The 114911-nt window shown below is 38.1% G+C and overlaps 12 protein-coding genes and 1 long non-coding RNA gene across 14 annotated transcripts; 10 read left to right on the top strand and 3 right to left on the bottom strand.

The window, feature by feature from the left end:
• Window positions 1-5519: 5519 nt before the first annotated feature.
• LOC141607317 (nascent polypeptide-associated complex subunit alpha-like protein 2) lies at window positions 5520-7028 on the top strand. Its single transcript, XM_074426672.1, has 4 exons — window positions 5520-5615; window positions 5776-5821; window positions 6433-6551; window positions 6641-7028. Exons 1-4 carry the CDS (start codon window positions 5574-5576, stop codon window positions 6875-6877), a joined length of 444 nt encoding a protein of 147 aa, XP_074282773.1. The 5' UTR covers window positions 5520-5573; the 3' UTR covers window positions 6878-7028.
• A 4690-nt stretch (window positions 7029-11718) lies between these two features.
• LOC141607314 (nascent polypeptide-associated complex subunit alpha-like protein 2) lies at window positions 11719-13258 on the top strand. Its single transcript, XM_074426670.1, has 3 exons — window positions 11719-12007; window positions 12762-12862; window positions 12971-13258. Exons 1-3 carry the CDS (start codon window positions 11932-11934, stop codon window positions 13217-13219), a joined length of 426 nt encoding a protein of 141 aa, XP_074282771.1. The 5' UTR covers window positions 11719-11931; the 3' UTR covers window positions 13220-13258.
• A 1435-nt stretch (window positions 13259-14693) lies between these two features.
• Window positions 14694-17238, top strand: LOC141607316 (glutathione S-transferase U8-like). Its single transcript, XM_074426671.1, has 2 exons — window positions 14694-15200; window positions 16709-17238. The coding sequence occupies exons 1-2, from the start codon at window positions 14889-14891 to the stop codon at window positions 17054-17056; spliced, it is 660 nt and encodes a 219-aa protein (XP_074282772.1). The 5' UTR covers window positions 14694-14888; the 3' UTR covers window positions 17057-17238.
• A 964-nt stretch (window positions 17239-18202) lies between these two features.
• On the top strand, window positions 18203-19446 carry LOC141607318 (nascent polypeptide-associated complex subunit alpha-like protein 4). Its single transcript, XM_074426673.1, has 2 exons — window positions 18203-18412; window positions 18807-19446. The coding sequence occupies exons 1-2, from the start codon at window positions 18278-18280 to the stop codon at window positions 19395-19397; spliced, it is 726 nt and encodes a 241-aa protein (XP_074282774.1). The 5' UTR covers window positions 18203-18277; the 3' UTR covers window positions 19398-19446.
• Window positions 19447-42412: 22966 nt separating this feature from the next.
• LOC141607336 (uncharacterized) lies at window positions 42413-44488 on the bottom strand. The gene is made up of 2 exons (XM_074426690.1): window positions 43031-44488; window positions 42413-42701 (listed from the first exon to the last, which is right to left on the bottom strand). The coding sequence occupies exon 1, from the start codon at window positions 44085-44087 to the stop codon at window positions 43296-43298; it is 792 nt and encodes a 263-aa protein (XP_074282791.1). The 5' UTR covers window positions 44088-44488; the 3' UTR covers window positions 42413-42701; window positions 43031-43295.
• A 2050-nt stretch (window positions 44489-46538) lies between these two features.
• On the top strand, window positions 46539-49098 carry LOC141605149 (E3 ubiquitin-protein ligase RING1-like). Its single transcript, XM_074423813.1, has 3 exons — window positions 46539-46885; window positions 48107-48204; window positions 48489-49098. Exons 1-3 carry the CDS (start codon window positions 46730-46732, stop codon window positions 48628-48630), a joined length of 396 nt encoding a protein of 131 aa, XP_074279914.1. The 5' UTR covers window positions 46539-46729; the 3' UTR covers window positions 48631-49098.
• A 311-nt stretch (window positions 49099-49409) lies between these two features.
• On the top strand, window positions 49410-51975 carry LOC141607337 (uncharacterized). Its single transcript, XM_074426692.1, has 2 exons — window positions 49410-49963; window positions 51376-51975. The coding sequence occupies exons 1-2, from the start codon at window positions 49484-49486 to the stop codon at window positions 51760-51762; spliced, it is 867 nt and encodes a 288-aa protein (XP_074282793.1). The 5' UTR covers window positions 49410-49483; the 3' UTR covers window positions 51763-51975.
• Window positions 51976-53919: 1944 nt separating this feature from the next.
• Window positions 53920-59487, top strand: LOC141605150 (carbamoyl phosphate synthase arginine-specific large chain, chloroplastic). Its single transcript, XM_074423814.1, has 3 exons — window positions 53920-55514; window positions 56246-56938; window positions 57711-59487. Exons 1-3 carry the CDS (start codon window positions 54216-54218, stop codon window positions 59250-59252), a joined length of 3534 nt encoding a protein of 1177 aa, XP_074279915.1. The 5' UTR covers window positions 53920-54215; the 3' UTR covers window positions 59253-59487.
• An 8936-nt stretch (window positions 59488-68423) lies between these two features.
• Window positions 68424-72332, bottom strand: LOC141607345 (uncharacterized). Its single transcript, XR_012526906.1, has 3 exons — window positions 72054-72332; window positions 70371-70455; window positions 68424-68731 (listed from the first exon to the last, which is right to left on the bottom strand). It is a non-coding gene; the product is annotated as an uncharacterized LOC141607345 (long non-coding RNA).
• Window positions 72333-76523: 4191 nt separating this feature from the next.
• On the top strand, window positions 76524-84961 carry LOC141605151 (SPX domain-containing membrane protein At4g22990-like). Its single transcript, XM_074423815.1, has 11 exons — window positions 76524-76790; window positions 77229-77290; window positions 78631-78748; window positions 79411-79722; window positions 79931-80035; window positions 80771-81225; window positions 81793-82091; window positions 82696-82883; window positions 83514-83704; window positions 83892-84025; window positions 84612-84961. The coding sequence occupies exons 2-11, from the start codon at window positions 77238-77240 to the stop codon at window positions 84848-84850; spliced, it is 2094 nt and encodes a 697-aa protein (XP_074279916.1). The 5' UTR covers window positions 76524-76790; window positions 77229-77237; the 3' UTR covers window positions 84851-84961.
• Window positions 84962-84984: 23 nt separating this feature from the next.
• Window positions 84985-88441, top strand: LOC141605153 (ATPase GET3A-like). Its single transcript, XM_074423816.1, has 8 exons — window positions 84985-85068; window positions 85742-86074; window positions 86792-86910; window positions 87129-87279; window positions 87463-87573; window positions 87705-87843; window positions 87942-88057; window positions 88135-88441. Exons 2-8 carry the CDS (start codon window positions 85811-85813, stop codon window positions 88309-88311), a joined length of 1077 nt encoding a protein of 358 aa, XP_074279917.1. The 5' UTR covers window positions 84985-85068; window positions 85742-85810; the 3' UTR covers window positions 88312-88441.
• Window positions 88442-88708: 267 nt separating this feature from the next.
• On the bottom strand, window positions 88709-91940 carry LOC141605154 (ubiquitin-related modifier 1 homolog 2-like). The gene is made up of 4 exons (XM_074423817.1): window positions 91687-91940; window positions 90353-90428; window positions 90164-90246; window positions 88709-89041 (listed from the first exon to the last, which is right to left on the bottom strand). Exons 1-4 carry the CDS (start codon window positions 91707-91709, stop codon window positions 88924-88926), a joined length of 300 nt encoding a protein of 99 aa, XP_074279918.1. The 5' UTR covers window positions 91710-91940; the 3' UTR covers window positions 88709-88923.
• Window positions 91941-94679: 2739 nt separating this feature from the next.
• LOC141605155 (zinc finger CCCH domain-containing protein 48-like) lies at window positions 94680-98556 on the top strand. Of its 2 annotated transcripts, XM_074423819.1 has the most exons (9): window positions 94680-94869; window positions 95797-96373; window positions 96467-96562; window positions 96826-96912; window positions 97017-97118; window positions 97447-97713; window positions 97834-97893; window positions 98079-98176; window positions 98279-98556. In XM_074423819.1, the coding sequence occupies exons 2-9, from the start codon at window positions 95798-95800 to the stop codon at window positions 98436-98438; spliced, it is 1446 nt and encodes a 481-aa protein (XP_074279920.1). In that variant the 5' UTR covers window positions 94680-94869; window position 95797; the 3' UTR covers window positions 98439-98556. The 2 variants fall into 2 exon arrangements, with proteins under 2 accessions (XP_074279920.1, XP_074279919.1); XM_074423818.1 differs by having other exon boundaries at window positions 94724-96373.
• Window positions 98557-114911: the final 16355 nt, after the last annotated feature.

Genomic DNA, 114911 nt, shown 5'->3' on the forward strand with positions numbered 1-114911 from the left:
CACCTCGTTTCTGCACCTCCCGCAAACCACCCGGTGATGATTGGGCCGCATGTTTGATTCGCGGAACGATTTGTGACAATTCGTAAGATTATCGTCAAGTGTTTGCTCAAATATTAATGTCGACCTCTTAGTTGTCATCTACGTCCCGATACGGTCGTTTTGGCAGTAATTAGAGTACATTCGGAGTCCGGGTCAAAAACCGTCTCCATTTTCTGATAACTGTTAAATCCCGAGTCGGAATGTTCTGGAATGTTCCGGATATTTCTATTCCATATTTCATAAATTTTATCTTTTGGCAAATAATATCCCGTAATATTCATAAGATAATCGAATTATTTCCGTCCTACCATAACTCAAACGCGAAATCTTTCTTCAAATAGAGGAAACCTCCAGGGAATAGACGCAGCAGGCGCTGCGCCTCTTCCAAGGGACGCAATGGCTGCTGCGCCTCTTCCCAGGCCCTTCTTTGCATGATTTACGTATCTTTTTCATATCTTTCCGAGATTCACTTCCAAAGAGTCTCCGAAACCCTAATTCCTTCACGTGATTAGTATAAATAGGAGCATTCGTTCCTCATATTTCTCACGCGAGTGTCCGCCCTTCTCTTCTCCCTTTGCATTCTAGACTTCGTTCTTACTAATTGGCGCCTACGTGCTTGGACTTCCGACCACGTAAGCTCGGATATTTCCGGGTACCAGCCTCTCCGTTGCATGACCGACCAATTTGACCAACTACACTTAATCAACTTAATTAATCAATCGTTTTCCTCTTACGAGGGCACTCTCTTTGCATTCGCGTCGAGCATTCACTAGTCGATATCTTAGTTCATCTCGTTTCGTCAACATGTAAGTCTGAGGGTGTATAATTCCTTTTATTTATTGTATTTTATCTTATTGTAATCATCATTGTAAGATTTATGTCGAAAACACCATTAAAACCGATTTCTAAAACCGTGCTTTAAAACCTGTTTTTGCGGATTTCCAGTAAGTAACCGTCGAGAAAGGACGCAGCAACTGCTGCGCCTCTTCGAAGGAGCGCAGTTCCTGCTGCGCCTCTTCGTGAGGCTGCCGCAGTTCCTGCTTCCTTTCTTCTTCGTTTGTCCTCTGTAATTCGTAATCTTTCTTTTGCTTGCTTCGTCTGTTAATTCGTTCGTATAATTATTCATCATTAACAATCACATGTATATTTTAATCATCATGCATTAATATGTTTCAATCGTCATAAATTCGACTTAAATCCCAAGTAATTCATATTTGCGGGTTTTCGTCATTAATATTCAATCCGGGTTTTGGAGATTCAATTTGTTCATATTGAGTTTCTGGAATTCACCGTTGATATATTTCCATCTGTTTATTCATTAATTCGTCATTAATCATCATGTTTAATCTATTAATTTGTTTAGTTTGTTTAATTTGTTAATTAATCATTATTTCATGTAATTAATTCGTCTAATTCCGTCTCATCCATGTTTTACCGTTTTTATGACACCTTCATATGTAAATAATACATTAAATCACTTCCATCCGAGTAAATATTTTAATCCATCATTAAATTTATCAATCGACATTAACGACTTTGCAGTTCCGGCTTCACAGCCAGAACTCACCCTTGGAAAGACGAAGAATCGCCGCGCTCTTCCAGAGGGCGCGATCTGCTTGCGCTGTTCGAGATGAGTTTTGTCCCTGAACTCCGTTTCTGCTTTGACCTAGTTTGTTTAGCTTACGTATTAACTAGCTAATATCCGTAATATCACGCTAATTCCTGTTCGTTTATTTATTTAATTCTTTCTTTCATTTCTTTTTCTCAAATCATCCGTTTTAAAGGTATTTTCGACATAAATCGCCTATCCGTTGTAATTATTGTAATTTTCATTATTGTAATTTATAATTATTGTATTTCTTTTATTGTTTGTTTGTTTTCACATGTAATCAACATTAAATCCAACTTCGACCCAATTGTTTGCTAATTACGTGTCAACCGACTTAGTTAATTCTCACATGTTAGGATTAATCTATGGATGTTGCATTGCATGCATATAGCCGACGATATCTCGAGTACGAATAACTTCCCTAATCATTAGTAGAGGCCGATATCGAGGCGGGCGGGATTAGGTGTTCGATCAAAAGAGCTTCCTAATACGTACCCTCACCCCTTACTCCAGATCTCCGTGAGCACCCGTGTTCATTGGCATCCACGAGAGTCATTCTAGACATAGAATGCTAAGGGTAACGATTGCTTAGTGTTCATGTCACTACTTTGTGTCTTGACATGACACGAGTTATTCGAACGGTTCCAATTTCCCATAAAAATTGGTGGCGACTCCATACAAAATGCAAACGCTTGTCCCCGTTTCTCACCAAGCGCCCCCGTGGGCGGCCCGCTGTCCACAACACCATATTCCCTTGAAATTATATTAAATCTACTTTCGAAACATTGGTGGAGATTTAGTGACGTTTCTCATTATGTTGGTGATTCTCACCGGATCCTGACCGTACATTGACTATATTATATATGTATATCTTATAATAACTAATTAACTATAGGTACGCATATAAAAGTATTTAGATTTATTTGAATTATTTATCAACCACGTTTCAACAAATCATCAAGAACCTTAATTTGTTTAGGAGGTACATTAAATAAATATCTACCCTCTCTGTCCTGGTCATTTATTGTCTTATTTCATTTTGGGGCGTCTCAGTCTATTGTTATCCTTTTTATTTTTGGAATGCATTTGATGAACAATTTGGTCATTCACACTCAATTTGTTCCACTTGTTATTTAATAACTAGTTTTGTGGCCCGTGAATTTCAAGGGATACTTTGTTTTTAGTGTGATGTTTTTAGTGTTTCTGGTAATTGAGACTTTATAAAATATCAAATCACATAGTAAGATTACTTTATGAATAATTTATGATAGATCGTGTACTAAAAATACGGGCATTGACATGTTAACATAAAGATCAAAGTAGATAAATTAAAGAATGTTATTTTTTCAAAGGTAAAATGATGAAAAAAAAATCAACAAATACCAAAATAAAAAATAAAATTGAAAAAAAAAACTAAAAAACTATTACTCATTCACCTTGATGTCGTCAATCTTACATTTAGTTTTTAATATATAGTTCTTTAAGCAATTCTAATATGTTAACTAGTCATGTTAACAACTTAACTACATATGTTAAATTACTAATCTAACCCTTAATTAATCACTTAAACTTAACTCATGTTTGCCACGTGTCACAATCTCATTGGTTGTGTATGGTTTTTTCATACACAATGTGTATGTGTAGCCTTTTCCCTTGTTCATACTTATCACCATTCAACAACGGTTAACCTTACATAGTTGTTTTGTCGGAAGCAATCTTGAGAGGAAGAAACTCTGTAAGATAGGCTAAGGGAGATTCAAAAACTCTATAAATATTACTCCCTCCATACCAGACCAATGGTAGCATGGTAAAAAATGGGGTTTTTAAGAAAAAAAGGGTAAAAGCAGGGGCGAAATATGGAAAGTAAGATGAATATAATAAGGATAAATGTTGGGTTGGTGAGAGGCCCACTATTTGGCATTTGTGTAAATATAAGAAGGATATAGGGGTATTATTGGAAAAAAACAGCCCATTTATAGTATGTTACCATTGGTGTGGTACGATCGTATTGGGTAAGTGTTACCATTGGTCTGATATAAAGGGAGTAGTAGATTAACTATTAAAGCTTCAAAATTTTCCCAAACAAAATGGACATTACAAAACAAAAGCGCCTTTTATTTCTAACTATTTTCAATATAGTTCATGAGAGGTTAATTCCAGTTCGCAATCTTAATCGTAACGACAATGATAGGGCTCACCCTATGATCCGGTGGTGCCATTACAATTTTTCCTTAGAAGAAGTTCAAATGGCAATTTAACAGCCAAGTTGAAAAGTTGAGACGTAATGTTACAAAAATCAAATCGTTCTCAAATGTGACTATCAAGCACATCTTTTCACTGCTTGTGATGGACGGCTCTTATTTCCGAGGGACTGGATTTGTTCATTCATTTTGTAAGAGTATCCGTAATCTTAGCCAATAGTAACTGGAAAACCATAATCACATTTTTGGGTCTTTAAAAAACCAAAATGCTTGCTTCGAATCAAAGTCAAGTCCAAGATTTACCTCTTTATTGATATATGCATGGGTGATAGACGTAAGATTAATCTTGAAGTTGGTAGACAATTATCTAAAATAATGAGTTTGCAAATGCACATTTGAAGCGTACATAAATGAGAATTAAAGTATTCAAGAGACATACCAATACAATATGATGAATATAAAGATGGTAAAGCCGTGGTGATGCAATAGTGCAGCGGTGCTTCAATTGTAGTAAGTAGTAACACATTCGTTTTTAGGACCGATGATTATTTGGTTAAGATGAACATATCTATCTTAAACTTAAAAAGGGTCGAATAAGATAGATAAGATACAAACATAATGTATTGTGATTAGCAAAAACTTCGTCCCATCTAAGCAAACGGGGTGTTCTTTGACATATTTTAATCTTAAAGTGAATATGTTCGAAGCCACAATTGCACTCTCCTAGTATAGAATAGAAAGTCAGTTTTTTGTTTAAAAGAGACGTAAATATAGTAGAAAAATGAAGAGCAAGCAGGAGTGAAAGAAATTACATAAGTAGCAGTGAGTTTAGTATCGTAATGTTACAAACTGTTGGGTCGAGATGCATTGTATTCCTTCACGTTTTTCACAATGTATAGGGCTCCAACTCTTTAAAATTTCCCATCTTACAATCCTGATTTTAAACAAATTACCCTACACATCAAACAAATTATATTATTCCCCATAAGGCTCCGTTTTCTCTAAAATTATACTTCCTCCGTCTCAATTAATTTATACTATAAAAAATTAAAAAAAGATAAATAAACGATTGAGACGGAGGGAGTAGAAATAAAGGCCAATTATTGGGGTTGCACTTCCGAATGTAGTGCTCTTTCCACCTCGATCATGACACACAATAACCAGCATACCAATAGTCCCAACCCACCATTGATTCATCATCTCTGTCTCATCAATTAGCCGTCACAATTTCAGCCTCGCTTAACCACCGAGTCGATTATTCTACGGAATCATTTTTTTTTTTGCACAAAAAAGACATATTATCTCATTGTAAATGTAAATTATTTGTGTATCGAGTCGATTCGTATTAAAAGAGCTCTATACTTCTTTAAATAGAACTAGTAAAATCATCATTGATTAAAGACGCAACCACAATTCACAACCGTTACTGTCTCACTACTCCACGACAGGCTCGACATCTACCAAGCCTCCTCATATATATTTTTTTATTTTTTTTGGTGCGAAAGACTCCTCATATATTGTAATGTCTTTACGACTCATCTTACATTAGGTTTAAAAAAACTACCAATTATTTAACGTAAGGAAACGTGCCTTGGGCATCAAGTAACCCAATGTCTATAAATACGTCCTTCAATCCACAAAAAAAAAACATGAAATTTTCTATATTTAAGCTTTAATAAATAATACGAGTACTAATTCCAAAACCCTAAAACTAAAAGCGAACCATGGCACAAGAGCGCGAACAAATTTCTTTTCGGGATCTTCAGGTTCATGTGATTTTTTTTATACTGTTTTCGTTTTAGTCATTTATTTACCTTTTTATTTTTTACGAATAATAATTTTTATGTATTTTTTTTTCCTTTTTCATGGTGTGTAAAATATTTAGTTTAACATAGAAAATTTGTGATATTTTTTTGGGGGCTTTAGTTGGAAGATTTCCTTCATAAGGATACGAAGAAACATCTTGCCCAAGGTAAATAATCCCTTGGACTTTTTTTATACTGATTTTTTTTTTCTTGTTTTTTCTTTTCAGTTTTAGTCTTTACGTCTTCAATTAATTGGGATTTTAATCTGAAATCGTCATATGTATGGGGGTATGGCTAAATTGAATGGTCTGAGATTTTGTTGCTGAAAATTGCATGTTAAATTGAAAGCAATTTTCTAATTACCAACTTCGATTCTTGTGCGCGACATTTTTTTGGTGGCAACGAATTTATGGTTAGGGTTAGTAACAGAATAAGGGTGCGTAAACTATTACCATAACAACTGCTCGAAGTCTAGAAGCCATACTATTATAATCCTTGTAATATCTTGCCGCTTGTTATATGCTTAATTTAGGCTCTGGGAGTGAGTTCCGGCAAAGCAAGAAAAAAATACAAGTGATGACGTGGACCCATTTAACCAAAAAATTCGTTATAAGCCTCCTAATGTTTTAGGCGCTTAAAACATGTTTATCTAATTATTTCGATAATTAACCCCAATTAATCAAAAAAATTCTCTTTTACCAGTTAATATCAAGTTGAATTGCAACGTATGATGTTCGAGTCTTAATTTTTGTTGTTGCTTGTTATATGCTTAATTTAGGCTCTGGGAGTGAGTTGCGGCAAAGCAAGAGTGTGGAGGCGATCTGCTCGGACATGTTGAGCCTTGGTATCTTCCCTGTCGAAGATGTTCCCCGCGTAACCATTGAGAGGACCGAAAATGTACTCTTTCTTTCGTGCTTGTTGTTAAACGCTTCATGTACTATTTCTGCCACTTTTTGATTAAATTGCCCTGCTTGATTGTCTTCCAGGAAACGGTTATCATCTCGAAACCTTATGTGTTCAAGAGCCCATATTCCGAGACTTATGTCATATTGGGCGCTGCCAATAATGTACCAAAGGAGGAGGAGGTCGATGAAACTGGAATAAATCCTCAAGACATTAAGTTGGTCATGGAGCAAGCTAAAGTCTGTAGGAGCAAGGCCGTTAAGGCACTCAAGGCTCACGATAGTGACATTGTTTCTGCCATACTGGAACTCATTGATTAGCTTGGCTTCTCTCCATTATCTTTTACCTCTAGTTATCAGGGATCTTGTTACCATCATCCCTCATTGAATCATACTTGGTGTGTCCCGCCCAATTGTGGTCCTTTGCTTTTTGAACACTATTTATAAAAAAAGAGAATACTTCAAATAATTTCCAATTTTCAATGCATAACACAAAATATAGTTATGAGTGATCTTGTTTGATTCGTCTTAATGGGTAAGAATATCAAATTTTAATTTTCACATTTAAAGTAAAGATATTTACGAAATGAAATGAGCATTGACAAACGTGCTGGTAACATAACAGAAGGAGCAATAGAAGATGGAATGTGCATCTTTTAGCTCATTCTTCCCTGATCTTAGAGTTCTATTGGGTTTGGTAACATGGGTTATGCGTAGGTAGAGCTAGCAAAAGGTGACCTGACTCAAACTGTCGTAATCCAATTTTGACAGAACCACAAAATTGGATGAACTAAAACTTATTCGAGGCTAGGCTAAACTGATAACCTAGCATTATTGTTGGGTTCCTTTGATTGATGATAACATGCCCATTTAATGTGTGCTATCTTAGTTTACCTTTTCAGGATTTATGGTTAAATCAAGCTTGGACTAATGTATTGAGTCTTAGGCGTCATCTAATGTACAAGTCAGAAAGTAAAGTATTTTAGAGTAATAGAAACAGTCAAGACCACTGATACTTTCACAAGTAACAGCAGCCTGGACTGTTGCCTCAATTCGTAACACTTGAACACTTTCTTATCTTTCAAAAGTCATTTACGTGTCTTACATTTTGAAAGATAACTTTCAGATTTTTACAAGGATTTGACCTTCTAGAAAAAGTGGTTTGAATAAATTATCATTTCAAATTGTTTCCCCTTTGTGCAAATTTGATCCTTTTGTCTTTCATAAAATAGAGATTGCTTTTTGCCATTTTGGTGAAAGCTTGTCATGTGACTTGTTTTCCCTTCCTTATTTTCTGAAAATGCATGATCTCTTTTGGATAATTTCAAAACACTCTTTCTCTCTTTTGCCTTTTGAATAAAAACCTTCTTTGGTGCAAGTTTGGGAAGTTGTTGAGACTCATCACATGTGATGGTCTTTGACCCTCAAAACCCTAACAACTCCCTTGCTCATCCTCTCTATAAAAGGCATGCCCCATCCTCTCAAAACTCCAAGACTTTTTCTGAGATTTAACTTAAGTTTGCAAATCGTTTTTCCAAAGCTTAAAAACCGAGTGTTTATTTTGCAAAACTTTTAAAAGTCTTCAAGTTGTTACAATCATGGCTACTGTTACTTTAATATACTAGACTCTCTCACTTATGAATTGTTGATCTTGTAAAGTTGTCCACCTCAATTCTTTTTAAGAATAAGTTAGTGGAAACTTGATCCTTATAACATTCTTAGTGTGTGTGTAGAGTGTAGGACGGAGTAGTCTTCAACTCTTTGGCAACCGGAGTAGGTTGCGAGTTGGCTTGTTCTAGAACGGAGTAGTTCTTAGACTTGTGTCACAACCGGAGTAGGTTGTTGTCTTTTTATTGTACGGGTTTTTAGTAGTCGGAGTAGATCACTAAAATAAATCAATAAAAAGTAGATTGGACGTAGGCACTTGAGTTCTTGCCGAACCAATTCAAAAATCTCGTGTTTGATCTTCTTTGTTTTATTCCGCTGCTTTTTATTTTGTTTGTTTTGCTTTGCTTAACTTTTGAAGTAACAGTCTCATATACTGTCACATTTGGTCTGCAGTCTGTACTCCATAAACTGAGACAAATAGCTACAGTCAGAACAGTTGTTACTTTCATACTTCAGCAAACATTCATTTTAATACTCGTTTAATCTTGCAATATTATTCGAAGTATTCTCTCATCTCTTTTGTTCTTACAACTCACTTTAAATTAATAAAGTTGAAGTTAAAATTTTTAAATAGTACCTAATTCACCCCCTCCCCCTCTTAGGTACTTGAATCCATAAACTCAACAATTATTTTTCCCAACCCAAACCCGCGATCAGATCTTGACTCAATTCATATTGGATGACTCGATAAAGAATTAGCTTATAATGCAGCAAATAAGATCAATTTGACATTTATCTTAATTGTCTTAATAACTTAACATTAAAATTTATACACTTGTAGACTGTTTTAAGATGAAATGACCCATCCAAAGTTATTTAAGATAAATATGAGGATTAACTGAACCAGTATTGATTCGAATCCAACCCGATTTGTGAAATGCGGAAGTCAATGTTACCAAAGATCAGAAGTCAGGATTGGGAATCAGGTAACGAACATGATGAACGGGATTCTTACGCTGCTTGTCAAGCAGTAAAGCATAGTTAAGCAGAATTTGTTGCTTTAATGATAGGGCATTACCGGGTGGCGCCGAGATTGGGTGTCACCCTCTCACATGCATCCATTATTGTAGGGGTCTCCACTTATTGCATGTTTTTTTTTGTGTTGACCAGGAGTATCCATACCGATAGCTGGGGTAATCTTTTCATTCGCAAGAGTCAGGAATCGAACCCATGGGCTATGACCAATTGTTTAAGAGATGAAAGTCTTACCACTCACACCGCAGCCAAATTTGATACTTATTGGGTACCACCCGGTAATGCGAACCCATTTTCCTGAACTTTCTCCAGAGAGCACAAAAAGATTGATAGGTATAAAAATCAGTGGCATCATGAACGATGATCATCAATGTGTGACGAAAGTGCTATTTAAGAGATTAGACTTAACGTGTATCGGCCAATTTAGCCCGACACTTCATGATGACAAAATAAATTATGCAAAAGCAGTTAAAGAAGGTAACATATAGTTACATAAAGAGTAAATTATCAATTACACCCACGTCAAATACACATTTTTACATTTACTCCCACGTCAAATTTTTTTATTAAATTACACCCAAGTTAATAGCTCAGTTTACAAATTGCACCCCAAGCCATTTTCAGGTGAAAAACTAAATGAAATGACTATATTGCCCCCGCGTGTCTCTAACTGTGAATCAACCTCAACTCTTCATTTTACATCCCCTATTTCAGATTTGCCCTAATTTCATCCTAATTTTCCCCCAAAATCTCCCCCTTTCAAATTCCCCCAAATTCTCGCATAAACCCCAATTGATCATCCGTCACCATCATTCACTTTACTAATCATCTGTAAGTTGCCCTTGTACTGGTGGTCGATGTTTGTCTGTAGAATACATAGACAGAGTTGGAGCTGGCAAAGAAGCATGGTTTGAAGCTTCATATTGACGGGGCTCGCATTTTCAATGCTGCAACTGTGAGTTGAAGAACTATATTGCCATCCATCTTTATTTATGCAATTCATGATTTATACTTAGAATTGTCAGTGTTTGAAACGCTATTTCTTACAAGAATCCCACTTTCTTCCACTGTCAGGCACTTGCTGTTCCGGTAGATAGATTTTTTTGATTTCTCTTGCTTTGATAATGTGTAGGTTAATTAGTTAGGTTCAATTTGTTTGTTGCTTAATTTTAGATTTCTGTTACCATTTGCTTAATTTTAGATTTCTGTTGCCATTAAATAAAGTTAGAAATTTGTTTGTATTTCTTAGTTTATAATTCTGGATTTAATTGATATTTATTGAAACGAAAATGATATTTATTGACTTCAAATTGATTTAATTGAACACAATTAACCAAAACAAAACAATGTGGAATGACTTACCTTGAGATGATGAACACAATGAAGGGAAAAAAATTAGGGAAGAGAGACAAGAAGGATGAAGAGGCAATGAAGAAGGAGGAAACAAGAATCAGCTTAATAAAGGAATGAAGGAGGGCAAAGTCGTCCAAAAATTTATATTTTACCCAGAAATTTTGAAAATTGACGGAAATTTGGCCGGATTCCGATATTGGGTGCAATTTGTAAACTGAGCTATTAACTTGGGTGTAATTTAATAAAAAAAATTAACGTGGAGTAAATGTAAAAATGTGTATCTGACGTGGGTGTAATTGATAATTTACTCTTACATAAAGGTTCCTAGCAGCAATCTCATCAACAAAATAAATTCTCGTCCCCAAATAATACGAAACTGGTTAACATTAATTTGTTATTCCTTACGCAACGATTACTCCCTTTGCCTAATCCTATTACATCGTCATTCCTAGTTATATCATAAGTAGAGGTGGCAAACGGGTCAATCAAATCAGTTTAGGTTCGGGTTCTTTCGGATCGGGTTATTTCGGTTTATCTTTTTTTTCGATTTCAGTTCGGTTCAACTCAGGTTGGATTCAATTTTCACTTTTAATCGATTGTAGATATTTCGGATCGATTCAGATTCTAGTTGGGTCAATATCGGTGCAAATAAAGTTCGAATCGGGTTAATATCAGAGCATATGAGATTCGAGTCAGGTCATAATCGGATCGGATGTCAAGGGATTAGGTCTTTATTCAAAACATTGGATATAATACGAATAATTTTTTTTAAAAAGTAATAAATAATGTTTTTTGTATAACTACGATATAATATTAAGTCATTGACGTCAAATGGGTGACACTCATGTGCAAAAAGATACCTTATATGTGACACCTAGGTACATTCGGGTCATTTCGGGTTTCAATGTTGGGTTTATGTCATCTATGTACGGGTTGAAATCGGTTCAGGTATATATCAGTTCGGATTAAAACAATTCAGGTTGAAACAGTTCAGGTTCATTTGATTTTAGGTCTATTTCAGATATTACAAATTCGATTCAATTTCGAATCAATTCAGGTCAATTCAGATTTCGGGGTGAAGTTCAGTTATACCTTTCGGGTGTACGGTCAGGTGTCGATTCGGGTATTTTCGATTGGTTTTTCGGGTTCGGTATACTTTTGCCAGGTCTAATCATAAGTCTACAACTTTTGTTATATCACAAATCTTTCAAATAAAACTATTGTATTTCCTAATCCTATTACATCGTCTATTTCTGTTTCCGAATCCTATTAAAGTATAAGTAACCCGATGTGTATATATATACATCGTGGATTAATCCATACAAATCACATAACAATTCTCCAAATTTAATCTTCATCTATATAATAATAATATTTCCATGTCAAGCCGTATTGTAGTTGAGCAAGAGCAGAAACAAATTCCAGCTATGGATGTGAATAAGTGTCTTGCCCAAGGTAATAACTTTCACATAATTCCACTTTTTCTATTTTTATTTTCCAGTTTTAATTTTTATTTCCTCAATTAATTGTATTTTTTTGTCACAAGTAATGTAGTAGCGTCTTCTAATAATGTCTTATTAGTTACTCCCTCTGTCCCGGTCATTTGTTGTCCTTTTCCATTTTGGGGTGTCTCAGTCATTTGTTGTCCTTTCTATTTTAAGAATGAACTTGATGAGTAATTTGATCATTCTCATTCAATTTGTTCCACTTGTCATTTAGTTACTGGCCCTCTCCTCTTTCCTTGGTCTTTGTGCCAAAACGAAAGGACAACAATTGACCGGGACGGAGGGAGTATTATAGTATAATTAGTTTACGCTTATGACACAAGCAAATAAGCAATAAAGACAAAGAGAAACGTAAAGAACACACTAATTTATTACGTGGGTTATTCACTAACAGTAGGTTAGTTATGTCAACCTCACAAAAGGAGGAGCGAATTATTGATATTGAGGAGATTCAAGATTTAAGAGTTTAGATAGATTCAGATTGTTATGATATGTAAACTATTAGGACTAAGACCAATGCAGAATAACCTAGATTCCTAGAAAGACTCAAAATAGAACCCTAGCGCGTGCAGACATATATTAGAAAAACCCTTATATATAAGATATTGTGATAGTCGTTCGAAGTGGCGACTAGCCGTATATCAAGTTGAATTTTAACATATGAATTATGATGTTCGAGTCTTAATTTTTCTTGCTTAATTTAGGCTCTGAAAATGAGTTCCGGCAAAGCAAGAGTGTGGAGGAGATCTGCTCCGTCAAAGATGTTCCCCAGTCTACCTTAGCCTTTGTGCGTAGGACCGGAAATGTAAGAAAAATTCATTTGTTATCGACTATTTATCGTGCTTGTTGTTAACGCTTTGTACTCTTTTTTCCCACTTTTTGATTAAATTGCCCTGCCTGGCCTGTATTCCAGGAAATGGTGTACGCGTTCGTCAGGAAACCTTATGTGTTCAAGACCGAGACTAATGTCACATCGGAAGCTGCCAATAATGTAACAAAGGAGGAGGAGGAGGACGAAGAGGTAGATGAAACAGGAGTAGATGATCGCGACATTGAGTTGGTCATGGAGCAAGTTGGAGTTTGTAGGAGTAAGGCTGTTAAGGCACTTAAGGCTTTTGATGGTGACCTTGTTTATGCAATAGTAGAACTCACTAGTCAATAATTTGTCAATAATTTTACTTTTAAAAACATAACAAAAAGAATAATAGAAGATGGAATCTGCATTTTTAAGTTCATTTTTCCCGTATTTTAAACTACGTTTATCCCTAGACACAATGGTATATTATTATTTTATCAGTAAGCTAGATTCACGTCAAAATCTTTTATTTCTTCCGGTTTATTCCTCAAGCCGATCAAAAATCTTAACAACAATAAATAACATCCACTTTTATTACAAACACCGTGGGTTCTATAAGACCCAATCAAATATCCTACCCATATCCGATGGGTCCAAAATAACTAGACCCATATGCATACCCTACTAATCTGGGTAACAATGTGGGTTCAAATTCCAGCACATTAAAAAAAAAGCTTATCAGTGTTGCAAAATGTCAATCAACCAAAGTAATACTAAAATGGGCTCACTAGTTAGTTAATAGGAATATTTATAATAGGATTATTTATGATAGATGAACCAACTCAACCAAAACCTTAAGGTGATGGTTCAACTATTATAAATATTCCTATTACGCTCCCTCACTCAAATGCTCATTGGGCTTGAAGAGTGGTTGGTTGTGCGCCGGCTCCCCCGTACCGTGTGCTGGAATTCCACTTCGAGTTTTTGAGGAGTTTTGAGGTTTCCAGGATTTGAACCCGTGACCTTCGGTCACACTGGCTCTGATACCATGATAGATGAACCAACTCAATAAGATTTAGTCACCAACATATTGGATATTTTGTGATTTATGTATATATTTTAATAGTTTATTCTAGAATAAAGACAAACGTATCGAATACCGTATATCCAGTTTCATATTTTGCCGATCCTTATCCGATACGGTTTTTAATGAACCGTATCGTATATCCGGAAATTCGTATCGGATATCCGGAAATCCGTATAATTAAATTCGTATAGCGTATCGGATACGTGTAATAAATCCGTATCGTATAATTTTGCTGAGCCCTTCATATCCTACCCATTAGGGTAGAATCTTGTTGGGTAGGGTCCAAGATCCATCGCCATCCATAGTTCCAACGCGAATCTAACACAAACTCACTCAACTTGACTCGTGACCTGATTTTTTTTTTTTTTATGATGAGGGGGTTGAATCCCCCGGGCCCATGCATTCCCGCACCACCACATGGACCATGTAAGCCACCCTCTTCGGGGGCTGCAGTAGTGGCCAAGTGATCATCGCCCCAGCTGGTAGTCGAACCCGGGATCTCTCAACTCCTGCATTTCTGCAAGTTTCAAGGTTTAACCCGACTACCACTGGACTAACACCACTTGATTGTGACCTGATTTTGGTTCAACTCAATGGGTGACCGATAACAAATTAGCTTAATACTTGGTGTAGAATTGTAGATAAGACCAAAATAACATTTAACTTATTCGTTAACAAATTAGCTTAATACTTGGTGTAGATAAGACCAAATTAACATTTAACTTATTTGTTTTTAACTATTTAATATTCCTCCAACAAGTAATTAAAAATGACCCAAGTTGTCATTTTTTAATATTGTTCCAATATTAAACTAAACAATTGACGTCCTAACTTGGGAATATATAACAACACCCCACAAACATCAATAATCATCTACCAAGTAATAAAAAAATTACACTTATATGCGATCTTATTTCCTAATAACAATCGACCGGCAGATAATATAAAATGGGAGAAGTGAAATTGTATAGAGCATGGCGTAGTCCATTTAGTTGGAGAGTGGAGATTGCATTAAAACTCAAGGGAATTGAGTATGAAGTCATAGACGTAGATTTGAGTAACAAGAGTGACGAATTACTCATGTATAACCCCGTTCATAAGAAGATCCCTGTTCTTGTTCATAACGGGAAGTCCGTCTCCGAATCACTGGTGATCCTAGAGTATATCGACGAGACTTGGAAGGATAACTACCCGCTCTTGCCTAGTGACCCTTATGATCGAGCTCAAGCTCGGTTTTGGGCTAAGTTTATTGATGATAAGGTATTGTTTTAAATTATTGGAGTCAAATTAATTGCTCCCTTTATTCTATTTTTTACATTTTTTTTTTGGTCTATTTTTTCTAGCATATTACATCTTTTACTCTATATATATATATATATATACTAGTGTTAAATTCGTGAAAAAAAAACACGGGTCGATATTAATCATTTATCAGTGTATAAAATCTCTAATAGAATCACTAATTACTGAATTTAAGAATTAAGATTTGAGTACTTAAAAATCAACATCTAAATAGGATTAATTAGAAGAAAAATGAGATAGCGTCATGTTAGCCAAATTTATAAAATCCATCAGCCAATAAAAAATCTTAAAAAGACTTGATTTTTATACTAGGTAGATTTTTGAATATATATCAGTTATCACTCGTAGAGTCAAAGTACATTATAGGGTCAACAATTGATCTCCCTTGTGACGGGTTACCATTTGTGGCGGATATTTTGTGAGTTAAAATGGTAACAAAATGGGTTAGTGGAGAAAGGGGACCACATGAATAGTGTTGCAGAGAGAGAAAAAGTTGGTACATTGTGAGGTAAAATGGTATCCGTCTTCAGCTTGTGACGGATATGTCATGTCTTCAATGAGAATTTGTGTAGGGTCAAATAGACAAATTTCCGTGAATACGTTTTATTTTAATCCTTGATAATTGTGTAGCTGGAAAGTAGGTAATTTCGATTACGATGGTATTGGTGCTATGATGGAGTTTTTGTCGTACTTATTATAGCTGTTTATGAGTCGTTCTGTCCATTGAGCTTTATCTCGTCCATCAAATAAGCGGCTATAAATAAGACATTTTGAGAAAAATATAAAGGCCAAACTCACCAATCTGCTTGTCCGTGGGCCAAAAGTATAACTTGAGCCCTACATCCGATCTAAGCCCGCATTTGATCAACTCTACACTCTACTACGAATAATCTTAATGATTACCCCCTTCATACCAGATCAATGGTAACATTGACTTTTTCACACTTGTCGAGACACGTTTTGCAACGTGAATATCTTTAGTTACACATTATTAAAAATTATAAAAATTTGATATTCTTATAGCATTCATGGCGATAAATCAAACAAGATCTCACATGACAATATTTTGTCTTATAGATTAAAAATAATATCGAAGATTCCCTACGACCATGAATAGTGCCAAGATTCTCAATGTTATCATTGGTGTGGTATAGAGGGAGTATTTGCTAATGTATTGTGAGAAAACATTAGTTTAATACTCGTATTTTAAATCGAAATATTTGCCTATCAAAATTAAGTAAATACCATTTAATGGTCTAGGATTCGGTTCAGAGTGACACGAAAATGAGTAGGAAAATGATTTACTAATTAAAAGTATGTAAAAGAAAAAAGGATTAAAATTTTCGTTAATAAGTAATCGCGTTGATAGACTCAAAGGCAGTCAGTCAAAGCATTGCAGTTTGCACTTTGCAGTATCCAAGGGTGGGTGGGGGATTTGAACCTGATCGATTTTACGGTAAATGCAGGTATGTACTACAGTGTGGGGTGCATTAATGGGCCAAGAAGATAACAAAGAAAAAGCCCAAGAAGAAGTACATAAGGTCCTCAAAATACTTGAGAACAAGGTCAAGGCAAAAGACTCAATTGAAGGAAAGAAAGTTGGGTATCTTGACATAGTGGGCTTAATTGTAGGCTATTGGGCTCCAATTATGCAAGAAGTTCTTGGCAAGGAAGTGGGCTTAAATAGGGACACTTATCCAAGCATCTACTCTTGGACTGATGGGCTAGTGGGCCTGGACTATATGAAAAATATTTTGCCCAAGAAAGATGAACTTGTGGCCGCTTTTAGGACCCATTTTGCGTCTACTAAGTAATGTAGGACCGTCCTTCGATAGGACAACAACGTTGTAATAAGATCTTTACGATTTGGGTTTTTGAGTTTGGTCCTGACTGTGTAATACGAAGTAGGAAGTATTTTGCGTCTACTAAGTAATGTAAGGCTGTCCTTCTGATGAAAATGTTCTAATAAGTTCGGTTTTTGGTTGATCTGGTTCAACTTTTAAGTTTTACATTGTGTCTACTATGTATGTAGGATCGTCTTTCAGTTGGAGGAGAATGCTACAACAAGTTTTTTTCGATTTGGATTTTTGGTTGGTCTATCAATTGTGAAAATTTCTAATCTAATCCAGCAAGTCTTGCTTACAACTGTTGTAACTCCATTATTTGCAATTTGCTTCGCAACATGGTCTGAATCGTGTGAAAATCATACTAAAAGAACTTAAACTTAACCAATCCAAATGTAATAATTAATTTAAAGTAAAAAAAATGATTTTACAACCAAGTACAATTAGAATTAAGATTCAAGAAAAATGTAATAATTAATTTAAAGTAAAAAAAATGATTTTACAACCAAGTAAAATTAGAATTAAGATTCAAGAAAAATTAAGGTTGATAATTTTTATCTATGTTCGTATCTATTACATCGAACAAGCATCGCATTACCCATAAGGAGTCCAACGCTATTATGGAAACAATTTCATGGTAACTTCTAGTTATACCATAAGTTCATCACAAAATTTTCAATTACACAATCGTCTCTCCAAAGTTTTAGTATTTCCTAATCCTATTACATCGTCTATTTCCTAATCCTATTACATCGTCTATTTCCTAATCCTATTAAGTAACCTGTAACCCGATGTGTATATACTATATATACATACATCATGGATTAATCCATACAAAATAACAAATCACCTAATAATTCTTCATCTATAATAATAATACTGTTTTTCTAAAACACCTTAAAACTAAAAAGCTAACAACCATGTCAGGCCGTGTTGATGAGCAAGAGCAGTATCTTGCCCTAGGTAACTTTCTCATAATTTCACTTCTTCAATTTTTTTTTTCTGTTTTAATTTTTCTGTCCTCAATTAATTGGAATTTTAATTTTAATACTCCGAGCTTTTGTTACAAGTAATATGTGGCAGTGTCTTCTAATTTCTTATACGTATATTCCCTTCGTCTCAATCACCGTACTATAATTTTTGTTGTTGTTATTGCTGTTGTTCAAGTCTTTATTTTTCGTGTTGTTTCTTATGGTTGATTTAGGTTCAGGGAATGACGTTCAACAACAAAGCACGAGTATGGAGGAGATCCGCATGGACATGTTGAGACGCGGTGTGAAACCCGTCAAAGATGTTAACCGTATAATCATTGAGAGAGCCGAAAATGTAAGATTCATTGTTTTTCCTATTAAAAGAGTGCATCTTCTACTCCAGTAAGTGGATTATATCTCTGAAGTAGTACATGATATAGTTTTTAAGCATTAAGATAAAAGCTTTGAGTTTTAATTTAAATTTTTTGAGTTTTATTATAAAGTGTTTGAATTCATTTATTTAAACATTAATCTCAAAAAGTTATATTATAACTCAAAAAAATTATATATAAACTCAAAAATATTAAATTTTTGACATCAAAAAACTAAAATTTAATTTATAAACTCTAGAACTTAAAAAGATAAAAAAAAAATTCAAAAAGTCATTAAGTACGAGGTAGTAAATCTTTTTTCTCTCTCTACTCCTCTTGCTAATTTAATTTCTAAATTTAATTTGCCCGTTGCTACAGGAATTGTCATTCATCTCGAAACCTGAAGTGTTCAAGAGTCCAGATTCAGAGAGTTATGTCATATTCGGAGAGGTAAAGATCGAGGAGCCGAGATCTGAGCCTGAATCATCATCTGCAACCGCTAATATACCAAACGAAAAGAAAGCCGAGGTCAATGAAACAGTAATATTTGATCCTGACGATATTGAGATGGTCATGGCACAAACTAGAGTCTCAAGGAGAAAGGCCCTTAAGGCACTAGAGGCTAATAACGGTGACCCGTTTAATGCCATAATGAATCTCATTTATTTAGCAAAGAAAGTAGAAGACGTCGATATTGGAGAACCGGACGAATTTGATCCTGACGAGATTGAGACGGTCATGAAAAGAGGTGGAGTTTCAAGGCGCACGGCCGTTAAGGCACTTGTGGCTAATGATGGTGACTGTTTTAATGCCCTAATGAATATTCTTTTATTGACGAAAAAAGAAGTAGATGATCGCGACGTTGAAAAGGTCATGGCGCTTGCTAGCGTCTCACGTATCAAGGCGTCTATGGCGATTAAGGCTTGTAATGGTGACGTTAATAGTGCCATATTAAATCTCACTTGTTAGCTTGCCTTGTCTCCTGCCTCTTTCTTTATGGTCAAGGATTTTACCCTCTTTGTTTTGGCAAATTCAAATTTAATACGAGAATATCCGTCTTAAGTTATCCGATCTTATAAGCTAGACTTGTGTAACATGCTTAGGTAACAATTCAAATTTTGTTACTCTGTAGCTTAAAAGTTATGTTGAGTTTATGGATTCAAGTACCTAAGAGGGGGAGGGGGTGAATTAGGTACTCTTTTAAAAATTTTAACTTCAACTTTATTGGATTAAAGTAAGTTAAGTGAACCAAAAGAGATTAAAGGATACTTTGAATAATATTGAAAGATTGAACAAGTATCACGATGAATGTTTGCTGAAGTATGAAAGCAACAATCGTTCTGACTGTATCTATTTGTCTCAGTTTGTGGAATTACTGCAAACCAAATGCGACAGTATGATGAACTGTTACTTCTAAGGTTAAGCGAAACAATACAAACAAACAAAGTAAAAAGAGCAGCGGAAATAAAGTGAAAAACAATGAACACGAGATTTTTGAATTGGTTCGGCAAATACTCAAGTGCCTACGTCCAATCTACCTTTTTATTACTTTCCTTTAGTGATCTACTCCGACAACTAAAAGACCCTTGTAATAAAAGACGCCAACCTACTCCGGTTGCAAAGCTAGTACAAGAACTACTCCGTTCTTATGACAAGCTAACTCGCAATCTACTCCGATTGCCAAGAGTTAAAGGACTACTCCGTCCTAGAACTCAATACTCACAACCTACTCCGGTTGCCAACTCACAACCTACTCCGGTTGTCAAGAGTTAAAGACTACTCCGTCCTAAACTCTACTAACACACTTAGAATGTTATAGGATCAAGTTTCCACTAACATATTCTTAACAAAGAATAGAGATGGACAACTTTTACAAGATCAACAATTCTTAAGCAAGAGTGTTTAGTATAGAAAAGCAACAGTAGCCACGACTGTAGAAACTGAAAGACACTTGAAGACTTTTAAAGGATTTTGCAAACAAACACGATTTTAAAGCTTTGAAAATGATTTGCAAAGTTGGAAGAATTAATTCAGAAAAGTCTTAAGGATTTATGAAGGAGGCACACGGTTTATATAGAGGAGGTGAGTGAAGGGGTTGCTAGGGTTTTGAAGGGTCAAAGACCTCACATGTGAAGACCATTTGCAACCACCCAAAACTTGCACCAAAAAGGGGTCTTTTGCAAAGGTAAGAAAAGAGAAAGAAGGTTTGAAGGATAACCTTAAATGCTCATGCAAAATCAGAAAACAAAGGATGTGAGACAAGTCACATGATGACAAGTTAACACAAATATGGCAAAAAGCATTTCTTCTTTTCTTAAAGACCAAAGGATTGAATTTGCATAAAAAGGAAACATTTTGAAATAATTCAAACCACTCTTTAAAGGATACTACCTCCTTAATAAAAATATGATATTTATCTTTGAAAAATGAATCACGTGAAAGCTTTTGAAAGATAAAAAGGATCTTCAAGTTTTTACGAGTTGTGGCATAATCCAAACAGCTGTTTGCGTGTGAAAGCAACAGTCGTCTGGATTTCTTTCTATTACTCTAATATACTCTACTTTCTTGCTTGTACATTAGATGACACATGACTTATTACAATGGATGATTAACAACTTCAACACTTCTTAATCCAAGCTTGATTACATCATTAATCCTGAAAAGGTAAACTAAGAATACACAAATCAAGTGGGCATGTTATCATCAACATAAGGAACCCAACAAATTCCCCCTTTGATGATGACAAGCCCCAAACGAATGTATAAGCAATGTAAACACCTTAATTCAAGATTTAAGCAAGCAAGATCAAATGATAGAGAAGGGACAATATTACCTTACCAAGGGCAAAAGCTAGAATCAAACTATCATGACAATTTTACATTGCCCCAAAACAAGAATCAAGCTAAGAAGGTTAGACAAGCCATTAGTTTAATCAATAAGCAAAGAGATTCAAAGCATGAGTTTACCTTTTCCCCCTCTTGACATCATCAAACGGATAGGGATGTCAAAAGCATTAGAGTGCAGATAATTCACAAGAAAACACAAAAAGACACATGTAATTGTAACAAGGTCAACATAAACGTACGGTTTAAACATAAGTTTACCATAGTTCAACATGGCTAAAGATAGTTTAAAATGCACCACCAAGCATCAAAATAACAAGTAAAGAAAATAGTCTTAGGAGGGCACAACAAGGTGGGACAAAAGATGTAAGGCAAAAGACAAGTGTGATTATGGGCAAATTTAGGGTGCGGAAGTTTGGTCATCATTTTGGAGGATAATGAAGAGGATTGAAAAAGGTGGAGGTTTGACAATGAAGGGCCGAGTCACAGTCATCTCAACTGTTGCATTGGATTTTGTTATATTGAAACCACCAAGGTATGCATCGATATACCTTCTCAACATATGATGAAAGAGCATCAACTTCTCATATTTTCCTTAGTACACGACATGTGATGGGGGAACATCAACTTCTTATATGTTGCTCTCATTTCATGAAAATTCTTGACAAATTTGATCTTGACCTTTGAGCATAGCAACGATGGCATACACTTTGTGACTTCCTTTCAATTTCTTCCAAATTTTTGCTTTCCTTCTTTTCTCAAGACCGTCGCATTTTTCAATTTCATCTATCTCGTTTCCAATAATCACTTTGACATTTCACATATTGCCTTCCCGTTTTTTTTTTTTTTTTTTTTTTTTTCAACCAACTTCAATTTTTAATTTCATCTATCTCCGTTTTCTAACCAACTTCCCGATCATCTCTTGATACATATGTAGAACATAGATGTAATACCCCGTATTTTATATTACTATTTAAGTTGGGTAAATTGTTGAGTCGGTAATTATGGCAATTTATTTTATTTAACTCGCGTTGTATCGATCCTAGTTAATTGACACGGGTTTATACGGAAATTGAAATCGACCCATTTGAGCTGGCCCAATAAAATGACCAGCCCAAATTAACCTTAATTAAATTATAGTAGCTAACTTTAATTAAAATAATAGTACACTAGCTTTAATTAAAATAATAGTACACTAGCCTACAAATACCCATCACTACCCGTCATCATGAACACACACCCCAAATTGACATTAATTAAATAAACATACCCTACCTTAATTAAACAATAGTATTCTAATTCTACAAATACCCATCACAACCCGTCATCATGAACACACACACCACAAACAACCTTTCACTTTTCTTCAGATCCAATCTCACCCTTTTCACGCATTTCGAGGAGAGAAAGTGAGCGTGGGCCTTGACAAAGTGCAGCAAGGGATAAAGTAGGGTGGTTGTCGGCGTGTGGTAAGGCGGCCCTAGGTGGTGGTTTTCGTGGCGGTTTGGGTAAGCATTCAACCTTCCTCTGTTTTTCTTCTTGTTGTCGGGTTTTGTTGCGGGTATGTGCGTGTCTATTATAGGTGTTTCTGGTGGTGGTGGTCGGGGTAAGGGAAATGGGTGGTCAGGGTAGAGTGTAGGGGTGGTGGTTAGGGCGGTTATAGGTGGTGGTGGTGGCGGTAATAGGCGGCAGCGATGGGAAGGGTAGCAACAGGTTGGGTTACGGTTTTGGGTGAGTTTAAGTGGTTAGGATTGGGGTGGCACCACCGTGGACTCGGGGGAGGTCGAAACAGTGGTGCCACCGTGTATGGGTACGTGGGATGTCGGCGAGTTGAATGGTGGTTGTTGGGCAGTGGGTAGTTGTTGGTTGCGGTGGTGGTGCGTGGTGAATCAGTGGGTGTTTGGTGAGGTTCGGCTTTGAACCAGGCCAAAAGACGGGCCATGGTTCTCCTCGCCGGCGGCAGTCGAGCCCAGTGGGGCTGGGTTGTTGGCGGCTAGGTTGAAGTGGGGACCACGACTGGTGGTTGTCGTGGTGGTTTGGGTGGCGCGTGGTGTGCGTGCGTGAGTGTAAAGGGGACGGGGTGATGACGAGGTGTTTTGGTTTCGAAACGGGTTTTTGTCATAAGTTTAATAATTAGAATTCGTTGATATATCGTATTAATTAATTAATGTAGTTCCGTAACATTTAAATAATTTAATCAAATTTAACTTCCGAGTTATTTAAATAATTGGAGACGGGTGTTTGAGTTGTTTAAGTTCGATTCGGGTTTCTTAATCGTTAATTCATTTAAATCTTTTAATTAACATATTAGTTATTTAATTCTATTCCCGAGTCAATTAAATAATCATTTAATTTAATCTCCGAGTCATTTAAATAGTTTAGAGAATTTAGAGACGAGTTTGGAGTCGGGTTGGTTGAACTGGAAAACGGCTATATCGGGGAAGTTTCCATTTAAGGAAACTTTCCGTTTAGGAAGTTCTATTTTTAGTAACTTTCTATTTTGGGAACGGGATTAGTTAAGTAATCATTTATCATTATTTATCTTTCAGAGGGCGAATTTGTTGTGGAATATTACTGAGCATCTCCCATTTGACTCAGATCGAGGTAGGGAAATACACTAATTGAGTTCTTACGATTATAAAGAGTTGGCATGTTCGGTGATTATATGACATATCTGATTTATCTCATCTATCATATTGAGCATTATCATTTCATACATTTCATACATGGCATTTGCATCGGAGTTGGAGTTGGAGGAGATGAGATTATTACGATAAGGCCCAGGCGGGTTCTGCAGGACCTGCCCTGGTGTCCTCAGCTGTTAAGCTGGTATATCGACGACGGTCGATTGTTGTGTCTGCCGGGGATCGGTATGGCCGGGCGTAAGGGGATATGAGATATGAGATTGAGTTGAGATGGTGATGGAGGTGACGGAGTATCATGCATATCATATTTATTGTTTCACTGTTTTCCCTACTCAACCTCGCAGTTGACCCTGTGTATTCGTGAACACCTGTGATGAACCGTTTTATGGGGAGCAGATTGACAGGTACTTCAGTGACTGTTAGGAGCTGGATGGGAAGAGAGCTGGGATCACCTGACCTAGAGCTAGCCCACTTTTATTTCAGTTTAATTATCAGACTTTATTTTCAGTTATGAGACACGTTCCATTTGAGTTGTAAACATTCATAACTTTCTATTTAAAGTACTGTTTATTTTTCCTTTGTTATCTACTACCTCGGATTTCCGAGATGGTAACACCCTTCTTTATCTGAGGAGTCCTTGGCCAGGCCCTTAAATAAATGGGGGTGTTACAAAGTGGTATCAGAGAGAACGATCCTCAGGCCTAAACCAATGAATCCAATGAACATAGGAAGAGTCTAAATAAAATGAACCCGGGATAGAACTGTTAGGAGCCCACTAAGGTAAGGGATGAGTTAGGGGCCCCCTCACACCGAACCAGTGGCCCTCTCAGTTTGACCCGGAAAACCCGAGTGTATATGAGAAAAAGGGTAGAAAAGTTACATGATATTGGGCATGAAATTCATATATCGTGCCTAATCGCTAACCGATCGGTATAGTAAACGTTGCGTAAGAGAGTTAATGGGAAGTGATAGCATAATACTTTGCATGTTTTAAAGTTGATTCATACTTATATCTTTACGCAGTTATATGATCCCTAAACCATGTTAGGTAGACAGGTAGAGTAAGAAATGATAAAATTTGGCTAGAACTGCCAATATGATTTTGTGTTGTAGCTAAATCCTAAAATTTTCTTTTAGTCATGCCTCCAAGAAGGGACACGGCTGTAAACATCACCCAGGAGGAGTTAGATCAACTACGGGCTGAGAATGAGGCCCTAAAGGCCAAAAGAATCGATCATGCTAAAACAAGTAACATCGTGGCGAGGCATAATCCCACCTTCTTCACTGGAGAAGGGGAACCTCACTTGCTGGGTGAGTGGTGTCGGGAATTCACCAACCTCTTTGAGCTGATTGCTTGTCCGGAGGAGCTGCAAGTGGACCAGGCTGCCCACTATCTTAGGGCCTCGGCTGGAGAATGGTGGATCAGGAACAAGGCGGAGATCCGACATGTTGCTCGGGACATCGGGGAGGGTTATGTGTCTTGGTCAGAATTCCAAGAGATACTGACGGACCAGTTCATGCCAGAGTTCAGGAAAGCTAAGCTCAGGGAGGACTTTGATACATTTCGGATGACAGAGGATATGACGGTGGACATTTATCACAGGAAATTCCGACTGTTGGCGTCATACATCGACGAATTCGCTAGGAATGAGACCATGCTGGCTATGAGGTTTGAAAGGGGACTGACGGTGGACATCAAGAAGAGGCTCACGGCAGCTCCGCCTACCACCGTTCAGGACATCTACCTGAGGGCTGGTGCTGCTGAGAGGCTCTCCGAGCAGATCAAGGAGGAGAAGAAAGGAAAGGCTGAGAAGAGAAAGCTGGAAACTGCCAGTGATAATGCTGGGGCCAAGAGGCCGAATTCAGGCAAGTTCGGTGGATACTCCACCAATAGTGCTCCTGGGGGTATGGGGAATCAAAGCGGAGGCAGTTACAGGAGTGCTAGTATGGGAGGTAATGCGCCCAAGGTCACTTGTTTCGGCTGTGGGAAGTTGGGGCACAAACAGTGGGAGTGCAGAAATTCTGGAGGAAACCAAACTGGGGGTTTCCGGACACCTACATCTGGGTACAGCGGATCTCGTACCGCGGGGTCAGGGTACAACAACTACCGTGCCCCTAACCCTGGCTATGGAGGAGGAGCCCGATCTGGGGCAAGTAACAGTTATCAAGGAAGCTACAACAACTATCACAACCGTAGCCAGCTGAACCGGCCCAGTGGGAGTGGCAATTTTCAGAGGAACCAGAATGAGGGGAACAAGCAATCTGGTACGGCTCCATCTAGTCAGTCTGGAGCTAAGTCCAGTGGCAAGCTCTTTACCATGGGAAAGGAAGCAGCTGAGGAGGATGCTCACGTAGTGACTGGTACATTTATTGTCAACTCTAAACCCACATTTGTGTTATTCGATTCTGGTGCCACACATTCATTCATATCTAGGGAACATGTTAGAGCCTTGAACCTTACTGCTCATGATAGAGTCGTTGATTCTGTTATAGTACCTTCGGGGGAGTCTGTGTCTTGCGATAGAATCTATACTAGTGTACCTATTCAGATTGGGGAGGTTGTCTTTCACTGTAACCTTATAGAGTTTCCATTGGGTGGTTTTGAGGTGATTCTAGGGATGGATTGGTTGGGAAAATACAAAGCCTTCATTGACTGTTACCAAAAGAAAATATCATTGAAAGGACCTAAGGGAGTCAGAGTAACCTACAGGGGATACAGGGTTAAACCCAAAGTCAAATTTATTTCTGTAAACACCCTTAAATCGAGTCTGAGAAAGGGAGACCAGTTGATCTTGTGTCAGATGTGGGATAGAGAGTCTGAAGCCCCTAGGATTTCTGACATACCTGTAGTGAGAGATTTTGAGGAGGTATTTCCGGAAAAGATTCCCGGGCTACCACCTAAGCGCGACGTTGACTTTTCCATTAATCTAAAACCGGGAGCTGGACCTATTTCTAAACCACCATACCGTATGGGACCGAAAGAGATGGAAGAATTAAAGAAGGAATTGGATGAATTGGCTGAGGAGGGTTATATTCGACCCAGTGTTTCACCTTGGGGAGCACCTGTCCTATTTGTCAAGAAAAAGGATGGAAGTTTGAGGCTGTGTGTGGATTACCGGGAGTTGAACAACGTGACTATCAAGAATCGTTATCCTTTGCCAAGGATCGATGATTTGTTTGACCAACTGAGTGGAGCTGGAGTGTTCTCCAAGATTGATCTGAGGTCGGGTTATCATCAACTGAGGATAAAGAACGAGGATATTCCTAAGACGGCATTCAGGACTAGATATGGACACTACGAGTTCGTGGTCATGCCCTTCGGATTGACCAATGCGCCAGCTGTGTTTATGGACTTAATGAATCGGGTGTTTAGTCCTTATCTGGACAAGTTCGTGGTTGTATTCATTGATGATATATTGGTTTACTCCAAGAATGAGGAAGAGCACGAGGAGCATCTGAGGATAGTGCTGAGAACTTTGGCAGAGAACCAGTTGTATGCCAAATTGAGTAAGTGCGAGTTCTGGTTGGAGAAAGTTGCCTTTCTGGGGCATGTGATTTCCAAAGAGGGAGTGTCAGTGGATCCTAAGCATTGGGATGGCACCATTCGAGGCACTCTATGGTAGGAAATGCAGGAGCCCTGTGTGTTGGGATGATCGATCTGACGCTGTCATTTTGGGGCCAGAGATGATTCAGGAGATGGTTGAACAGGTACAGACTATTAGGCAAAAGATGAGAGCTTCCCAGGACAGACAGAAGAGCTATCCTGACACTAGGAGAAGTGACATTTCTTTCGAGGTAGGAGAGAAGGTACTACTCAAAGTGTCGCCAATGAAGGGAGTTATGAGGTTCGGGAAGCGAGGAAAGCTGAGTCAGAAATTCATCGGACCTTATGAGATTTTGGACAGAGTTGGAGAGGTGGCATACCGTTTAGCTTTGCCACCAGCGTTAGCCAGAGTTCACAATGTCTTTCATGTTTCCCAGTTGCGGAGATACTTGAGCGATCCATCACATGTGTTGAGTCCTGAGGTGATCGAGGTGGATGAACAGTTGTCCTATCTAGAGACACCTAAGGAGATTCTGGACAGGAAAGTAAGAAAGACCAGGAATGGAGAGATAGCTTTGGTGAAAGTCTTGTGGTCTAACCACAATGTTGAGGAAGCTACATGGGAGACTGAAGCTTCCATGAGGGAAAGCTATCCACACCTGTTTACATGAGGTAAGTTCCGGGACGTAACTTTCTTTTAGGAGGGTAGAATGTAACATTTCGGTTTTATAGACCTAAACCATGAGTCCTTTTACTGGAACATCTGTTTTGGTACCCACATCGATGCATGGCGGTTTGTTAGATGAGCGAACTTCGGGACGAAGTTCATTTTAAGGGGGGAAGACTGTAATACCCCGTATTTTATATTACTATTTAAGTTGGGTAAATTGTTGAGTCGGTAATTATGGCAATTTATTTTATTTAACTCGCGTTGTATCGATCCTAGTTAATTGACACGGGTTTATACGGAAATTGAAATCGACCCATTTGAGCTGGCCCAATAAAATGACCAGCCCAAATTAACCTTAATTAAATTATAGTAGCTAACTTTAATTAAAATAATAGTACACTAGCTTTAATTAAAATAATAGTACACTAGCCTACAAATACCCATCACTACCCGTCATCATGAACACACACCCCAAATTGACATTAATTAAATAAACATACCCTACCTTAATTAAACAATAGTATTCTAATTCTACAAATACCCATCACAACCCGTCATCATGAACACACACACCACAAACAACCTTTCACTTTTCTTCAGATCCAATCTCACCCTTTTCACGCATTTCGAGGGAGAGAAAGTGAGCGTGGGCCTTGACAGTGCAGCAAGGGATAAAGTAGGGTGGTTGTCAGCGTGGTAAGGCGACCCTAGGTGGTGGTTTTCGTGGCGGTTTGGGTAAGCATTCAACCTTCCTCTGTTTTTCTTCTTGTTGTCGGGTTTTGTTGCGGGTATGTGCGTGTCTATTATAGGTGTTTCTGGTGGTGGTGGTCGGGGTAAGGGAAATGGGTGGTCAGGGTAGAGTGTAGGGGTGGTGGTTAGGGCGGTTATAGGTGGTGGTGGTGGCGGTAATAGGCGGCAGCGATGGGAAGGGTAGCAACAGGTTGGGTTACGGTTTTCAGGTGAGTTTAAGTGGTTAGGATTGGGGTGGCACCACCGTGGACTCGGGGGAGGTCGAAACAGTGGTGCCACCGTGTATGGGTACGTGGGATGTCGGCGAGTTGAATGGTGGTTGTTGGGCAGTGGGTAGTTGTTGGTTGCGGTGGTGGTGCGTGGTGAATCAGTGGGTGTTTGGTGAGGTTCGGCTTTGAACCAGGCCAAAAGACGGCCATGGTTCTCCTCGCCGGCGGCAGTCGAGCCAGTGGGGCTGGGTTGTTGGCGGCTAGGTTGAAGTGGGGACCACGACTGGTGGTTGTCGTGGTGGTTTGGGTGGCGCGTGGTGTGCGTGCGTGAGTGTAAAGGGGACGGGGTGATGACGAGGTGTTTTGGTTTCGAAACGGGTTTTTGTCATAAGTTTAATAATTAGAATTCGTTGATATATCGTATTAATTAATTAATGTAGTTCCGTAACATTTAAATAATTTAATCAAATTTAACTTCCGAGTTATTTAAATAATTGGAGACGGGTGTTTGAGTTGTTTAAGTTCGATTCGGGTTTCTTAATCGTTAATTCATTTAAATCTTTTAATTAACATATTAGTTATTTAATTCTATTCCCGAGTCAATTAAATAATCATTTAATTTAATCTCCGAGTCATTTAAATAGTTTAGAGAATTTAGAGACGAGTTTGGAGTCGGGTTGGTTGAACTGGAAAACGGCTATATCGGGGAAGTTTCCATTTAAGGAAACTTTCCGTTTAGGAAGTTCTATTTTTAGTAACTTTCTATTTTGGGAACGGGATTAGTTAAGTAATCATTTATCATTATTTATCTTTCAGAGGGCGAATTTGTTGTGGAATATTACTGAGCATCTCCCATTTGATCGATGATCGAGGTAGGGAAATACACTAATTGAGTTCTTACGATTATAAAGAGTTGGCATGTTCGGTGATTATATGACATATCTGATTTATCTCATCTATCATATTGAGCATTATCATTTCATACATTTCATACATGGCATTTGCATCGGAGTTGGAGTTGGAGGAGATGAGATTATTACGATAAGGCCCAGGCGGGTTCTGCAGGACTCCTTACCGGTGTCCTCAACAAGATTAGGCCGGTATATCGACTTGACGGTCGATTGTTGTGTCTGCCGGGGATCGGTATGGCCGGGCGTAAGGGGATATGAGATATGAGATTGAGTTGAGATGGTGATGGAGGTGACGGAGTATCATGCATATCATATTTATTGTTTCACTGTTTTCCCTACTCAACCTCGCAGTTGACCCTGTGTATTCGTGAACACCTGTGATGAACCGTTTTATGGGGAGCAGATTGACAGGTACTTCAGTGACTGTTAGGAGCTGGATGGGAAGAGAGCTGGGATCACCTGACCTAGAGCTAGCCCACTTTTATTTCAGTTTAATTATCAGACTTTATTTTCAGTTATGAGACACGTTCCATTTGAGTTGTAAACATTCATAACTTTCTATTTAAAGTACTGTTTATTTTTCCTTTGTTATCTACTACCTCGGATTTCCGAGATGGTAACACCCTTCTTTATCTGAGGAGTCCTTGGCCAGGCCCTTAAATAAATGGGGGTGTTACAATAGACCTTTGCGACGATGAAGTAGCTTTCTCCTTTCTTTAGTTTAGCTTTCCTTGCCGGAATCGGAACGGAATCGATAGACTTAGTCGGATTCTCATTCAAATCGATTGGAGTTTCTTCAATCTCATCGACATTCATAGTCACGGTCTCGGTGGAGGAGCTTGGGACAGTGGTGAGAGGTCATTTTCACGGGTTTGATGGGTATAGGGGTATTGAATGACGTCTTGACCATGGTGGGTTAAAGGGTAGGTTAAATGGAGGGATTTGGGAGATGAAGGGATAAGTGGGTTGTGAGATTTCGGTGGGTTGAGGGAGTTTGGATGGTGGGTTGTAGGTAGGAAGTGGCCCAATAAATATGGTAAGTGAGGTAGTTGGCCCAATCTTGAACATATTTAATTACTCGAAATAAAAACGCAAGGTAGCATATAATAAACGTAAATTTAGATATGAGGTTGAGTGATTACCGACTCACAAATACGGTGTCAATTTTTGGTCTAAACATGATGTCAATGCACTTAGAACACTTAATAACATATATCCAATTTTAATTTAATCAATTAAGGAATTTTGTAAAACTCACACTAAAAATCACGAGCTATTAATTAACCCAATTTCTAGCCTAAATTTCTCAAAATGTTCTCTTGCAAGTGGCTTAGTAAAAATATCGGCAATTTGATTTTCGGTTTTGCAAAAGATGAGTTTAATATGTCCTTTTTCCACATGATCACGAATAAAATGGTGACGGATATCAATATGCTTAGTTTTAGAATGTTGAATGGGATTTTTGGAAATATTTATTGCACTCGTATTATCACACATTAAAGGAATGGAGTCAAAAATAATACCAAAATCCAAGAGTTGTTGTTTTACCCAAAGGAGTTGAGAACAACAATGTGCCGCGCTAACGTACTCACTTTCGGCCGTAGAAAGAGCTACCGTGTTTTGTTTCTTTGAGGCCCAAGAAGTCAAGCAAGGACCCAAGAACGTTGCAATTCCGGAGGTACTCTTTCTATCAATCGTGCACCCCGCATAGTCCGCGTCCGAAAAACCTATAAGATCAAAAGGACAATATAAGGGGTACCATAGGTAAAGATTTTGTGTTCCAATCAAATACCGAAGAATTCGTTTAACGGCTTTGAAATGTGATTCTTTCGGATTTGCTTGGAACCTAGCACATAAGCATACACTAAAGAGAATGTCGGGACGACTTGCGGTTAAGTAGAGAAGTGAGCCTATCATACCTCTATACACCTTATCACTAACATTCTTACCGAGTTCATCTTTGTCCAATTTGGACCCGGCTACCATAGGTGTATCATGAGGCTTACCATTAGTCATCCCAAATTTCTTAAGCATTTCTTTGATGTACTTTTGTTGATGGATCATGATTCCATCCTTTGATTGCTTAATTTGGAGCCCAAGGAAAAATCCTAGCTCACCCATCATGCTCATTTCAAACTCCGATTTCATTAGTTCCGAAAAATATAAGTAAAGGAGTTCATTTGTTGCACCAAATATAATGTCATCAACATATACTTGTACAACCAACAGTTCACTGGACTGTTGCTTTAAGAACAATGTTTTGTCAACGGAGCCTCTTTTAAAACCATTTTCAATAAGAAATTTAGACAATCTATCATACCAACATCTTGGTGCTTGTTTCAAACCATAAAGAGCTTTGTCTAATTTGAAAACATGGTTAGGCAAGTCATTGTTCTCAAAACCCGGTGGTTGCTCTACAAAGACATCTTCTTCCAAATATCCATTTAAGAAAGCGGTTTTGACATCCATTTGGAAGAGTTTAATGCCTTTGTGAGCCGCAAAAGCTATAAGCAATCGTATGGCCTCAAGTCTAGCTACCGGTGCATAGGTTTCATCGTAATCAATACCCTCTTGTTGGTTATAACCTTGCACCACTAGTCTAGCCTTGTTCCTTACGATTTCTCCCGAGTCATCAAGCTTGTTGCGAAAGACCCACCTAGTACCAATGACGGTACGATTAGGCGGTCTAGGGACTAAGTGCCATACCTCATTCCTTTTGAATTGATTAAGTTCTTCTTGCATGGCAAGCAACCAGATCTGCATCGAGTCAAGGCGACTGTTACATTTGAAGGTTCAATTTGAGAAAGGAACGCATTGTGGGCACAATACTCATTGAGATGAGCGAGATTGTTGAGGGATGATCTTGTTCGAATTCCCGAGTTAAGATCACTTGTGAGATTAGTGAGTGGATGAGAGCTTTGATGTTTCCACTTCTTTGGAACAATGGTTTCTTGTTCCCCCTCAAAGAAGATCGATCCAAAGGATGACTTATTACTATTGGCCTGGAAGGTTCTTCATCCTCACTTGTTTTGGTTTTCTTGATTACGGAGGTAGAAGCAACGATCGTTGGTCTGTTGCTTCCAGAGAAGAAACAAGAGAGAGGTGCTACGTGTTCCCCCGAATTGCTAATTTCCTTTGAAGGCGGCAGTCTCTAATGTCCATTGCAATTCAATTGATCTTTGGGAGCTTCTTCATCCGTGAATACAAAGTCCTTTCGAACAAGACCAATCTCAAACTCATCATCCTCATCCTCATCATCATCATCCATGTGTTGTACCTGTCCAAGCACACTAGATTCATCAAAAATGACATGGATGCTTTCTTCAATTAACAAGGTTCGTTTATTGTAAATTTTATAGGCCTTGCTATGATCGGAGTACCCAATAAATACTCCTTCATCACTACGTGGATCGAACTTACCCAAATTCTTTTTACCATTGTTGTGAACAAAACATTTGCTTCCAAAACATCTAAAATATGAAATGTTGGGTTTTCTTCCACGTAACGATTCATAGGGAGTTTTATTCAATATACTCCTTATCATGACACGATTATGAATGTAGCAAGCGGTATTTACCGCTTCGGCCCAAAAATTCTTAGGCAACTTACTAGTTAACAACATTGTTCTAGCCATTCCTTCAAGGGTTCTATTCATCCTTTCAACCACACCATTTTGTTGTGGGGTTCTAGGAGCCGAGAAGTTATGGTCTACACCATTGTCATCACAATAAGCACCAAATGATGAGTTTTCGAATTCGGTTCCGTGATCGGTTCTCATTGAAACAAGTTTTAAACCAAGTTTATTTTGAATCTTTCTTAACCAAATTAGAAACTCATCAAATGTCTCATCCTTAGAGCTTAGGAAGAGTGCCCAAACAAACCTAGAGTAATCATCAACAATGACACACACATAACGACTACCACCTCTACTTTTAGTTCTCATTGGTCCACACAAGTCGATATGTAAAAGTTGCAAAGGTTGAGATGTACTCATAATTCTTTTGGATTTAAAGGAACTTCTAACATGTTTACCTCTAGCACATTCATCACATACTTTATCAAAATCAAACTTTATATTAGGAATGCCTTCAACTAAGTCAAGTCTTTTAAGGGTATTAAGAGTTTTTGTACTAACATGACCAAACCTTTTATGCCATAACCAAGGATCATTGTTCATTACACTCATGCAAGACATGGTGTGACCGGATAGAGAGTTCAAATTAGTTAAGTAAACATCTTTGACACGTCTTCCTTCGAGTATTAGTTCATTAGTAGTGGCATCAAAAATTCGACACATATTGGCACGAAATTCAACAACATTACCCTTATCACAAAGTTGAGAAATGCTAAGGAGATTATGTTTCAAACCTTTGACAAGCCGCACATTGTCGACACAAAGTAAGGATGACTTACCAACTTTTCCAATACCAATTACTTCACCTTTCTTGTTGTCACCAAACCTTACCGTGCCACCATCATACGCTTTAAGTGAGAGGAATTGGCTTCTATCACCCGTCATGTGACGAGAGCATCCACTATCCAAGTACCAATTGCGGCCGCCTCTCACCAAGCCCTACACAAGATTAGTTTTTGAGTTTAGGAACCCAAATGAATTTGGGTCCCTTTTTGTGATCAACATAACTTGTGGTGTCTTTCTTAATGTTCATTTCTTTTAATGTTTTGGTGTTCTTGTCAATGTCATCAAATCGTTTAGTACATGCATTAAAAACATGACCATTGTCACCACAATAATTGCAAATGATGGGCTTCTGGATGCAACAGTCAGTCTGACCGTTCCATTTGAAACCCAAACCCGCAACTTTATCACATTTCTCGGTTTGATTCGTGAGGAAATTTAACACGGTTTGACTTCCTTCCCATTTTTCAGTGATGTTCATAGCATTAACAAGTTCATTGGTCAAGTCTTTGACACGAGAGAGGAGATGCAAATTCTTTTCTTTTTCTCTTTTGAGTTCATCATTGTCGACACTTTCTATGGACAATCTTTTCTCAACAATGAAGTCATGGGTGTGGTTGTTGAGTTTAGACACGAGATATATGATTCTTTCTTTGGACTCTTCATATTTAGATGTCATCTTGTCAAGTCTTTTGTTTAGATCAACGACTTCATCGGATCTATCGTGAGGAGAAGAGCTAGAAGAGCTACATTCGGGCATACCCTTTTGAAAGAAGGTAAGCCTATCATGGAGATCTTCTATTTCATTCTTGAGACAAACAACCTCACTTTTAAGACACTCATTTTCATTTTCCAACCATTCACCTTTTCTTTTAAACTTGTCTAAATCGTGGTCAGAAGCAACAGTCTTAGACACTGTTTCTCTTAAGTCTACAACTTCAACTACAAGGTCATAGATCTCATTTTCAAGATCATCTTTGTCCTTCAAAAGATCATCACGTTCCTTGGTTAGTGTGGAAACTTGCATTACCAAGGTAGTGTTGACATTTTCAAGGTCAGAGACGTCCGTGGGTGTCGACCTAAGACGCTCTAGTTCTTTAGTCAAATGTTTGTTTAACTTGTTGACTCTTTTAACTTCATTATATGCCTCAGATGTGACAGTGACGCAGTCTGTTGCTTTTAGTTCATTTTTCAGATTAAAGTTCTCTTGAGCAATTTCCTCAATCTCATTTTGCATTATATCAAGCTTATTAGTTTGAGACCGACACTTATCAAAAAGTTGATCAAGAAGCTTACATACTTTCTCTTTGGAGTAAGTTCTAGCCTTGGCCTTTAGATGATTTACCTCGTTGTCGGAATCGGAGTCGGAATCGTCGGGGTTAGCCATGAGGCATCTTAAGTGTTCAAGTTTTGAGGTTTTTGAGACTTTTTCTTTTCCATGATTTGCAGTACACATTTTAGCCTCAAGTTCCTCCTCGATGAGTTCCTCATCTTCCTCGGAGTCGGACATTCCCCATATAGCACTCATGACTCTATGTTTATAGTCTTTTTTAACCTTTTCTCTTCTTTCCTGAGATTTGATTTCTCCCCACTTGGGACAATCTTTAATTTGATGAGTTTTATCACCACATTTAAAGCATCCCACGGTGGAAGTAGGTCGTCTCTTAGGAAAGCGTTTTTTCGAGTAATTATTAGTGAACCCTTTGTTTCCTTGTCCATTGACCAACCCGGCTAAGTTCCTTGTGAACATAGCAAACTCGTCTTCCTCCTCATCTTCTTCATCAGTTGGAGAAGATGTGAGGGCGAGACTCTTTCCCTTTGATGACTCACTAGAATGCTTATCGAGGTTAAACTCGTGAGCCATTAGTGATCCCATTAGTTCATGAAGAGATAAGGTTGACAAGTCTTTGGCTTCCTCTATGGCGGTGACTTTAGGTTGCCATTTAGGAGTTAGACTACGAAGGATTTTTCGAATGGTATCCTCGGACTCGAAATTCCTTCCTAGACTATTAAGCTCATTAATAATACAAGAAAAACGAGAAGAAAAACTATTTAAAGACTCGTCCTTTGACATTCTAAACATCTCATATTGTTGCATGAGAAGGTCAATACGGTGTTTTCTTACTTGGGACGTCCCTTCATATGCAAGTACAAGGGAATCCCAAATAGATTTTGCCGTAGGACACCCGGAGATTCGACTAACTTCCCCCTCACCAACACAACGTTGAAGAATCGACATTGCTTTGGAATTCTTTTCGGCAAGCTTGAAGTCGTTCTCATTGTAATTTCTTTCCTCTTTTGTCTTGGTGAAACCGTTAAGAATATCGGTTTCCTCAATGACAAGAGGTCCATTTTGGATGATGTTCCAACATTGATAATCGATACTTTTGATGTAATGTTCCATTTTGAGTTTCCACCATCCAAAATTCGAACCGGTAAAGACCGGGATCTTGGAGTGTTTCTCGGAATCCATTACCCACGAATCAAACTCTAAGGGGATTAGCCTCTATCAAGAGCACGAGGCTCTGATACCAATTGTTGAGTTTATGGATTCAAGTACCTAAGAGGGGGAGGGGGTGAATTAGGTACTCTTTTAAAAATTTTAACTTCAACTTTATTGGATTAAAGTAAGTTAAGTGAACCAAAAGAGATTAAAGGATACTTTGAATAATATTGAAAGATTGAACAAGTATCACGATGAATGTTTGCTGAAGTATGAAAGCAACAATCGTTCTGACTGTATCTATTTGTCTCAGTTTGTGGAATTACTGCAAACCAAATGCGACAGTATGATGAACTGTTACTTCTAAGGTTAAGCGAAACAATACAAACAAACAAAGTAAAAAGAGCAGCGGAAATAAAGTGAAAAACAATGAACACGAGATTTTTGAATTGGTTCGGCAAATACTCAAGTGCCTACGTCCAATCTACCTTTTTATTACTTTCCTTTAGTGATCTACTCCGACAACTAAAAGACCCTTGTAATAAAAGACGCCAACCTACTCCGGTTGCAAAGCTAGTACAAGAACTACTCCGTTCTTATGACAAGCTAACTCGCAATCTACTCCGATTGCCAAGAGTTAAAGGACTACTCCGTCCTAGAACTCAATACTCACAACCTACTCCGGTTGCCAACTCACAACCTACTCCGGTTGTCAAGAGTTAAAGACTACTCCGTCCTAAACTCTACTAACACACTTAGAATGTTATAGGATCAAGTTTCCACTAACATATTCTTAACAAAGAATAGAGATGGACAACTTTTACAAGATCAACAATTCTTAAGCAAGAGAGTTTAGTATAGAAAAGCAACAGTAGCCACGACTGTAGAAACTGAAAGACACTTGAAGACTTTTAAAGGATTTTGCAAACAAACACGATTTTAAAGCTTTGAAAATGATTTGCAAAGTTGGAAGAATTAATTCAGAAAAGTCTTAAGGATTTATGAAGGAGGCACACGGTTTATATAGAGGAGGTGAGTGAAGGGGTTGCTAGGGTTTTGAAGGGTCAAAGACCTCACATGTGAAGACCATTTGCAACCACCCAAAACTTGCACCAAAAAGGGGTCTTTTGCAAAGGTAAGAAAAGAGAAAGAAGGTTTGAAGGATAATCTTAAATGCTCATGTAAAATCAGAAAACAAAGGATGTGAGACAAGTCACATGATGACAAGTTAACACAAATATGGCAAAAAGCATTTCTTCTTTTCTTAAAGACCAAAGGATTGAATTTGCATAAAGAGGAAACATTTTGAAATAATTCAAACCACTCTTTAAAGGATACTACCTCCTTAATAAAAATATGATATTTATCTTTGAAAAATGAATCACGTGAAAGCTTTTGAAAGATAAAAAGGATCTTCAAGTTTTTACGAGTTGTGGCATAATCCAAACAAATTTGTTTTGCGTGTGAAAGCAACATCGTCTGGATGCTTTTTCTATTACTCTAATATACTCTACTTTCTTGCTTGTACATTAGATGACACATGACTTATTACAATGGATGATTAACAACTTCAACACTTCTTAATCCAAGCTTGATTACATCATTAATCCTGAAAAGGTAAACTAAGAATACACAAATCAAGTGGGCATGTTATCATCAACATAAGGAACCCAACAAGTTACAAAGTATTCTCTTTGTACTGATTTATCTATTGTTTACCTTATTTTTACGGGTAGTTAAACAAATGTAAGTAAAATGGTCTCTTCACCCCGATTAATTGTTTACACTTACTAATTTACTATTAACTCAGATGAAATTGACTGTGTTTTTCAAATAAATAGAAAATACATGTTTGATCTGAAGTGGAAAATACACGAAACCTCTAGTTTTTAAAATGTAATTAGGGTAAATTAAGGACCATAAATAGTTGGGAAAATGCACGCGGTGCTCTTGAAGTTTCGAATTTTGCCCGAAATACCCAATTTTTTGTTCCGGAAAGCTTTAAGAGGCTATAACTCGTGTCTACGAGTTCAGAATGTGATAATTTTTTTTTTCAAATCGATTATCTTTTCGAGAACTACGATTTGAAAAAAAAATTGTCGTATTTGGATCCCGTGGCTAGGAGTTTTTGTACGTCAAAGTTTTTTTTACCGAACAAACTTTGAGTGACCATATCTCTTGGTCACGAATTCCAAACTCGACAATTTTTTTTTTCAAGTCATAGTTCTCGAAAAGATAATCAATTTGAAAAAAAAAATCGTCACTTTCTGAGCTCGAAAACACGAGTTATAGCCTCTTAAAGTTTTCCGGATAAAAAAATTGGGTATCTCAGGCAAAACATCAAAGTTCAAGGGCACCGCGTGCATTTTCCGTAAATAGTTTACTCAGCCTACGATGTACCCAAGTAAAAATATATAGTTCCACATTTATATATAATTCAAAAATACACTTTGAAGATGTACAATAGAAACTCGAACCCTTTAGTTCTCTTTGTTATTTTCTAAGCATTTTTTTTTTGGGCACGTCCATTATTTGACCTCGTTTTATGATTAAAACTCATATTCACATCTTAAATAAGAATTTAAAGAGTCCTATATTATTTTGGAAACGATATCATCGCTACGTCTAATTATACCTATCAAATGTATTGAACTGTATTATCATTGAATTGTATTGTGAAAGTTGTATCTTACAGATTGTGATACATTGAGTATATATAGTAGTTAGCACCGACCTAACTAATGTAACAAACTGATTAACAAACTGACAGCTGTACATCATTAAGCCTAACTAACTCTTAACTAACTGTAGTTATATTGTAACTGACTTGCTTATATCATCAATACACCCCCCCCCTCAAGCTGGACTTGGATTGAACACAAGACCTAGCTTGAGAGACAAGAACTTATGCTGTTCTGCTCCAAGAGGTTTTGTCATGACATCTGCAATCTGCAAACCAGAACGAACATGCTGAGTGAGCAGAAATCCCTCTTCTTGTTTATCCCTAACATAATGGCAATCGATACTTAGATGCTTGGTCCTCTCGTGAAACACAGGGTTTTGAGCAATATGTTCTGCTGCTTTGTTATCACAATAAAGAGGAACTGGTTTTGGAATTGTTATTCTCATATCAGCAAGAAGTGCATCTAACCACACCAATTCTGAGGAAGTATATGACATACTCCTGTATTCTGATTCTGCTGTACTTTTGCTCACTGTTTTTTGCTTTTTAGTTTTCCATGACACCAAAGAATTGCCTAGAAATACGCAGTAACCACTGAGGGACCTGCAACTATATGCACATTGACCCCAATCTGCATCAGTGTATGCAGAAAGACTGAGATCAGACTGTGCACTATACAGCAATCCAGTGTTAATAGTTCCCTTCAGATACTTGAGAACATGCATAGCAGCCTGCATATGTGGCTCTCTTGGCTGACTTAAAAATTGACTTAAGTGCTGCACAGAGTATGATAAGTCAGGCCTAGATATATTTAGATATAGCAACCGTCCAACCAGTCTCCTGTACTGCTCTGGCTCTTCCAACAAACTGCCTTGATCAATGGAAAGCTTTAATCCTCTAGGCATAGGAAAGGAAGTTGGTACACAATTCTCCATGTTCAGATCAGATAATATATCTAAGATATACTTCCTTTGGTTAACCATGATGCCAGTCTCATTCCTTGAAATTTCGAGACCCAAAAAATATCTCATGTAGCCTAGGTCTTTTATAGAAAAAGCTGCATCTAAGCCTTCCTTAATGATCACAATCTCAGAGTCAGAAGTACCAGTGATGATTAGATCATCCACATAGACTAGAACAAGGATGAAAGATTGTGTGGCTTGATTAAACCTTGTAAACAAGGAGTAATCTTGTCTTGATTGAACGAAACCAATGCTGACAAGGAATCTAGATAACTCTTTATTCCATTGTCTTGAAGCTTGCTTTAGGCCATATAGTGACCTTCTTAATCTGCAAACATGGCCTGGAGTGACCTTGTAGCCTTCTGGTGGCTTCATATACACCTCCTCGTCCAAAAAACCATGCAAAAATGCATTATTGATGTCTAGTTGGTGTAAATTCCACCCTTTTGCAGCAGCTACAGCTAACAAAGTTCGTACTGTTGTGAACTTTGCTACTGGAGAAAATGTATCAGTATAGTCTTTATCCTTTACTTGACTATATCCCTTTGCCACTAGTCTGGCTTTAAACCTCTCTACACTGCCATCTTGTTTGTATTTGATTTTAAAAATCCATTTAGAACCAATAGCTTTGTGACCTTCTGGTAATGAAACCACATCCCAAGTCTTGTTTTCTTCTAGGGCCCGAATTTCTTTATCCATTGCTTCAATCCATCTTTGATCTTTGCTGGCTTGCTTGAACGTGTATAGCTCAGGCTCTTGAATAACATTGTTTAATGAATGAACATATTCTGGAGCAAAATCTTGCAGCTTGTTTAACAGCACACTGCTAAAAACTGTAGCATTATTTGTACTGGCTGACTTGAGATTGCATTGATAGTCTTGAAACCTAGGAGGGATAACCCTAGGTCTAGTAGACTTTCTAATCTCCTCTGAAGCAGGAGCAAGCCTCTGCCTACTGTTTCTCCTAACTGGTGCAGTAACAGAATCAGGGATGCTTACTGCAACAGTAGGCTGGGTTACCTCATTACTGGTGGAATGAGTTTCTTCAGGACCCCTGTCATTGTTAGTGGAAACAACAGGAACCAATATACTAGAAGTTGCTGGATTTACCAGATCAACATCAAGATGATTGTCTTTAGGCAAAATCTTAAAAGGAAACTTATCCTCTTGAAACACTACATCTCTACTGACAAATGTTTTATGAGACAAGAGATCATATAATCTATAACCTTTCTGATTGTGGGGATATCCAAGAAAAACACAGTGCCTTGCACGAGTGCCAAATTTATCCTTATATGTAGGTGGCATAGTAGAATAGCAACTACAACCAAATACTTTTAATTCTTCATATTTAGGTTTGACATTGAACAACAACTCATAAGGGGTTTTCCAAGATAAAACAGATGAAGGCATAAGATTAACTAAATGAGTAGCAGTCAAAATACAATCCCCCCAAAATCTTATAGGTAATCCAGAATGTATTTTGATAGCCCTAGCAGTGTCAAGCAAATGCCTATGCTTTCTTTCTACACGCCCATTCTATTGGGGAGTGCCAACAACACTTGTTTGATGCAGTAAACCCTTTGATTTAAACAATGAACCACATACTTGATCTAAAAATTCAGTACCATTATCACTTCTTATAACTTTTAATTTAGCATCAAATTGAGTTTCTATATAAGCAAAGAAATTTCTAATTAACTCAGGGACTTGATCTTTAGTTTGAAAGAGAATTGTCCATGTGTTTCGAGAGTGATCATCAAGAATAGTTAAAAAAGAACGTGCCCCTGACAAAGATGGGGTCTTATAAGGACCCCAAACATCCATGTGAAGCAAAGCAAAACAAGAGGAAGCTCTAGATGAACTGTTTGGAAATGGCAACCTATGATGTTTAGCCAAAATGCAAGTATCACAAAAGAACTTCTCTTTATTATTATTATTGTTTGTAACTGTAGGTACAATGTTTCTAAGTCTGGCATAACCAATATGACCAAGCCTGTCATGTATTATTTGAGTATCTACATTAGCAGCAGAAATGTTATTAGCAGAAGTGACAGCTTGCTTATTCTGAGACTTAGTTATTACATTCACTACTATATCTTTGATTACATTCTTTATTATACTACTAAAATCCTGATATCTGTAAAGATCTCCTATTCTTCTTCCCATTGCCACTGTTTTCTTACTTGAATGGTCCTGAAAAACACATTTTTTGGAGGAAAACACAGCAGACAAACAATTGTTATCAATTAACTTGCTGACTGAAAGCAAATTTTGTCTAAAATCAGGAATGAACATAACTTTATCTAGAACAATACCAGCATTCAAGTTAACATCTCCTAACAAGTAAACAAGCTTGATAGTTCCATCAGGTAGTCCAACAGGTATAGGATGCTTTAGCTTTCTAACATTATGCAGCAACTTAATATTAAAAGTAATGTGATCAGAAGCTCCTGTATCAATAATCCAGTCATGCACATACAAAGTATTAGTGAGAGAATTAACCTGAGAAGCAGACATTATACCTGCAAAATTAGCATTAGAAGGCCCTGCCTGATTCTCTGACAACCTCTTCATGACCTGATCAATAACAGAGGTGACTAACCCTTCCATTGTACCAGCATCAAATGATGTAGATCCTCCCTGAGACTTGTAATTAGCCTTGACTTGATCTGCAACAAGCTCATTCAGTGGTGAATCTTCATCACAATGCTCAACATTATTCGCTGATTTCTTGAAAGTATTGAGTTTCTTAGGATACTTGTTGTTGTTGGAGACCTTACCCTTGCCCTAGATATTCTTATCAGCAGGAAAACCAACCAACCTATAGCATTTCTTAATTTTATGCCCTGATTTACCACAATAAGTACATTCTTGAATTCTGAAACAATCTTCCAAATTGTGATTGTTCATGTCACAATGGCTGCAATACTTCTTGCTTTCACTGGTAGATGCTTTCTTGGAGCCCTCAACCTGTTTGTATGAAGCATATGCAGTAGTATCAGCAAGAACTTCAACAGATTCTGTAACTTGCTTTTGTTTTTCAATCTTCTGAAGCATTCCAAGTGCTTTGTTGATAGAAGGCAACGGATCCAAGGATAGAATCTGAGTACGAATGTTATCATACCCACTGTTGAGACCCATCAGAAATTGTATGAGCTTACTATTGTTCTCCCTGTCCTGCATCCTCTTGAATAAGGAACAGGTGCAAGAACTGCATTTGCCACAAGAACAACTTGGCAGAGGATCCAAGCTGTCTAAATTTTCCCAAGCTGACTTAAGCTTGCTGTAATACTCCATCAGAGAGGAATTCCCTTGACTGATATCTCCCATATCCTTGGTGAGTTGATAAATCTCGATGGAATTCGCCTGACCATAACGTTCAGACAACTCTGACCAAAGCTGGCGAGCAGATGTGACATACTTCAGATTGTCCCTGATCGTTTTATCCAAGGAATTCAAGATCCATCGCATTACCATTAGATCACAGCGAATCCACTGCCTGTATTTCTTGTCAGTTGAAGCAGGTTTTGGGTTAGAATCATCAAGAAATGACTCTTTATTCTTGGATGCTAATGCCATCAAAACCTCCTGCTTCTACCCCAGAAAATCCGTACCATCAAAGAGAAATGTCGTGAGATGAGAAGTAGGCTGATCAGAAGTGGACAGAAACAGTGGATCATCGTAAAAATCATAACCAGATGAATCATTAGGAGTTGATTCAGGCATCTTGATTGTGTATTAGAAGATTAAAGAAGAATTATGAATGATTTGAAAAGAATTCTGTGAAACAAAGAAGAAAAAACTAATGAATTTATGAAGACAAGGTTGAAGATATGAAGAACTATTGATGAAGCAGATGAAGATATGAATGATTTTGATGATGAAGATATGAAGAGATTTATGCGGAAGCTTTATGTTGTGACCAGAATCGATTTGGTGATTGATACCATATCAAATGTATTGAACTGTATTATCATTGAATTGTATTGTGAAAGTTGTATCTTACAGATTGTGATACATTGAGTATATATAGTAGTTAGCACCGACCTAACTAATGTAACAAACTGATTAACAAACTGACAGCTGTACATCATTAAGCCTAACTAACTCTTAACTAACTGTAGTTATATTGTAACTGACTTGCTTATATCATCAATAATACCAAGAGTACACAACTCTTGATAGAGTCAATTATCAAATACACGGTCGTAATTCTTAATCCTATTAAAACGTGTATTTATGTTTCTTGATTCTATTAAATAACCCAATGTGTGTATATTATGGCAGCAAAAAATCCGATATGATTCGATATCCATTCCGAAAGTTTGGATTCTTGAAGTAGGAAAAGTAAGAAAAAAATATACGTATAAGCTTTACTTTGATTAATACTTTATAATGTTACCCGTGATTTACACGGATATAAAAACTAGTATAAATATTTAACGTATACTAAATTTAAAACAGATATTCCCATTCTAAACAATGATTTGCGTAAGAAAAGGGAGGAAGGAGGATATATGAGATTTGTTTCAATTGGTCTCCCTTGTGACGGGTTACCATTTGTGGCGGATATTTTGTGAGTTAAAATGGTAACAAAATGGGTTAGTGGAGAAAGGGGACCACATGAATAGTGTTGCAGAGAGAGAAAAAGTGGGTACTTTGTGAGGTAAAATGGTATCCGTTACTCTTGAGTGACGGATATATACCGTCACAAACAAGAATTTGTGGATTTGTTTTTATAGTGGGCATGACTTAAGAAAATCACTAAAAGAAAATCCAATGAACATGCCCTTTATTGTTGTAATCTAGTCTCACCACTCACCAGTAGTACACTTGTACTCTTAATTAATTAAATGGATCTCCAATCACCTTGGATATCAGTCCTACCATTCCTGCCGCCATTAATCAAGGGTTAGATTCCCTCGAGTTTATCACAAATTCTCATTTATGACGGTATTATTTTTTCTCTGGATATCAAAAAAATAGATCAAAGAAAGTAACCATAATACAAAATTTGGAGAGTTTCTAGTGATATCGCTATCTCATTTCTTTCTTTTAATCAAGATCGCAATACCCTTATCTTGTTAGGTTTATTATTGAAACCGTAATGTAATTCTATATACAAAAGCAATAATAGATCTAAGCATATATTAGAACAACGTGAGTAATTCTCGTGTTATGATTATATTTGGTGATGACATTGATCATAAAATTGTAAATTAATTTAGTGAACATGAATTTTATCTTCTAAAATTCTTATGTATATTCGCTTGTTTATTATTATTAACACATTTAGAATAGATACTTAAACTATTAACGAGAAGTCTATAACTCATAAAAATGATAATACATAAATTATCAACCATCAATGAAACACGATAATAAAACAGAATATCCAAATTTATGGCGGTTAGTTGTTACGGTTATTAAAAATAATAAGGGTTATTCTGTGTGATATCCTTGTATCTTTTTGATTTCTACATGATACTCCTTATCTTTTGAAAACATCATTGGTAACCCTAAATTTAATGAAAACTTCTTAAAATGACCAAAAAGCTCTAATCCGTCATTTTATGATTTTTTGGCGATAATTTGTCAATCTTTTCTCACAAATCCCGTTTCCTCAATCTTAAATATATCTTCTTATTAAATTTAACTATAAAAATACTCAAATTTTATTAGTTTGGGTATTTTGTGGACAATTTATAACATTTAGGAATACCTGTGATATTTTAAAAGATGAGGGTTACCAGGTAGAAATCCAAAAAATACGAGAATACCATGTAGAAAATCCCTAAAAATAAATATAAAGTTTAATTTTTCTCTAGTAGATCTCCTGAGAGACCGTATTCCATTAATTTAATGATATACATGGAAAATAAAAAACTAAATATCTCCCTTCTCATTAGTTGAGAGTTTTCTCGCTAACGCTATTAAAAGAACGTTTCTCCAAATTTTAAATTATTTTCCTGGGTGTCACTTTCACTCAGGTTGCATATATTGACCATATATGGAATTTTAACTAAGAGTCTATCCAAAGGGATCAGGATTTCAAATGAGTGATTCCACTTTTTGTCAAACTCAATCATCTCTTCTATTTTTGTACACTTATTTCTTCCCTTGATCTTTGGAACTTATCTTAATTCAGCTAAAATGTGTAAATTTAAGTGTTCATGATTTGAACAACTGGGTTGTTTTGTTTACATTTAGAGGTTAAAAAAATGATTGGGAAAGTAAATTTAATTACAACAATTATTGGTTTTGGGATTAGCTCTACTTTCATAGTGTTTATATGTACTAGACTTATTTGTGGCAGGCTTCGAGTGCCTGATCCAAGGACGGCCTCTGATACCGAAACCGAAACCGACATTGAGCAGGTATAATAATACTCCTTCTGTCCCGGTCTTTTATTTACTTATTCTAGTTTTAGCTGTCTGATTCATTTCTTTATCTTTATATATTAAGACTGCGTCGAATTAATAATTTACTCTTATCATCTTAATCACAATGCATATGAATTTGATGTTTTAGTATGTCATCAGTGATCAATTTTAGTTTAGATTAGCTCGCTACTTGATATGCAACATATGTTGATAGGTCTCAATGCCTTACTAGTCATGTGTTTTAAGTGATACGATCACTGAAATGGATGTTGGTGCAGATGCCGGCCAGCTTAGTAAGTCAATATAATAAGAATAAATATAATAGTTGGGCTTCAACCATCGCCTTAAGGTTTTGGTTGAAATGGTTCAAATCCTGGCAGCCTCCAATAACTCACGAAATAAAATTTCAGGTTTCAGCACATGGTTTGGGGGAACCTGTGCACTAACCACTCTTCAAGCCCAACGGGTATTCGAGTGAGGGGGCATAATAAAAATAAATATAATAGTTAGGCCTCAACCATCACCTTAAGGTTTTGGTTGAGATGGTTCACTATCACAATGAACTTATATTTATGATTTTGATTCAAAACTCGTTAGTATCAAAACCGTCATTGAAGAGACCACAGAAAGCTTGGATCAGATTGATCTAGCCTGAATAGTAGGACCTCACCTATTGCCACTGGTGATTGTTCCTTCGCGACCGAGTTACAAAGGCAATGAGCAAATCCACCCCTACTAGCCTATAATTCCGGATTTTCGATGGCATTCGTCAAAAAGACAATGGCATTTTTACTGCCTAATAGTTGATGATTCAAAGTTTTGGGGAGGACATTTGAAAGTTCCAAGTTGAAAATGCGTCCCAAAATATTAATAGAACTCATCCTGTGCTACCATAAGACCGTATTATCCGAAATTTGTCTGACAGATTAATTATTGTATAGATAAGTAGATCAATTTTGTAAGATCTATTCTGTTTTGAGAATCTTCTCAATGACGTCGTTATATTATCAGCTTTTTGCTTCACTGCCTGAGTGCCTGGTATACAGTTCTAGATTTAGCATTTTTTTTTCCTGCAATTTTCGGATCTATAAGTAATCCTGTAGTCTGTAGACAGAATTCCTTATTGAAGTTTCGTCAGTGTTAAATTCTTATGTTTGATAGCATACACTTGCAATTTATATGATAATGCTGTTCATTCTGTGAATTTACTGATAGCCAGAGCAAAGGATTGATGCTCGTCAACCAGTTGTGGTTGCTGCAATCCCAACAATGAAGTATCATCGTGACGCTTTTGCTTTCGATGAAGATGCACAGTGAGTAGTCCTTGCCAAAACATTTAGTGCATGTTTGGTACAGGCAATCCTCATTACAGTTTAATAATTATACAATCTGGTTGAGAATGAATGGAAGGAGGGGCCGCGAGGAGTAGCATGTAGTTCATATAACCGAAATTAAGCCAAGACGACTGATTGAGTGATTTCGATATAAGAATTAAACTGATCTTTAATACTCCGTACAATGATTACATGTAATGTTCGTCTTTTGCATTTAGGAGCCTAATTAATGCTGGTAATTACTCTGCTGTTACTGTTATCAGGTGCTCGATATGTTTAGGGGAATACCAAGAAAAAGAAGTGCTAAGAATAATGCCGAAATGTGGTCACAGTTTTCATCTTTCCTGCATTGATCTCTGGCTAATCAAGCAAGCTACCTGTCCTGTTTGTCGTCTTCCCGTCTGAGACTCTTCCGATCAAAACCATGCCAGGTCCGTCTTAGTTAACGTCTCTGTCGCCTCACTGTCTAATGATCATGGCACTAATACCAGCAAGACATGCTCTAGGAACTACTGCAAGTAACCTACCCAACCACCAATCAACATCCCGATAGACTATAGATGTTAACTAGCTTAGCTGGTAAAGTCATTGAAGACTTGAAGAGGTTGTGATGTCTTGTGTGATACGCGTATTGATTTTAAGCATTTCTTAGAGACGGTATTTGTTGCGATTTTGGGCGGTTTTCAGACATTGTTATACAGGCAAGGCAACTTAGACTGGCATACCACATTCAGAATGTACATGTGTGATTCATATCTGTAATTTTGAGTCAAACGATAGTTTCTCTTGTGACGGACATTCCTAGTAACTCGTCTTAAATGAAAATTTGTGTCCAGAAATATTCATACTTAGGCCACGTTATTTTGGACTTAATTTCAGCTTATTTCAGTTTAGTTTCAGTTTTCAGTCAGCTCATTTTTTCACAAATTAACTCTTATTCCAATTCAGTTTAATACAATTGTGCTCAATTAAGTTCAGTTCAGCCTTTTTTAGCCGAACAGAACAAAAGTTAGACGCTTCTAAATAAGACACGTAGCGTATACACGTCTCATAAACACTTACATGCATGGTGACACCTTTGCATAAAAATCCACATGCATATGCTTTTTACTTTTGATTTTTTCTTATTTATTTGATTCAACAATTAGAAATCATATAAAACAAAAAAAAAAATCACACAAAAACACTCACAAACTCCAACAATCACAGTTAAAAATTGAGTAAAAATCAAACAAAACTAAAAGATAACAACAAAATAATGCCTGCAAATCAAATAAACAACATTAGAAATAATAATATTGATAATACCAACTTATTAACCCAAGAAATTGATGAAGAAAGCCCAATGTTTAGGAGGAGAAGAATAGATGAACAACAAGGAGAAGCCCAACAAGAACGGCCCAAGCCCAAAAGCCCAACATGGAAAGGAGAGCATGCAAAGAGTATAGTGTATGGAGGGTTAGATGCAATTGTTACTTGTTTTTCACTAATTTCGTCTATCTCAAGTGGTGGGAAGATGTCGTCGGTCGACGTACTCGTATTAGGGTTTGCTAATCTTGTAGCGGATGGGATATCGATGGGGTTTGGTGATTATGTTAGTAGTAGTACTGAAAAGAAGATGGGTGATATGGAGAAAGATGTAACTCAATGGGAAGTTGATAATAATGGTGTTTCGGAAATGAGAAATTTAGTTAGGCGGTATCGTGATCTTGGGATGGATCCTCATGATGCCGCTACGGTATTAAGTTTTTATTTTGCTCTTCCTTTTGGTATTTAGATCAACATTGTTAATTTGTTATGGGTTGCTTAGGCAGTAGAGGCGCTTTTCCCAGCTGAAAAATTAAAAAAAATCGAAATTTTTAGTTAAATTTTCGAAAATTTTGGGATTAAGGCTCTGATGTTGTTGCTCTTCGAAAATTTTAAGTTTTCATTATATCATTTTACTCGTCCAGACGTCTGTGTTTGCCTCTGCTGAAATTTTTCGCCCCCTAACTGTAAGTAGTAGGTAGATTATACGTCTGATGTATAACTACCAATTCATTAGTTTCTGAGCATTATAACAAAATTTTTGAGTTTTGTTTTAAAAATTCTGAGTTTTAATATAAAGTTTATGAGTTTATTCATTTGAACATTAAGTTCTAGAAAATTACAATAAATTCAAAAACATTACTAATAAATTTAGTAAAATTTGAGTTTTAAAGGAAAAAAAAATAAAATCTAACTTATAAATTTTAATAAGCTCAAAAAAAATATATACATATGCTAAAAAAACAAATAAAGTTTGAGGTAATAAGCTCAAAAAATATACATATATTCTCAAAAAGAAAAAGGTTAGAGGTAGTATGTCCGATGTATGTTCCTTTTTCTCAACTGTAAGTCCCAGCTCTCCTAGTGTGCCGCCTATGACAATGTGTTTTTTTTTTTTTTTTTTTTTTTTTTAGAAAAAGTTTAGGTCAAATGGTACTACTTACTCCTTACTAGTCCAAGTTAAGGACAGACCACCGACCTCTTTGAGGGCTTACACGGGTTTCTACAAATTGCCTACTAACAGGTAGCTAAATTAATGTAATTAGTCTCATTATAAACGGGTATATACATCTAAAGATGTATAAGGTCAAATATATTACCACTTTTATAATAAGTCAACCCTATCATTCCAATTGTTGTTTTTCTTATTATGAAACTTATTATGAAATTGGTGACATATTTGATCCGTTTACAACTTTAGACGGATAGTGTCCGTCTAAAGTGAGATTTTGTGAAATTAGTGTTAAAGTAGGATTGAGAAAGTTCTTTTAGTTACATTTTCGAAATGTTTTGGAGTTTTCCTTATATCATTACTCGTCCAAACGTCTTGTTGGCCCTTTTGAAATTTTTCGCTCCTAATCGTAAATCCTAACTCTCCTAGTGTGCCTATGACAATTGTTTTTTTTTTTTTAGAGAAAGTTTAGGTCAAATGGTACTCGTTAAGGCTCAAGTTAAGGACAGACCACCAGCCTCTTTGAGAGCTTACACGGGTTTTTACATATTGTCAACTAACAGTTAGCTAAATTAGTGTTGAGTAGGATTGACGAAGTTCTTTAAATGTTGAATGCAATTATTCTGGTACAAAATGTCTTGTGAATCTCACTTTATATTCCGTAAGAACAGGTAGTAAACATATTTTCCAAGTACAAAAACATAATGGTAGAAGAAGAAATGATGGGACAAAAGGGAATTCTACCCTCAAACCAAGATGAAAAGCCATGGAAGAGCGGCCTAGTCACCTTCACTTCCTTCCTACTCTTCGGATCCGCCCCACTTCTTTCCTTCATCATCCTCATTCCGTTCACCAACGACGACAACATCAAATTCATAGGAGCATGCATCCTCTCTGCATTGGCCCTTGCTCTTCTCGGACTAGCCAAAGCGAAAATTTCTGGTGAAGGGTACGGTTTCTCGGCCCTGGTTACGCTTTGCAACGGTGCCATTGCGGCTGGCACGGCTTATGCTATCGGATGGACTCTTAGGAATGTGGCCGGCCTCGAAGAGCCTTGAAATTGGTAGAAATCATCTTATGTTCTAATTATATGTAGTTCTGAATTCTGATGTAGTTCTAATTTGTAGCATACATATGTGAGGATATATAATGGCTCTAATCTTGGGGACACTATTAAATCTTGTAGGGTGGTAACCTTAAAATTTTGGGTGATGACCTTGTAATAGAATGTGTTCTTAAACAGCTATGCCATTTATGTTTTTATTTACTCCCCCGTCAATTTGATTACATTGAATTTGTTTATACGGAGTATATTTGATCGACATATTTTTAACAAACAAAAAGTAACAAAACCCCCTTTTAAAAAAAGGGTTTTTCTGGACATAGGTTAAGAAAGCCAAAAAAAGAAAGAATTTAATGATGTTTTTATGGAAAATTATAATATACAATTACTTTTACTTTTTTTCCTAAGGAAAACATTTAAATCTTTCTATTTTTACTTTTTTAACCTATGCCAGTGGGCATAGGATAGAAAATCCGTTAAAAAAAATAAAAATGTGAACAAATAATTGGACTAGTGAGGCCTTCATTTACTTAAGGAAATAAGTCGGACTTAAGAGTCTAAGATGTTTTAAAGTTAAAACCTTTTACACTATTCTTTTTATTTTAATTGTATTTAAAGTTGTTATCAGTAAGTCTTAATAAGTTAAGACTGTCTAAAACAATAATTTATGTGTACTTGTAACGATTATTAGAGTGCACATGGCTACCATTTACAGGGTTTGGAGGGGGGAAAATGTTGGTGGGCCGACTTGAACGGGCTCCATTGCGTAAACCGTTGACCGTCGAAAAACAAATAGAAAAAATAAAAATTGATCAGACCCGCCCCTCGTGGACCGGTCATGGGCCATGCACGACAGCACGAGACAACCTGTACCCGACCGGCCGGATCCGCTCCCTTACATGGGCCAGATACGGGTCCCAATCCGCACCAACTATCTCTATCTGCAAGAATGAACTTTATGACTCATCAACATCATGGCCATTGGTGATAATGCCAATACTAGATAACCTCAACTACTCAGCAATATGAATCCATGATTCGATACATGGGTCCATAATTGATAAGTCATATCCACTAAAAACAAGTTGCAAAGAGTAAATCTGTAATCCCACTCTCATTTACGATACTCTTCTACTAGTCCTCTACGGAACCACACTCTACTCCAAGTATTATATTCCTAGTACCAAGTTCTTAGTCATCGCTTAAACACGTGGATTCTTGTTTTAAATGGGTATATTTGTCTTAATAATGAAACAAATCAAACGAATAGATAGAACAAAGAGTAAAATATCTCGAGATTGGCAGTAAATTTGTCTCATATATTATGGAGTATTAGTTATAGAGAAAAGTAAACTTAGAACTCTCAATATCTTGTCCATGACTCCATGGGTCATAGATAGAGATGGTACTTGGTCACTCCGGTCGGATTAGCTCTAGTTAGGTTTGTGCCGGTCAACTAGTTTGGGTTTGGGTTATTATCGAATGATTAGTCGAGTTAAGTTGGTTTTCAGTTATTATTTTGAGTTATGTTATCGAAGTTTTTACCGATATTTTCTTCCTAGATTTATTCTTAGTTGCATTTATTTTAGTTTTAAATTAAAACAATTAAGAAAAAATACAATTCAAAATCATTAGGAGTGTAATTAAAGCCTATTGTTATCCACAATCGGGTTGAGCCATTACGATGTCGAGGTCAGCTACCATTCAATTCAAGTTGGGACAAACAAAGGTTATTTTTATTCATCATTTAACCTTAGATCAGGTCGAGCCGATTTCAATTCACCAAATTTCCATATTCGATCAGGTTAAATATTAAACGTTTTCAATTGATTCCTGAGTCGAGTCAACTTTTGTCGACCTTAATGAGAATAGTGCGTCTTGCTTTAGACGGTTGTTTCCCGTCTGAAATAAGATGGGCAACATGTTGTAATTTTACAATAAAATGTTATTTTATGATAACATATTACCATTATTTGTTCACATCATTTTCAGGGTAAAAAAATGACACCTCTCGTGATAATATTTTGTGGATTAAATGGTTACATTTTCTTAAAAAATGACAACATTTTGTCGGTCTTATTTCAGACAGGAAAACCGCCCGTCTGTGATCAGAATTTGTGTAATGAGAAAGCCAATAGTAATAGATAACCTCACTTTATTACTCTACCCCACTCCGACTAATAATATTCGTACCCCCCAAACCCTGTTTATCAGTAATTCAGTAATCAGTACTACTCACTTAAACCGTAAAACCAAACCCAAAACCCTGTTTATTTATCTCCTTTACTACTCTAAACCCTTCTTCCTCATTTCAGCAGCCAACATATACAAACACATACATCTCCTCTCTTCCTCTTCCTATCCCATTACTTTCCCTTCTTCCCCATTTTCTCTCCTTAAATTTGCAGACTTTTCCCCTAATTCAATCCCCAAATCAAAACCCTAAAAATGGGTTACTGTATGCACCATTTATCTAACAACCTAATCTCAACCCCATCTCTAAAAAAACCCTTCTTCTCCACCTCAAATTCCCATCTTTACACTCGTTTCACCTCAAAAAACGCATCTTTTCCCTCCCACGTATCCCTCTCAATCCGGACCCCACGTGGGTCCCCACTAATCCGGGTTCAATGCCAATCCAAACCCAAAACCGAAACCGACCCGGGTCGAAAGATTGGGAAGCGGACCGATTTGAAGAAGATTCTGATATTGGGTGCAGGACCAATTGTAATAGGTCAAGCTTGCGAATTCGATTATTCCGGTACACAAGCATGTAAAGCATTAAAGGAAGAAGGGTATGAAGTTGTTTTAATTAATTGTAATCCTGCTACTATTATGACTGATCCTGATTTAGCTGATAGAACTTATATTACTCCCTTAACCCCTGATTTAGTTGAACAAATTTTAGAAAAGGAACGACCTGATGCATTATTGCCTACAATGGGGGGACAAACTGCTTTGAATTTGGCCGTTGCGTTGGCCGAAAATGGTGCATTAGATAGATATGGGGTTGAATTGATTGGTGCTAAGTTAGATGCTATTAAGAAGGCTGAAGATAGGGAGTTGTTTAAGGATGCTATGAAGAATATTGGTGTAAAGACGCCTCCTTCGGGTATTGGGACGACTATTGATGAGTGTATCGCGATTGGTAATGAGATTGGGGAGTTTCCTTTGATTATTAGGCCGGCGTTTACGTTAGGTGGGACGGGAGGGGGTATTGCGTATAATAAGGAGGAGTTTGAGGTGATTTGTAAGTCGGGTTTGGCCGCGAGTTTGACTAATCAGGTTTTGGTGGAGAAGTCTTTGTTGGGTTGGAAGGAGTATGAGCTTGAGGTTATGAGGGATTTGGCTGATAATGTTGTGATTATTTGTTCTATTGAGAATATTGATCCTATGGGGGTTCATACTGGGGATTCTATTACAGTCGCTCCTGCTCAGACTTTGACTGATAAGGAGTATCAGCGACTTAGGGATTATTCCATTGCTATTATTAGGGAGATTGGTGTTGAATGTGGTGGGTCTAATGTTCAGTTTGCTGTTAATCCCGTGGATGGTGAGGTGATGGTCATTGAGATGAATCCTAGGGTTTCGAGATCGTCTGCTTTGGCATCTAAGGCTACTGGTTTTCCGATTGCCAAGATGGCTGCTAAGCTTTCGGTTGGTTATTCTCTTGACCAGATTCCAAATGACATTACTCGGAAAACTCCAGCGAGTTTTGAGCCCTCAATTGATTATGTCGTGACCAAGGTGAGTATCTAGGTTCTGATGAAATGTTTAAAGTACCATTCTGCAAATTATGTTCATTATTTTGCTTACTTTCCTTTTTTTTTTTTACTTGTTGATTTTTTCTACACTGAGAAGACTGTATTTTTGGATGTCTATTGTCTAAAGTGCCTTCCTTACTGTTTTTCGACCAATGACCCAATGGAAGGAAAATAAATGACAACTTATGCTTTATGACAGCGACAGTGAATAACCTTATGTTGTTTATGCTTGCCTTTGAACTTCAGTATGCCTTTACTTTGCCAACAAACTACTAGTGGTAAGATGTGCACCATAAATACCAGCTACAAGTTTATGTTTGTTTTATTTTGGAACTTGGTAAGGCTACTTGCAGTATAACAAAATAAGGAAATATTATCCTATCCTTGGCTGTGTAGGATTCACATGGAAGAATCTTTATGCCATGCCTAATAAGAGGAGCTTGGACTAGATCAGTGTCATTCCCATATAAGCTTTCTTGTTTGATGTCTTTCCCCTGGATTTCGAGCAGTTATATACATGTATTCTGATAATTAAATAATGTAAAATTTAAACCAGAAAATATGAGTAGATTGTCTAACTGTGATCTGATGTATTTTGAATTCCCTTATTGTGCCAGCTTTTTGAATCTAACGGGTGTTGAATTTGACTATTGTTCATTTTTTCATATGATTTGATTCAGTTATCTCACAAGTAATTCCCTGTTTCTATTGCAGATTCCTCGTTTTGCATTTGAAAAGTTCCCTGGTTCTCAACCAATCCTCACGACTCAAATGAAGTCTGTTGGTGAAGCCATGGCCTTGGGTCGCACATTTCAGGAGTCTTTTCAAAAGGCAGTGAGATCTTTAGAACTTGGCTACTCTGGATGGGGTTGTGCCCAAATTAAGGAGTTGGATTGGGATTGGGAACAGTTGAAATATAACATTCGTGTTCCAAACCCTGATCGTATCCATGCTGTATATGCTGCAATGAAAAAAGGCATGAAAGTTGATGAAATTTTCGAGTTGAGTTTCATTGATAAATGGTTTCTTACCCAACTTCGAGAACTAGTTGACGTGGAGCAATACCTTTTGTCTCAAAAATTGTCTGATCTGACAAAAGAGGATTTTCAGGAGATAAAGAAAAGAGGTTTTAGTGATAAGCAGATAGCTTTTGCTACTAAATCAACCGAGAAGGAAATCCGATCAAAGAGGTTATCCTTTGGTGTCTCACCCGCTTACAAGCGTGTGGATACTTGTGCTGCAGAATTTGAGGCTAATACCCCCTACATGTATTCGTCTTATGATTTTGAGTGTGAATCAGCACCCACTCAAAAGAAAAAGGTTTTGATTCTAGGCGGTGGACCTAACCGTATTGGCCAGGGGATTGAGTTTGACTACTGTTGCTGCCATACCTCATTCGCCCTTCAGGTATGTAGTTCTTAACTTCATACAACTCTTTAAAAGGCATTTCTAAGTCTCAAGCCCTTCAGTTATTGTGTGTATACTCATGTACTAATATATAATTTCTTGGTGTTGTGTGATTTCATGTTCTGCATCTTGCATACTCTCGGGCATTATATGTAGCATCTCTCTGTGCTATGTTAAGCTGTGGACTTTAATGGTCTGTGATCAGTGAGGGGTTCTCGAAATTTGCTGCTTATAAAACCTTAACAATTAACATAAGCCTGAAAGTCTGAGACTTTGTCATGCCGATCAGTTAATGTCGATTTTCTTAGTTGGCAACTTGTTTGATGATGGCATTTTTGTAAGAGCAGGCAATCAAACTGCTGCGTATTGCATATTAATTCATTAATTTAGGACCTAGAATGCTGCTCCACTCTTTAACTGCGCCATTGTGTGATGAAACGGTTGATAGTTTAAAATCATATGTTGTTGCTACTTATATGTGCTTCTTCCAGTTGGGAATTGAGATATGGAATTATGGACCGTGAATTACATTTTTGTCTCTTGACTCGTGTTGTTGAACAACATTAATGATCTCATGTGCTGTCTAAGGCAGTGGTTTTAGACTGATTCCCGTGCCTGTTGACGTACGCATCTCGAGCTCGTTTTATGCTTCTATCACTTTTACTGGCTGCTTTTTTTGTGCTTTTTTGAGCCCGAGAATTGCTATACTCAGTATTTTTTGTTGTGTAATTGTTTTTTGTTTTTTGCTGTTAACTTGTTTGGGTCTTTGCAGGATGCTGGATATGAGACTATCATGATGAACTCAAACCCTGAGACAGTATCTACAGACTATGACACAAGTGATAGGCTCTACTTCGAACCTCTTACAGTTGAAGATGTTCTGAACATCATTGATCTTGAACGACCTGATGGCATAATAGTACAATTTGGTGGGCAGACCCCCTTGAAGCTTGCTTTACCAATTCAGCAGTATTTGGATGAGCACAAGCCCATGAGTGCCAGTGGGTCAGGTCCAGTTCGTATATGGGGAACATCGCCCGACTCGATCGATGCAGCTGAGGACAGGAAACGGTTTAATGCTATCTTGGACGAGCTAAAGATCGAACAGCCAAAGGGAGGCATTGCTAGGAGTGAAGCTGATGCTCTAGCAATTGCGGCCGATATTGGCTATCCTGTTGTTGTGAGGCCTTCTTATGTTTTGGGCGGTCGGGCAATGGAGATTGTGTATAATGACGAAAAATTAGCGAAGTATCTAGAGAATGCCGTTGAGGTGGACCCTGAGCGTCCCGTGTTGGTTGACCGTTACCTGATCGATGCTATTGAAATTGATATCGATTGTTTGGCCGACTCATATGGCAATGTGGTCATTGGTGGGATTATGGAGCACATTGAGCAGGCTGGGGTCCACTCCGGTGACTCAGCCTGCTTTCTTCCAACCAAAACAATTTCATCTTCATGTTTAGAGACAATCAGATCTTGGACCATGAAATTGGCCAAGAGGCTGAATGTTTGTGGGCTCATGAACTGTCAATATGCTATTACAACTTCCGGGGAGGTTTTCTTGCTCGAGGCTAACCCTCGTGCATCTCGTACGGTCCCGTTCGTGTCCAAGGCAATCGGACACCCATTAGCTAAGTATGCTTCCTTGGTCATGTCCGGGAAGTCTCTCGGTGATCTTAACTTCACTAAAGAGGTCATCCCGAAACACGTGTCAGTCAAGGAAGCGGTCCTACCATTTGAGAAATTCTCGGGATGTGATGTATTATTGGGCCCTGAGATGCGGAGCACTGGTGAAGTAATGGGTATTGCTAGTGACTTCTCCTTGTCCTTTGCTTTGGCTCAAATTGCAGCAGGTCAGAAGCTCCCATTTTCTGGCACTGTCTTCCTGAGTTTGAATGACTTGACCAAACCCCACCTCCCAGCCATTGCCAAGGCCTTCCTTGAACTCGGCTTCAACATCGTCTCGACTTCTGGGACAGCCCGCATTCTGGAATTAGAAGGTATACCAGTCGAGCGTGTGTTAAAGATGCATGAAGGAAGACCACACGCAGGCGACATGGTCACCAACGGTCAAATCGACTTGATGGTAATAACAAGCTCTGGCGACGCACTTGATCAGATAGACGGGAGGGAGCTCCGAAGAATGGCTCTCGCTTACAAGGTTCCTATCATAACCACAGTTGCAGGAGCTCTAGTCACGGCCGATGCAATTAAGAGCTTGAAGGCTAGCCCTTTGAAAATGTATGCTCTGCAGGATTTCTTCGAGGACAATGCAGGAATTGATGCCCCTAAGAAACTGCAATCTGTACCTTAGTCATTATTTCAGTAACGCGTTCGAGGTAAGGTAATAACAACTGCCTGTCAATTGTGTTATTCTAGACACAAGTAAAACATCTTTTGAAGTTATCCTTGTTTTGTTAGTCATTTTTATTGTATTGTATCATAAATTGTATTTGTAGCAATGCTACTAGACTTAGCTCCAAGTGTTAACCGCGAGTGTGCCGGAGTCTGAGGCACTATTTTTTTCTTTCAAAATTGCTTGTTTAAAAGCTGTTGCCACTTATTTCTTCTATTTGGTTTATATTGTCCTCGTTTGACTAGAGGTCGTATATGAGATTTGTGATGGAATATCATTATTACAGGGTCGAGATAACACATTACCTTCGCCATTCTCTCTTCGCTTGTGTAGTATCAACTGATTTAGGAGGCATATTAGGGAGTACTTGATACAATACATGAATACATGTTACTGAGGAAAAATATGTATTGCGAAAATTGAAGTCTTTTAATCCATTAAAGTAACTAATGATACACATGGTGTATGCCCAATTTAAAAGCGATAGCATGATGAATAAATTAAATTACTCGGGCCTTGCTCTCAATTTTCTTTTTCATTTCCAGGTAAATTTATAACCATCCGATTAAACCTGGAGTTAATCCAGACCATTGAAAAGGTAATGGATCTTTATTTCCTTTTAAGAAATAGAGTATGCCAGAATATATTTTTCTTTGTAGGTGAAATGGTGAAATTATTTTGAGTAGGCATGGCACAAACTCTTGGTTACGACTTAAAAAAATAATTTTTTTTCATATAGAACGTCTTGACAAGATTTTTATGTGAAAATAAAAAATCATTATAATTTGAACTCGTAATCGAGAATTATGTGACGTTAAGTTTTTTCGCAGAATAAATTTGACTGATTAGAACTCTTGGTTACAAGTTTCGAAAGCGGTGTCTTTTTTTTTCTAATTTATCGTTTTAACGAGTTTTTTGGTTTGCAACACAAATATACTCCCTCCTATTCTAGATAAGTGTCTCATTGTAGGAATGACACGGGAATTAAAGAAATGAGTTAAATAATGTAAAGTATTGTGGTGGAGTGAGCTAATTGAAGAGAGGGAAAGTATTGTGGGGTATTATTGTGAGTAAAGTGATTAAAATAAGTATTGTTTTGGGTTAAGGTGAGGTATTGTTGTGGGGTTGGAGTGATTAAAATAAGTATAAAAGTTTACCAAAAATAGTCAATGGGACATTATTGTGAATAGACGAAAATGGACAATGGAACACTTATGTAGAATAGGAGGGAGTACTATTTTTAAACTTGTAGTCAAGAAACTCGAGTCTTGACTTAGGATTAGTCAACGTTTTTTCTAAGATATGGATATAAATGAGAAAATGAATGGATTATACGTACTACCACTAATTATAGTTTTTGAGCATTTGATAAGCAATAAACTAGGTCGCTAAAATACTAGAATTAAGCTACCAAATTAACAATTTATAAGCCAAACTATACTCTAGATTACTCTAAATTATAAAATAATATAGTGCAAGTAAGGGTCGGTCCCAAGAGAAGGTCTTTTAAGCTAAAAACTTGAAATGTAAACTATTGACTACTAATGACAAAGCTATAGACAAACAATGGTTATTCACAATGGCAAACAAATAGAGAGACATGAAAAGGGGGGTTTTTGAGTTGATTGGAAACATGGAACAAAATAAAATTTGCAATCTTAGTCTAACAAGCAATTTAACAAACACTTGGTGAGTATGATGATTCAATAATTAAGAGAACTTGGTGCAATCCTTCCTTAGTAACCAACAATGGTAAAGTTTGACTCTTTTATAATTCTTCTCCTAATTTCTACCCAATACTATCAAGTCAAGATGATAACAAGCACAAATTAAACCATCTATGCATGTCCTTCAAGTTTAACCAACAATTCATTAAACCATGAGTGGAAGTTAAGCATGAGCATTAAAGATAAGCCAAGACAAGAAGCTAGGATCAATTCTCACAAGATTAAACCATACAAGAGAGAAAAGACATGAAATTTCCTACCTATTGCATGAATCCTTTAAACCAAATCAACATACAACAAGCTTGCTCCAAACAATCCTAGATAGATTAAACCATTTCTCTAGAATTTGCACTAGTTGAACAACTATCAAGCATGGATGGCCAACCCAAACATAAACTCATTCAACATGAAGATTAAGCATAAGGAAAGATCATTAGATAAATAAAAGGAGATTAAAAGAGTCTTACAATACCAAAGTTGGAGACTTTGGATGAATTACACCAAGATGGGAAGGATTTAGCCTTCCATAGTCTTCAAAACCCAAAGAAATAAAGAAAGATTACAACTTTGCATCCACATAGTCCTCTAAATTATTACAAGATTAAACCCTAAGAATGAGATTAAAAGAGATGATATGATGGTAGGTGATAATCCCAGGTCTTCAAACTCTCGGGTATTTATAGGCCTTCCCGAAAACCTAGAAAGATTTCCACTTAAGAAGCCCACGAAGAAGATTAGAAAAACCCGTAAAGCAGGGATGCGCAGGCTGCGCAAGAACTGTTCATGCCTGCGCATTTTTGCGCACCTGCGCACCCTGTTTGCGCAGTCGCGCACGATCTCGCACTCGAACTTCTATTTCCCACGAGCTAGACCTCTTCAATTGCCTTCATTTCTTCTAGTCTTCATTCCTACTTCTCCCAACTGATTTCCGGGTTACAAGTGATCCTCTTGTGCCTTGCCTTGACCTTTGAAAGGTGCTCTAATGCCACTCGGGTTCCATGCATAAGGATTGAGTGCCCAACCGAGTAAAAATGCACAAGTTACCACCATATAACCGATTGCCAATTGTTAGGAAAAGTGTACCAAAAGACCCATATTAAAAGACACGAGGGTGATAAAATCGCCCTCTTAGACCGACACAATACATAACTATCAGCATTGTAATAAAATTTTTGAGTTTTGTTTTAAAAATTATGAGTTTTACTATAAAGTTTTTGAGTTTATTCAATTAAACATTAAGCTCAAAAAATTACAATAAAACTCAAAAAAATTACATATAACCTTATTTAAATTTAAGTTGAGATGGGAAAAAAATTAAAATTTAACTTATTAACTTTAATAAGCTCAGAAAAAATACATATATGCACAAAAATAAATAAAGTTTGAGGTAATAAGCTCAAAAACAAATAAAACCTGAGGTAGTATATCCAATATATGTTCCTTTTTCTTGTAATTAAGTGATAAGATTTTTTTTTTTTGGTGGGATGGGGGGAAAGCAGGTTAATTTTTCCACATTTCATTTAAATATATACATTTATTCAAAGTTCTTTTACATATCTTGAAGAAACGTGCAAAAATAACTTGAAGTTCAAACTTAGTTTACAATGAAAATCCTTTTTACATACGTATTTCTCAAAAGTCTACATAAGAAAATCTCCATATCTCGCGTCATGTATACAGTTTTCCAATATACGGCTTATATTGCTCTAAAATTAGAATTAAAAAACTTGACAAAATAGTCACGAATGTTTACATGAACAGGAAAAAATCGTTACAAGTACACTTCCAAATAGATTGCACCAAAGTGTACACATAGTGTTGAATTCAGAAAAGAAAATGTCTTACATTGTGACAAATACAAGAGTTCATAGTTGATACTGTGACAAAGGGCCATAATTGCAAATGAATGGCCCCAAAACTACCAATAAGTTTTCCTCAAGACGACGCTATCCGTTTTAAGCTTAAAACGAGTCAATTACATATCATTTGTGTATACCAATCGTTGGTTGGCGCAGTGGTAGCATGGGGCTGCGCTTGGTAGGGAGGTCTGCGGATCGATCCCCCACAACTGCGATTGGGAGGGGTTTAAATACCGTAATCCTTGGACACGCCCCGAATCCGGATTAGTCGGCCCAATGTGGTTCGGATTACCGGATGGTTTAGACCAAATTAAAAAAACATATCACTTGTGTATATAATACGAGTAATGCATTAGGCAAAAAATAATATATTTGTATTATACTCGTAAGTGGTACAGTATTATAGTTAACCCATTTTAAACTTAAAACAAATAATATCATCTTAAACGAGAATTTGTAAAAAACAAAACCTCCTAAATCTCTAAACTAACACCTTCATAAACTTCATTTATAAACTAAAGAGTAGTCCGTAATAATATGCAGGCTTGAGGCTCTTCATACTATCCAAAGGCCATTTCTTCTTTCTTCTCTCCTTTTGTGTTGGAAGGTCCATGCACGATCGGATAAGTGATACAGTCTGCATGCTTTGCTAATCTTTTGGAACTGATTTGGTAGGTTCACTTCATTCCTCATTCTATATTATATTATACTAGTTTTAGCCCGTGCAAAAAATGCACGGATTTGACATATATTATTCTCAAAATAATAATACAATAATTTAATATATAGTGTCAATAATGATAAGACTATGTTACAAATTATGCTTTGGATATAATTTCACGTGATTGAATATTAAAAATACTTTTAAATTCAAAAGTATTGAAAATAAATGATGCATAATTATTATTTAAATGCTTGTGACATGTTGATATAAGTCGTTATGTAAATTAATACTTATAAGCCCAAAGTAAAACGAACCATAATCTGAACACCCATAATGAAAACCTAAACCCACAAAAATCAAAATATATATATATATATATATATATATATATATATATATATATATATATATATATATATATATATAAGTATTCATGACCGCAAATAATTAAACTAAGCATAAATAAACCCTAAACTAACCACTCATAATGAAAATCCAAACCCACCCCACTTTAATGCTTACGGAGTACATTTTTTATATCAGAATCAATTTACTCACTTTCTCCTTCCCGTCTCCTAGCTCCCTCTGCCTACCCATCTCACTCTTACTTTCCTTTCATTTTTTCAATTTTCAATTTTCACTAAATCTAATCATCTCATTTTTTCACAATTATCTACCTTCATCATCCATCTCTAATTTTTGTTCTATTTTTTTTAGCACCATATGCGATTTACATAAAAAAGAACTTCAATAACTATTATAGATTCATGTAAGTATGCTACAATCAAATATCTGAGTATTTTTAAAATTTAAATTAACTATTTACTCTCAGTTGTTTTGTAAATTGATTTTTCACGATTATATTTTCTGTTGTTTAGTAAATCGATTTTTCACAATAATAAATCATTTGCATGTGATATTTAGTAAATATATTTTCTATTTAATGCTTCATATTAGTAAATGTTATATTCTGCTAGAATTTTCAAACACTACTACGGAGTATTCTATAACTTTTTTGATAATATTGTTATTTTTAATGTCATTTATCTTTTAAATTTTTTTGTTACAAATATTCCTTATAATTGTTTTGGAAACAATAACTACAAAAGATTTTTTTTTTTTTAGAATTATTTGTTTCGATCAATAGTTAAATATGATAATTTATTTTATAAATATATATCATGATTTTATAAAGAACAAAAATAAATGTTCAGTTATTGAATTTTTTTTTCCTATTTTTATCAAATTATTTTTTAAAATTGACTAATTATTTAAGATATTTTTATTTATTATTTGATACATTTTATCTTTTTCAATTTAAAAAAAAAAGTCAATTTGTATGTACTTCATTTTTATTTCAATAATAAATAATTTAATACTTACTTCGTATATATATATCAGACTTTTAAATGATTTTTTTTTTCAATTTCTGGATCCAGTTTTAACTGTCCATTTTTTTATGTTAGAAATTAAATCGAGGAAGTAATAATAAAACTATAAAAGTATAATGGAGTGTAACATATTTACTTGATAAAAATATGATAGACTAATTAAATATGTACATGCTAATTAAATATTTACATAGAACATGGGGGGCCCTACTTTAAAAAAAAAATCATTCTCCTCAAATCAAGGAACCAATAGGATTGGTTAAATGGCTTAGCTTTTATAGATAGAGGATTATATTATATTATATTATATTATATTTCTATTTGACGGTCTCGATTATTTGCTTACATATTTCATTTTAGAGCGTCTCATTCATTTGTTTACGTTTCTATATTAGTTATCTCGTAAGATTTTGTATGTATAATTTAATCATAAACAGTTAGGCTTAAACTATTAATTCGGGTCGGTTCTAGGGTCAGTCTTTTCGGGTCGGGTTAATCGGGTCGAGTCAGTTTGGGCCGGGTAAGTTCGGATCTCTCATTGATTTTAGGTTAATTCGGGTCGGGTCGGGTCGGGTCATTTTCGGGTTTGTTGGTAGGCTCTGTTCGAGTCAAGCGGGTCAGGTTATTTCGGGTCGGATCATTGTTCGGGTCATGAGTAAGAGAGAAAAAGTCATTTTAAGTCTTTTCGGTTCAATCACAGTTATGTTTTGTCGGGTCATTTTCAGGTTGGGTGGTTTCAGATCGGGTCATTTTAGAGTCGGGTCAATTACAGTTCAAGAAAGCTCGGGTCGGGACAATTCGGGTTTCGGGTCACATTCGGGTGATGTAGTTCGGGTCAATTTCGGGTCTTGGGTCAACCTTTTCGGATCGGGCCAATCGGGTTGAGTTGCTTTTTCCAGGTCCTTACAGAGTTACAGTCCTCCACTCCTATATATACAGTCTGTATAACTAGACCTGGTAAAACGGGTCACCGGGTCGGGTTCAGGTCGAGCCAATTCGGGTCTCTCATATTATCGGGTTATTCCGGGTCGGGTCGTTTCGGGTTTCGAGTGTTTCTCGGGTATGTAGGTCGGGTCATTTTCGGGTCAAGCGGGTCGGGTTATTTCGGGTTCGGGTCATTTTCGGGTCATAATTAAGAAAGAAAAGAGTATGTTTAGTATTATTACCTATTTTTAGGTCAGTTTTGATAAATGATTCTTTATTTTTAACATTAACAATATTAAATGTACTTTTAAATTAGTCATTTTAAGTTACTTTGTTCAATTAGAGTTGTGTTTTGTCGGGTTGTTTTCGGGCTGGGTGGTTTCGGATCGGGTCACTTTCGGGTAAACAAAGTTCAGGTCATGTTCGCGTTGGGTCGGGTCAATTCGGATTTCGGGTCAAAGTCAAGAATTGCAATTTGGATCAATTTAGAATCTTGAGTCAATCTTTTTAGGTCAAGTCAATTAAATCGGATTGATTTTGCCAGGTTTATGTATAACATACCTACACACGTTAAGATTCTTCGTCACATATTCGTATGGTGTTACGGGCTTACGGCCTATGGGCGTTACGGTTATACGGTACTTACCAAAGCAATCCGTGATCAGGAGCGTCTAACACCCCGTGCAACCACGGGCGGAGGAACCGGGCCTCTGATTTTGGACACCGAATTTATAAGCCTTTTTGATTAAATTCAATACAAAAAACGAAGTATAATACCCTTGTGCATTCATATTTGGGGCCTCATTTTTTCTCTGTGCACCGGGCCTCCATTTGTTTTAAGACGCCCCTGTCCGTGATAACACACTTTTTACAGTGTCAGGTCATTTTTGCGAGAAATTACACACGTCAAAAAAAATAATACGGAGTAATAATTTGCCTGGTTTCTACCACATGATAACTTTCGGACTTTGAATTCCGATCAAGCCTGTTTTATATTTCTGAGCCTTTATAAGTGGTCCAAAAATGAAAGACAATTAGTAAATCAAGCTACAAAAATGTGAAAGTTGTGCAAAAAATCAAACATTTGTTTGGTTATGTACGGAGTACTACAAAGTAACGAAATTTATGAGTAATGTATAGAGTAACAAAATTATCCACCACAAAATGAGATATTATAGAGTTGATCAATTATCAAAATTCAAAAATTCAAATTTATGAAAAAAATTAAAAAAAAAACACTCTCTTAGATCCAACTAGATTTTGTGCCCGTGCGTTGCACGGTTTATAAATAATGTTTTATTTTTAACTGAAGTGGTAGAATATGTAAGTTCTTGAATGTGAGAACGGTAAATTTGCTATCTTAAAGTAACTAATGACTTTGAAAATAAGTGTAGTCGGCGTTGTGAATTAATTTAAGTTTAGTCTCTCTAATTTCAATTAGTCTTTTGTACGATTGTGTTATATACTGCTCCGTATTATACGGTCTTCATTGGCATATTATAAAATCTTTAATCTTTATTGTCATCTATACAAATCAATATGCATCGGTCTTTCATAAAAACCGATGTCCATTTAACTTCACCTTCAATAGACATCAGACAATACAATATCTGATGTATACATATTTCCCCAAAATCAATTTAAAATCTCACCCAATCCATTAATTTTTTATCGCTCAAACTCTCCATCCCTATTCCCTCATCTCTATTCCCATCACCATTCTTCCTTTACTTAGATCTCGATACCTGAATAGGCCAATCAGCTCATGGCGTTGATTTCTTTCAAACGGTCTCAATTAGTAAACAACCTGGTTTACATGATTTCTAGGGTTTTAGATCCCAAAATACGCCACAATTATCTATCATTATTTCAAATGTGTTGCATTTTTGTTATGTTCATTGATTTTTTTAATTTTGATTGTTATATATGATTTACAGGTTTCACCATCCCTATCTTCTTTTTTGATTAATTTTGAATTAATTCGTTTAAATTATTTTAGAGGTATTTACATTATCAGTGGTAGTATGATTGTTGTTGCTATCCAAGCTCCTAGAATAACTCCAAGAATCCAATAGGTCTTGCTTAAGATGGATATCTGTCTTAGGTATAAAACGATTCAAATACCATCCCACCCGACGGATATGCCAAACCGAAATAACGGTCTTTTCATGTTTCATTCTAATTAGAAATTATGCCAATAATCTTATCATGTTTCATTCTACCCCTCAATGTATCAATTTCATATAGGTTCTATACTCCTATGGCTTGTTGGTCACCATGAGAGGTCATACATTGCGATACGGTCATATTTATAGAAATGTATCATCTCACCTTGTGACACCGTCTTACCCTATCGTCTTTATTATAGTTATACTCATAACATGGTAGTGATTACCACTTCTTCTTTAGAAGAAGTTCTAGTTCAAGGGGCTGCGGCCTGTAAGGTCCAATATAAACACAAACACGAAAAAGTAATTAGAACATAATCGAGTTTTACTGCATAACTATCTAAGCATATCATTTGATAGATAAAGGATTTACACTGAAATACTCAAATGTTTGAAAATAATTGTCTTTCATCTTATTTCATGTCCAGTTGATAGTGAGTTTCATTTGGATTTCATCTTATTTCAAATCCAAATACAATCATATCCTTAACACAACCCTTGTATTGTACTCTTTTAATTACAATAATAACAAAGCATTAAAAAGTTATGAGTAATAGACCTAAAGCAAATGTATAAGATGTCCTGCGAGAAGCCTGTCGAGCAGAAGAGGATGGAGCAGACATACGGAGTGCAAAGCCATCAACTTCAGTAGGTTGCGACAAAGTCGCAGTCGAACCCTGCACACGCTCCTCTTGAGAGATTGCCTGTAACACAAAAAAAACTATTATAAGTGATCATAAAACAATTTCAAACGAAAAGACCTATTAGATCATAGAAATAAACCAATTTGGCAAGATAAGAAAAAAAAAATACAATCGCATTAATAATACATAATACATCTTTAATACACATGAAAAATTTGGCTGTGAAAGAGATGGAGATGAGAGAAGTTGTATATATATACATAATACGTAATAGTTATCTATTCATAAAGATAGAGTTTGTTTTAACTTAGGAGATTTAAAACTCAAACTTATATTATTATTTTATTTATTACACATATTTTTTATCACAAAGCTAAGATAGAATTTGTTAGTATTGGAGATTTAAAACTCAAACTTATATTATTATTTTATTATATAAGTTAATTGGATAAATAGAAAATTAATTAAGTGTTTTAGTAAATTTGGAGTCTCTCAAAATGTCTGAAAAAAGCCTCTTTTATATATATATATTGATTGATTACTCATAAGGTATCAAACAATGTTATCATGTAAATGCAACAATAAATTCTACTATACTAATTGCAATAAACTATTTCTTGTTTAAAACGGTTATATTCGTATGAAACTTTAAACGTAACGGTCAAATATAATAGATGATGCAGAAGCAAAATACCTAGAACCTAACAAAAAAACCTCCTCCAATCTATCCAAAATGAATGTTATTTGACCCGTTTTAATCTTAAAACACATATATTCGCCTTAAGATAAACTAGCTGGTTTATAACTTGACATTAACTTCTTCATTTACACATATATTCGCCTTAAGTACTATTAATAATTATTCGTGTTAGATCTTGTTTGTGTAAATCCTAGAAATAAATTTTTATAAGTATCATAAGTATGCATCAAGCTATGGTAGAGGTAATAGGTTCGATTCTTCTTACATTGAAGTTTAGTTAGCTTGTTTTTTTTTGTTATTTGGGCTTAGCCCATGTTCTCCATAGCTATTTAATCCATCCAAAAACTATTAGAAAGAGGATTTGAACTCTAGACCTCTAGCTAATATACCAACAACTTAACCATTGAACCACTTGTACTTCTTGTTTATTTATGGAGTAGAATATAATATATCCTATAACTAGTGATGTTATCGTCAATTACTACAATGTAAATTTAATGAAATCTATAGCATTTTGGAGAAAAAAAATCAATATTAACATAATCGAACCAACTAATTCACCCTTTTTTGTTTAATTTCTACGACATTAGGAGAAATTTTTTTCTAAGTATTAAAATGTTTTTACGATAAAAATAATGTAATAATTTTTTTTTTTTACGGTGCCCCCCTTACACAAAATTCCTGGATCCGCCCCTGATCTCATGCTTGAAAAGCAAAGTCTTTACTTGTGAATTGTGACAAATCGAAATATTTGTATAACAAATAACTTAATCAAGAATTAATCTATACATGTGAATTTAAAATGTATAAATTTCCTAATTAATGAATAATTATACATTCTTCAAACTAAAATCTAATGCACATACCACATAATAAATCATTATTTACAAAATTTTTAAAATGTTCTAGTAACATGATAACTATATATGTAACTGCTGTTTAAAGAGTCGAGTAACATGATAACCACAAATGTAACTGTTGTTTAAAAAGATTGAGTACCCGAAGACCCGATTCCACCGCCCGTGGCTGCATGTGGCTTAGATGCCCCTGGCAAATAGTAACTCAAGCTACAAGAATGTGAAAGCTGTGCAAAAAAAATCAAATATCTACAAGAATGTGAAAGTTGTGCAAAAAAAATCAAATATTTGTATGGTTATGTGTTGTTGTTTGTTATGTACGGAGTACTACAAAGTAACAAATTTATGATGACTAATAAATGTATAGATTAACATTTAACAAAATTATCAACCACAAAATGAGATAATATAGAGTTGATCGATTATTAAAAATAAAAATTCAATTTCACAAAAAAAAAAGAAAAAAAAAGAAAACAGAAAAAAAAGAAAACAGTTTCTAGGGGCGGACGCAGGAATTCATCAAAAGGGGGGCACAAAATTTTTTTCCAATACATTATTTTTTATTTTAAGCCGCATTTTTTATTACGTATTTTTTTCCTCCCAAAAAATAGAAAAATAACTAATTTTAATAATTTTTTAGTTTAAAAATTTGTATTTTATTTTGAACTTTCTTCTAAAATATTTAAATTTGAAATAAATGTACTTTGTAATTAATAATGAATAATATCTCCTATGATAAGATATAGTATATTCTAATATTTAAAAAAACACTAAACATAAGTGGTTCAATGGTAGAGAACATGGTATGTAACCTCGAGGTTAAGGGTGCCCACCCGGGCCCCCTCCTAGATCCGCCCATGGTTTCTTAGCTAGGTCTGATTACTCATATTAAGTTCATGGTGGGCACGTGCCCACCGGGGCCCCTCCTAAATCCGCCCATGGTTTCTTAGCTAGGTCTGATTACTCATATTAAGTTTGACATTTAACGTTCAACTTACATAATTTAAATCTAAGATATATGGATCATAAAATAATGTACTTATCATGTAAATGCAACAACAAATTCTACTATACTAATTTGTGATAAGCAATTTTTTTGTTTAAAACAAATATATACGTATTAAACTTTAGATAGCTCAAATATGATTGATGGTGTAAAAGCAAGATACCTAGAGAGTAGAATTCCTCCAATCTATCCAAAAGGAGTCTTTTTTAATCTGTTTTGATCTTAAGACAGATATAATCGCCTTAAAAAAGACTAGTTGATTGCGATAGTTTAACATTAACTTCTTTATTTACACAAACAAGATCTAACACGAATAATTATTAATAGTACTTGATAGTTCTAACTTTACACAATTCAAAATGTTGTCTTGCATAAATGTGCATATAAACAAAGAATGATCTTGAGGTAGCTTGCTACAAACATAATTCCCAAAGTGCTCAATTTCACATTGCATGGCATTGTATCAATCTCATGCTTGAAAAGCAAAGTCTTAACTTGTGAATTGTGACAAATCGAAATATTTGTATAACAAATAACTTAATCAAGAATTAATCTATACATGTGAATTTAAAATGTATAAATTTCCTAATTAACTAATAATTATACATTCTTCAAACTAAAATCTAATGCACATACCACATAATAAACCATTATTTACAAATTTTTTAAAATGTTCTAGTAACATGATAACTACATATGTAACTGCTGTTTAAAGAGTCGAGTAACATGATAACGACAAATGTAACTCCTGTTTAAAGAGATTGAGTAACATGATAACCACAAACATAACTTCATATTGTTTAAAGAGATTGAGAGTACCTAACAACTTGCACGCGACATAATAATAATCCAGCTTTCTCTCAATTTGCCAAGTTATTGCCCACCACAATAACAAAAATAAAAATATTACAAATCATAAAAATCTAGAAATAACTTTCTCAAATCAAAATGTGGATTGGTGGAGTGGCAATGCTCAAAATAAAGTAATTGGCTTAATAGGGAAGTTCGTTGGAAGTTAGTGAAGATATAGAGCATTTTAAGGGAACCCCAACAGAATATGCTACAAGAATCTATGTTATGCTTCTTTTTCACAAACTTGATTAATTTAGTAATTAGAATCATGTGGCATTTACCTATTCATCGATCAAATCCAGTTCTAGTGCTAGTGCTATGCATTTGTTTGTTGGTGGCCATGGCTTTTTAGATGGACCTAATTATTTGTTTTGAGTGGATTGTTTATTGTTTATTCACATTTGTCAAAATGATCATATCCATTCATTACTGCTAGACTTGGTAAATGGGTCAACTCGATTGAAATCGGGTCAAATCGGATAATCACCTCGGTATATATAATTAGGATGAAATATGTTCCACTTTTGTGTCTCATTTTGTGTATCCCATTGCTTCTTTTAATGACTCATAATCACTTTGGGACGCAAAAATGTGAGAGTATGAGAGATGATCTCAAGTACTCCCTCCTAGTCGGTGTTTTCTTCCCCTGTGGGCACAAGATTTTAGGAGACAATTAAAGAATGAATAAAGGAAGACGGTGGGGTTTGTGAATTGGAGAGGGAAATGAATAATTATGAATTAAATAAGGAATTGTGAGTAAGGTGATCTTTGGTGATAGGAGAGAGGGCCAGAGGAATGAATAAAATAAGAGTAAAAGTTAGGTGGGGTTTGGTGATAGAAGAAAGGGATGAATAAAATAAGAGTAAAAGTTTCCAAAATAAGAAAGCGGAAGAAAACCTGAATAATCCTTTTAAGGAAATAGGGAAAAAATAGTGAATATGAGAGAGTACTTATCTGCAAACCATTTTGAATCCATTTTTTTTACTTTTAATACTATTTTAATTTAAACTGTAATTGATCTCTTAATAAGTTAGTAAAAACCGTTTCATGAAAGACATACTTCCTCCATTCAACTCACTCTACCATATGTCCATATTACCATTTTCATCCATTCAATTCCACTCTATCACTTTCCAAAAAAAGCATGAAAAATTAACCTTTTATCCTTATTACAATATTTTATTTACATACTTTGCCACTACTTGACCCACTAAAATAATCAACGCTCATTTGTATTTCTATTATTTAATAAAGCATCTTTCACAAACCCATTTGTACTTCTATTAATTGTTTATTACAAAGTATCTCCATAATATTTGTGCATTTTGCAATCTGGTAGAGTGGAGTTGAATGTAGGAAGTACTGTTTTATTATTTTGATTTTTCTAAGTCGAAGTTTCAAACTTGACAACTAATATATCGAACAATACTAAAAATTGTATTATTATTACAATAATAATAATAATAATAATAAAGTAAGAAAAGTTTTTTGATTAAAATAGTACTCCCTTCATACCAATCCAAAGGTAACATTGACTTTTTCACACTTGTCGAGACACGTTTTGCAACGTGAATATCTGTAGTTACACATTATTAAAAATTATAAAAAAATAATATTCTTATAGCATTCATGACGATAAATCAAACAAGATCTCACATGAATATATTTTGTCTTATAGATTAAGAATAATATCGAAAATTCCCGACGACCATAAATAGTGCCATTTTGGTCGATGTTACCTTTGAATTGGTATAGAGGGAGTATCATTTTGCACATTTTAAAAAGGCATGCAAAAAAATCGAGTAAAGTAAAATACAAGGACCTAAACTTTGCATAAAACTAACTATGAGGACCTAAAATATTACAATTGGTCTCCCTTGTGACGGGTTACCATTTGTGGCGGATATTTTGTGAGATAAAATGGTAACAAAATGGGTTAGTGGAGAAAGGGGACCACATGAATAGTGTTGCAGAGAGAGAAAAAGTGGGTACTTTGTGAGGTAAAATGGTATCCGTCACTCTTGAGTGATGGATAGGTGCCGTCACAAACAAGAATTTGTGAAAATATTAATAGAGAGTTTTAAGGACCCCAAATTAATCTTTCCGTCAAATTTAACGTGGGTCTCTAGCAATTGCATAGTTGTTGCTGCATCACTTGCATTGTTGTTACTTGTCCTCGTCTGTTTACCCATGATACAAGTAATGAGAATTCTTTTTAAAACTCTTTCATTGACTTTTTCGAGTAAGTCTTCAAAGAAACAGTTTCTAAATAAATTTATTGAGAGAGTATTTTATATTTTTAAGAAAAATGATACTAAAGGTAATAAAATAGGTATAAATTAAAATTAAAGATAAAATAGGTACATTTATTATGTAAATAGGTACAAAATTACTATGTTACGATCAACAATAAAAGGGTTACGTAAAGCAAATAAATAGGTACAAAAGATTAGTCTCTTAATAACTTAAGGAGAGACCGTCTCTCCTATATTTTAGTGTTATCAAATATGGTCAGGTAAAATCCAAATTTCATTCTTTTTCATTCTTTTGTAGGTGTTCTAATTATAATTCCCTATAAAAAAAGGTGTTCTAATTATAATATCCTATTGTTTTTATTTCATATAAAGATTATTGAACATAAATATAACGTAAAAGGAAACTGAAAAAATAAAGGAGGAGTCAATAAGTAAGAAGTAAGATGAAGAGGGAAGGGACATAAGTAGTATTGTAGTTAGGGATGAAAAAAATACACGATACGATTTTATTATATATATAAGATACAGTGTACGTTTCATTTATATGAATTTCCTATTCTATAACTTTCCATATATACAATACGGTATTCATCAAATTCGAATCGGAGACGTATTGACAATATTTAAAGACGATGGGTACAAATACTAAAAAAGTGAGATCTTAAAATCGAATATTTGATACGGTTTTCAAGACCGTATTAATATCCGGTTTTGCTCACTCCTAATGTCCTAAGTGTAGTATTGTGTATTAGTATGATTTTTATTTTTAATTATCTGGAATTGTCTCAATTTTTTTTAACAATGACTGGTGGCGGATTTTACTAACAAAAATATACTCAAAACGGTAATGATGCAACTATAAATAATACGTCAAAACAGAATAAATGACATTTCCTGGAAATGAATGAATTTAAAAAATTAAAAGCAAATTCTCATTTAAGACGGGTATATTCATCTCAAATTTAAGAGGGTCAAAATGTCAAATATACCCATGTGAGATGAATAGATAAAGGTAAAATTCATAGGGAAAAGCAAAATATTTGTCCTATATACTTATGTGATATAATATTTGACCCATTTAATATTAAGACGATGAATACATCCATTTAAGGAAGACTTGTTAAATATTGAAGACAAATAAGCTTAAATAAACATAAAAGATCAAAAAAAGTAAAAAAGAATAAAAAATAAAAGATCAATTACGAAGGAAAAAAAAAAGTGAAAATAAAGACAGCCATGCAAATGCAACTATGCAATAATGAAGTGCTACAAACTGGACTGGAGAGTAGAAACCTCCGTCAAATTTAACGGAAATAGAATTTGGGGTCCTTAAAGCTTCCTATTAATACTTTAGGTCCTCATAGTTAGTTTTATGCAAATTTTAGGTCCTTGTTCTTTACTTTACTCCAAAAAAATCTCATAAGTGAGTGTAACACTCATTACGGATTGTATATGATCTTACTAGATACTCCCTCCATTCAACTCCACTTTACAAATTTGCTTTTTACACGGGTATAAAGGAGCTGATTAAAAAAACTACAAAAAGTACATAGAGAAAGCAAATAGAGAGGTTAAAAATATTAAAAAAAAATATAAAGGTGGGGTTTTATGGTGGATTAGTGTGGAGGATGGATGACATTTTTTTGTAAATATAGATTTTCGATAAGGATAGAATGATCATTTTCTTAGCCAAATAAGGAAACATGTAAAGTGGAGTTGAATGGAGGGAGTAGTATATTCTGTAATCCGTATTTTATAGTTTATACGAAACTATCAATCTTGTGGAACCAAAATCCGACATACGGAAAATTCATTTGGTATCCTGAGTTTTGACACAAATTCTCATTGTTGACTGACATATCCGTCTACAATAAGTGACAAGTCGAATTCCTCTCACAAAAAAGTAAGTGGGAAGACAAGTGGGAAACCATGTACCCTCCCATTTGCCCCTTTATGAGAGTGATCCGACCCGTCACTCATTATAGACGGATATGCCCCGTCTCCAATGAGACAAACTCTATTACTAATGCCTTGGGTACAAATGTACAATACGGGTTGGATGAGTTTGACCAAGTATATGTAGTACTGTAGCAGTATACAGTAGTAGACTAGTACTAGCACACAGTAAGTATATACGGAGCAATGAGTATAAAAGGGCGCGAGTATGTAGCTACAAAAACTCGTACACTTCCATAACCTCTTCACAGACCTCCACCTCGCCATTTTTCCAATTTCTCTTTCCATCACACTTCTTCGTCTTACTCTCACTATCTTCCAACCTCTTCTTTCTCTCTTCTCCCCCCTCTTTTATTTTTCTTCTTAATTAAATCTTTCCATTTTTAATTATTTCATCCTTTTTTATTCCCTCCAACATTTACCATATTTGATCACTAATCACATTTACAATTAATCTTCTACAACTTCATTCTTCGTATCAATCATTCTTCAGGTTTCTTCTTCTTCTTTTTTTCGCCGCTTTTATTTGATTTTATGATTTAGTTTTACTATAATTTCAATTTCATTTCCGTTAATCTTGTCGTAATTCGAGTCTTCAATGACAATTTCTCATTAATTTCGATTAGCTATTATTTTTTGTTTTTTTTTTCTATGAAGCGAGTATATGATGAGAATAATTAGGGATTAGAAATGTCATAACTAAAAATTAGAAATTAAAATTACATTTATTTCCATATTTGTTTCTAATTAGAGGTGTGTGACGTAGAATTGCGGATTTTTGTATGAGTCGGTCTCACAGTATAAAATAAGTGGTTACTTTTGATAGTGGCATTACAAAGTGTCACAATGTGGGCTTGTTTCATGTCACTATACTGATATGGAGTACGAAGTAATTTTTGGAATATTTGTTATGCACATGATGTTTATTTAGGTTATAAAGATGGTTGCTTTCGGAAAGAAGTTGATTGCTACTCAAATCCAAGAATGGCAGGGGTATGTATGCTCTTTTTTTTTTTCTTTTACTGTAATTAATTTTCGGGTGTTTTTTCGTTTTTAATTCGACTAGAATGATCGTTTAGGGTGACCCTAACGCCACTCGATAATGTACACTGTCACTCAAAAAACACTAGAAAAATTAAGCTATTAAAATGATGTTAATCATGTGAAGAGTGTGAGAAGAGTATATTTCCTTTCGGCGTTATCATTCCTCATTGTGTACTTTGCATCCCTTATAAAGGGGAAAAAAAAACTAGTGTTTTTTGTCCATTGCTTTTTTATGCTCTTTGTGTGCTATCGACAACAACATTACCCCTGTGTCTCGAGAGGAGACTCCGACAAATTGTGGGGTAGGGGTAGGGGTAGGGGTAGGGGTAGGATATACACAACCTTACCCTTGTGTAGTTGTGTTAGTTAGGCGGAGAGACTATTTCTGGATGACCCGAAATGAAAGTTGCATCAAGAATCCCCTAATTGACTGGTACAGTAAAAGAGACCCACCAATTTAGGGCACAAAATCTCATTGAAGACGGCACGTATCCGTCACTTTGGAGTGACGGATACCATTTTCTCTCACAAATGACCCAAATAGAGGAGAGAGGGAAGCACATGGGAGTGCCCCCACCTTGTTCCCCCTATCCGTTTTGTGAGTGACATTACCCGTCAGTTGCTCCGACCCGTCTTCAGCAAGACTAACTGAATTTACGGAGGCATTTTGCTTTATGTGCTATCTATGAAATTGAGTACTAGTTCTCAATCGAAATTGGAAGCTCACATGCAATATTTAAATATTGTTTAATTTGTCCAAGTTAAATACGGAGTATAATGATAGTGGGACGATGAAGAGCATGTAGGAGAAATTTACTATTGTAGAAGTGGAACTGTTTTTTCTGCTCTCCATGATAGGAGAAACTCTTGTGAACAGAGATGATAATTAAGATCTACTCTTAATTAGAAATCCCCCAGCAAGTTTAGTAGATGATACACCATACATTATGCTCCAAAGCGTAAAGAACAACAGAACCGAGGTTTCTTTGTCTGAACGGTTCAAATAGTATCGGAGTAATAATGACGACTAGCAGTATTCCGTTAAAAAAACAATTAGAAGTGATTAGGCAAAGGAAACCTTGGCAGTTCTGAACAAAACAGCATCTCACTTTCTGGTCTGATGTGTGATTTTTGCTTTGTATGAGTATATGGATGCAAGTTTACAGACTAAAATGATCAAATTGAGCACAGGGTTCTTATACAGTTTACATCAGGTAACACTATAACAGGTTGCAGTAAATGGGTTACGCTGAATGCTAATGAAGTTTATGTGTCCTTGATTTCTTCAGATACTATATCAATTACAAGTTGCTAAAGAAGAAGGTCAATCAATATACTCGACAAATAGAGAATGGGTCAGAACATCGCCTTGTGTTAAAGGATTTCTCAATTATGCTGGACAATCAGGTATGGCATGTACACATGAACTCCACTGCCAGTGTACACTTTAATCCTATGTTACTCCGACACTTTACTTAACTGGCGTGTCAGACACGTGTCGGTGTCCGACACGACACGACACTTCGACACTTCAATTTAGACCACAAAACAGGAAAATTCACCCCAAATAGCCGTGTCGGCGTGTCTGAGTAACACAGCTTTAATCAATATATTGATGAATTGTCTAAAAATGTTGTCGAAAATTAAGGGACAGATCTAAAATTTAACAAATTATCTTTCGTCTCGTCTCTTTGAATCTTGAATTGTTTAGTACTTGGAGCAGTGTCGTACTTTTGTCTGCATTAAAATTCCCGTTGTAATGAAGCAAGAGTGTGCCTCTCTCTTTTTAATGTTAAATGCTTCTTTTTGAGAGCAATGAGTTTAGCAGACTACCTGTTACCTCTTATTCACAGAACAAACGTGATGTCGTTTTACACGCATGATGCTGTTAGCTAATTAATATATATGGAAGCTTCAGCCTTGTTTTCTTATTCCATTCATGTTATTCATGTTACATAGCGGTTTGGCTTGTGTATTACTACAATCCTAGTGTATAATTATCTGTTTATTCTTGTAGGCGAAAGATGAGACATGCTTAACTCTATTCTATTTTCCTAATGTGCAAACAGCTTGAAAAGATTGTCTTGTTCATATTAGAGCAACAAGGGTTACTTGCAAAAAGGCTGTCTCATCTCAGGGAACAGCAGGACACTTCTATGTTGCAGGGAAGCATTCTCGATGTGTCTGAAGTAAGAGAAGCATACCGAGAAGCGGGTCAAGAGCTTTTGAGGCTTCTCTTCTTTGTTGAAATGAATGCTATAGGTTTGCGGAAGATTCTGAAAAAATTTGATAAACGCTTAGGCTATAGGTTCGCAGACTATTATGTCAAAACTCGTGCTAACCATCCTTATTCACAGCTACAGCAAATTTTCAAGCATGTGGTAAAATTTTTTATCCCACTATTAAGCATTTAGTACACTTGTTGGAGTATATCACTTATTCTTGTAGCTAATTTGAGTATTTACTATTTAGTACACTTGGGGACTTGGGGTGCTTAAATCAATTTATTGTATGAACAATTGGTTCTTGTGCTTTCTTATATGATGTCTGATAATGAGATTGCTAACCACCTTTCTGTCGAATAAACAGGGTTTTGGGGCCGTTGTGGGAACCATATCCCGCAATCTTTTGGATCTACAAGAAAAGCAGGGAAGCTATTTATCAATATATGATCAACCTGTTTTTCCTCTTCAGGTCTAACATCATATCTGAATATCCCACTCTCTCTATTTGTTTCCAGTGCTATTCCTAGCCTTTTTTTGGAACACTAATATTTAGGAATTACCATTAAAGTAAAAAAATCTGCTTGCATACACATGGCTGCATAGTGTAAGCCAGAAGTGATTCTCTATGAAACAAACTGATGTTGGTGGCTTGGTGCATTGCCAAACTAAAAGGACTCTACCGTCTTTTATAAGACACCTACAACTAACTATCTGCTATGGTACATAGTGTGTTTTCAACGTGATTCCTAATGCGTGCCATGAGATACAAGTATCCAGCTTATCAAAATATGCAGCCTTGAACCACGTTTTGCTAGAGCGAGGTCTTAGATATCGAGTCACAAATCATTTTTTAGTCCAAATTTCTTAAGCCTCTAGGTTCAGATTTGTTGTATCAGGAAAATTGTCAATTAAAGAAGACTATGTCTTACCATCGAGAAACTAGGTTTTTATTTTGAAAATAGTCTTATTTTGGCACATGACAGAAGGTTTCTGTAGACCAATATCACAGCTCTCGTGATTTACATCCTTAGTTTCGGGTTTGTTCCTTAATGATATAAATCGTTCTCTTCATCCTCTATCTACTGTCACCACCGCCTTTCACTTTCCTTGGAGTTTTGTCCATCAATCTTAGGGAGCCTTAAAAGAAACTTCATATTACCTTTATTGACCTCTAATAGTTTTCACGAATGAAAATGCTCTGCAGGATCCTGTGGTAAAGTCCATCAAAGCAGCCACAGACAGGCTGACTAACTCAACAAATTTCCTCAACTTCATTGGGAAACATGCAATGATAATGCAAGAAGATTTGCCAAGTCCATCTGTTGATGATACTGGCGAAGAGGGATTTGATCTAGTGTCACTTTTGTTGAACCTAATGAATACATTCCTCTATATGGTCAATAGTTATATTATTGTCCCCACAGCGGATAATTATTCGATAAGCCTTGGTGCTGCAGCAACAGTTTGTGGGGTAGTGATTGGATCAATGGCGGTTGCACAGATATTCTCATCAATCTACTTTAGTGCATGGTCAAACAAATCGTATTTGAAGCCGCTTATATTCAGCAGTGTGGTTCTTCTTATCGGAAATGTGCTGTATGCACTAGCTTTTGATCTCAACTCCATATCAATACTTCTCATTGGGCGCCTCTGTTGCGGGTAAGTGGTACTCCGTAACACATAGTATTGGATGCCTCATGCTGTAAACAGGCTTAGGGAGAGAAAGGAGTGAGATGAATGCAAATGTTATGGTTAACTCACTCTAACTACAACAATATTATCCCAGTACCTCAATGGTTACTCATAATAAAAATTGTGTCGTAAATGCATCGACACTTAATACTTCAAGTTACATGAAGCATACATATTTTATTTACATTTACCATTGTTTGGATGGCGGGATTGGGAGGGTAAAGGGGGGTGGGGGAGAGAAAGGGAGGGACAACTTCCTTTGCTTGGTTAGCAAAATGGAGCTGGAGAGATTTGGAGGAGAAGAAATATATATCCCTTCATTTCCCTTCTATATGGTAAATTAAATTTCTCCAACTTAGGAAAGATTTGGAGGGAGAACTCCCTTGCTCCATTCTCCCTCCCCTCCCCTTCCCTTCCCTCCTCTATTTGGTGCTTATTGCTCGCCTCGATCTTGTGGCATGCTATTCCAAACACACCCTAGCGCATATCTTATAATATTGTTTCACGCCTAAGAAACTGTTTTCATTGTTCCAGGCTGGGTTCTGCTAGAGCTGTTAATAGACGCTACATCAGTGACTGTGTACCACCAAAAATGAGAATGAAGGCATCTGCGGGTTTTGTTACTGCCAGTGCTCTTGGAATGGCTTGTGGCCCAGCTCTTGCTTGTTTATTTCAAACTAAATTTAAAATGTTCAGACTAACTTTCAATGACGAAACATTGCCAGGATGGTTTATGGCGGTGGCATGGCTTCTTTACCTAGTATGGCTGTGCATTTCATTTAAAGAACCACCCAAGCCTGAACGCGATGTTTCTTCTCAAGGAACTAACCGCCGTAAGAGCTTGCATCCCTTTTCTCAATTTAAGTCTGATGCACATGTTTGTTTGCTAAAAGCCTAAAAGTCTCATTCTCAAGGACAACCAGTAGTGGAGGGAGGCCGCCTCTACCCTCTTTTGGATTGCCTGTGATGTTGAAGTTGCATGTCTGTATGTTTCTTTTTGGGGTAAATTGTGTCACTTTTCTCAAAGAACCATCTTCTTATACATTATCATACTAATATTCAACATATCCTTATAACTCCTTCGTGAAATTCTCCCTGCGTACATCATTACATGTCAAACTCCTTTGTTAATTTGATCATAAGCTAAAGCGGTTATGCATTGCTGATGGCTGATGCTTGTTTAATTAACAGCCGGCATTCAAAAAAAAAAAAATGTAGCTTTGTTCAGAGAAATGTTCGTCTTATCATGTTTCAGCTCCCTGTGACCTATGCTTGTGATTGGTCATTTGTAATATTGTTAATTTGTTATCATAGCCTTTTCCATAGCTACGTCTTGTTTCTTTTAATAGCTGGTTATGGCTTCACAGATACACAGTTGCGGATCTCGCTTTGGTTTGTTTCAAAAATATTTCATTGTACTGTTGTCTTTCTTGACAGGAAGCATCACACATGATGCGATAGAGAATGGTTGCAAGCAGCCATTGCTAATAAGCTCACAGGATAAACAACGTGATAATGATGACGATGAAGGTGAAGAGTTTGATGGAAATGAAGACGATTGTGAAGATCATAAACCCGCAAACTCAATTAGTGCAGCTTATAGACTGCTAACACCATCTGTCAAGGTCTGTACTAGTATTTTCTTATTCTTCAATATTGCCTTCTTACAGTCTCTAGAATTCGTAGTTCCCATTAAATACGATTCTTCGAAGTTATCAGTGAGACCAACCTATTAAACATATGATTATGTGAGGAATACAAGATAATTTAGGTTAGTCTCACATATCAAACTGTCTCATATAGGATTCCCTGCAGAGTTTGCCTGAGTCACTTTGCATCTCTGCACATTGGACTATTGGAGAAACCCACAGACTAAAGCATCTGATAATTCACAGATGGGTTCATCTCCTGATTTCTTATGCTTTAGAAAAGCTGTTTTAGGAAGAAACAATGAATGAGCCTTAAGAATTTCACACAAGAGCCCGTGTTTCTTAGCCGATGAGGATTTGTATAAGACAGTCTGATCATAAGGTATTGATCAGACTTGTGTCTGTGAGATCTCAAGATTAAATCATTAAATGTTAAGGTTATAAGAAAAATATGTGAGGTTTAAACTTAGTTTGCGGTTATAAAATTTGAGATAACTCCCATTTATTCTAAAACCTTACAAATTAAGACTAGGAAGTTGTATGCGTCAACGCATATTTGCGACATCAGCTGATAGACTGATAGAGTTCTCTTTTATCTATTATCAGGCACAGCTACTAATTTATTTCATGCTCAAGTACGCAATGGAAATATTGTTGTCAGAGTCAAGTGTTATCACAGCATACTACTTTCTATGGTCTACCCGTAGCGTGGCTCTTTTCCTTGCTTGTCTCGGTCTAACTGTTCTTCCGATCAATGTGCTGGTTGGAAGCTACATCAGCAATATATTTGAAGAGAGGTAATCCCTAATTACACCCAATTTGCTTCATTTTTCTTGTAATCGCTATGGAACTATCTTCCACACGATAAATTTGTCTATTGTCTTATTGATATAGATGAAGCTTAGTTTTGTCCCATGATTCTAGAGGATCATATTTATGAGCTTTTGATTTAGCTGTCTTGTTTGGTCACCCCATTTAATGCAGGCAAGTTCTGTTGACATCGCAAATACTAGTCTGCATAGGCATTGTCCTAAGCTTCAATGTTGGAGTAAAATATTCAGTTCCACAGTATGTCACCTCAGCAATTATCACTTTTGTATCGGCTGAAGTACTTGAAGGTAATTCTTCTCTCTGTACACTCTTGGTTAAAGAAACAGTGTGCTCATGTTCATATTTCCTCCACAAGCAGCACACATAATAGAAACCCTAACAAGAAAAGGATGTAATGGTAGTTAATCTCGGTTTGAGACTTGATTTCGTAATTGGTCATCACGACCTCATCTTGACAGTTGCGTTATAAACTCGGCCAATATTGCCTCAAAATGTGTTCAGTTGGTTACAGTAACCTTCAAAACCTTCATAACTTGGTACGCACTATCGCAGGCTAGATTTAATACTATGTTGACATAGTATGATCTACATAAGAAACTAGAAAGGCGTGGAATAATGGAATTCTTAATAATTTTATGGAAGCAAGCTTATTTTTTTGGTTTCGTGTAGTTGCAGTAGTCTAACTTGCTGAATTATATATATATGAATGGAAGGCCCAAAAAAAATTGTTTACATGTCCTGTTGAAAAGTTCTTGTTATTTTCTGAAATCATAGTTCTGAATTTTTCTGACATCAAATCTGCACAAAATGCGCAATTTAATTTGTCTTTTTTTGGTCTCGGGACTCCATGTAGTGATACATTGATGTATGCAGGTGTTAACCTATCACTTCTATCTCGAGTCATGTCATCAAGGCTTTCAAGGGGCACATACAACGGTGGATTGCTTTCCACGGAAGCAGGGACGTTAGCTCGAGTAGTTGCAGACAGCACAATAACTCTAGCCGGGTATTGGGGAGAAAGCAAGCTTTTGAATACTACATTACTCCCCTCTCTTCTGATATGTATTGGCTCAATTGTCGCAACTTGCTTCACTTATAACTCTATGTATTGATGATGGCTTCTCAATCTCCTTATATGGGGAAACTGTATAGCTTAAAACAACAAATGTGTTTCTGGCTCATTGTTGAGTGATAATGAAAGTTCCATCAAAATTGAGCTGTCAGTTTTTTTGTCCGATGGCAGAGCCGAGGATTCTACTGGAGGTAATTCATGAAAAATAGCATGGATCACGCGTCAAAGTGGAAATTTGAAAGCGGTGAAATCTCAAAGGTTTCGAGTTCAGCATCTCCCTGAACATTTTGTTTCCGTTTTTTTTTTTCATCCGCGTTCTCTGAATTTACCCCCAACCAAATGTTTTAACTGTCTTGTTACCTGTAAGCACTGAACTGCATATTTCTCTGTTAAATGACAACTCTAAAACAAGAAATGTATCTTGTAATCGCCTTAATGAGATAAACAGTATAATCTTACAGAACTCGGTTTTATTTCACCGACAAATCAGTGATTAACAAAGAACCAAACATGCTAAATGAAAGTGTTTAATCACTTAAATTACCTATCTCAAACATACTGGTCATGGTTCAAAATCTCGGTATCGGTCATAGTCGCGGTAGCGGTAATCAGTCGTAAATCCGTCTGTCGAGGGGCCGATATCTCGTATTGGTAGAGTGAAAAAAACCGATAGAACTTGGCTGATCTGATACGACACAACTCGGACGAGATTTTGAACCATGATACTGAGTACTGTAAAAAGAAGCTGATTAATCACATTTAATTACATAACTAAAACCATAAACTTTCCAAGAACATATGTAAGCAATTCTGGTTGGATCTCTCAAGATCTGTTTCAGTTAAGAATTCTGGTATTTCAAATCTTAATTACTCAGAAAATAAAAAAGTTCCACATTCTTCAATCTGAAATCTCAAAATCTATGAATTTCAGGTTTATTGAAGAATAAAAAGGGATAAAGTTTGGATCTTTATTATAGTGATTTGTTGAAGAAGACATAAAATGGCATCTGCAGAAGAGGAAATAGCAGAAGGATCAGTGAAGAACATAGTAGATCAAGAAACTCTGAAATGGGTATTTGTAGGTGGTAAAGGAGGTGTTGGAAAAACAACATGTAGTTCTATTTTGGCAATACTTTTAGCAAATGTTAGGCCTTCTGTTCTTATTATTTCCACTGATCCTGCTCATAATCTTAGTGACGCTTTTCAACAGCGTTTCGCTAAGACTCCTACCCTTGTTAATGGTTTCACTAATCTCTTTGCCATGGTAACCTTCTTCATTTTTTGTGATTTTCTATTTCCGATGGAGCCAAAGACTCTTTTACGTCGTTTTAATGTTTTGTTATTGTTATTGTTGTCAAGTATTCCCTGTGGTGAATGTAGGGGGGTTAACATGGGTGATCACCCCTTCTGAAAATGGAAAATATTCGGTTTTTAGCTAAAAATTTTGATCTGTTTTTTTCTGGTATACTTTACTCTATTAGTAGCCCCCACCCCCAAAAAATTGCTGCCCCCTAATGAAAAATTCTGGCTCCGTCACTGAGTACTCCGTATGCATGTGATATAGGTAACTGAGAGTAGGTTAAGTGAAAAGGTTGTGTCTTTGATAAATTAGAGAGTTTTTCAGTCTTATGGACTCGGTATGTGATATGGGTAACTTTTCATAGTAAATTATTTCCTTTTTAGTTTTTAGATTTATTTTTCGGTTTGTTTGTGAAAAGGATATTGGATAATAAGTTTGAATGCAAAAAAAGGTTGAGGCTTTGATAAATTATAGAGAGATTAAATGTTTGAGGTTAAATTTTGTATGTTTTGGTTGGTGAATTCAGGGTAAGAAGTATGTCATTTTGTCCCTCTACAGTTCTTTGAACCTGAATCATGTAGTGTTCTACGAACTTGAACTCGTTAATTGAATACTGAATCATGCAACACTGATCTTGTATGAATTCTAATGAAAATGTCGTCAACACGTGTTTGCCTGCAGGAGGTGGATGCGTCTGTTGAAAATGAAGATATGGGAGACGGGCAAGACAATTTTGTATCTGAGCTGGCAAATGCAATCCCTGGTATTGATGAAGCCATGAGTTTTGCTGAGATGCTTAAGTAAGAGATACTAGACTGAATGAATTAGGGTTTCTTCTTTTACTCTTTGGTGTAGGCTGTATCTCTGTGTGTGCGCGCGCATGTGTGTTTCAAATGAAGTTTCCTTCAGCAAGGATGCATTGCATTGCATTGCATTTTAACCTGCTTCATAGTTTCCTTCAGTACATAACTTGCAGCATTGATTTGAAAGCTTGAAATCTGTGTTTCTATTTGTACAGATTGGTTCAGTCGATGGATTATTCTGTGATAGTGTTCGATACAGCTCCTACTGGACATACACTCCGGCTTCTGCAATTCCCTTCCACATTGGAAAAGGGACTAACAAAAATGATGGCACTGAAGAATAAATTTGGAGGTTTATTAAGCCAGGTATGCTTATTCTTCATGCATCAAATCTAATAAATTTGTTACGAAGTCCGACTGTTCTGGTTTTAGAATGCTCCTGGTTCATTCTTCCTTTCTGAAGTTCTGATTACCCCATGAGCTTTTAATTTTTTTTTTGACCGCCTTCGTTTATACATTCTTGTTGATGGTTGTCAATATTCGTCCCAGATGACTCGTATGTTTGGTGTGGAAGATGAGTTTGGCGAAGATGCAATTCTTGGCCGGCTTGAAGGCATGAAAGGTGTAATTGAGCAAGTTAATCAGCAGTTCAGGGATCCGGCAAGTCCCCTTCTTGTTCTTCTTCATTCGAATCTTGCATTTGCATTCCGGAATTCCTTTCTCTTGTGGATATATATGCAAATGAAACCCTAATTGCATGCTCTTAAGGCTGGTGGATGTTGGTATTGCAGGACTTGACAACATTCATTTGTGTTTGCATTCCGGAATTCCTTTCTCTTTATGAAACAGAAAGATTAGTTCAAGAACTTGCTAAATTCGACATTGATACTCATAATATCATAATTAACCAAGTTTTGTTTGATGATGAAGGTACTTCCTCGTTCCCATATGTTTAATTTTGTCGAAAAGTGAGCCTCTTTTCCTGAACTGATACCTGACTGTTGTTTGTTGATGCTTATTGGTTTTAGTTGTCGATTCTAAGCTGCTTAAGGCAAGAATGCGGATGCAAGAAAGGTACATTGATCAGTTTTACACGTTGTACGAGGACTTCAACATCTCTAAACTTCCATTGATGCCGGAAGAGGTAGGCGCTTTAGTGAGAATTGTATGAGATGGTCGATTACATGAAAAGAGATGGTAATCTATTTTTCTGTTTCATAGGTTACCGGGCTTCAAGCATTGAAGTCATTTTCTCGGCATTTCCTTACGCCGTATAAATGTGCGATTATAAAAGGATCAGAGGAGGAGTTAGAGATGAGGATAACTGAACTAAACCTGCAGTTGAAAGATGCAGAAAACGAGCTAGATAAACTACGAAAAGGCAAGGAAAAGGCGTAATCACACCCTGGTGACCATATCGCCCACAAATTCAGTTTCTTCGTCTTGCGTTTGTTCATTTTTGTAGCCTTATTTTTCCCTTTTTCATGGACGATCACGAGCCAATACGGTTTTGTCATGGTTATCTAAATAGGAAAACTAGACTATGCTTCAGCATGCTCAATATTTCTTTGTTTAATAGTAATTGTTCTTGTTTCTTCCCTTTGAAATTAATCGAGCTTAAAAAAAAGTCGAGCCTTAACCACGAGTCCATGACGAATTATATGGAATTTCATGTCTTGATTTAAACGGAAAATTTCCTCAATCTACGCTACTACTGGAGAATTCTGTGTCTCGATTTCAGGGTGCAAAAAATGCTTGCTGTTTTCGGCAACACTATTGTACAAAAGCACATCAATATGAAAAACAACAATATTGTACAACAATTAGATGATTCTCACATCTCCGGGTACTTAGCTGTCAAAAAGTTCGGAATTAGGGAAAGGAAGAGGTCAATTACCAAATGATTTACTACAATGTCGAATTCTGATGAATTGGGTAAATACTAATCAGAAGTATGATAAAGTTTACGACATATCAACCAAGAAAAGCAGTCTTCGTGTATTGAAAACACTAGCCCCCGTGTAGTGTGGATATAAAGACGACCGTGTCCTTTTCGTCTAGTAAAGTCTCGAGCTGACCACTGAGCTCCCAGTCGCAGTCATTTACCAGCACTAGAACTCCAGGTCTCCTGCACACGCAATATTATTTTAGGGATTGCTTAAAGTGCAGCAAGTACGAAGTATTGCAGGGGTAATAGAGGAAAACAAATATAGTCAAGTCACAGGAGAAAATGATGGTAAAAAGAGGGATGAGATGAAGACGGGGTAACATGTACAAGAGCTTATTGCGTTATTGAAAAATTGTGGGTTACAACTGACAACTTCCGTAACTCTCTTGATTCCTTCTCTAAGTGACTAGTAGTTTTGACTATGACTACGAGAGTATTACTGATTAGTGATTACGTAGGAAATCGGGCCTAATTCACGGCTTGTTCCATCCAACCTAAAATTAGGCTATGTTCAGACTCGTTTAGAAGTACCCGACATGGGTGTGTGTCCAAGTGTCGGACACGACTATTTTTTATCAAATATTTGCATATTTTGACCAAAATAAGGTGTCTAAGTGGTCTTACAATGTCTGAGTGTCGGAAAATGGGTACGTGAGGGAATCAGAAGAGACGGAGGAACATAGAAACTAGGCGGGAGGATAGGGCCTCTTTAGCTTATTCCATGACTGAGCATCACTAGACTTGGCAAAAATGACCCGACCAATATTGACTCGACCTAACAACTTGACTCGGGAAGTACAATCCAAAGTTGACCCAAACATGATGACTAGATCTAAAATGCACCAACACAAAAGTGATGTAATGCAAAATGACATAATATGACTTAGAGCAACCCAAAATGGCTGGATTTAAATAAAAAAACCGTTCAAACTATGACCCAAAGCGAGTCAAATAACCCGATCAAAACTAACCCATGCCAAAATTACCCGTTAACTGCACATCAGAAATGACCCAATCCTTGAATGACCCGTTTGTTATGACCTATGTCCACCCTAGGGATAAGCCTATAGTTAAAGTTGAATATTTACTTGGAGGCAAACATATTATCACATGCGATGCGATTAATGGCGATTGGCGAGTACATCTCTACATATATGTTCACCCTCGGGATAAACCGGTTCAATTCATACTTCATAGTAATTCATTCTGTATTGAAGTATTTTTCCTAACTCGGCACAGAATTGAGAATCAGGCACAAAGAAAGCAGCAGCTTACAAGAACAAAACTAAAATCAGAGCTTACACAGTATCTCCTTTCATGAACATCTCTGGCCTCTCTTTTATCAGATTTGTTCGAACCCATGACAGCAATCGTCTCATTGTTAACTGCGAAAAAAAATAATAATTAAAAAGCATGAAAATTGACATTCTTTATTTCTAAGGGAGGGGAGCCGGGGAGGTCAGTGAATAGCTATAATTCATAAATGCCTACCTGCTCTTCATTATCTTCTAATGCGACATTCACCTTATGGACCTTTACAGAGTCACAAAGAAGTTCAAGGCCACCTCTATAAAAGAAACATTAGCAAGTCAGCATAAATTGGAACGCCAAAGGCAGTGGTCTCGAAAGAATTTAGAAAGTTAAATGAGATGGTTGTATAACTATTACCAAGCCATTTATGGAGCAATATTTTATTCCTCGTTTAATAATGGGGTTAACGGCTTGGTTATATACATAAACACCGTCTCATAGAAGACTTGTTGTCGGCAGAAAACACCACCATAATGACGACTCAGGTTAAAAAGACTTTCCAAGACCAAAATTGAGTAGCATTAAAAACTGAAAAGTACGCAAAATTCAATCGAGCTTTAGGAGATACAGACAAACTGACCCTGCCTAAAACCAACCCGAATTACCAGTTTGCACGTCTATCTATAAGTCCAATGATATTTTTCCCCTCTATATCCCATCAATCAGCGACCTTTTCTGATTTTAGCAAAGAAACCAACACGCCAATAACAAAAAAAAAATGTACGAGAACTCAATCAAGTGATTCCTTGGTGACACTATACGGGTTTACCACACGAGAAACCATTATACACATTAAATTTAACAATTTATTCTAATATTCAACTGAAGTTATAACAAACTTCATATGTCTAGATTCTTACAACAAATATCAACTTCACCTCAAGCGATTTTCGTATTTGATTTAAAACTAGGGTAGACTTTAAAAATAGAATAACTTAATTACACTTACACCTCTTTAATCTTCAAAGTGGCAGTTACAGGATTGTGATCACTATTTACTTAAAAGTTAAAAGTTAAAACTAGGGTAGACTTCAATTAGCAATGCACTAGTGCTACTTTTCGGAAACAACCTCTTTGTGTTGCTAACATAGGGGTAAGGCTGCCTACCTCCGATCCCAGTTACCACGCAATCTGCGGGAGCTATTGAGACACTGAGGTAATATTGTCGCTCTAATAATATTATCAGAAACTCAAATTCATAATCAAAGTATATTATCAGAAACTATAGTGTTAATGAAACCCAATTATATGCTTCTTTGAATGATTTTCAAGCTTACCCATCTTCATAATTACAAAAAAGATTAGATCTTTGTACACAAAAACAACCTAATTTAACACAAAAAGTCATAGGAAGCATTAATTTAACAAAAAAAAAAGAGGTGAAAATAACAAAATTACTCGGATACACAAATTGGGTATTTTCAAATTTATAAAGAAATGAAATAAATTGGATGAATTCATATAAACAAAGAGCAAATAATCTAAAAAGGTTAAAAGAGAGGAAAAAAAAGTACCCAAATTCAAGAGTGAGTAGCATGATTGTTGAGTAGAATGCCAAATCCTTGAAAATCAAAGGAAGAGTGTCTGTCTATTTTGTCTTTGACAGGGTTTAGCGTTGGTCTTACAATCAATTATACGACACCAAGTTCATGAATAGTTTTTCCCAATTAATTGTTTACTTTTTATTTTTTTTACTTTTGGAAGACTTATATTTTAATAGGAGTAGCAAATAAACAAAAACAAAAAATTAGAATTGTGGGAGTACATTATTTCTTCCTTTGAGAAAAAAAATAAAAATAAATGGTAGTCAATTAGATAAAAATCAGTTAATTGGGGGTTTGGGACTTACCGAACATAGACGGACAAGCTTGTCATTTACCCGGCTAGATTAGATATGTAGTAGGATAATAATGACACGTGAATCACACTATACTAGTGAATCTTGTTGACATAGATAATGTCACGGGTCAACTGTGGTCAAGGGAGTAAGACTGATTGTCACGCAAGCCGAATTGTAAAATGTCCAACTATATTGTTTGTATAACATAGTGTCACACTAATTTTTAAGTCCTAACATTAATTTTTCATCTTTTTACTATGCTAACTAGTGTAGATTCCGCGCAAATGCGCGGTAAATATAGACCTTTTAATTTTTAGTGTATTAGTTATAGATTTTAGATTTATATCTCGCGAATTTTTCTAAAAAAACAACTAATATTAAAATTAATTAAAAGAATTGAATAATTCCATAAATTGTGTTTTTTATGAAAATATTTTAACTACATCAATTTTTTTAAAAAAATCTTTTTTTGAAAAATCAGTTAGTTTAAGTAGTGGGTCCAACATATGATGGTATAATTAGAAAAGTCAAAGATTGCAAGAAGTATCACGGTAGAATATTTGCAAAATCAATTAGTTTAAGTAGTGGGCCCAATTTAGAACGTGATATGTGCTTTTTTCAGTCCAGAAGGCAGGCCCAATCATAGTGGAAAGCACTTGGGCGGGAAACTACTAAGAGAATTTTATCGGATAATTCACGCGGTACCCTTGAAGTTTGCCACTTTTGCACGAAATACCCAAATTTTTGATCCGAAAAACTTAAAGAGGTCATAACTCGTATTTACGAGTTCAGAAAGTGACGTTTTTTTTTTCCAAATCGCTTATCTTTCCGAGAACTACAATTTGGAAAAAAAAATTGTCGCATTTGGATCCGTTGCTAGGAGTTATTGTGCGTCAAAGTTTTTCCGAGCGAACAAACTTTGAGTGATCATATCTCTTGGTAACGAGTTCCAAACTCGTCAATTTTCTTTTATCAAATCATAGTTCTCGGAAAAATGATCGATTTGAAAACAAAAAATTTCACTTTCTGAGTTCGTAAACACGAGTTTTGGCCTCTTTAAGTTTTTCGGATCAAAAATTTGGGTATTTTGTGCAAAGTGGCAAACTTTAAGGGTACCACGTCAATTATCCGAAATTTTATTCTCTTAGTAGTAGGGGGGATAGACCTAGATACGGGCCATATTAGCCAAGGTTTGGATCAGGCCTTGCCTACCAAACCCAAGACCAGCCTGGGCTAATCTTAAACCAACCATGTGTGTGGTCGGACTGGGCCTTGGTGGGCCACTCGTCCTGAAAAGGTCAATCTTAATGCTCACTTTAAACGCTAATGCCTAATGACCTACGAAGTATTATGTTAAGGGTGTAAGTTTAGAATTTTGTTAATTTTCCGTCCATAATAACTTACTAATTACTCCGTATCTATGAAATTTTACAATGTTAAATAATATGGCTATGATTTTGTATTTTTATATTTTATTTTTTAATGTAATTTTAAAGTATCGAGTGCTTCTATTAAGTAGCCAAGTAGGTATACTTTCCTTTTTCATTTTTTTTTTTTTAAAAAAACAACTTACTAGCAATTACCAAAACGTTTTTTATTTATTTTAGCAGTACATATTTTCCTCATTACAGTATTTTTTACTCATTTTTTTCCCTTATCTACCCTTGATATAAAAACCATGTACTACATTCACAAAAAAACCTAATAAAAAACATAAATTGTGATCTACGTAGTACACTACTCCAACCCATCACCATACACCTCCACGGCCCTACCGTTGTATCACCGCCATTAGACCGTGATGCCACACTGCCGTCCCTATCCCCTCATGGTAGCAACTCGCTTCATTGTTGTTTGTGCTCAACCACAATCGAACTCCCTCATTCACCCTCCGCCCCTCTACCTCGTCCAACAAACCCACCCTCATCGCACCATACCAACCATCCGTCCACGCACAAACCCGTCATTTCTAACGTCAATAATCCCGGTAGTTTAGGGCAATGGTGGTTGTCGACAGTGGAATAGGAAGGTGGTTTATGGTAGCGGTTGATGGCGCTAGCATATAGCGGTGATTGACGTGGTGGTTGGTCGTAGATTAAATTGGAACAGTAACAAATTAATGGCGTAACAAATTAATAGCTCCATCCCCTGTCATGTTTTTTGGTAAAATAACTTTTATAATTAGGTTATCAACTTTCAATTGCACAGATGATATTTTTGATTTCCAGTCCAATGGAACAATAAATTCGATGGCAGAAAATCGAAAATATGCACAGTAGCAGATCTTATGAAAAAGAGGTGTGTGTTATTGCTTTTATGCTTGGTACCCACCCACGGACCCACCCCTTGACCCACCACTGAAACCCCATCGTCGGTGGTCTAGTCGGGCAGCGAACTCTCCCCTCCGTCGGCGACATAACCCGCTACAGTAGCCATAGAGTGCCTGAAACTAGAGGAAAATAAGTGAATAGATTAGAGAGAAATTAGAGAGGAAAAATATGAGGGGAAATGAGAGGGGTATAATTATCAATAGGATACTGCGGTGAGTAAAATGTGTAATGCGAAAATAAAGACCCTTACCAAAATTAGCGTACCCAAAAAAAAAAAGCAATTACCAAAATTAAACGCGGTTTGGAAATACGTAGAAGCTACGCAACCCAGATCATCATCCTTGTTCATCTATCTTATAAGCAACCCAGATCATTATTTCTGATCATTATTTCCCTGTAAAATCATCATCCTTGTTCATCTATCTTCAATCTCCAAATTCAAAATCCCCAAATTTCCAGTTATTATTAATTCTCAAGTTTAAATCTCGTCGTTGTTGATTATTTCTTCAATCTCAATTATTATACAGGTTTGATACTATTACTTCTTCCTCTTCTAATTTCCTATTGTTTTTTTAGGACTAGGGTTTATAGATTTGATTATGGAATTATTACATTCGTCAATTGGGACTTCAATCCCGGCTTTTCTTCGCGATTCTTCGTTCTGGTTTCATCGCCCGGGGCTTCAATTGCGAGAGGGTTTGGAATTTTGGATTTTTGCTGCTTTATTTTACAGATTTGATTATTAGGGTTTTGGTTTTTGGGTTTTTATTCGAAAAGGGATCGAATTTGTTGATGGGTTGCACGCTTTAGTCTGTATTGTTTGTAAATTGGTGATGGGCTTGTGTTATTTTCGCGGTTGGTGGTGTTAATGATGCGTTTTCGGCATTCGACTGCAAAAGGTTTATGCTTTTAGTGATTTCAATTGAGCTACCATGGATTTAGTCGATATCGCATTCAAAAGCGTGGACTGAATGCTTTTGATTTGATCGAGAATCTATGATTGCGAGAGGGTTTGGATTTTTGTTGCTTTATTTACAGAGATGATTATTAGGCTTTTGGGTTTGGGGCTTTAGTCGAAAAGGGATCGACTTTGTTTAGGGTTTGATGATGGGTTGCAAGCTTTAGTCTCTATTCTTTGGATTTTGTTGATGGGGGTGTGTTATTTCGTGGTTTATGGTTTTAGTGATGCATTTCTGGCATCCGGCTGCAAATGGTTTACGCTTTTTGTCGATTTATTCGGTATTTCAATTGAGGTACCATGGATTTAGTCGATATAGCATTCAAAGGTGTGGACTGAATGCTTTGATTTGAGAATGTATCATATCCATGTGCTTGGGTGGTGATTGAGAATGATAGCAATTGGCCTGTACTTCTATGTTTGTGAAGATAGAAGAAACCTGCATATACAAGGGAACTCGTTGTAATTGGTTTACATATGATTGTGTTTTCTGTAGAATGACGGAAGTTATCTCTAGAAGGGTCGCAGAGGGACGTGGGAGAGTTCCATACAGCTGGCATCGTGCTCAACCAGCAGCTGCTAACGATTCTGGGATCGTCTGCAAATACTGGTTGCGTGGGCACTGCACCAGAAACCCATGTCGGTTTCGTCATCCGAATGAAGAAGCACCCAAAAATTGTAGTGTCCAATTAAACAGTTTGAAAGCTAAACAGTCCCATATTCCGTTACAGCCTTTAAGAGTTGTCACTAAGAGAGCAAATGGAGAGCAGAATGCTCCTAATGTGAAGCGGAGAACTTCTCCTAAGAATGCTCTTGATAACAAGGGTTATCAATGTGGTACAACTAAGAAGCCTATTGTTGAAGAGAAGGTTGTCGAGTCTGTCAAACATCGTGATGTTGTTGATCAGAAGCCTACTGCTGTCCATACTGATGACCTTCCTGAGAAGTTGCATAAGATATGTGTTGATTGGATTAACAAGACTTGTGTTCATGATGAAAAGTGTAAATATATGCACTCTTGGAGTTCGAGCAATGACTTCTCCAAGATGGTTCAACTTGAAGGTCATAAGAAGGTACCCAACTCGCCACGTGGTTTCTGTTTTTCAATCTCTTGCTGCTTAGCTAACCACTAATATCTTCGATTTATGCTGTCAATAATGTTTCAGGCTGTTACCGGAATCAATCTGCTGTCTGGTTCAGATAAGCTATTTACTAGTAGTGAAGATGGGACTGTTCGTATGTGGAATTGCCACACTGGCGAGGTAAAAATAAGCCTTTCAATTACAGTTCAAGCCTTTAATTTAAAAAGTCAGTGAGGCCTAAAGATTTAGGAAGGGCGGTGCGCCTTTTGCAAAGGCGCACTAATATGCAATTTTATCAGGAAGGAGAAATAGACAATCTTCTAGCAATTTTATTTACTAGTAGCTATTTACTAGTGCACCTCGTGCCTGTCGACACTATGGCTCTAGCAAAAGCAATACATACTTTTTGATATTTTTCTGATGACACTGTTTGGTGCTTGCAGTTTATAGCTTCTGACGTCGGTTCTCCAGTTTGGTGTCTTGCGAGTGAAGGACCATGGGTGTTCGCCGGAATTACAAATGCTATTAAGGTCAATTGATTGTTATCATTTCTTCGTAGTGTAGCGTTGGTTAAGTCACTTTAATGTAGCATAATATTAATTTTGGTACTTCTCCTTTCTGCCTTGTTTTTCAGGCTTGGAACATTGAGGCTCAATTAGAACTTACCCTTAATGCACCCAGTGGACATGTTTATGCACTGACTATGGTTGACGGAGTATTATATTGTGGACTTCAGGTAACTGTCCTACATTACTGTTAACATTTTGACAAAGATGTCGTTCCCTTTCTCTTTCTATTTTTTAGGGGTTCTCTTTCACATGGATTTTGTATGCTTCTTTGATAAGTTTCCAAGATAAGAACATGTCCTAAAGGAAACATATGTTATTGACTGGCATGCCCAACTATGAATTGATTAAAATGAAGCAAGTAAAAATTATAGGTGTATTCCACCCAAACATTGTCAAAACTCACCGAAAAAGAAGTTTTTAATAGTTTTCCGGGACTCGTGTCAAGAGTGTATCTTTCTGCCTTTCCTTAGTTTTAATGCACTGTGTTCCTTGCAGGTTGGTTCGATTTTGGTGTGGAAGTTAAACTCGGAAGGTGTCTCATTTGAGGGCCCTATGTTGGTGAAGGGTCACACTGGTGCTGTGGTTTCATTATTTCGAGGGGGTCATTGGTTATTTTCAGCCTCAGTGGATAAGACAGTTAGAGTATGGGACTTCAAGAATATGGTCTGCAGCCACACGCTCCAAAAGCATTCTGAAGAAGTAATGTCTGTGCTTTGCTGGGAGCAATACTTGTTGTCCTGTTCATTGGATAAAACCTTAAAGGTTTGCACTTTCTTCGTTTCCACTTTCTGCTTACTAATAGTTTGAAGAAACTAAGCCCTAATCATTTATTTCTTTTTTTTTGTGTTTTGGTCTAATGTTTGTCTGGTTCTGTTCATCCAGGTCTGGGGTCGCACTGAAGCCGGAGACTTTGAGGTGGTACATACACACATTGAGGATAATGTACTTAACTCTCCCACAAATTCTTTGTATTGAATTTCTATTGATTAACGGCAACCAGTCGTCTTCTATAAGGCCATCTCATATAGTTCTATGTTCTTTTCTCGGGGAGGATAGATCCCCGCTTATATGTTTTACAATAATTTCTTTCTGAAAATCATGTGACACGAGTGTCTCTTGGGTTGCAGGGTATCCTATCATTATGTGGCATGCATGATGCAGCAGGAAACCCGATATTGTTGTGTTCATGCAACGATAATAGTGTGCGCCTATACGATCTGCCATCGTGAGTACCTTCAACTTTGATGTTTTACCTTTCATTAGTCATATTGTTCCGTATAATTTGACATAATCTTGTTAGTAGTAACACTCTAACTCGCTTATACAGCTTTGTGGAGAGAGGCCGCATTTATGCAAATGAAGAAGTCAAAACAATTCACATTGGTCCTGGCGGACATTTCTTTACGGGTGACGCAGCAGGAACAGTGTCAGTCTGGAGATGTTCCGGAGATTTCTCGGGATCGCCTGATAAAGTTGCTGCTGCCTAAAATCTAGTGCATGTGCATCATTCATTTTTTGCCGAAAGGGAAAGCTTGTGTTGCTTTCCAGCATTGTAAATGTAATATATGAATGAATTCCTCCTCTCAATGAAGAAAATTTTGTAAAGAATTGGCTCATTGTGTTATTTAAGAAAATCTTGATCTTCCTGCAGAATCTTTATACAGAAAGTATTTCGCAAACTAACCACCGTTGGTCTTGCTTCTAGCCAACTAAAGACGACGATTGGTTTGTTAGGGTCGAGTGGTTTCAGCGGTTGAGTAATACGGAGTACATGTTCGAATTCAGGGGTAAATGATAACAGTCGTCATTTGACTTGTTGCTGCAGCAGTAAGGAGTGAGTGGGCTTAGGTTGCTCGATGGCGCGTTTAGGACTCTAGGTTGTTTCACTTGTTTCGTAGCTTGGCCTGGTTTTCGGAGAAGGTGGTTCAGAGGAGGGAGTTGAGCGTGATGTGGAAATGGACGTCAAGTGTGTTCAACTTAGAGGCGGGCAAAAATATAGGATACGGTTTTATAATACGGATACGATACGGTATACGCTATACGGTTTGAGTTATATGGATTTTCGTTTATACGATACGAAAATCTGTATATATGCCGTACCATATCCGGGTATGTTCTCACTATGACTAAGAGTCTAAGATTACTCTGACTCGACTCCAAGCATATACGAAAATCCGTATATACGAAATGCATTTTTATGTAAAGTTTTACACTTTGTATGTTCTCAATTTGCAAGGATGTTAATAAAATGAAGGTGCCAACTGTTAGGGCTAAAATTGTATCTACTCAGGATCGAAATTATCCATGCAGTCCTGTAGTTAAGAGTTCGCTTAGCGGGTAAATTATCAAAGTGGTAATCAAGACGTGAGTAACAAAAATACCATTGTGAGTTGTGACTCGATTTTTTTATATTTAAAAAAAAAAAGAAAAAAAAAAACTACACAATCTGTACTCTCTAGCATACTATATCCGCTAACTTTGCATCTTCCACAAAATTTGCTACATTGCTGGGATAAGTTGAGTCAGATGGTAAGATTCTCTTGGATTGTTCAGGAAGTCGCTTGGCACTCACCCAGTGATGAATTTACGTCTTCAAAGCAGCAGATCTTCCATCACAACAAAGTAAGACATGCATTACCTTTTATCAGCAGATGTACTGCCGTTTAATTTGATGCTCTTCCCAATATCCCATGCTTACTATCGATATTGTTAATAGTGTAGATGTTGAACATCATGTGTTTTTTCTCTACATGAAACCTTGATTTCTGGATAATGGACTTAACAAATCAATGTGAACAATTAAATTATAAAGGAGCTTCAAGTCCACAATCTGGTTCTAGGATAGTAAACTCACCATAAAATTGATTTGGTAGTAATTATTGTAAGATTTGTTCCGTACATCTGGATTGAGCTATCTACCAAATGTATGAATTATAGAGAATCTCTTAGAATTACTCGTGTTTTGAATGTTGTATTGGATTTTATGAAAATAAGTACTCCTAATCAGCGACCATATAAAAAAAGTCACCCTCATACTAACTGTGGAATAGGTAAACAAATAGTTGGGACGGAGGGAGTACTAAATAAACCACTTCTGACTTGTATTTGGCCTCAAATCCGACTTGTGATGACATTCGACTTAAGCTGTTGCTATAATTAACCTGCCAATAGAGAATCCGTTGAGTGACAGGACCATATTTGACGTCTTCGATTGCAGGGATGCGCTAGACGGCTTATTAAAGTTGCACTACATGAAGCTGATTGGAAAAGAGAAATGTGATACTCGGATCTTTAAGAATAGAAGTGAGGTGACATTATTCATGTTAGTTTGTTATTTCTTTTAGTTTTTACGCTAAACTTAAGTAATATGTGAGCTTCAATTGCAATTGTCTTTGCATGTTGGTTCTGAGAGTAAGTGTCATTGTCTTTTGTTCACCTAGACATTCCTTTCATGAAAAACGGCTTGATACTGGCAAAGTTGCAGCAACGCGTTTGAAAATTGGAAGCTTGTTGTGCAGTTTAATCTACAAGGTTTATAGGGAGGAGGTAGGTTGTACTGTTGTTGATAGGAGGATTTATCGATCTTACCTTATAATGAGTTTAGAGGAGGAGGTTGGAGGAGGAGATTGAGTCCGAGAAGCCCTCTAGCTCCACCCCTTTGCATATGTATTCAGCGGTACATCCGACAAAACTGTCTTAGTCTGAACTAAATTGACTCGACCTGAAACTACCCGACGATGACCTGGAACGACCTCACATACTTATTTAGAGTTAAATCTGATCTCTGCATATAAAAGAACAAAAAAATACTCGAAATAGACCCACATGATCACATATCCCGGCCAATCTGACTTAAAATTGAGCTGTATTCCAAATGACTCGACATTAGAGCACCAAATATAGACCTGACCTTATCTCAATCTTAGTGAGTTGCTTGTCATGTCTGTTAGTAGTCAGCTGTCAACTCCATGTTTTACGGAGTTTGATTCTAATTTCAGTATGTGTTCTGATATGAGTACTATGTTGTAACTCTTAAGTTGGTGATGTTAGTCTCTAGCATTTAAGGTTTCACGTCTATAATTTCAAGTGCATAAATCTGTATTGGCATGGAAACAGCAGGTACTCTTGTTATGCGCAGTGTTCTTGTTGTTATGGTGGTGGGGAATGCCACTGCCGGCTCTATGGTTAAAGAGAAAATACTTGAAGAAATCCCAGCTGCTAAAATTGATGTGGAGTTGGATCTCAGCTCACTAGCATCAGTAGAGAAGATTCCACCCGGATATAAATCATTGAGCTTACCTCACAACCTTCTCATGTGAGTATGGTGATCTAAATGAATCCGTTCCGTATTTTAACTGCAACTCTGCTAGGGCAATAAAGACATTTTAAATAAAACTTTTTTTTCCAAACACCACCTTTAAAAAAAAAGTTTGTAAAACACAACCTTTAATAATTTTTTTTTTGTTAAACACGACATTTTGGCTAGAGTTTGAACACTTGCAACGGGGTGACTTTCAGTCGATATTTGAGATAGAAAATGAAGTCGGTTTGAGGTGTTCTTAGACTCGTTGGAAAGGTGGGAGTACATGCTTTCCAATGGTTACTAATACGGTGGTGATAGGTGGCTTTATGTGGGGTCTATTGGTGTGTAAAGTAAGGTTGGTCAAGGAGTGAATTGGAGAGAGAAACAAATCAGAAAAACACCAATTCACTCCTTGATCAGCCTTACTTTACACACTAATAAACCCCGCATAAGGCCACCTATCACCGTCATATTGATAATGCCTGGAAAGCTTGTACTCCCACCTTTCCAACGAGTCTAAAAACACCTCAAACCGACCTCGCTTTCTATCTCAAATATCGACTGAAAGTCACCCCGTTGCAAAGGTTCAAACTCTAGCCAAAATGTCGTGTTTAACAAAAAAAAAATTATTAAAGGTTGTGTTTTACAAACTTTTTTTTTAAAGGTGGTGTTTGGAAACTTTTTTTTTAAAGGTGGTGTTTGGAAAAAAAAGTTTTTTAAAGGTTGTGTTTAACAAAAAACCCTAAAAAAATTGCCAAATTAAGATATGGGCCAATTCTATTAAAATTGGACGCGAAAGGAAAAGGGGTAATTTCAACGTGTAAGAGGGAGTAGTATTTATTTCAGCCATAAAGATGTTTGTAAACAACATTTTCTGTCTTACTTGGCCATAAATGTCGTCCTGTGATATTGGTTCTTTCGGAAATTGTGAATCATTATCAAGTTTAAAAAATTTAGTAAAGCCCAAGGTTATTGTTTCGGAAATTGCGAATCATTATCAAGTTAAAAAAAGTTAGTAAATCTTTCATATTGGTTCGAGAATCTGAAAGAACTTTAAGCACTTTGAAATTGTGAATCATTATCAAGTTCTAGGCGAAGTTATTGTTGTCTTAAACCTCAGCCTACCTGTCTGTTGGATTTCATGACTGAAGTTTCACAATTCTTCTCCTCATGCCTATGCAGCTGAACTAAAGAAGAAGATCAGGAAGACTAAGAGGCGTCAATTAAATCACTTTTCGGTATGTTTAAACGTCTTATTTGCTAAAGTTGTGTTTGTTTTACTCTTTTACTCTGCCCAATTTTCATGCTCATGCTCTTATGATTGTGGAGTCATGTTAAATCGTCTTGACATGAAATTTACAGTAGATATGGAAACTTTGGGGTTACTCAACATAAGAGATACGAAGTACAATATATACTTTTACAGTTAGACTTAAATAGAAGACCAGTTAGACTAGACTTGAATATAGAGAGATCAAACGATAAATAAGCGTAGGAGATGGAAAGGGGGAAGGAAAAGAAAATGGGTGTAATAAGTGAACAAGAGGGAGAGGGGGGTCTGAACAAAAGTGTGGGAGACAGATAGGTATGGAGGAAAAGGAAATAAGTGAGTATGTGGTGTAAGAGAGAAAGAGAGATAGAACCAGTGGAAAGGTGAGAGGAAGGGAAATGATGAAATACGGAACAAGTTATTAGGAGTTAACACGGTGAAAACAAGACATTTATGTCAAAGAATAAGTTACCGGTTCAAATTTGACATGTTTTTAGTTTTTTTGGTGAGGACCTGAAACTAAATAGTGTTTGAAGTCCTTTTTTTTGGTAAACGACTCAAACTTTTTAAGGTGGCTGTCTCGGGGAAAATGGGGGCTACAACATTGGTGAGGTCAATCACTTGATCCAATAACTAAAATACTCAAGCTTTAGATTAAGTTTTGAGTAAATATTCTTCGCCTCACTATCTTTCCAAATAGCGTTGGAGGGGGAAAAAAAGAGAGGGAAGAATCAAGTTGTCCGCAATAAAAGAACACACACAATAGCCAACGAGAGGAGAAGATAGCGAGTTCATCATTTTACAGCCTAATTTTTATTTGCTCATGAATAATTGAGATTATATGATATGCTAAATGATTGCGTGATAAGAAGGATCTTTATCAGTTATTTCAAGTTATCTTGGTGTAAGGGTTTGTGACGCCTTCATGTTAGTGTTGTTGGGCAGGTGACTACAAAGACCAAGTAAAGAGGAAAGAGGAGGCAACAACATGGGGAGACTGAAAGCCTAAAGATAGATGAGTTAGGCTTAGAAGTTTAGGCTTCTTTAGAGCAAGTAATTAATTTAGTCTCCACTTAGTCTGTTGCAAGTAACAGGTGATGGGGCATATTCTGCACCCGCTGACCAAGTCAACATATTGAACAAGGTCAAAGATATCCACAAGCAAGTCAACGACTTAGACAGCCTAACCGACGCAGCCCGTCGGCCTGTCTCTTGGGTCCCGGCCGGGGCAACTAGCCAGCCGGGGCACACATCCGCGAACTCATATCCAAGACCCCTCGGCGGCGAGTCAACAGGGCCCGCCGGCCTGCCATGGGTCCCTCGGCCGAGGGTAGATCAGTCTTTCCACCTGCTAGCCACTTGGCCACTTGGCCACTACGTGACAAAAGGTGAAAGTCTATAAATACTCCTCAACTCTCATTGAGGAAAGGATCCACAATTGAACCTAAAAATCACTATTCATCTGTTAATATCTTCCTTATCTCTCTACAAAATATACTTCACCAAGTAACACATAACTTATCTCTCTAAGTTTACTGACTTGAGCGTCGGAGTGAGTTCGCTCGGTGCAAAGCCGAGCCCTCAGTTTGTTCATTGTTTCAGGAGACCGAAAGGAGGATTCAACCAAAGACGTCATTCTACAAGCACGGGTGGTAATAAATAACTGCTCTGAAATTACACCCGGAACAATTGGCGCCGTCTGTGGGAAGAGATACTAGAAGCTAGTCACATTCATTCCCAAACAAAAAAAAAAACTCAGAACAAAAACCCACCCAAAAAGCTAAGAAGATGTCGAAACAACAAGAGGTATTCGTGATCGACGAAACGAATTCTCGCCAAGATGATACCGTCCACAATTGCAGGGTTGCGCGACCCTCCACCGGCCGAGTAATCCAACCGGAGTATGGGATGCCAATAATACCGAGATCGCCGCGCCCGCCGACCAGTGTCACCATCATGGGACATGTGGTTGATGCGGCAAACCTAAGCCGAAGCTACTCCCGGACCTAATTGGTAGCACGCCGCTCACACCGTCACACCGACAAGAGCGGCGACACCCGTCCAGGAGACCAGGGCCCGAATGTGACTCCAAGAGACTTGAACGGAGCACTGGAAGAAGCTGGCCCTGTCAAGACGCCGGGGGAGCCCAGAGTGCTAGTGGTAGACCTGAGTCCTTCCCGCACTCGCGGGAGGACGGCGTCGCCGCAGCACCGACGAGGCATGCCCCAGAGGAGTGGAAGAAGCCCGACTCACCAGAGTCGGAGAAGAAGCCCTTCCCGCCACGGGGAGAGGAGCCGGACTAGGAATGCGAGGAGCCGATCGCCGCGTGTCGTTCGACACATGGTCAGACAGCCCCTCAGTGCCTACGTCCTTGAAACCACCGTGCCAACCAAGCTAAAGTTGCCGGCGTTCACATACAAAGGGGATAGCGACCCCACCGACCATGCCGAGGCCTTTGAGTCGTACATGTCGGTGTGGGAACAACCCGATGAAGTCTGGTGCCGAGTCTTCCCAACGACCTTGCATGGGATGGCTCCGAGTTGGTACAAGGGGCTGCCCGACGGCTAGGTATACTGTTACGCCGACCTAAGGGACGCCTTTTTAGCCCAGTACTCTTGCAATAAGAGGAGGGCCGTGGAGACATCGGATCTCCCGACTATCGACGAGGGGGAGCGAGTCTCTACGAAGCTATGTGAAGAGGTTCGACGCCAAGGTTCGGCAGATTCGAGAGCCGAACCCCGAATCTGCGGCCTTCGCGCTGATGAAAGGCCTCCCAAGGGGAGACTTAAAAAACGAGCTCATCAAGTACGGAGGTCTGGGCCTAGACGCCGCTAGGAAGATGGCCGACCAGGCCATCAAGGTGGAAGACTATCACAAGACCTGGGTAGGCCACAGCGAGGCTGGGCACTCAGAGAAGAAGAGCCACCGGGAGGACAACCCGGATGAAAGACGCCGTGACAATAATAGGTCACGTTCGACAAGTCCGCCAGAAACGAACTCGGCGGGCACCGGGGAGTTCGGGAACGTACTACCGTAAGCGGTACAATGATCACACCCCCTGGTCGTATCTGCCGCCGAGGTCTTCGCCCGAGCAAGAACGAGGGCCGAAGTGGGAAAGGCCCCCAAGCCGAAGGGGGGACGGTGACACGAGCGATCTTTGAGTACCACGGCCACACCGGTCACCTTACTGACAACTGTCGGCATCTGAAGAATGCCATTGAAGAGCTGATCCGGAAGGGGAGCCTCGGCAAGTATGTTGCCAAAGGCCAAAAGACTGATGCCGGCGGCTCAAATAAGAAATCCGTCTTTGAACGGATAGGAGTGATCCATGTTGTCATCGGGGGCAACGAGAACGGTGGGTCCGCTCATGGGCACAAATGGCACCTTAACGAGCTGTATCAGGCCATCAACTTTGTGCCCAAAACAGCGGTCCCCGCTTCCAACATCCCCGACATGACTATTGGGAAGAAGGACTACGAGGGAGTCATCGCCCCTCACAAATGACCCAATTGTAGTCCACTTGGACATATCCAACCACCTGGTCAAGAGGTGCCCGATTGACACGGCGCCTACACGAACATCATGGTCGGGAGTGCTTTCTCAACCTCGGTCGAAGGTTAAAGACTTGAGCCCCGCACCAATCCGTTGTACGATTTTTCCGGCCGGCACTGGTACCCCGGGGTCGATCGGGACCCCGTGATGTTCGGCGAGGGGGATGCGGCTAAGAATGTCCTAGCTGAGTTCGTGGTCATTGACGGCTCGTCCGCCTACAACGTTCTCATAGGCCGAGTCACTCTGAGCGAGGCCGACGCAGTGATGTCCATCCGGGCCCTGACACTGATGTATGTCTCGGACCGGGGGGAAGCGCATAAGCTCATCTCCAAGGACGAGAAGGACGAGGTGGTCAACGTCCAGATACTCCGCCGAGGATGCAACATGCAATCCCTCAAAGTGGCAAAGAAGTCGAGAAGGGGAAAAGCCCATCCTTACAACGGAGGGCGACCTCATGGATGCAATCGACGACAAAAGCCGGGAAGGTCCCTACAAAGTGATTGAAGAAATAAGGCTGGGTACACACCGGCTGACAGACATGGAGGGTATGCCTTTGATGAGCCATTAGGACACTGACAATCTCGGGAAAAACTTTGTATAGCGGCGGAGGTGCCCAAGACAATTGTGGGCACCCCGACGCATGTTTATATCTAATGAAGAATCGTCCAAGTTTTCCATCAAAGTGTTCATTTCCCCCCATAGTCACTATCAAGAAGCAGACGCCACGGCAGTCACCCCAAGAAATAGACGCCACGGCAGTCGTCCCAAGAGGTAGACGCCGCGGCAGTCACTCCAAGAGGTAGACGCCACGGCAGTCACCATCAAGAAATAGACGCCACGGCGATCACCCCAAGAAGTAGACGCCACGACGATCACCCCAAGAGGTAGACGCCACGGCGATCACTCCAAGAGGTAGACGCCACGGCGATCATCATCAAGAAATAGGCGCCACAGCCACCCCAAGAGGTAGACGCCACGGCGATCACCCCAAAGAGGTAGACGCCACGACAAATCACTCCAAGAGGTAGACGCCACGGCGATCTATCGTAGCGCGACGTCACGGCGGTCACTACCAACGCGCTTGATACTCGCAAAAGCGATCAACATGCCTTAGAAGCGTTAAACACGGTTGAGATACGCACTCTAGACGCCTCGGCCAAAGCCGAGGCGAAACAAAAGAAGCGCTCAATTAATAACGTAAGAAGACAACTCAGACGAAGACAAGAAAAGACCTTGGCCAAGCCAGAGGCAAAATAAGCAAACTCTTATTAAAAATGATAACAGGTTACAAGTGAGGAGAATACAGACGACGGCCGTCCCTATAGGGATAAGCCAAAACACAACCTACCAAAGTTGTACAAAATACAAGGAAAGGAAACGCAAAAGGTTACAGACATATCATTTGAAGCGCCAAAAGATGGCAGGGAGGAAAGGCTTAATAATTGGCTCCCGAACAGCTGAAGCTATCCGAGACGCCGGGTGAGCCTGGTGACGACCGCCCGTCTCCCTATGCCTGTTGCTGCTTGCCATCAGCAGCGTTAGCAGCACCATCTTTGATGGGCGACCCAGAAGCTGTCTTGGCAGCCTCAGCATGGATGTGTAAAGGGCATCCGATGTGGAAAAGAAAGTGACGCTGGCCGAGACATGGGTTGAGAGTGCAGGTTGTTTTTGATTGCCCCCGACCGGTGCTATCTAGCTTGGTTGATCATGTGGCCGGCAGAGAACAGATACTTTAGGAATTTGTTGAGGAAGATGAATAGGCAGAGAGATATGAAGGGGCGTGCTGAAGACGCTTGGTCACTGTTGCATTGATTGACGTTCAACTGTTGCAACGATTGACATTCCGTGGTTGCATGTCTGACACGTGTCTGTTCGCTGATTGGCTGACGTTTCATGGGCTGTGCTTTGATTGGTCCTTCTTCATGGGCTTTCCCCTATAAATAGGGCAGTTAGTCCCTGAAATTGGCCACCAATTTCATTTCCCCTAAAATTTTCTTCTCTCTAAACTTTCAAGGGCTTCTTTCTCTTCTAATCTTCAGAGTCGTTACTTCGGCTAGTACTTTTCTTCAAGGTAAACAAACAAATTTTTCTCAACTTTTTAACTTGTAAGTTTTGTTGTAAACATGTCTTCTGCTGATGCCGGAACTAGTAACCGCGCGCCGGGGGGTTCCCCGTCGCATCTTGATGAGGAGGAGATACTAGACGCCATCCCGATAAGGTCTGGGGGCCCTAGGTCTCCTTCTCCCGAAGTCGATCCAAAAGCTTTGGAGGATTGGGAGGATGATGATGATGTTGATGATGACGACGATGACGCCGAAAGGGCTCGTCCTAATGAGGGGAGGCAGTACATCATGGATCACGGAGACCCTTGTAAGGTCGGCCCTGACCGTGCTTGGACCCATAAGTTCGCCAGTTGTTCCGGCGAGACATTTTTCGAGGGCCATTTCTACTTTGGCAGGGGATACAAAATTGTTATCCCTGAGGAGGGTCAGGCCGTTTGTTGCCCTCCACCGGGTTGCACCGGCGTATATATCCGGCACTTGGAGTACGGGCTCCGGTTTCCGCTGAATGAATATGTTATGGCCATCATTAGAGCCATGAATGTCGCCGTGGCCCAACTGCACCCGTTGGCTATTAGGACCATAGTCGGCTTTGTCCGCTCTGTCTCTTCAAGGGGAGGTCCCAACGGTTAATTTATTCCGTCGGCTTCACCACCTTCGACCGTCGTTTGCTTGGTCGCGTCGGATGGTACAACGTGCAAATGGAGCCGGGTTACGTCTCCGTTGATAAGCTTTCTTCCCGCAAAGACCGGAAAGATCGGTGGGTGTACGTTGAGGTGCTTGGGATGACTATCCGCGCCCCGGTCCTTCCAAAGACCAAGTTAATTTGCGGTGCGAGACTAAGGCGGAGCATGACAAATGGGTCACCCGGAAAAAGTCAAGATGGACGCCAAAGAAGGTCCCTCTTAATGCGGATGAGAAGTCGCGATGAGGCTTTTGAGGCGGACAAGAGTGGGGTGCCGAAAAGATGGATTCCCCCAACGCAGATCATTCTTTCAGGATGAGTCGCTCAGCATGTCGGCCTCATACCGGCCCTAGCACGGGGTGAGTGGGGTCGGTGTGAGGCCCATCTCTCGCTCTCAATGTTTCTCGTTTTTTTTTTTTTGGATTTTGGTTCATTCCTCGCTTAACTCTTGCTTTGTTTCTTTTGCAGATCATTTTGGCTCGGACCTGTCTGAGGATATTCTTAAGAGAATGGGGCTTGCCAAGGACAAGACCGTTGTTGATTTGCATCCTAAGGCTCTAGCCCGTGATCGCAGAACGTCGCCGAATGACCTTATGGATCAGCAGCTGAAAGGCTTGAATGTGGAGGCGGCCCAGGCGAAGGTTGCTAGCAACATGCCGCGCCGAACGCGGAAAACAAAGTCTTCGGCGTCGACATCAGTTCCACCTCCCATCCCTTCAGTCCAGAAGGAGACGGTGGTGATCGTTGACATTACCAATGGGGGGGACTCCGATGCGGAGGGATCTCCCCTTGTCCGTAAGAGGAAAGAGCCCGCTCCCGCCGCTAATGCTTCGCGCTCATCGCGATATCTGCTGCGGCAAGGAAATGCGTCCTCCGACCAAGAAGGCCAAGCATGGTACAGATCTATCCTGTGGCTCAGACTTAGCCGGTTCATTAGGCGTTCATGATGACGGGCTCTCCGGTATGTCCATGTATGTTGACACGGATGCTTTAATTGAATTTTTTGTAGATCAACCGCTGCCGTCAACCGGTCACACTATTGAACGGCGTGCCGAGAAGAAAACTGCGCAGGCAAGTGGTCAAGACGCCACCGTTGTCACCTCCTTCCCGAAGCCTACCCCCCTCTAGATTAAGTCGGAGGGCCTAAGTTTGATCAGGTTACTGGCGAAGTGGGCTGATACGGCCGGTGCTCTTATTGTGGAGCAAGAGAAGACCATTGCCGACGCTGCCCCACAGCTCGAGCGGCTAAGGCTTGAACTCGACGCAGCGAACAAGGAGACTAAGAGGGCCAAGGCTGAGGCTGAAGAGGCAGTCCGTGCTGAGAGAAAACTCAGGGAGGACGCTGAAAAGGAGGTCCTTGCTGAGAGAGCCAAGGCCGAGGCAGCGGCGGCTGAAGCTGCTAAGCTGCTGGAGGGGCGTGACCTTGTTCAGAAGCACGCCGACCTTTATATTAAGCAGGGGGACGAATGGAGGGGCATGTTTCAGGCCCAGGGGAAGGTGGTTCGGAACAAGGATGCTATCATCGCCCAAAGGGAGGAGGACATTGAGACGCTCCAAACCGTTATTCTCCCTAACATGTGCGCCCAATCTACGGACCCGGCCGAAGAAGCTGCCAGGGAAGTGATTGGGGAGCTCTTCCCTCTTGATGGCTCCTTTCCGTGGGACAAATTTGACGAGCTTTTTGACGACAAGCTCGAAGCTAAGGAGAAAGCCGCGGAGGAGAAGGCCAAGGAGGAGGTAAGGGTGAAGAAGGAGGAAGAGGCGGCCGCGGAGAAGGCGACCCTTCTTTGAGAAGACTAAGGCGGCCAAGGAGGAAGCCGAGAGGATGAAGGCAAACAGGCCGCCGAGGCCGAGGCCGCTAAGAAAGCCGAGGCCGAGGCTCATGAAGCCGAGGCCGCCAAGACAGCTTTCTGGGTCGCCCATCAAAGATGGTGCTGCTAACGCCGCGATGGCAAGCAACAAGCATAGGGAGACGGGCGGTCGTCACCGGGCTCACCGGCGTCTCGGATAGCTTCACTGCTTCGGGAGCCAATTATTAAGCCTTTCCTCCCTGCCATCTTTTGGCGCTTTAAATGATATGTCTGTAACCTTTTGCGTTTCTTTTCCTTGTATTTTGTACAACTTTGGTAGGTTGTGTTTTGGCTTATCCCTATGGGGACTACCGTCGTCGTCTGTATTCTCCTCACTTGTAACTTGTTATCATTTTTAATAAGAGTTTGCTTATTTTGCCTCCTGGCTTGGCCAAGGTCTTTTCTTGTCTTCGTCCGAGTTGTCTTCTTACGTTATTAATTGAGCGCTTCTTTTGTTTCCCTCGGCCTTGGCCGAGGCGATCTAAAGTGCGTATCTCAACTGTGTTTAACGCTTCTAAGGCATGTTGATCGCTTTTGCGAGTATCAACTAACGCTTTGGTAGTGACTTCGCCGTGACGTCGCTTCGATAGTGATCTAGTGTGCGTCTACCTCTTGGAGTGATCGCCGTGACGTCTACCTCTTGGGGTGATCGCCGTGGCGTCTACTTCTTGGGGTGACTTTCTTTGTGGCGCCTATTTCTTGATGATGACTAGTGGCGTCTACCTCTTGGAGTGACTGCCGTGGCGTCTACCTCTTGGGGTGACTGTCGTGGCGTCTACTTCTTGGGGTGACTGCCGTGGCGTCTATTTCTTGATGGTGATCGCCGTGGCGTCTACCTCTTGGAGTGATCGCCGCGGCGTCTACCTCTTGGGACGATCGCTAGTGGCGTCTATTTCTTGGGGTGATCTGCTGTGGCGTCTCGCTTCTGATAGTGACTATGGGGGAAATGAACACTTTGATGGAAAACTTGGACGATTCTTCATTAGATATAAACATGCGTCGGGGTGCCCACAATTGTCTTGGGCACCTCCGCCGCTATACAAAGTTTTTCCCGAGATTGTCAGTGTCCTAATGGCTCATCAAAGGCATACCCTCCATGTCCGTCGTCACCCGGTGTGTACCCAGCCTTATTTCTTCAACCACTTTGTAGGGACCTTCCCGGTTTGCCGTCGATTGCATCCATGAGGTCGCCCTCCCGTTGTAAGGATGGGGCTTTTCCTCTTCTCGACTTCTTTGCCACTTTGAGGGATTGCATGTTGCATCCTCCGCGGTATCCGGACGTTGACCACCTCGTCCTTCTCGTCCTTGGAGATGAGCTTATGCGCTTCCCCGGTCCGAGACAGACATCGTTGTCGGGCCCGATGGACATCACTGCGTCGGCCTCGCTCAGAGTGACTCGGCCTATGAGAACGTTGTAGGCGGACGAGCCGTCAATGACCACGAACTCAGCTAGGACATTCTTAGCCGCATCCCCCTCGCCGAACATCACTGGCAGTCTGATCGACCCCAGGGGTACCAGGCCGGCCCCGGAAAAACTGTACAACGGATTGGTGCAGGGGCTCAAGTCTTCAACCTTCAGACCGAGGTTGAGAAAGCACTCCCTGAACATGATGTTCGTGTAGGCGCCTGTGTCAATCAGGCACCTCTTGACCAGGTGGTTGGATATGTCCAAGTGGACTACAATTGGGTCGCTGTGAGGGGCGATGACTCCCTCGTAGTCCTTCTTCCCAATAGTCATGTCGGGGATGTTGGAAGCGGGGACCGCTGTTTTGGGCACAAAGTTGATGGCCTGATACAGCTCGTTAAGGTGCCATTTGTGCCCATGAGCGGACCCACCGTTCTCGTTGCCCCCGATGACAACATGGATCACTCCTATCCGTTCAAAGACGGATTTCTTATTTGAGCCGCCGGCATCAGTCTTTTGGCCTTTGGCAACATACTTGCCGAGGCTCCCCTTCCGGATCAGCTCTTCAATGGCATTCTTCGATGCCGACGATTGTCGATAAGGTGACCGGTGTGGCCGTGGTACTCACGATCGGCTCGTGTCACCGTCCCCCCGGCTTGGGGGGCCTTTCCCACTTCTGGCCCTCGTTCTTGCTCAGGGCGAAGACCTCGGCGGCAGATACGACCAGGGGGGTGTGATCATTGTACCGCTTCTGGTAGTACGTTCCCGAACTCCCCCCGGTGCCCGCCGAGTTCTGTTTCCTGGCAGACTTGTCAGAACGTGACCTATTATTGTCACGGCGTCTTTCATCCGGGTTGTCCTCCCGGTGGCTCTTCTTCTCTGAGTGCCCAGCCTCGCTGTGGCCTACCCAGGTCTTGTGATAGTCTTCCACCTTGATGGCCTGGTCGGCCATCTTCCTAGCGGCGTCTAGGCCCAGACCTCCGTACTTGATGAGCTCGTTTTTTAAGTCTCCCCTTGGGAGGCCTTTCATCAGCGCGAAGGCCGCCAGTTCGGGGTTCAGCTCTCGAATCTGCTGAACCTTGGCGTCGAACCTCTTCACATAGCTTCGTAGAGACTCGCTCCCCTCCTGTCTGATAGTCAGGAGATCCGATGTCTCCACGGCCCTCCTCTTATTGCAAGAGTATTGGGCTAAAAAGGCGTCCCTTAGGTCGGCGTAACAGTATACCTAGCCGTCGGGCAGCCCCTTGTACCAACTCGGAGCCATCCCATGCAAGGTCGTTGGGAAGACTCGGCACCAGACTTCATCGGGTTGTTCCCACACCGACATGTACGACTCAAAGGCCTCGGCATGGTCGGTGGGGTCGCTATCCCCTTTGTATGTGAACGCCGACAACTTTAGCTTGGTTGGCACGGTGGTTTCAAGGACGTAGGCACTGAGGGGCTGTCTGATCATGTGTCGAACGACACGCGGCGATCGGCTCCTCGCATTCCTAGTCCGGCTCCTCTCCCCGTGGCGGGAAGGGCTTCTTCTCCGACTCTGGTGAGTCGGGCTTCTTCCACTCCTCTGGGGCATGCCTCGTCGGTCTTTGCGGCGCGACGCCGTCCTCCCGCGAGTGCGGGAAGGACTCAGGTCTACCACTAGCACTCTGGGCTCCCCGGCGTCTTGACAGGGCCAGCTTCTTCCAGTGCTCCGTTCAAGTCTCTTGGAGTCACATTCTGGGCCCTGGTCTCCTGGACGGGTGTCGCCGCTCTTGTCGGTGTGACAGTGTGAGCCGGCGTGCTACCAATTAGGTCTAGGAGTAGCTTCAGCTTAGCTGCATCAACCACATGTCCCATGATGGTGACCTGGTCGGCGGGCAGCGGCGTATCTGGTATTATTGGCATCCCATACTCCGGTTGGATTACTCGGCCGGTGGAGGGTCACAAGCAACTCCAGAATTGTGGACGGTATCATCTTGGCAGAATTCGGTTTCGTCAGTCACGAATACCTCTTGTTGTTTCGACATCTTCTTAGCTTTTTGGGTGGGTTTTTGTTCTGAGTTTTTTTTTTGTTTGGGAATGAATGTGACTAGCTTCTAGTATCTCTTCCCACAGACGGCGCCAATTGTTCCGGGTGTAATTCCAGAGCAGTTATTTATTACCACCCGTGCTTGTAGAATGACATCTTTGGTTGAATCCTTCTTTCGGTCTCCTGAAACAATGAACAAACTGAGGGCTCGGCTTTGCACCGAGCGAACTCACTCCGACGCTCAAGTCAGTAAACTTAGAGAGCTAAGTTATGTGTTACTTGGTGAAGTATATTTTGTAGAGAGATAAGGAAGATATTAACAGATGAATAGTGATTTTTAGGTTCAATTGTGGATCCTTTCCTCAATGAGAGTTGAGGAGTATTTATAGACTTTCACCTTTTGTCACGTAGTGGCCAAGTGGCCAAGTGGCTAGCAGGTGGAAAGACTGATCTACCCTCGGCCGAGGGACCCATGGCAGGCCGGCGGACCCTGTTGACTCGCCGCCGAGGGGTCTTGGATATGAGTTCGCGGATGTGTGCCCCGGCTGGCTAGTTGCCCCGGTCGGGACCCAAGAGACAGGCCGACGGGCTGCGTCGGTTAGGCTGTCTAAGTCGTTGACTTGCTTGTGGATATCTTTGACCTTGTTCAATATGTTGACTTGGTCAGCGGGTGCAGAATATGCCCCATCAGTTGCTATAAAGAGTCCTAAGCGGCATATTTCATCTTTAGTTTCGTAGAGATTGATATGTTAACATTCACCTTGCAAGTCGGTAAATGTTGCTTATTTGTACGCAAAATAATGGTGCTTGTGTTTAGTGTCTCCATA

Source organism: Silene latifolia, chromosome 10 (assembly GCF_048544455.1).
Source record: "Silene latifolia isolate original U9 population chromosome 10, ASM4854445v1, whole genome shotgun sequence".
NCBI classification, from domain to species: domain Eukaryota; kingdom Viridiplantae; phylum Streptophyta; class Magnoliopsida; order Caryophyllales; family Caryophyllaceae; genus Silene; species Silene latifolia.

Bases quoted from the DNA above. Each gene is read 5' to 3' on its own strand.
- LOC141607316 (XM_074426671.1), top strand. From the start codon at position 14,889: ATGGGAGAAGTGAAATTGTATAGAGCATGGCGTAGTCCATTTAGTTGG. The intron at 15,201-16,708 runs GTATTGTTTTAA...CGGTAAATGCAG, and splicing joins CTAAGTTTATTGATGATAAG to GTATGTACTACAGTGTGGGG.
- LOC141607337 (XM_074426692.1), top strand. From the start codon at position 49,484: ATGCCTGCAAATCAAATAAACAACATTAGAAATAATAATATTGATAAT. The intron at 49,964-51,375 runs GTATTAAGTTTT...CCGTAAGAACAG, and splicing joins ATCCTCATGATGCCGCTACG to GTAGTAAACATATTTTCCAA.
- LOC141607317 (XM_074426672.1), top strand. From the start codon at position 5,574: ATGGCACAAGAGCGCGAACAAATTTCTTTTCGGGATCTTCAG. The intron at 5,822-6,432 runs GTAAATAATCCC...TGCTTAATTTAG, and splicing joins GAAGAAACATCTTGCCCAAG to GCTCTGGGAGTGAGTTGCGG. The intron at 6,552-6,640 runs GTACTCTTTCTT...ATTGTCTTCCAG, and splicing joins CCATTGAGAGGACCGAAAAT to GAAACGGTTATCATCTCGAA.
- LOC141605155 (XM_074423818.1), top strand. From the start codon at position 95,717: ATGTTTGTGAAGATAGAAGAAACCTGCATATACAAGGGAACTCGTTGT. The intron at 97,119-97,446 runs GTAACTGTCCTA...TGTTCCTTGCAG, and splicing joins TATTATATTGTGGACTTCAG to GTTGGTTCGATTTTGGTGTG. The intron at 97,894-98,078 runs GTACTTAACTCT...CTTGGGTTGCAG, and splicing joins ATACACACATTGAGGATAAT to GGTATCCTATCATTATGTGG.
- LOC141605151 (XM_074423815.1), top strand. From the start codon at position 77,238: ATGGTTGCTTTCGGAAAGAAGTTGATTGCTACTCAAATCCAAGAATGG. The intron at 80,036-80,770 runs GTCTAACATCAT...AATGCTCTGCAG, and splicing joins AACCTGTTTTTCCTCTTCAG to GATCCTGTGGTAAAGTCCAT. The intron at 82,884-83,513 runs GTCTGTACTAGT...ATCTATTATCAG, and splicing joins TGCTAACACCATCTGTCAAG to GCACAGCTACTAATTTATTT.
- LOC141605149 (XM_074423813.1), top strand. From the start codon at position 46,730: ATGATTGGGAAAGTAAATTTAATTACAACAATTATTGGTTTTGGGATT. The intron at 46,886-48,106 runs GTATAATAATAC...ATTTACTGATAG, and splicing joins CCGAAACCGACATTGAGCAG to CCAGAGCAAAGGATTGATGC. The intron at 48,205-48,488 runs GTGAGTAGTCCT...TACTGTTATCAG, and splicing joins GCTTTCGATGAAGATGCACA to GTGCTCGATATGTTTAGGGG.
- LOC141607314 (XM_074426670.1), top strand. From the start codon at position 11,932: ATGTCAAGCCGTATTGTAGTTGAGCAAGAGCAGAAACAAATTCCAGCT. The intron at 12,008-12,761 runs GTAATAACTTTC...TGCTTAATTTAG, and splicing joins GAATAAGTGTCTTGCCCAAG to GCTCTGAAAATGAGTTCCGG. The intron at 12,863-12,970 runs GTAAGAAAAATT...CCTGTATTCCAG, and splicing joins TTGTGCGTAGGACCGGAAAT to GAAATGGTGTACGCGTTCGT.
- LOC141607318 (XM_074426673.1), top strand. From the start codon at position 18,278: ATGGTTGATTTAGGTTCAGGGAATGACGTTCAACAACAAAGCACGAGT. The intron at 18,413-18,806 runs GTAAGATTCATT...CCGTTGCTACAG, and splicing joins TCATTGAGAGAGCCGAAAAT to GAATTGTCATTCATCTCGAA.
- LOC141605153 (XM_074423816.1), top strand. From the start codon at position 85,811: ATGGCATCTGCAGAAGAGGAAATAGCAGAAGGATCAGTGAAGAACATA. The intron at 86,075-86,791 runs GTAACCTTCTTC...GTTTGCCTGCAG, and splicing joins TCACTAATCTCTTTGCCATG to GAGGTGGATGCGTCTGTTGA. The intron at 87,574-87,704 runs GCAAGTCCCCTT...TTGGTATTGCAG, and splicing joins ATCAGCAGTTCAGGGATCCG to GACTTGACAACATTCATTTG.
- LOC141607336 (XM_074426690.1), bottom strand. From the start codon at position 44,087: ATGGCATTAGCATCCAAGAATAAAGAGTCATTTCTTGATGATTCTAAC.
- LOC141605150 (XM_074423814.1), top strand. From the start codon at position 54,216: ATGGGTTACTGTATGCACCATTTATCTAACAACCTAATCTCAACCCCA. The intron at 55,515-56,245 runs GTGAGTATCTAG...TTTCTATTGCAG, and splicing joins TTGATTATGTCGTGACCAAG to ATTCCTCGTTTTGCATTTGA. The intron at 56,939-57,710 runs GTATGTAGTTCT...GGGTCTTTGCAG, and splicing joins ATACCTCATTCGCCCTTCAG to GATGCTGGATATGAGACTAT.
- LOC141605154 (XM_074423817.1), bottom strand. From the start codon at position 91,709: ATGCTACTCACTCTTGAATTTGG. The intron at 90,429-91,686 runs GTACTTTTTTTT...TTTCTTTTATAG, and splicing joins CTACTCACTCTTGAATTTGG to AGGTGGCCTTGAACTTCTTT. The intron at 89,042-90,163 runs GTAAGCTCTGAT...TTGCGTGTGCAG, and splicing joins TTCATGAAAGGAGATACTGT to GAGACCTGGAGTTCTAGTGC.